At 43.1% G+C, this 113,948-nt stretch overlaps 7 protein-coding genes and 3 pseudogenes across 12 annotated transcripts in view; 5 read left to right on the top strand and 5 right to left on the bottom strand.

Moving 5' to 3' along the window:
- Nucleotides 1-13,235: 13,235 nt before the first annotated feature.
- LOC124000564 lies at nt 13,236-28,854 on the bottom strand (annotated as a pseudogene). The gene is made up of 14 exons (XR_006832629.1): nt 28,713-28,854; nt 24,484-24,576; nt 23,925-24,074; nt 23,715-23,779; nt 22,745-22,800; nt 19,702-19,826; nt 19,197-19,294; nt 19,038-19,095; nt 17,353-17,448; nt 16,998-17,197; nt 16,658-16,738; nt 16,485-16,561; nt 16,145-16,298; nt 13,236-13,582 (listed from the first exon to the last, which is right to left on the bottom strand). The product of XR_006832629.1 is annotated as a cytochrome b-c1 complex subunit 2, mitochondrial-like (transcript).
- On the top strand, nt 28,786-32,139 carry LOC123998966 (annotated as a pseudogene).
- A 1,220-nt stretch (nt 32,140-33,359) lies between these two features.
- Nucleotides 33,360-47,379, bottom strand: LOC124000309 (annotated as a pseudogene).
- Nucleotides 47,380-48,220: 841 nt separating this feature from the next.
- Nucleotides 48,221-59,088, bottom strand: anks4b (ankyrin repeat and sterile alpha motif domain containing 4B). Its single transcript, XM_046305701.1, has 2 exons — nt 58,777-59,088; nt 48,221-50,100 (listed from the first exon to the last, which is right to left on the bottom strand). The coding sequence occupies exons 1-2, from the start codon at nt 58,935-58,937 to the stop codon at nt 48,939-48,941; spliced, it is 1,323 nt and encodes a 440-aa protein (XP_046161657.1). The 5' UTR covers nt 58,938-59,088; the 3' UTR covers nt 48,221-48,938.
- On the top strand, nt 58,220-63,272 carry LOC123999703 (peroxisomal membrane protein PMP34). 2 transcript variants are annotated; one of them, XM_046305703.1, is made up of 9 exons: nt 58,220-58,439; nt 60,041-60,101; nt 60,370-60,436; nt 60,779-60,933; nt 61,155-61,271; nt 61,367-61,512; nt 61,596-61,691; nt 61,890-61,972; nt 62,119-63,272. In XM_046305703.1, exons 2-9 carry the CDS (start codon nt 60,047-60,049, stop codon nt 62,264-62,266), a joined length of 867 nt encoding a protein of 288 aa, XP_046161659.1. In that variant the 5' UTR covers nt 58,220-58,439; nt 60,041-60,046; the 3' UTR covers nt 62,267-63,272. The 2 variants fall into 2 exon arrangements, with proteins under 2 accessions (XP_046161659.1, XP_046161658.1); XM_046305702.1 differs by lacking the exon at nt 58,220-58,439 and adding an exon at nt 59,360-59,821.
- Nucleotides 63,273-69,226: 5,954 nt separating this feature from the next.
- On the bottom strand, nt 69,227-79,206 carry dxo (decapping exoribonuclease). Of its 2 annotated transcripts, none has more exons than XM_046305742.1 (7): nt 79,117-79,206; nt 73,949-74,445; nt 73,435-73,661; nt 71,321-71,540; nt 70,527-70,662; nt 70,267-70,361; nt 69,227-70,091 (listed from the first exon to the last, which is right to left on the bottom strand). In XM_046305742.1, exons 2-7 carry the CDS (start codon nt 74,437-74,439, stop codon nt 69,941-69,943), a joined length of 1,320 nt encoding a protein of 439 aa, XP_046161698.1. In that variant the 5' UTR covers nt 74,440-74,445; nt 79,117-79,206; the 3' UTR covers nt 69,227-69,940. The 2 variants fall into 2 exon arrangements, with proteins under 2 accessions (XP_046161698.1, XP_046161699.1); XM_046305743.1 differs by lacking the exon at nt 79,117-79,206 and adding an exon at nt 74,761-74,903.
- On the top strand, nt 78,638-81,905 carry stk19 (serine/threonine kinase 19). 3 transcript variants are annotated; one of them, XM_046305745.1, is made up of 8 exons: nt 78,638-78,794; nt 79,162-79,321; nt 79,561-79,659; nt 79,754-79,899; nt 80,219-80,454; nt 80,861-80,958; nt 81,042-81,189; nt 81,649-81,905. In XM_046305745.1, the coding sequence occupies exons 3-8, from the start codon at nt 79,563-79,565 to the stop codon at nt 81,692-81,694; spliced, it is 771 nt and encodes a 256-aa protein (XP_046161701.1). In that variant the 5' UTR covers nt 78,638-78,794; nt 79,162-79,321; nt 79,561-79,562; the 3' UTR covers nt 81,695-81,905. The 3 variants fall into 3 exon arrangements, with proteins under 3 accessions (XP_046161701.1, XP_046161700.1, XP_046161702.1); XM_046305744.1 differs by having other exon boundaries at nt 78,647-78,815; XM_046305746.1 differs by lacking the exon at nt 79,561-79,659 and having other exon boundaries at nt 78,647-78,815.
- A 1,209-nt stretch (nt 81,906-83,114) lies between these two features.
- rac1b (Rac family small GTPase 1b) lies at nt 83,115-90,070 on the bottom strand. Its single transcript, XM_046304030.1, has 6 exons — nt 89,732-90,070; nt 86,926-86,997; nt 85,510-85,627; nt 85,184-85,246; nt 84,744-84,903; nt 83,115-84,449 (listed from the first exon to the last, which is right to left on the bottom strand). The coding sequence occupies exons 1-6, from the start codon at nt 89,764-89,766 to the stop codon at nt 84,319-84,321; spliced, it is 579 nt and encodes a 192-aa protein (XP_046159986.1). The 5' UTR covers nt 89,767-90,070; the 3' UTR covers nt 83,115-84,318.
- A 674-nt stretch (nt 90,071-90,744) lies between these two features.
- On the top strand, nt 90,745-93,061 carry LOC123998834 (small integral membrane protein 10-like protein 2A). The gene is made up of 2 exons (XM_046304031.1): nt 90,745-91,140; nt 91,508-93,061. The coding sequence occupies exons 1-2, from the start codon at nt 90,961-90,963 to the stop codon at nt 91,526-91,528; spliced, it is 201 nt and encodes a 66-aa protein (XP_046159987.1). The 5' UTR covers nt 90,745-90,960; the 3' UTR covers nt 91,529-93,061.
- Nucleotides 93,062-106,573: 13,512 nt separating this feature from the next.
- Nucleotides 106,574-113,948, top strand: part of cyth3b (cytohesin 3b) — a 56,988-nt gene continuing 49,613 nt past the window's right edge. The window contains exon 1 of the mRNA XM_046303903.1: nt 106,574-106,983. Coding sequence (XP_046159859.1) covers nt 106,965-106,983 — 19 coding nt within the window. The 5' untranslated portion in view covers nt 106,574-106,964. The remainder of the gene's footprint in view (nt 106,984-113,948) is intronic.

Below are 113,948 nucleotides of genomic sequence, written 5' to 3'. Positions count from 1 at the left end.
TTGTTTTTCAATGGTTGAGAAGCATATTTTAAAAATCTGAGACGACAGTGTTGTTAACAAAAGGCTAAGCTTGAGAGCAAATAGATTAATTTCATTTAATTTGCGATTTTCATGAATAGTTAATGTTGCGTTATGGTAATGAGCTTGAGGCTGTAGTCAAGATACCAGATCCGGGATGGCTCGACGCAAGAAGCTAACAAGAGAATTACTAACATAATGTCAGCTTGTCCTTTTGTGGCAGGGCTGAAATGCAGTGGAAATATTTTGGGGGGGATTCAGTTCATTTGCATGGCAAAGAGGGACTTTGCAATGAGTTGCAAATCATCTGATCACTCTTCTTATCATAACATTATTGGATGTATGTAAATTGCCATCATACAAACTAAGGCAGCAGACTTTGTGAAAATGTATATTTGTGTCATTCTCAAACCTTTTGGCGCGACTGTAAATTGTTGTGTTAGAGCCTGAATTCAAATGGATTTAAAAAATATATCTCATCCATCTACACACAATACCCCATAATGACAAAGTGAAAACATGTTTTTAGACATTTCTGCAAATGTATTGAAAATGAAATACAAAAATATCTAATTTAGGTAAGTATTCAACCCTGAGTAAATACATGATAGAATTAACTTTGGCAGCGATTACAGCTGTGAGTCTTTCTGGGTAAGTCTATAAGACCTTGCACACCTGGATTGTACAATATTTGCACATTCTTTTCAAATTCATCAAACTCTGTCAAGTTGGTTGTTGATCATTGCTAGACAGCCATTTTCAAGTCTTGCCATAGATTTAAGCCGATTTAAGTCAAAACTGTAAACTAGGCCAATCAGGAACATTAAATGTCATCTTGGTAAGCAACTTGTGTATATTTGGCCATGTGTTTTAAGTTACTGTCCTACTGAAATATATATTTGTTTCCTAGTGTCTGTTGGAAAGCAGACAACCAGGTTCTACTCTAGGATTTTGCCTGTGCTTAGCTCTATTCCTTTTCTTTTATCCCCCAAAATCCCTAGTTTCTGACGATGACAAGCATACACATAACATGATGCAGCCACCACCAAGCTTGAAAATATGAAGAGTGGTACTCAGTGATGTGTTGTGTTAAGATTTGCCCCAAACATAACACTTTGTATTCAGGACAAAGTTAATTTCTTTGCCACCTTTTTGGCAGTTTTACTTTAGTGCCTTATCGCAAACAGGATACATATTTTGGAATATTTGTATTCTGTACAGGCTTCCTTCTTTTCAATCTGTCATTTAGGTCAGTATCGTGGCGTAAATACAATGTTGTTGATCCATCCTCAGTTTTCTCCTATCACAACCCCCCAAAAACATCTGTAACTGTTTTAAAGTCACCATTGGCCTGGTAAATTCCTTCAGCTTTCCTTCCTCTCTGGCACCAGTGTTAGGAAGGACGTGCGTATCTTTGTAGTGACTGGGTGTATTGATACACCATCCAAAGTGCATTTCATAACATCACTATCATCAAAGGGATATTCAATGTATTTTTTTATTTATACTTATCTACCAATCGGTGCCCTTCTTTGCAAGGCACTGGAAACCTTCACTGGTCTTTATGGTTGAATCTGTGTTTAAAATTCATTGTTCGACTGAGGGATCTTACAGATAATTGTACATGTAGGGTACAGAGATGAGGTCATTTAAAAAACCATGTTAAGCACTGTTATTGCACACAGAGTGAGTCCATGCAACTTGTGACTTAAGTGTTACTCGTGAACTTATTTAGGCTTGCCATAACAAAGGGGTTGAATACTTATTGACTCAAGACATTTCAGCTTTTCATTTTTAATTCAATTGTAAATTTCTAAAAACATAACTCCACTTTGACATTATGGAGTATTGTGTGTAGGCCACTGACACAAAATATAAATGTAATCAATTTCAAATTCAGGCTGTAACACAACAAAATGTGGAAAAAGTCAACGGGTGTGAACACTTCCTGAAGGCCCTGTATGTGCTTTGGAAAACATTAGAATCTGCTCTTTCCGATCTCTCAAATTTGAGCTGGATGAACCTCTGCACCCTTTATCTTTTTTCCGACCCTGGCTCCGCTTTGTTAGGGAACAGGCGTAGGCTGTTACATTTGGAGTATCTTCCTCATGACACAGATTAGAAAATATAGATTGCTATTATTTTTCAAACAGATATTCAGATAATGCCCCCATGCTTGTTTCAAAGCAGCGAGATGGTGCTGTCCCAATCAAAACGGTGCTGAAATGATCATCAAGTTGACCACGCGTTTTGTCTTGGAAAGAAATGTATAGAAGACACAATATGCTTCCTGCATGAAATGATAGTGCTACATATGTCTGACAGCTGGAAGGTGAAGCGAGGATCTCATCATCAAGTCTACTTGTAGGATAGCATTGTGAGAGATGGCATATCGCATTTCAGTCAAGAAAACAAAATAACACTAAATACTGAACCGTGACCTTTTTAATCTCACTGTCTCTCTCTGTGTGTGGGTCTATTTTCATTCAGATGGTGACAGAGACATTCTGAAGACAACAGGATCTACAGGAGGGCAGAGGGCTGCGGGCAGATTCACAGTTGTCTCCGTGACACTGACACTGCCAGTAATAATGGGATTTGTGTAGAAGCCCAGGCAGGAAATGAAGTTTACTGTGATTGCCTGGGAACGTCACACAGAGGTGAGGACAGGGTCTTTTCAGCTGGAGAGCCAACATTTCTCCTCCTTTTGTGCCAGTGGTTGTCGTGGTCCCCAAACGTCTCTGTGTTGCCCTGGGCCAGGAGTTGTTCCTAGTCAGGTTACGTAGTCAGGAATGGAGAAACTCCAGACTACTTATGACTTACTCACTTGCAGGCTTTTCAATTGGTCTTGTTTAACTACAAATCAATAATGTTATCTCCTTCATTAGAATTATCTTTAGCCGTGACCAAAGACAGGTGTAGAGTAACCCATTTAGGAAACACAGCTGTGGCATTGTGTTGAGTGAGGAGACTCAACCCTTCTTCTGTATATTATACACACAAGGTATCTGACTCAAGGTTTCAATTACAGGGGTGTTTAGAGCTGCCGAGCGCTCCTGTAGGAAATCAAGGCACCGTAATAAGGGCACCACCCTAAGAGTCAATGAGTAGCTCAAAATCCAAATCCTGGTTCCATTAACGCTAATCCAGATAACAAATGTAGGTACAGCGAACTTAATTAGGAGGTTACAAAAATCTGACCTATGATCAGTGTCTGTGGGCAACATCTTCATGCATCCCTACTAATTGGCCTGGGTGGCATTTCTGTTTCTCTACACTTTGACCTTAGAGAGACACCATGATGAGGTCCTCCGCCACTGATCCCAAATCAGGTTTGCTTTTTGTTTTTATATAGTAATGCTTTAGATTTAATGCTGGGGTATGGTCATCTGATCCTAGATCTGAGCATAGGGGCAAATTCTGGGTGACATTTCACCCGGTCCATAATGCCCCGCAATGAGAAATGTGTGTGGGTAACACACAAAGGATGCAATTCAATAGCTTAAAGTGACCACCTCTGCTGGTCTCCTCTACTCCTCTTTACTGAGTGCACTGGCTAGGTCAGGGTTTCCCAAACTAGGGGTTGCGACCCCATGAGGGGTCGTCTGCTTTGAAAATGGGGTCCCGAGAGAAAATGTGCGCTTGCTTCATAGAACCAGGGTTACATCATTAACCTAGATGCGGTTTTAATAAAAAAGAGTGGTTTATGTAGGGCCCTATGATTTCCGAGATGCTGAAAACGCAGATGGAATTTGGTAATAAAAATGGAATCAACTGTAAAACATGGAAGATTGCAGAATTTCCCATAATTTGGCTGAAATTGAAAATTATTTCATAATTGTAAAATTAGACGAGTAGGCCTAGATAAATAATTCAGTTTTCAATTGGGGTGTTTTGAGGGGGGAGGTTGTGCGTGGGACCCTTACGGCACCTCACAACTTGGCTGTCACTTTGAGAAACATGTCGAAGAGGCTGTCTAGGACGGCCAAGTCATCAAAAACACGAAAAACTTTGACCCTAACCCCTAAATTCAGAGCAGAGCAATACCCAAAGGACTATTATGAGTCAGGCGATAAGCTGTTCTGCAAATGATGTCAACATACTATTGATTGGACCCGTAAAAATACATGTGATGGCTTTAGACTTTAAGTGGTCCATGTGAAGAACAAGGAAAAGCACCGTGTTAGCCAGAGCACACCTCTGATAGATTCAAGACGAGAATTTATTCAGGACTTTGCGGCTGTGTGCGCGTCGAGTCAGACATCCCCTTAGAAAAGCTAAGAACGCTATGGCCGTTTTAAGTGTGAAGCACTGCAAACAGGAAGGAGCGTTCCTCGAAAATGAGAGCAGCCTGTCAAACTCACCCACCCCGTGTGTTCGACCAACATATCTTTCATTGCAGGTGTTGAAAACCAGTACTTTCTGGTAGATAAACAGATAAAAGTACTCAATGTTTTCCCAAGCTATTACTAGCCTCCCTCCACAGCAACCATCTGAACCTGAATGATGCCTGGGCAGTGGTCACAGACAATGCCTCCTAGAGCCTGAAGGCATACAAGGAGGTTCTGAAAGGAGAGATGCCCAACAGTGTCCATGTACCCTGTCTCTATCAGGTCATCAATCTGGAGGGTGAAACCTGGCAACCTGGCAGGAATCAATCACCACCTTCCGGAGACACCTGAAACCCCACCTCTTTAAGGAATACCTAGGATAGGATAAAGTAATCGTTCTACCCCCCCCCTTAAAAGATTTAGATGCACTATTGTAAAGTGGCTGTTCCACTGGATGTCATAAGGTGAATGCACCAATTTGTAAGTCGCTCTGGATAAGAGCGTCTGCTAAATGACTTAAATGTAATGTAAATGTTCTCTGAAGTTGCATCACTTGGGACATGGATGAGATTTGTCTTCTTCAGAAATAGAAGATGGGTGAGCTTCCTCATTATGAAGGAGTTTGTGCAGGCCAAGGTTCCTCCTGAAGCAGTGAGCTCCAGATGGAATAGTTCATTTGAGGCAGTGAAGTACCATGCAGAGCATGTTCATCTGTACAGAGAGTTTTTGTTGGCAGAAAAGTCATCATCCCAGGCAGTCAGAAACCTCCTCAGCCAGCTGGAAACAGAGGAGAAGGTTGCTGCATTGTTGCCTAGATTCTTGCATTATTATTTATTTATTTATAATGAAACACTTTGTAGAACTCTGTATTGAAGCACTTGCCATGATAAAAAATGTACTGTTTCCCTGTACTATGCCCAAAAGCAGTTAGAACCGAGTGGACAAGACCCGTGGGACTGTGATGATGTTCTTTTCTACACAGAAGATCATCCAACATTATTGCCATTCCTTTGATGCACTACAGTCACTTAATACTGTCATAGTCCAAACTAAAAAAAATTACATAACTTATTTTAATTTAATTTTTTACATCGTGGGGTCGCAATTATTATTTTTTAATATCAAAGTGAGGTCAGGAGCCAAAGAACCTCACAAGGTTAAAGCCATGTGGATAGACAGACATCCAGGAATTCACCTGTTCGGTACAGGCGGAGGATAGGAGACGAGGAAGCCACTTTAGACTATTGAAATACACCCACTGTATTTTTTATTTTATTTAACCTTTATTTAACTAGGCAAGTCAGTTAAGAACAAATTCTTATTTACAATGACGGCCTACTCCGGCCAAACCCAGACGATGCTGGGCCAATTGGGCGCCGCCCCATGGGACTCCTAATCACGCCCTGATGTGATGCAGCCTGGATTCGAACCTGGGACCAGGGTAACACCTCCAGCACTGAGATGCAGTTCCTTCGACCGCTGCGGATAGTAGATGATTTAATGCTTTGCTAAATGCCATGTCTGCATCTTTGTGCTACGCTAAGAGAAACTAAGAGGAACTGAAACTGACAGATGAAGATTAAAGCAATATTCACATTGGTCACACAATGTCTTTACAACCAATAATACATTCAGTCTCATAAATTACATTCAGATGACTTAATCAAAAGCAGAGGCTGAAGACTGATGATAGAGTTCTTTGCTTGTTTCTGTTTTTTATGTTAAAATCTTTCTACTATAGCAATGTTGTTTGGGGGCAAATAGAGCATAGCCTATTTGTTGCTTGTACAGGCATTAAAGAAGTGAGGCTGTGTTAGGCCAATTATGCCAGTATAAATTGAGAACAGAAGAAGAAAAAACATTACAAAACAAACTGCATTTGTATGCTTGCTTTCCCTTCATCCAAAAATAAATCAGCCCAACAAATAAAATTATCACTTCCATTAATGTGCTTGTTGAGAGTGTAAGATATACAATTATCTCCCAAATTGTGGTGAGCAATTAGGCTAACCACTATGTCCACAAACACATCACAATCAAACCATGATGACAGAGGGAAATTCTTATGATGCGTCACACAGGCCAACCCTGACCAAATTACTTTTTCTGCCATCCATTAAAAGGCTGCCAATGTGCTGGAAATGTTCTTCTCTATATTGAGTTAGTTCTATAATGAATTGGACCGATAACACCTAATACCCGCAGCCTGTCACAAAACCAGGAGGGTATGATGAGAAGCACAGGACACCAAACACAGGCTTTGTGACTAAATCCCTGGGTGAGAAAAGCCTGGTGCCTTCAGAGACAGGATGTTAAGAAGGGTCTTTCCATCTCATAAACAGCCCAACAAAAGACCCACCATCATCATCAAAGAAACCACAGGGGAGACTGTGGAGGGGAAGTGAGAACAGTGGGAGATATGAGAGGATGGTCGTTTGCACCACTCTACTAAAACCAGCAGCCAAACCAAAACAAACCCTTTTGGCCAATTGCAGCCTGAGTTGCACCTTGGAAAGTATTTTTTTGTTGAGAATTAAAACATTATATAATTGGAATCGGTTATGACATTCTTTTCCCTATATTCATTTAGCAGGGGTGGCCCACCACTGTTAATTGTTGCCACCACTGCAAACAAAAAATTATTGTTTATAATCAATATCGGCTGAGACTCGCTTTTAAATGGATAGTCGTTGGCTCAATGACTGGAAGTCTATGGGAACAGCTTGCATGTCATTGCCCTAACGCTACCCTTGCCACCACTGCTGAACAAAAATCCAAGGGGAAACACTAAGATGTGTGGTTTGCAATGCATGCAACCCTAATTGCAGGTGTGACCATTATCAACAAAGCAGGAGTGAGGCAGATGGCACAGCCTAGCAGGAATAGGTTACTGAGGCCATTGCTGAGTAGGCATACTGAAACAACTCAGCATGCTTTCTAATTACATGTAATTACAATGTTATTTACTGTCGAACATGAGTTAGCTACGCTTCATTTCCAGTAAGGGTGTCAATATTGTCAAGTCGTTTTAAAAGACAAAACATGAATGTTATTGTCATAGAAGGCTTATTTGAGTTGATGTGTGAGAGTGTGTGTGGACACAGTCCAATTGAAAGATAAAGACAGTGAGCACACATCAGAAACAGTGTTTTGAAAACATCCATCCCTTTTCTTCTTAGAAAATAGGGCAATGAAAACAAATAGCTTCTGCTGCAGCAGCTGACAGGCTACATTGGTTTCACATTGGTGCATGAACCCTTCCTGACCCAGTTCCTACTATAAGCCGTCATCATCGTGGGTGGGGTGGGTACAAAGAAGAGCATCAGCCTATTAATGGCATGTGGATACGTTTTGAGGCTTGTCAACAGAAAAAGACCAACTGGCATTTGGGAGGCGAGCAGGAAGCCTGTATTCAACACTTGTTACAGTTGATCAAGTCTGTCGATTGACCCATAGGATTGACCTCGAAGTGGTCATTGACGTGGCCAATTGCTCTGATGACAGATCTATCTACTAAATAAACAACCGCCGCCAAGAAATGACTGAGTAGTGCTTCTTGGTCTTGCTAATATGAAATCATTACAACACTGCCCTTATGTAATACATGGGAAAGAGAGTAGTAGAGAATACAACATATATCAAATTATTTTTGTGTGTCCCCAATATATCAGCAATATCTTATTATATAGGCCTAAAATAATATCTACATGTGATATATACATTATATATTTATTATGCATCCCTATTTTGGATTAGTAGCCCAGTGTTTCAAATCACAGAGGAACATAGGACAAACGACTGAGTTGCAGAGAGGACAAGATACCCCTGCTGATATGTAAACATTGCTAGAGAGTGAATGCAGCAGCAGGTAAAGGCTTCAATGAATGTATAACGTATAGCCCTACAATCTGCAAAGGGGAATCATTCCATCAGTGATGCTGTAACATTAAAAGGAAAATACAGTGGTCAATGTCAAAGATAAGAGTTCAATAATTCCCCAATTACCTGCAGATTCGCCTGTGTTGATCCAGTCGGGGTTTGCAATGCTTGCGATTGCAAAGATATCCGCTGCCAGAAACAGACATCCTGATATAATTGTTAATTTATCCATATTTGCAGCTCAAGTCTGTGTACTTTAAATTAGCAGATATGAAAGACGTGGCTTAGAGTTCCAGGTAAGACCAAGGAGTGTAAACCTCAGAGATACAGTTTTTAGATATATGTTTCCGTTAGATAGTTATCAGTCCACCTCACCCCCTTCAAAAGAGATTCAACTGGTTTGGAGGTTCAGCCTGTCATTATTCATTTGGACATGGCAGCAACAGGAAAAAAATCACATCTCAAACGACCATCTTTTCGACCCGAATCTTCCTCCGATAAAGCAAAAGGAGCTGGCGCAACGTCAGGGCCCAAGTCTCCAGTCGCTGGTGTTCTCGCTCGGATCTGCACGGTAGCAGCAGCATTTGGTTATTGAGACTAGCCGGATAGCTAGCCACCTAGCTAGCTATTTCCCACATTCCAACTCCGTGTGCCGAACAACAACCCACAGAGGGTGCTTGACGGCCGAACCCCCATTTGAAGAAGTACTTTAAACCATTTCACGAACAAAACTCCGTCAGACAGGGGTACAAAATAATCGAATAATGCTGTGCCTTCAGTATGTCCTTGTTTTCAGCGAAGCTCTAAGGCTAGCTAGCCGTCAGGAAAACGAGAACCCATCCTCCCTCTTGCTTATTCATGCCCCCTTCTCCGCTGCTGGAATAGCATCTGTAGTGTAAATAGACCGCTAGCTAGCAAGCTCTGGTGCCGACATAGCGAAGTAGGAACCAAGGCAGCTCGAGCAGGCTCGGCGGCTTTCGCATAATCTTTATATGGAAATACGATATTATTAAAGCCGCTAGGAGAGGTGGTGATTATGTTTTCCCCGATTAGCCCACTAGCTTGGCCCCCTATCAACCGAACACGGTGCCTCACGCAGTGCGTTCCACAGACACAACAGCTCTCTCTCTCTCTCTCTCTCTCTCTCTCTCTCTCTCTCTCTCTCTCTCTCTCTCTCTCTCTCTCTCTCTCTCTCTCCCTCTCTCTCTCTCTCACACACACACACACACACACACACACACACACACACACACACACACACACACACACACACACACACACACACACACACACACACACACACACACACACAGGGGGCATTCGCTATCGTCTCGCGAGATCGTTGGCGTGAGAGACGTTTCAGACAGATGGGACCATGCAGAGGGGGTAGATGAGACCACTCATTTAGAAGGACATGACATTCATCAAACGGTTTATTATTCTCATCAGAGGAAGAAGTAACGCCTTTCCTTTTAACACTCAAAGGCTCCTTATCCCATGTTTGAATAAGTGTCCATTCTACCAGATAAAAGTGGTCCCCAAGATAGGAGTGATGGGGGGAAAAAACGACAGTCTGAAATGTTTGTATGATTACCTTTTTTGTGACACATTTTTGCCAACAAAAGCATGTGTAGATGCCTAGGTTTATTCTCACTGACACATGCTGTAGTTAAGGTCAAAGCAAATCCTCTGATCTATCAAGGGAGTGTGCCAGATAGCAGTACTTTGCTGGTCAGCGCTTTCCACTATTCCATTAGAGCAGCAAAGCAATCAGCAGAAAGTAACCTCCCACCCACTCAACACAGCAGTCTCAGCAATGTGAGTCTTCACACTCTGCACAGATGTCAGTTTAACATCTTGTTTTGATGCACATTTTGTTGAGTTGTTAACTAACGTGAATTCAATGTGAAATCAACCAAACATGTCACCCTGTCATTGAATTTAGGTGTAAAATACAAAATACCTTTAAGTTGATGACTATTTGCAAATCCAATCAGTTTTCCACAACATCATTGCATTTTTTGGTTAAAATAATGTGGAAACAACTTTGATTCAACCAGTTTTTACCCAATGTGCTTCTGCTTTGGAGAGAATACATAGATCACCCAGTTCTCATAAACTCAGCAAAAAAGAAACGTCCTCTCACTGTCAACTGGGTTTATTTTCAGCAAACTTAACATGTGTAAATATTTGTATGAACATAAGATTCAACAACTGAGACATAAACTGAATACAAGTAGCACAGACATGTGACTAACAGAAATGGAATGTGTCCCTGAACAAAGGGGGGGGGGGGGTCAAAAGTAACAGTCCAGTATCTGGTGTGGCCATCGGCTGCATTAAGTACTGCAGTGCATCTCCTCCTCATGGACTGCACCAGATTTGTCAGTTCTTGCTGTGAAATGTTACCCCACTCTTCCACCAAGGCACCTGCAAGTTCCCGGACATTTCTGGGGGGAATGGCCCTAGCCCTCACCCTCCGATCCAACAGGTCCCAGATGTGCTCAATGGGATTGAGATCTGGGCTTTTCGCTGGCCATGACAGAACACTGACATTCCTGTCCTGGAGGAAATCACGCACAGAACGAGCAGTATGGCTGATGGCATTGTCATGCTGGGGTGTCATGTCAGGATGAGCCTGCAGGAGGGATACCACATGAGGGAGGAGGATGTCTTCCCAATAACGCACAGCGCTGAGATTGCCTGCAATGACAACAAGCTCAGTCCGATGATGCTGTGACACACTGCCCCAGACCATGACAGACCCTCCACCTCCAAATCGATCCCGCTCCAGAGTACAGGCCTCGGTGTAATGCTCATTCCTTCGACGATAAACGCGAATCCGACCATCACCCCTGGTGAGACAAAACCGTGACTTGTCAGTGAAGAGCACTTTTTGCCAGTCCTGTCTGGTCCAGCGATGGTGGGTTTGCGCCCATAGGCGACGTTGTTGCCAATGATGTCTGGTGAGGACCTGCCTTACAACAGGCCTGGGGACAGTCTGAGTACTGATGGAGGTGTTGTGTGTTCCTGGTGTAACCCGGGCAGTTGTTGTTGCCATCCTGTACCTGTCCCGCAGGTGTGATGTTCGGATGTACCGATCCTATGCAGGTGTTGTTTCACGTGGTCTGCCACTGCGAGGACGATTAGCTGTCCGTCCTGTCTCCCTGTAGCGCTGTCTTAGGCGTCTCACAGTACGGACATTGCAATTTATTTCCCTGGCCACATCTGCAGTCCTCATGCCTCCTTGCAGCATGCCTATTCCACATTCACGCATATGAGCAGGGACCCTGGGCATCTTTATTTTGGTGTTTTTCAGAGTCAGGAGAAAGGCCTCTTTAGTGTCCTAAGTTTTTATAACTGTGACCTTAATTGCCCCCCGTTCGTTCCACAGGTGCATGGTCATTAATTGTTTATGGTTCATTGAACAAGCATAGGAAACAGTGTTTAAACCCTTTACAATTAAGATCTGTGAAGTTATTTGGATTTTTATGAATTATCTTTGAAAGACAGGGTCCTGAAAAAGGGACGTTTCCTTTTTTCCGAGTTTGTATTGCTTGCCTGTATGATCTAAGCTTTTACAGAACTCAACCCAAAATTGACACTAGAATATGCAGGAGTCCCAACTTGGAAAAGTATATCCTGTGTGCTCATATTCACTCAATTGTAGGTCCCACTGGCTGACCAGGCAGAATGACATGAACACACATTCTAATGGTGGAAGAGGTCCTTAGCTGACAGTGTGTTATATGTTCAAATGTATTATGAATTGTATTAATGTTTAAGGACTCTTGGAAGGTTAGTCCAAATGAGGACTAAAATAAATCCTAGTAAAATGTATACCAATTTGAAGAGACAAAAAGTTCTTAATTTGTTTAATAAGATTAGATTTTCTCAGAGGACCCCACACTATAGCCTTTATGGCATTTATGGCACATGAGGTATATTAGTGCATTTCCCTGTTACCACAGTCAGTCAATAACTGATTCAAGCACCACTCCACCACCTCCAATGGGCAATACATGTTCAACCTAAATAGACCCACATGGATATGTAGCTTTATTATTCACTACGTTCCTTGAATACATGAGTCACTGACACCCAGTCGATATCTGTATTGATTTGTCATGTTTAGTCATCAAGGCCTTTTTTGCCCCTCTCTAGCCATAGCGGTTATTCTTAATAGCTGCTTTTGCTGTGCCATATTTTTGATAACGTGTTTGACCAAACTCCAAATCGATCAATATACTTAACAAAAATATAAACTTAACATGCAACAATTTCAAAATGTTTACTTACAGTTCATAGAAAGAAATCAGTCAACTTAAATAAATTGACCCCCCAAACGATCCTACAGGTGAAGAAGCCGGATGTGGAGGTCCTGGCTACATGTGGTCTGCGGTTGAAAGGCTGGTTGGACGTACTGCCAAATTCTTTAAAACGGAGGTGGCTTATGGTAGAGAAATTAACATTAAATTCTCTGGTAACAGCTCTGTTGGACATACCTTGCAGTCAGCATGCCAATTGCACGCTCCCTCAACTTGAGACATCTGTGGCATTGTGGTGTGTGACAAAACTGCACATTTTAGTGTGGACTTACACTGCCCCCAGCAGAAGGTGCACCTGTGTAATGATCATGCTATTTAATCAGCTTCTTGATATGCCACACCTGTCAGGTGGATGAATTATCTTCGCAAATGAGAAATGCTCACTACTATTGTGTGCACAATTTGAGAGAAATGAGCTTTTTGTGCATATGGAACATTTCTGGGATCTTTTATTTTAGCTCATGAAACGTGTTGCGTTTATATTTTTGATAAACAATACCCCCACAATTTCCCCTCATTCTAACATACTTGGCTGCTACACTAGATGCAACATTTTTGCTGATGTAGCAGCTCCAACAGATTTTCAAGGCTCTTCGTCTCCCCTGCAGCAGCTGGGCGGAATAACAAAGATATATCATTACTCACATTCATCTTGGTGATCAAATCAGACTGCCATTACTGTAGATAGACCATTTAATGAATTTACATCAAATATACAGAGATATTGACAACAAAAAGCATAATTATTCCTGATACCTGTGTACAATTATTGCAGAACAAACTTTAACATGATTTGTTAACAAAGGATTATCGTTTGCTGTGAGATGAAGTCATGGGCTTCATATCAGAACCAGGTTCCTTTTTCTGGAGTAAGCAGCCAGGCACAACCTGCCCAGGTTAAAATGTTAAATAACTGTTTCATTGTTTATGGTTGATTTCTTTTCACAATTCATCCACGAAGGGTGTGTTGGTGAGGTGTCCACTAGCTGCCATCGATTTCTTGCCGTCCACAAACTTTCTCGCAGCCTGGAAAAACAAAATAATACACTTATCACATTGTCCCTTATTTCCCTTCTGTGTCCCCAGCTGATCTGCTATAAATAAATGTAAATGTAGGATGCACACAAAAATCAGTCTTGAAAATTTTTATATTTTTTTTCCCCCTTTATTTTTTACTTGGAGAATGGTATTCCGATCACTTTACCCAAACATTATTATTTTATAGGACAGATGGAGGTATAGTTTGGAAGATAGACAGAGGGAAAGGAAGGATTTAGGGGCACATACAGACAGCAACCCCCATAGCCAAGGGGGCAATATATTCACCATAAATATTCACAGGCATACACAGTGTACAAAACATTAGGAACCCCTGTTCTTTCCATGATAGACTGAGCAGGTGAAAGCAATGATCACTTATTTATGTCACCTGTTAAATCCACTTCAAATCAGTGTATATGAAGGAAAGGAGACAGGTTAAAGAAGGATTTTTAAGCCTTGAGACATGGATTGTGTATGCGTGCCATTCAGAGGGTGAAAGGGCAAGACAAAATATTTAAGAGCCTTTGAGCAGGATATGGTAGTAGGTGCCAGGCACACCAATTTAAGTGTCCAGAACTGAAACGCTGCTGTGTTTCACACTCAGTTTCCCGTGTGTATCAAGAATGGTCCACCACCCAAAGGACATCCAGCCAATTGACACAACTCTGGGAAGCATTGGAGTCAACATGGGCCAGCATCCCTGTGGAACGCTTTCGACACCTAGTGGAGTCCATGCTCGATGAATTGAAGCTGTTCTGAGGGCAAAGGGGGGTGCAACTCAATATTAGGAAGGTGTTCCTAATGTTTTACACACTTAGTTGAAGTCGGAAGTTTACATACACCTTAGCAAAATACATTAAAACTCAGTTTCACAATTCCTGAAATTTAATCCTAGTAAAAATGCCCTGTTTTAGGTCAGTTAGGATCACTACTTTATTTTAAGAATGAAATGTCAGAATAATAGTAGAGAATGATTTATTTTTGCTTTTATTTCTTTCATCACATTCCCAGTGGGTCAGAAGTTTACATACACTCCATTAGTATTTGGTAGTATTGCCTTTAAATTGTTTAACTTTGGTAAAACATTTCAGGTAGCCTTCCACAACCTTCCCACAATAAGTTGGGTGAATTTTGGCCCATTCCTCCTGACAGAGCTGATGTAACCGAGTCAGGTTTGTAGACCAGCTCGCTAGCACACGCCTTTTCAGTTCTGCACACAAATGTTCTATAGGATTGAGGTCAGGGCTTTGTGATGGCCATTCCAATACCTTGACTTGGTTGTCCGTAAGCCATTTTGCCACAACTTTAAAAGTATGCTTGGGGTCATTGTCCATTCTGAAGACCCATTTGCAACAAAGCTTTAACTTCCTGACTGATGTCTTGAGATGTTGCTTCAATGTATCCACATAATTTTCCATCCTCATGAGGCCATCTATTTTGCAAAGAGCACCAGTCCCTCCTGCAGCAAAGCACCCCCACACAATAATGCTGCCACCCCCGTGTTTCACGGTTGGGATGGTGTTCTTCGGCTTGTAAGCCTTCCCCTTTTTCCTCCAAACATAACGATGGTCATTATGGCCAAACAGTTCTATTTTTGTTTTATCAGACCAGAGCACATTTCTCAAAAAGTATGATCTTTGTCCCCATGTGCAGATGCAAACCGTAGTCTGGCTTTTTTAAGGCGGTTTTGGAGCAGTTGCTTCTTCCTTGCTGAGCGGCCCTTTCGGGTTATGTCAATATGGGACTTGTTTTACTGTGGATATTGATATTTTTGTATCCGTTTCCTCCAGTATCTTGACATGGTCCTTTGCTGCTGTTCTGGGATTGATTTGCACTTTTTGCACCAAAGTATGTTCATCTCTAGGAGACAGAACGCGTCTCCTTCCTGAGCGGTATGACAGCTGCGTGGTCCCATGTTGTTTATACTTACATACTATTGTTTGTACAGATGAACGTGTTACATTCAGGCTTTCGGAAATTACTCCCAAAGATGAACCAGACATGTGGAGGTCTACAATTTATTTTCTGAGGTCTTGGCTGATGTCTTGATTTTCCCATGATGTCAAGCAAAGAAGCACTGAGTTTGAAGGTAGGCCTTGAAATAGATCCACAGGTACACTTCCAATTGACTCAAATGATGTCAATTAGCCTATCAGAAGCTTCTAAAGCCATGCCATGACTTTGTCATGCACAAAGTAGATGTCCTAACAGACTTGCCAAAGCTATAGTTTGTTAACAAGAAATTTGTGGAGTTGTTGAAAAACAAGTTTTAATGACTCCAACTTAAGTGTATGTAAACTTCCGACTTCAACTGTGTGTGTGTGTATATGTATATATATACATACATACATACATACATACACACACTTATGACAGTTAATGACACTTATGACACTTATGACACTTAACTTGGTGACTGTCTCTGTGACTGTTTTATTTTATTTAACCCAGGTGACAATCCAGTCAGTTAATAACAAATTCTTATTTACATTGATGGCCTATAATACCTTCTTGACCTAGCAGTAGTGAATGTTGAAGTGTACTCACGTTGACGACGTCTGCGTGGCTGACAGAGTCAATGCTCTGGGTAACTGTCTCTGGTGAGTGGTAGGCTCCGCTGGATAGAGCCTGGGCCCCCATCTCCTCCAGCAGGCCCTCGGAACTCTCCATGGACATCAGGTACTCAGCTTTCAACTGCTTCCTACCAGGTAAGAGGGGGAAAGGGTCAAAGGTCAAATCAGGGCAAGAAGTTATTTTAGGCCATCAATGTAAATAATAATTTGTTATTAACTGACTGGCTTGGTTAAAGGTTAAATCAAAATAAAACCACAGAGACAGCACCAAGTTTCATGTCCAGTTAATGAGCCATGTTGTTTAATGAACTCACTTTGCTCTGGTGACATCGTCCTCGGACACGCCTCCCTTCGCAACCCCTGTCACCTGGGCGATTGCAGCTTTTATCACCTGTATAGAGGGACAGTCACTGTTAGGAAGTCACTTATCAACATATATCAGGTTCTAACACGTTCTTATGTTACTACTGCATTATTGTGTGCTCACCTCTCCTGCGGAGTCGGCTTGGGCGATGGAGTAGACTCCAAAGAGTCCAGAGTCAGCGTATGTGGCATTGAAGGCTGTGGCCTGAATAGGAGACAGAGAAATAAGCATTAGATTAACTTATGTACACAAGATAGTTCAAGATCATTGTGCTTTCTAACCTCTAAACCTTTTATTTTTCTCTGTGCGTAATTTAGACAATCAAATCAAATTTTATTTGTCACATACACATGAAAACTCCAGTTATGTAGAATTTCAGCTATGTTGAATATCGATTTATATTGTAGTGACCACAACCAACAACACAGGAATAACTGTAGCAACAAACAGGGAAGTTACTCACATCGAAGGGCTGTGTGGTTGCATTGGCGATGCCCTGGCTCAGTTTGCTGGTGACGTTGGAGCCTCTCTTTACGTGTGGCCCGGCTCCCAGAACCCTTTGCAGCACACTAAAGGCATTGGCCTCTGCTGATCCAGTCACACCGCCCTCGCTGGCGATCAGCGAGTGGACCAGACCGGCCCCGTTCTGCACCCGCAGCTCACCTGCAGGGACACACAGTCACACACGGTTAACCACCATCAGGGTACAAACACACAACCCATCTTGGCTCACACACTGGGGTTGACTGAATCAGTGGCCCAGACTAGAGCTCAGCAGTTAGGCGTGCATTGCTTCTAAGGCTCTCTATGGGTCTTACCTCCGCGGTATACAGCCTTGGCCCCAGCAACTCCAGCCCCACTGCGGACACTGAGAAACTGCTCTCCTACCTGCCTCAGCACTGAGTGATTCACACCTGGGGAGAGACGGCACAGACAGGGGTCATGTCACTGGAAGACACACCAGAGAGCCAGCAGGAGACACACACACACACACACACACACACACACACACACACACACACACACACACACACACACACACACACACACACACACACACAGTCATCATCACATGCCCTGTTCAGTGTTTTACACAGGGGTACATACTAGGGCCGGGAATTGCCAGGGACCCCACGATATTATCACCATACTTACGTGCTGAAGCGATATGTAATGTCGTTCTATATGTATTGCGATTCGATACTGTGATTTTATTTCGATTCAATATATATTTTGCTCACAATATGTCTGCTGCCGAGGGATAAGAGAGAGCCATGAGAATTACTTTTGATCAGTAAGGGAAATATACTACATGGCTAAAAGTATGTGGACACCCCTTCAACTTAGTGGATTCAGCTACTGTGTAAAAGGTGTAAAAATTGAGCACACAGTCATGCAATCGCCATAGACAAACATTGGCAGTAGAATGTTTTTCATGGTTCGGGCCCCTTAGTTCCAGTGAAGGGAAATCTTAACGCTACAGCATACAATGACATTCCAAACGATTCTGTGCATCCAACTTTCGTGGTAACAGTGCACAAAGCGAGATCCATAAAGAAATAGTTTGTTGAGATCGGTGTGGAAGAACTTGAATGGCCTACACAGAGCCCTGACCTCAACCCCATCAAACACATTTGGGGTGACTTGGAACGCCAACTGCAAGCCAGGCCTAATCGCCCAACATCAGTGTCCGATCTCACTAATGCTCTTGTGGCTAAATGGAAGCAAGTCCCCGCAGCAATGTTTCAACATCTAGTGGAAAGCCTTCCCAGAAGAGTGGAGGCTGTTATAGCAGCAAAGGGGGGACCAACTCCATATTATTAACCATGATTCTGGAATGAGATGTTCGACAGGTAATGTAAGTGCTGAAAACAAATTGGCTCCCTATTTAAAAAGAAGATGGGAGAACAAGTTTTGGGGCAGGTACCGCCAACAAGCGCAAAATTAATATTGCAATATTATCAAAACTATACGATATCGTCAAAAATAATATCTCAATATGTAACTAGCAATTTATTTCCTATCACTTGTACATACCAGAGAGCAGTCATGTCACACAAAGTGCGTCATACTGGAGCAGAACAGCTGACCTCTACTCCACATATCTTTAGACAGCCTTTAACTCTAGGGTTTGGACAGAGGCCAAAGGAAATGTGATGTGTACACAGTACGTACACACACAGAAGGAGAGTGTGTTTACGTCAGCCTAATTCAAAGGATATGACCCTTATTGTGACCAAATCAATAGGGTTGTTCCGATTCCCTACCCTTCTTCCTGAAGTGTGCACTTGCTCAATATCCCCTCAAGGATTTAAAAGTAATACATTGGTTAGAGTGAGTTTCCACCATATTCCTTTTCAATCCATGAGGGGCTGCACACTTCAGGGAAAAGGTAGGGCAAGGAATCAGAACAGCCCCGGAGACATGCTGAAGGAGCTGCAACATGTTAAGGAGAACCCAGGGTGCCATTGGATCAAAAAGACTAACAGCCAGACACACTCACCTAGTCCTACAAGAGCCATTCTGGCACTGGTGAAATTGTTCTGGACAAAGGACTGCAGCTGAGGGGAATAAGGATGTAGGAGAGAGTTTAAGAGAGAGCTAAGCTGTGACAAACACAAGGTAGCACTATAGTGAAAAACACAGCTATTAACAGTCTTACCTGTTCACCACTGACTTTGCCAACCATGTAGTCAGGACAGTACAGGGAGTTGGATAGAGCGTTTTTGTAAGCAGCTTCATGCAACTTCTCAATGACACCTTCAGAGAAATAAACCACATAACAAAAGATTTCAGTCAGTGTGTTGGCAAGGAGAACTAATAACAGGATGCTAGAAAAAAAAAAAAAAAAAATTGGCAGCATACAAATATATACTAAAACAAAATGCTACTGGTATAATTTTATTTTATTTATTTTACCTTTATTTTACTAGGCAAGTTAGTTAAGAACAAATTCGTATTTTCAATGACGGCCTAGGAACAGTGGGTTAACTGCCTGTTCAGGGGCAGAACGACAGATTTGTACCTTGTCAGCTCGGGATTCAAACTTGCAACCTTTCGGTTACTAGTCCAACGCTCTATCCACTAGGCTACCCTAAAACATATTAATTCAACAAGGAGCAATCGTGCTGAACAAGTAAAGTGAATAGAGGGGAAGTGTTGCTGACCTATCTGTGAACACTGGTGGGCCAGGGCCCGGTCTACCTTGACCCTGGAGGTCAGGTCGTCCACCTCCCATGGCCGGAACTCTGGGGTCATAGTCACGTTGATCAGGTACTCAATCACTGTGTCTCTGAGGAGAAGGATGGACGTTGGATGGGCAGACAAACATATGGACACACACGGACAATGCAACAGTCATAACTCTCAACATACATTGGCAAGAAAAAGTATGTGAACCCTCTGGAAATACCTGGATTTCTGCATAAATTGGTCATCAAATTTGATCTGATCTTCATCTAAGTCACAACAATAGACAAACACAGTCTGCTTAAACTAATAACACACAAACAATTAGAAGTGTTCATGTCTTTATTGAACACACTGTGTAAACATTCACAGTGCACGGTGGGAAAAGTATGTGAACCCTTGGATTTAATAACTGGTTGACCCTTCTTTAGCAGCAATAATCTCAAACAAACATTTTCTGTACAGTCGTGGCCAAAAGTTGAGAATGACACAAATATTAATTTTAACAAAGTCTGCTGCCTCAGTTTGTATGATGGCAATTTGCATGAACTCCAGAATGTTAAGAGTGATCAGATGAATTGCAATTAATTGCAAAGTCCCTCTTTGCCATGCAAATGAACTGAATACCCCAAAAACAATTTCCACTGCATTTCAGCCCTGCCACAAAAGGACCAGCTGACATGTCAGTGATTCTCTCGTTAACACAGGTGTGAGTGTTGACGAGGACAAGGCTGGAGATCACTCTGTCATGCTGATTGAGTTTGAATAACAGACTGAAAGCTTCAAAAGGAGGGTGGTGCTTGGAATCATTGTTCTTCCTCTGTCAACCATGGTTACCTCCAAGGAAACACGTGCCGTCATCATAGCTTTGCACAAAAAGGGCTTCACGGCAAGGATATTGCAGCTAGTAAGATTGCACCTAAATCAACTATTTATCGGATCATCAACAACTTCAAGGAGAGTGGTTCAATTGTTGTGAAGGCGGCTTCAGGGCGCCCAAGAAAGTCCAGCAAGCGCCAGGACCGTCTCCTAAAGTTGATTCAGCTGTGGGATCAGGGCACCACCAGTACAGAGCTTGCTCAGGAATGGCAGCAGGCAGGTGTGAGTGCATCTGCACGCACAATGAGGCAAAGGCTTTTGGAGGGTGGCCTGGTGTCAAGGGCAGCAAAGAAGCCACTTAACTCCAGGAAAAACATCAGGGACAGACTGATATTCTGCAAAAGGTACAGGGATTGGACTGCTGAGGACTGGGGTAGTCATTTTCTCTGACGAATCCCCTTTCCGATTGTTTGGGGCATCCAGAAAAAAGCTTGTCCGGAGAAGACAAGGCGAGCGCTACCATCAGTCCTGTGGCATGCCAACAGTAAAGCATCCTGAGACCATTCATGTGTGGGGTTGCTTTTCAGCCAAGGAAGTGGGCTCACTCACTCACAATTTTGCCTAAGAACACAGCCATGAATAAAGAACGGTACCAACACATCCCCCCAGGGCAACTTCTCCCAACCATCCAGGAACAGTTTGGTGACGAACAATGCCTTTTCCAGCATGATGGAGCAAGGCAAAAGTGATAACTAAGTGGCTCGGGGAACAAAACATTGATATTTTGGGTCCATGGCCAGGAAACTCCCCAGACCTTAATCCCTCAAGAGGCGGGTGGACAAACAAAAACCCACAAATTCTGACAAAGTCCAAGCATTGATTATGCAAGTATGGGCTGCCATCAGTCAGGATGTGGCCATTCTATTGTTGATTTACTTCTGTGTTTTGGGTCGTTGTCCTGTTGCGTCACCCAACTTCTGTTGAGCTTCAATTGGCTGACAGATAGCCTAATATCCTGCAAAATGTCTTGATAAACTTGGGAATTCATTTTTCCGTCGATTTTAGCAAGCAGTCCAGGCCCTGAGGCAGCAAAGCAGCCTCAAACCATGATGCTCCCTCCACCATACTTTACAGTTGGGATGAGGTTTTGGTGTTGGTGTGCTGTGACTTTTTTCTCCAAAGTGTTGTGTGTTCCTTCCAAACAACTCAACTGTAGTTTCATCTGTCCACAGAATATTTTGCCAGTAGCGCTGTGGAACATCCAGGTGCACTTTTGCAAACTTCAGATGTGCAGCAGTGTTTTTTGGACAGCAGTGGCTTCTTCCGTGGTGTCCTCCTATGAACACCATTCTTGTTTAGTGTTTTATGTATCGTAGACTCGTCAGAGCTTCTGTAAGTCTTTAGCTGACACTCTAGGATTCTTCTTAATTAACCTCATTGAGCATTCTGCACTGTGCTCTTTGCAGTCATCTTCGCAGGACGGTCACTTCGAGGGAGAGTAACAACAGTGCTGAACTTTTATAGACAATTTGTCTTACCGTGGACTGATGAACATCAAGGCTTTTAGAGCTAATTTTGTAACCCTTTCCAGCTTTATGTAAGTCAACCATTTTTCTGAGATCTCTTTTGTTCGAGGCATGGTTCACATCAGGCGATGCTTCTTGTGAATAGCAAACTCAAATTTTGTAAGTGGTTTTTATAGGGCAAGGTAGCCTTAACCAACATCTCCAATCTTGTCTCATTGATTGGACTCCAGGTTAGCAGACTCCTGACTCCTATTAGCTTTTGGAGAAGTCATTAACCTAGGGGTTCACATACTTTTTCCACCCTACACTGAATGTTTAATTTATATATTCAATATAGACAAGAAAAATACAATAATTTGTGTGTTATTAGTTTAAGCACACTACGTGAAAATCAGATCAAATTTGATGACCAATTTATGCAGAAATCCAGGTAATTCCAAAGGGTTCACATACTGTTTCTTGCCACAGTAGATGATGAATCAAGATGATCTCAAGTTGCCCTATGGGAAGCCTCTATGATAAATATATAAGAAACACAGGAGCTAATTACACCATGAATCAACCCTGTCCTCGCATACAACGTGTCCGTAATTCAAGTTTCCTCATCCATCAATTCAACACCAAAGTAAACCCACACACTTTGAGGGAGTCTGGCTGCGGTAGTAAGGGTACTTACAAGTGGTCTCTCAAACACTCCACAGAGTAAACCATGGTCTCCTCGATGACGTTACGCTGCGGACATACAGAAAACAGACATGTTAGCTACATCCTCCAGACTAGACTAGCTATGATGCACATTGCTTTGGAATGAGGTGAAAATAGAAACATTCTTGTGCTGTGTGTACAGATTGGCATTTACTGGGATGATTAATGTACTGGAGGGTGGTCCCTAGCTGGCACAGCCACAAAGTCATAAAATCTGATTTCAAACCTAAACTTAACCATACTGCTAACCTTAAATTGAGACGGGGAAAAAACAACACATTTTTGTTTTCATAACTTTGTTTACGATATAGCCAATTTTAACTTTGCAGCTGGCCCATCTAGCGGAACACTTAGCTTTGCCCCCAGGACAAGATTCATCCCAATAAATGTCAACCTGCATGTGACTCTGTGCATCTCTCATCTTGTTCATTCTGCTCTATCCTAAAACGTGAGCCCCCTGTTGACTCGAGGGCAACTGTATGTGTGTGCATCTATAATGTAGTGAAGCTATAGCTTGTGTAAGGTATGGGTGTTGAAGTTGGTGTTAACGTTTCACTGCCTCCTACATTTACGTTTATTTACGGCAAGTCAGGCGGGGACACAGAAGAAATAAGGGACAAGGAGGGGAGGGGTACACAACACAAGTGTATAATAAAATAATAATATTCCATTTAGCAGACGCTTTTATCCAAAGCGACTTACAGTCATGCGTATATACATTTTACTTATGGTTGGCCCCGAGAATCGAACCCACAACCCTGGCGGTACAAGCACCATGCTCTACCAACTGAGCCATACAGGGTAACAGAGGGTATATCGTAACATACAGAGTGTATGTGGAGATAGGAAACAGTATAACATATACTCTGCGTGAGGACAAAAATGGGGTTAGGGGACAGGGAGGGAGGGGACATAGTGCTGTACTCTCCATACTCACTGACCTCAGACTACCCCCCACTGCCTCCACACCACGACAGATCCTGAACGCAGACGCTCCCTTAGTAGTCTGAAAACAACAACAGTGACAGTGTTCATTCATTAACTTAAGGACTTACCAAAAAACAGTGTAGTTGTGATGGAAATTGCCCTTATTGTTGAAGTCATTCACAAGTCAAAGAGATCAATCCATTCATAAAACCACTGGGACTTACCAGGTTGGCTGCCAACCGCAGGACATGACTGACTCCCTGGTTCTCCACAGTCTCATAACGAGTGCCTGCTTTAACAAACACACCCACACTGGACACGGGAGAGTAGTTCTCCAACGACGCAATCACTAGACCGTTGGGCAGCTTGGACACCTAGTAGAGAATACAGGGAGGGAGAGTCATGATGTCACAGCTGGAACACACATGAGACTGGCAGCATTTTTGTTTTGGAAACTGCAGAGTGAGTAAGAGTAAACATTGCATTCTGTTCAACTGAGGTAAAGTTCTTGTGATCAACTACACAACCAAAAGTTAATTTTCCAATATGGAGGGAAAAATATGTCTACACAGTATGTAAAAGTGTGTGCATGGTAGTACCTAAAACAAGTCTACACATGAACATAATCACAATGCTTAGCCATAGAGTAGAGCACATCCTCATCCCTGACACGCCATGCAAGGACCCATCAAGAAAAACTCCACACCCCAGTTTGGGCTACAACTAGGGCCCAGAGTTCTTCCTGTGATCCCATGTGAAAACGTCTTGGCCTCTATGACATACCTGTACACTCTGGGGGGGCAGGGCCACCCCAGCCTTCAGGCCAGCCAAGGGCTCAGTGAGGACATCACTCCTCCTGGCTGCATAGCATCGTATCTGGGGAGGGAAATTATAAAAATCATGTCAACAAACACTCACCAGCACTTCCTCAGCTAGGGAATTACAATATGATACACTATTCAGTTCATGTGGAGGGATCTAGATTTCCTTCTGTCCTCAAATGACCCCAGTCAAATGACTTCTAATGACCATAATAACAGGTTTTGTTTAGGAGGATGTTTTGTGATACGAGCAGCTTCCTCTAGACCTAAAGATGGGAGATGAATTCTGAGCCTGGTCTAGACTAGAGCAGTGGGTTTGCTTGATGATATTTAGTCCACTCTGAGGGTAGACTCACTGGGTGCCAGGCCAACCTGAAATATGTAGTATGTTAAGCCGCCTTCTTATTTGTCCTTCCAAGAAGACACATCATACATTGGCTGTAGCACCTTGGTTAAGATAAGGGTGAGGTGTAGGGAAACTCAATTGGTAGTAAGGCTAAATCCTAAAGACCTGACACGATCCAACCCCCAGTCAAACATCTAATGTCAGAAGAGATTATGGTTGTACAGACAACCCGACAACAATATGAAAGAGAGAAATAGAAGCTACTCATTTTTTTTGCAGTATGCAGTCTTACAGATCATTTTCCACATTAAAGCATTTCATGTTATTTCCACAGAAATGACCAAAACAGGTGTCTTCAACCTTTTCTGGCATGAGAGCTACTTAAAAAAGTGTAGCAAGCTACTAATTTTTCTCTAGCTTTCAAATAGGCCCATTTTTCTTCTCTTCTCCGGGTTCTTATTGAACTACTTACTCTTGTACACTTATGTTTTCTGTTTTATTTTTCCTGGTTTTAGATGTTTAAGTTTTTCACTTTCAAAAGTATAATTGTTCATAGAAAAACAACGAAATTGGATGTTCTGAGTCCATGTCAACGGTTAAATCACATGAGAAAACATTTTTTTTATGTATGTAAAAATACATTTATTTTTTGTGTAATTCCCCTTAAATTGCGCATTTGGCCATTTAATTGCGTATCTAGTGAGTGAGGAATATGCTAGGACCGTGAGATGGCGGAAGCAGAAGTGTCGATTAAAGCGCATCGAGTAGTTAGCGTGAAAGATTAGTGGATAACAGTGAAGAATGGAACAAGAATGGAACAAAATGGTCTTAAGTTGTTGTGGAAAATGAGTCTGATGTATCATTCCTTGTTGGAGTACGTTTTTTGGATAAAGATTTGGGAAACCCTTTTGAAGTCACGAGGATGGTGAAGGCGGCGTTGGGAAAAGTGGATGCAGTCAAAGTAACCAGAAGTGGTATGGTGTTGATATTGTGTGTATCTAAAGAGCAAAAGGAGTGTGCATTGTGGCTCGCGAAAATATCGACGCATGAAGTGAACAGCTTTGATTTTCGGAGCAGGGTACCGGTAAAATGTTATTTCTGTCGTCCTATTGGACATTGATAATCATTATCTTAGGCCAAAAATTCCAGGAGTTGTTAATACACGGCGCTTGACACATGGAGAATGGGGAAAATTAACAGTTTATGTATTATTGTTTAATTAGTATATACCACCCTAAGATACGCCGTAACAGCATTCGTCCAAAACCAGATGCAATGCAAGAAGTGTAAAAAGGTTGGCCTTGTGTCAAGTCTTTGCAGAAGGAATAAATCTTATTGAAGAGTCTTCATGTAAAATGTAACTGTGGTGGGGATCGTATTTCCGAATTCCCTGAGTGCCCTGTTAGGGTGAAAGAGGTTGAGGTGTCAAAGATCAGGGATGTAGTCTGTGAAGAGCTTTGAAGGGGCAAGAGGCCACAGTTCTGAAGAAGATATGGAGGTGGATATGCCACAACCAGTTGCAAACGTTGAATACACTTATTGTGAAAAAGGTGTATTTTGTAGCATTTATAGCCACAGTTATTAATTGTACTGCACAAGTGCCCAAGAAGCTGGACATCATTATATCTGCAGACGATAAGTTTTTGGGCCTCCAAGACTTAATGACAGAAGCACTGCAAGGATGACTGTCACCGGGATATGTCCCACCATCACAGGATCCTTCTGAGCCTGTGTAGGGACCAGCTTCAAACAGAAAAGCTTTAGTTTAATTAACATTCCATTAGATAGTTTGAATGGAATTTTTTTTAATTTATTTTTTACCCCATTTTTTTTCTCCTTTTTAGAGCCTTATTATCAACTTGTAGTGTAGGTGGCAGAATGCACATATAATTGATGCGAACGCCATTATACCAAAGAAGAAGCACCAAGTTTGCAGTTAACCTCAATTAAATGTTTTGGGGAAACTCTGTCAACCCACAAAATGGTTATCATATCAACTGGCAACACATAGTGTGATGGATAAACGCACGCACCACACAGACAAATGCATTATTGCTGGAAATTAATAGACAGATAGTGTTAGGTTTGGCTTTTTAAGACAATAGTGGCTAACCAGGAGTTGGATAATGTCAATGTTGCGTTGATTAGATAGTAACTGGGAGCTTGCTGTGTCTGATATTTGATAAATTGTATGTACTTTCAGAATTGTTTGGAGAGCTTCTCGTAGGTGGGCTGCGAGCTAATCAACCTGTTGGAGACCTCTGACCTAAACTAATCTGGAACCTGATATCTGAGAAGCTAATAAACTCAGCAAAAAAGGAAACGTCCCTTTTTCAGGACCCTGTCTTTCAAAGACAATTAGTAAAAATCCAAATAACTCTTCACAGATCTTCATTGTAAAGGGTTTAAACACGGTTTCCCATGCTTGTTCAATGAACCATAAACAATTAGTTAACATGCGCCTGTGGAACAGTTAAGACACGAAAGATGTCCAGGGTCCCTGCTCATCTGTGTGAACGTGCCTAGGCATGCTGCAAGGAGGCATGAGGACTGCAGATGTGGCCAGGGCAATAAATAGCCATGTCCGTACTGTGAGACGGCTAAGACAGTGCTACAGAGAGACAGGATGGACAGCTCGCAGTGGCAGACCACGTGTAACAACACCTGCACAGGATCGGTACATCCAAACATCACACCTGCGGGACATGTACAGGATGGCAACAACAACTGCCCGATTTACACCAGGAACGCACAATACCTCCATCAGTGCTCAGACTGTCCGCAATAGGTTGAGAGAGGCTGGATTGAGGGCTTGTAAGCCTGTTGTAAGGCAGGTCCTCACCAGACATCACTGGCGACCACATTACTTATAGGCACAAACCTACCATCGCTGGTGTCTGGAACTTGTTCAGTTTGTCTGTTGTTGAATCTTGTTGTGTAAATTTGTATTAACATATGTTAAGTTTGCCGAAAATAAACAGTTGAAAGTGAGAGGACGTTTCTTTTTTTGCCGAGTTTGTCAGCTAAGCCTATCTGCAGACAGCTGAGCTAGACACCAAACACTTGGCTGCCACTGCGAATTCTGTCTGAGTAGTTCGGCCACATTAAAACATCTCAATGCTGATGCTTTGGATGTCAAGCATTAGCAAGTAGCACTGGGAATTCTGCAGCACTCCAGATATACTATACTACATTGTTCAAAAACAGGGCAATATCAAAACAGTAACTTGTCAAGCTTCCTAGAAATCAACAGTATACTAGATAATACGGGAGAAAGCCGGTGGCTTATTGTCAGACCTTCGTAGCTAAAAATGCCAGATACTTAATCCCATCACTACCAATCAACATTGCAATGAGATTACTTGATCGGTGAATTGAGACATTGACTGTTCCATGGCATGTCACCTGGTTTGGATTGTCAGTGTGGGATTGATCTGAAAACCAGCAGAACCGAAATGACCTTCAGTGGGTTGAGCTGGATGGAACCATGGGCTACGTGACAGCTAGCTAGCAATACAGCCTGCCAGCGATTCGCCAGTAGAGAACATGCCATTGTAAAATGTAGTACATAGCCCCATTTGTAAGTAAAAATGGCTATTATAGGTTCATGAAACCGATTGGATACATTATCGGTCAAAATTATAGAAGTAAGCGCGCCTAGCTAACTTTAGCTACGGTAACCGACAGGCTAATTAACCATCCGTTTCCACTAGCCAACCTTGGCAACTTAGCCGGTGAGTCCGCGGGGTGGGTTCTAATTGACTCCCCAACGGAAAGAATGCACGAAACCTCATGATACATAGTTATAAAACACACGTGTAATAGGATAGAGTAACGAGACTCACGGATAATTTATTTAGAGTTCGGATCCCTTTCATGACTCGGGTTTCTCTCCTTCAGCAGCAGTAAAATACAGATATGGACGCGCTGACGTCCTACCCAGAATGCACCGCTCTTCACAGCCAATCCAAAAATGGTAAAAAGATTCGTCAAGCTATTTAACTTTAAAGGGCCAATCGGTAGTTGAAACAATACTGTTTGGGTAAAAATCTGAGGGATGAGCCTGGAGAAATGTTACCACTTAAATGCATTTACAGAGCTATGGATGCAAGGACTGACCATCCATGATATCCAAGTTAAAGTTGTAACCATGGTTTGAGGCTATACAATGCAGAGGAGGCTGGTGGGAGGAGCGGGCTCATTGTAATGGATGGAATGGAGTTAATGGAACGGCGTAAAACATGTGGTTTCCATGTGTTTGATACCGTTCCAGTATTCCATTCCAGCCATTACAATGAGTCCATCATCCTATAGCTCCTTCCACCAGCCTTCACTGATACAGTGTTTGTTTACATTAACCTCGTTTACAACCAATGGAATAATACAAGCTAATATTTTGGGTTCTGATGAGGTATGACTAATGACATTGTGTACGATAGTTGTATCAATGGGTATATACCATTAATTTATAAGTGCAAAATGGATGTAGCAACTGCAGATCCCATTGATCAGATTCAGAAATTGTATGGACAGGCTGAGTCCACTGTAATGCATTTTCATATTGTAACTTTTGCCATAAGGGTATGTGTTAAATACACTACAATAAAACAAAACAGTTGTTGTGACTGAAGGAGAAACAGCTCAGCTGAAGAGAGAGGGCAGGTCTGGTGTGATCAACTGGGTTTGTCATCAAACCCACCACAAGACTGTCTTAGCCCACTGAGCTAAAGCCTATGCATTAGCTTGCCGAACAAGTCTTCAGGTCTCATGCAAGGTTACTCACACAAGTGAGATTGACTGCAAACGGATTTGAACCCATCTGCGCTATACAAGTCTGGTATTCTATTCTAAAAGCCTAGGTGGTATTTAATAATGCAAATCTTTAAGTCTTGCAGCCATTAGCTGTTGAAATTTGAGGTATGGGGATCCTTACTGACTTTTAAAAAACGAATGTTCAGAATGTGCACTATCCCCAAATTCATTACAACAGCTGAGAATTTCATATCTCGATAGACTACTATTTCTACAGCGTGATTAAAGTCCCTCCTCCCGGGTCGCCAGTAGCTTCCACCATAGACAATTGGCACATAACTAATGCCGTGGAGAAAGAGAGAGGTGAATTTAAGTCAGCCTGGTTAATTGGAAATGGTACATTGCTAATATTTTGTGGTATCCAGGCTCAGCAAGGGAAGATTCTGGAAATGGAAAAGCTTAATGGGAAGAAGATTAAAAGCCATGTCCCTGATGATTACTCTAGGTTGAGGGGAGTCATCACTTGGGTCCCAATATATATGTCCACAGCACATGAGATTAGTGCCACCTTAATTGGGGAGGACAGGCTCATGGTAATGGCTGGAGCAGAATAAGTGGAATTTATCAAATACTTCAAACACATTATTTCCACGTGTTTGATGCCATTCCATTCGCTCCGTTCCAACCATTATTATGAGCCGTCCTCCCTTCAGCAGCCTCCACTGGTCCAGATGTGAAGGGAAGCAGAGTGATTAAGGATGGTGTTCTTGGGGTTGTACTCATCCTTCTTCCTCCAAACACAGCAAGTGTAGTTCATACCAAAAAGCCCTATTTTTGTCTCATCAGACCACACGACCTTCTCTGGATCATCCAGATGGTCATTGGCAAACTTCCGACAGGCCTGGACATGCGCTGGCTTGAGCAGGGGGACCTTGCGTGCGCCGCAGGATTTTAATCCATGACGGCGTAGTGTGTTACTAATGGTTTTCTTTGAGACTGTGGTCCCAGCTCTCTTCAGGTCATTGACCAGGTCCTGCTGTGTAGTTTTGGGCTGATCCCTCACCTTCCTCATGATCATTGATGCCCAATGAGGTGAGATCTTGCATGGAGCCCCAGACGGAGGGTGATTGACCGTCATCTTGAACTTCTTCCATTTTCTAATAAATTGTGCCAACAGTTGTTGCCTTCTCACCAAGCTGCTTGCTTATTGTCCTGTAGCCCATCCAAGCCTTGAGCAGGTCTACAATTTTATCCCCGATGTCATTACACAGCCCTCTGGTCTTGGCCAATGTGGAGAGGTTGGAGTCTGTTTGAGTGTGTAGACAGGTGTCTTTTATACAGGTAACGAGTTCAAACAGGTGCAGTTAATACAGGTAATGAGTAGAGAACAGGAGGGCTTCTTAAAGAAAAACTAACAGGTCTGTGAGAGCTGAAATCTTACTGGTTGGTAGGTGATCAAATACTTATGTCATGCAATAAAATGCAAATTAATTACAAATCATACAATGTGATTTTCTGGATGTTTGTTTTAGATTCCGTCTCTCACAGTTGAAGTGTACCTATGATAAAAATGACATACAAAGCATGTAGAGGTAAGTAGGAAAACCTGCAAAATCAGCAGTGTATCAAATACTTGTTCTCCCCACTGTATATATATATATCCTGTCACCTTACACACACACACACACACACAAATATGGTATTGGAACTGACCTTTTAAATATTTCCTGTATATTTCTTGTTCTTTTATATTTTGTTTCTAGTAATACATTGATTATTGCATTCTGGGGGTTTGAGTTTGTAAGAAAGGCATTTCACTGTGCATGTGAGGTTAGGAGCTAGACAGTAGCAAGTTAATGTGTTCGGGGGAAGAACAGCAATTCATCCAGACCAGTAATGCAATCGACATGCCTCTGAAATAGTACCACCTAACAGCTTCAGAATTGTCACTCTCTAACCTCTGCTTGCCCTCTCTCCCCCAGCCACTAAAACACTTAACCGCGGTATTGCTGAGTTCATTGTGATGGCTGCAGACGCAGAGCCCCTGGAGATCATCCTCCACCTGCCACTGCTCTGCGAGGACAAGAACGTGCCCTATGTGTTTGTGCGCTCCAAGCAGGCCCTGTGGGGTCTCACGCCCAGTCATTGCCACTTCAGTCACCATCAAGGAGGGCTCGCAGCTCAAGCCCCAGATCCAGTCTACCCAGATGGGCATTGAGAGACTGCTGGTGTGAGCAGAGAGCTCAGGATGGGGGTTGTAGGGTTAATGGGACACCACCTGCTTTGGTCATATTCAGATTTTTGTAAATGGGACGGACTATGATTTAATGTTGTCCTGCTTTGTTTCATGTCCTGTCAGACTTATGTACAGAAGATTCTATTTTGTAGGGCTGTGTCCATTTTGAAATGTTGGGACAGAATAGGTATATCTGAAGCGTTGGAACAAAAATGGCTTAACTTGTTTTTAATATTACTATGTTGTAAATGTGGTAATTCTATATAGAGTATATGGGACGTCAAACGAAGCATAGTAGAATCATAGCAACAACACTTAGCTTTCCTTATGTTGACCTTTTTCCTTCATTTGGTGCAGTTAAAGGTGGACATGTTCATTTCAGTATTTGTAGTGTTTCATTTGGGAAACATTCCTACATTGGTTTTAAATTATAATTTGTTTATCACCTACACAGTGACTTGCCCAATGTAATTAATGTATAATTATGGAAGACCCTGTTCAAGTTTCAGCATTGTAATCAAAGGAACCTCTAAGGGCAGATGGCTACATGTATGTCACTGGAAACCTGGGTAAAAGCCATGTGGTAAAATGGGTTTAGATCCTGGCATCTGTAGGGGGACAAGATTAGGTAGAGATCCTGGCATCTATAGGGGGACAAGATTAGGTTGAGATCCTGGCATCTATAGGGGGACAAGATTAGGTTGAGATCCTGGCATCTATAGGGGGACAAGATTAGGTTGAGATCCTGGCATCTATAGGGGGACAAGATTCGGTTGAGATCCTGGCATCTATAGGGGGACAAGATTCGGTTGAGATCCTGGCATCTATAGGGGGACTAGTTGAGAGGGGACAAGATTCGGTTGAGATCCTGGCATCTATAGGGGGACAAGATTCGGTTGAGATCCTGGCATCTATAGGGGGACAAGATTTGGTTGAGATCCTGGCATCTATAGGGGGACAAGATTAGGTTGAGATCCTGGCATCTATAGGGGGACAAGATTAGGTTGAGATCCTGGCATCTATAGGGGGACAAGATTAGGTTGAGATCCTGGCATCTATAGGGGGACAAGATTAGGTTGAGATCCTGGCATCTATAGGGGGACAAGATTAGGTTGAGATCCTGGCATCTATAGGGGGACAAGATTAGGTTGAGATGTGTTGAGATCCTGGCATCTATAGGGGAAAAGATTAGGTTGAGATGTGTTGAGATCCTGGCATCTATACGGGGACAAGATTAGGTTGAGATGTGTTGAGATCCTGGCATCTGTAGTGGGACAAGATTAGGTTGAGATGTGTTGAGATCCTGGCATCTATATGGGCACCAGATTAGGTTGAGATGTGTTGAGATCCTGGCATCTATATGGGCACCAGATTAGGTTGAGATGTGTTGAGATCCTGGCATCTGTAGGGGGACAAGATTAGGTAGAGATCCTGGCATCTATAGGGGGATTAGCATGCCACTCTAGGTTGAGATGCACCGTGAATAGTCAGATTCAGTAGTAACTATATTGGCATCCATGTGCTTTTATTAAATTCACATTTCCACTTTTACAGAATTAAAATGACTACTCAAAAGCAACATTTACTAAGCATACCGATTAGACATATAAACTAAACCATATAACAGGCAGTCAAAAGGCAATTGTGAACATACCTTCCAAATTTGCATGACAAAACACTTAACAGGTTTGGCTTTTGTTCACTAATTAGTCTTAAATACTGGTTCACAATAGATTCTTTGGCCAATAAAGAGCATCTTTTATAAATGGGAAAAATAATGATCTTCCAATTGTAATAAAATGGGCCATCAACTCAAGACATCAAATAAATACTAAACGTCACATATAAATAATGCAAAAATAGACTGTGATGGTTGTGGAGAGAACATCTTGGTGACAGTTTAATGAAACACCCTGACCCCAAACGTTCACGTAACATTAAAAGAGAGGGTTCCATAAGTGTGTGACGAGGGTCATCCATCCTAAATGATACCGTTACCATGGACACAGTGACATGGCAACAGAATGGAACCATGCCATTGAGTAAGAGAACAGGCTTTCATGGTGAAATAAAGACCACTTTTGTCAGGCTTGCCATTGAGGCAGTCACACAACTGTCCTTCTCCATGAGTTAAGCCTTGAGGCGCAGTCACTTGGCAAGGTCAAGACTCACGATGAGACAGAATACCAGCCCTACTAAGGTAGTTAGCTGCCCTCTGGCATTGTCTCTGGCACAGAGTGACTTCTGTACAGCACCTGAACAGCCAGGGTCAGGTTGACTGTTTGGCAGAGATGCATACTCAGAGCTCTCCAAAAGGTGGCAGTCTGGAGCAATATAAATGAATGGTACAAGGACCTCCGTCTGGAGTTCTCCCTCAGTCCACAGAGAACTCGGTCTCCGAGGCAGTGCCGGGGCGGCTGCCCCCATGGGCATCCTTCCTCAGCTGCAGAGAGACACAGCTCAGCCAGCTCCGGCTGGTGGGCATCTCCCCCACGATCTCCCAGCTGTCTGTCTCCTCACAGTACCGCTCGATGGTGTCGTGGTACCTGGCGGACAGATGGGACAGGTTGTGTAGGCTCTGGTCAAAAGTAGTGCACTACATATGGAATAAGGTGCCATTTCATCAAAAGTAGTGCTATGAATAGGGTGCCATAGGCAGCCCAGATAATTTTCATATTCTCCTTAAAAATATATTTTATAGGCCTTGCACCTGCCAAATCAGGGTCGTATTCAGGCACCAAACGCGGGAAAACTGACTGAAATAGGGAGAGAATACGTCAACTTGTTCAATAAGAAACGCTTGATTTCATTTTCTGTTGAAAACCATTTTGCTCAGGTGTGGCCTAATAAATACAATCAAGCTGAATATGATTAGAAAAACCTGTCCCAGCCCTCCTCTGATCTTACCTGTCCCAACCCTCCTCCTCTCCACCCAGCCCGTAGATCTTACCTGTCCCAGCCCTCCTCTCCACCCAGCACGTAGATCTTACCTGTCCCAGCCCTCCTCTCCACCCAGCACGTAGATCTTACCTGTCCCAGCCCTCCTCTCCACCCAGCACGTAGATCTTACCTGTCCCAGCCCTCCTCTCCACCCAGCACGTAGATCTTACCTGTCCCAGCCCTCCTCTCCACCCAGCACGTAGATCTTGCCGTCCACCACACCGGGCCGGTAGCGCCTCTCCCTCATATGGGCACACATGGTCCACTGGTTACTCTTGGGGTCGTAACACTCCACCTTGTCTGTGTTCTCTGTGGACGCATGCCAGCCACCTATGAATGGAATACAGGAGAAAATCCTAATGTATTTTTCCACGGAAAATGTGGAAATATCCCCTGGCTTCAAACTTGGGCCTTTTTTCCTGATCAGGTCACGTGTTCAGGGAAAAGTTACTATGTAATCAAGCATCTTAGAGCATGTGTGCTGATCAAGGATCAGGTCCCCCCCATGTCCATGTAATTGTATTCATTGAAGGCGCAGCAGCGCCTATTCAACCTCAGGAGGCTGAAGAAATTCGGCTTGTCACCATAAGCACTCACAAACTTCTACAGATGCACAATCGAGAGCATCCTGGCGGGCTGTATAACCGCCTGGTACGGCAACTGCTCCGCCCTCAACCGTAAGGCTCTCCAGAGGGTAGTGAGGACTGCACAACGCATCACCGGGGGCAAACTACCTGCCCTCCAGGACACCTACACCACCCGTTGTTACAGGAAGGCCATAAAGATCATCAAGGACATCAACCTCCCGAACCACTGCCTGTTCACCCCGCTATCATCCAGAAGGCGAGGTCAGTACAGGTGCATCAAAGCTGGGACTGAGAGACTGAAAAACAGCTTCTATCTCAAGGCCATCAGACTGTTAAACAGCCACCACTAACATTGAGTGGCTGCTGCCAACACACTGTCATTGACACTGACCCAACTACAGCCATTTTAATAATGGGAATTGATGGGAAATGTAAATATATCACTAGCCACTTTAAACAATGCTACCTTATATAATGTTACTTACCCTACATTATTCATCTCATATGCATATGTATATACTGTACTCTACATCATCGACTGCATCCTTATGTAACATGTATCACTAGCCACTTTAACTATGCCACTTTGTTTACTTTGTCTACACACTCATCTCATATGTATATACTGTACTCGATACCATCTACTGTATGCTGCTCTGTACCATCACTCATTCATATATCCTTATGTACATGTTCCTTATCCCCTTACACTGTGTATAAGACAGTAGTTTTGGAATTGTTAGTTAGATTACTTGTTGGTTATCACTGCATTGTCGGAACTAGAAGCACAAGCATTTCGCTACACTCGCATTTAACATCTGCTAACCATGTGTGTGAGACAAATAAAATTTGATTTTGATTTGATTGTGATCTAAAAGTCAAAACTAATCCCTGATACCTATGACGTAGATTTTCCCCTTCAGGGTGCAGGCAGCAGAGCCGGAGCGAGCGATCTGCATGGGGGCCACCTCAGTCCATACAGACGTTTTAGGGTTGTACACCTGGGCCAGGTCTGTGCCGTCACCATCCTCTAGAACAGCACCACCTAGGAGGCAGGAGGACACTGATAAGTTACTATCTAATATTAAAGATTACCTGTAGACAATTCAAACTACCGCATAAAGCAATTTCAGAAAAATTATATAGACCAAGCTGAACCTATAGAGTTGCTATAGAGTTTATACAGTCATCCCAATTCTGATATTTTTCCCACAAATAGGTCTTTTGACCAATCACATCAGATTTTTTCAGAGCTGATCTGATTGGTCAAAAGAATATCAGAATTGGGCTGCCTGTGTAAACACAGCCATAGAGTTCTCTGGAAGTGGGTGAGCAATGATCTCTCCTACCTGTGACATAGAGCAGTCCATCCAGTGCCACCACAGCAGGGCTGGTGACGGCCATCTTGACTGACTCCATGAACTGCCAAGTGTTGGTGTGGGGGTTGTAGCACTCTACAGAGTCCAGGCGGGAACGGCCCTCCCAGCCCCCCACTGCAAACACATAGCCATCCAGCATCACCAAACCTGGAGGGGAGGGAGGGGGACATATTTATGGAAGAGCCGGCAGGCTCAACTTAAAACAGAGAGGAGTTATCCAATGGAAGTCTGTCAGCATTCACAAAGGATGTACTGTATTGGCTATTGTTTTATTCCATTACAGAAGTCATGGACGGGGACCTAACCTGTTACAAAAAAGTCACGTCCCCGGCTGTCCTTCTAACCAGTGTTATGACATGTCAGACAGTATGTTAAAATGGATAAATAAATGGCTAGAGTTGACTGATTTTTACCTAGCTCTGAGCGAGCTACGTTCATGGGGGCCATCTCCAGCCAGGAGTCGAAGCAGGGGTCATAGCGCCACATCTCTCTGCTGGCTGAGCCATCAGGGAACTCCCCTCCAGCCAGGTACAGAGTGGAGCCTGGGGGAGAGAACATGGAGATTGGAATAAATTAGAAAATGATACAATTCCTCACAAAATCTGTTTATTTTGTGAGAAACTGACATCGCTCTTTTCTTCATCTCATTCTCAAGCATTAGGTCAAATGTAACAAAGGTCCTATAACAATCTATGACATAGGATCCATCTTATATACAAACTAAACCAAATGGTCCTCACCTGAAACCACCAGGCCATGTTTACTGACAGCGAAGGGCAGGCAGGCCAGACTCTTCCACTGGCTGGTAAGGGGGTCAAAACTCTCCACGCTACGCAGCACCACCTTATCGTCCTCTCCCCCACCGTCACAATCACCTCAGCTGTCCCTGTCACAGAGGCCAGCAGAGAGGGATGTGACTGGGGAGCCACAGAGACTTGTCCCTTCAGAGAGCTGATCATTGTATTAAAGGCAGAACAATCCTCCAGGCATACCAGGGTTTGCGCTTCAGAAATCTAATTAATTAAAGCACTAGGCGTGTGGAGGAGTTTGGCAAGTGGGAGGTTAAATGTGTGTGTTCAAGTTCTTGTGTTTGTGTGTGTTAGGGTGACAGGGTGTATTTGGAGTGTGTATGTTCATGTATCCATGCGTGTGGTACCTACCTGTGGACCTACGTGGGCGTGCTCGGGGGCAGTAGAACTCTCCTCGTCGGTCCTGTAGCAGCAGGTAGTCCTTGGCCTCAGAGATGAGCCTCTGACAGCGCTGGGACTCCCGGACCACCTCCAGAGACTCAATCACATCGTGGATGTAGTACGGGCTGATCAGGGGCAGGCGGATGTGCTCCAAGACCTGCAGGGAGATGTGGGTTAGAATGACGACACATACACTGAAAACAAACACACCCACTGGATATAGACATGAGCAGACAGACACAGGTAGGCATCTCCATCCAACCTCTAGTGTTATATACACATTAAAACAAAGCCATAGGACCTAACCTTCAATTTTGTTCATTTAATTTAATGGTTAGGTCCTATTCCATTTTATCAGAGCGACCTTGATACCTCCAACTTCCACTTAACATGATAGTATCGCTGACCTCTGACCTATCCAAAATGACACCGACTCACATCTGAGGCTCTAAATTATATTTGTGCCAGGCCAGGGTGACACCTTCCAGGGCCCATGGTTACTACAGGACCATACAATGGGGTTCTAACCCCGATAAGAATATTTTGAAAATAAATACACAACACAGGATGACAGGACTAATGGTCAATAGCAAATTGTAAATATGAGTTAATTTTCAGTTCAACATCTGTTCAGAGTCTGTGGAATGTCACTCCTGAACTCAGAGTAATGGGGGCTACATGTGCCACATTTTCATTGGTCTGTACATTGAGTCGGGAGCACCAGATACTGACTGTTACTTCTGATTTTTCTTCTTATTTGGCCATTGGCCAAGTTGTACTGCAAGGACTTCTGATTGGACAACCCCAGGCTAGGGTCAGGGGTTTATAAATGGCATCCTGTTCTTTTGTTCGCTGGGGAAAAGCTGAGGACAGGGGAGACTGAACATTGACTCCCAGCATAACATCTTGATTTGTCCTCTCTGAATAAACCTATTTTTCTCCCCCTGATTTGCTTTGGAGTTTGTGTTATTGAAGAATAACATAAATTGCTAACACTTGGTGTCGTGTTCCTGATGAATTGGTCTGAACATCAATAAGAACTTATCAACTGTGTGTTTATCCAGAAGAAAGAGGCTGAGCGCAACCCACTTTGGGGAGACAACTCTTAATCTCCTGATTGACGACAGAATTGCTGGGTGAGTCTAGACCAAAATCATTTTAAACAAACCCAATCAGGTTCAAATAGTGTATGCAATGAGTGATATGTATCTGTGATGTATAAGTGCTCAAGTCCTTTGTTTTATTAGAGTGTAGTCCTTTCTTTACTCTATTAAAAAGGTTGGAGTCTGTTCTTGTGAAACCTTCTAGCAACTTTTACACGTGGTAAATGTAAGCCTTGTAAGCATTCAAAAACGAGTGAACATAAGCTATGGGTAGCCAGGCCCTACAGAAACTATTTGTTCTAGAAGAGGTTGGGGTCCTCAAAAGGGGTTATATAAAAACACACACACAAACTCAAATGCAAAATAAAAAACGCAAAAAAGAAACGTCCTCTCACTGTCAACTGCGTTTATTTTCAGCAAACTTAACATGTGTAAATATTTGTATGAACACAAGATTCAACAACTGAGACAAACTCAAGTTCCACAGACATGTAACAGAAATGGAATAATGTGTCCCTGAACAAAGGGGGGGGGTCAAAATTAACAGTCAGTATCTGGTGTGGCCACCAGCTGCATTAAGTACTGCAGTGCATCTCCTCCTCGTGGACTACTCCAGATCCTGTGCAGGTGTTGTTACACGTGATCTGCCACCGCGAGGATGATCAGCTGTCCGTCCTCTCTCCCTGTAGCGCTGTCTTAGGCGTCTCACAGTACGGACATTGCAATTTATTGCCCTGGCCAAATCTGCAATCCTCATGCTTCTTTGCAGCATGCCTAAGCCACGTTCATGCAGATGAGCAGGGACCCTGGGTATCTGTCTTCTGGTGTTTTTCAGAGTCAGTAGAAAGGCCTCTTTAGTGTCCTAAGTTTCCATAACTTTGACCTTAATTGCCTACAGTCTATAAGCTGTTTGTGTCTTAATGACTGTTCCACAGGTGCATGTTCACTAATTGTTTATGGTTCATTGAACAAGCATGGGAAACTGTGTTTAAACCCTTTACAATGAAGATCTGTGAAGAGTTATTTGGATTTTTACTAATTGTCTTTGAAAGACAGGGTCCTGAAAAAGGGACATTTATTTTTTTGCTGCATTTATATTATACAACTTTTGACGTTAATGTAATGTCATTTTTAAGTGAGAAAACCACTGGAAAAAGGTGGAACAGCTCTTTCGGATGTGAACATGACATTTTAAATTCACTGTCTAGAACCATTTCAAAGTAGAGCAGGAGACACAGATGAAAATCAGACGTGACCCCCACCTGTGGCCTATGTTCTCCTAATCTAGCTTTACACTGAGTTGTGCAAGGCAGATCAGATTTCAAGCAACTGGCTGGCACTGCCTGTCTTTGAGTCAACAGATTCTGACAGCAGTGACGAACGATGTCTTAGGCCAACCTGAACACAGGCTGTGAAAAGGGTGTAAAGACAAACTTCCAGAGATCGTGATCACACATAAATCAGCATCTCCAAAACAGTTGGATTAATGGTCAAAAACTTTTAAGCTTCCATGAGACGTGGTTATCAGTTATGCAGGTTCAGAGTGAAACCAACAACATAATCCGTTCAGGAGAAGAGGAACCTGGTGTATGTCATTATTGCGGGATTTCTGATCACTGGCAGCAAGACTGTCAGAAAAGAAAACATGATTTTATGAGAAGTGGCCAGGAGAAGCAGGGTCCGTCTAAGGGAAAATGGAACAAAGACAACAGCCCCAACGACACAATACTCGTGCAGAAATGTAAAAAGCTCTCTCCAGTTCAGCAGCAGAGGTTTCTAGATACTGTGGAGGTAAACTAATAGACCCCCCTCTTACGTCCCATCTCAGCTGGTGTACATATGAAATCGGATGGAATATATGTGAACATGATGGTTAACAACTTTGCAGTAGATTTTTTAGTAGATACAGGTCCTGAAGTTACTGTATTGCCCATATCTTATGCAAAACATATATGTCCTCATTACACAGGAAAGAAGATGGGGGGCAACAGGAGTGGAGGGAAGACTGATATGAAACAAACCAAACCATTATCAATTTCTATTGGTCCAATGAAGATTGATGCAGGGGTGTGGATAGGCTCATTTGAACAACCTATTTTAGGCTTTGATGTTATTATGTAACTTGACTCAACATTGAACATTCCTTAAGAAAAGGTGACGTGGCAAATTAGACAACCCCAGAAATGTATAGTTCAGAACCATGCTATTTGGACTATGAAGAAAAATGACTGTGGAACTGTGGATATGGAATCAGTGTGTTTGACAGGTGATGCCCCACCTTGCACAAAACAATATCCAATTAGCAAGGTAGCTATAGCCACAACTAAAGTAGTGAGTAAAGATCTATGGGACATGTGTATAGTTGAAAAGACACCACAATGTGAATGTGGTGGGGATCATCACCACACCAAGCCTCATGACTGTGGTCAATGTGCCCGTGGTAACTGTCCTTGGTGCTGTAGTGAACCATGCTCTCTCAGATGTGCGATCACACTTGTTAAGACCTCTTTTCTATAACTTTGTGTGAAATCTATTTCTTATGGCAACGGCAAGTACAATATGCCCTTTGTGTTTTATAGAAATGCAAGGTGTTTAATGTGAATTATTTTATGCTTACTGCTAATGTATTTTATTCTGTCTGTTTTTTTATGTTTTCTAAAATGACATTTTAACTATATTTATTTTTTAAATGGTCTAGGGGGGAATATAAGAATATTTTGAAGATAAATACACAATGCCGAGGACGAGTGTACTAGAGTACTAATGGTCAATAGCGATTTGTAAATATTAGTTGGTTTTCAGTTCAACATCTGTTCAGAATCTGTGGAATGTCACTCCTGAACTCAGAGCGACGTGGGCCACGTTTTCATTGGTCTGTACATTGAGTCGGGAGCAGGATACTGGTTATTTGGCCAAGGACTTCTGATAGGTCAACCCCAGGCTAGGGTGGGGGGTTATAAATGGCATCCTGTTCTTTTGTTCGGTGGGGAAAAGCTGAGGACAGGGAGACTGAACATTGACTCCCAGCATACCATCTTGATTTGTCCTCTCTGAATAAACCTACTTTTCTCTCCCTGATTTGCTTTGGAGTTTGTATTTTAAAAGAATAACAAATTGCTAACACCCCTAACGTTTATGTAAAGCTGAGTGACTGACAGCTGGGGTTTCAGACAGTCAGATCTACTGGGGATTCCAGAGCTTAAAACCCCCCCACACCACAGTCAACAGAGAACTGTAGGGAGGGGCGTAGCACAGAGCTGGACACAATCTGTCGCCTAGATACCGCTCAACACACAGACAATGGGGGACCACTGCATTGACTGTTGTGTTTTCATGCTGACCTTTTCAAAGCTCTGCCTGCGGGTGGCGCTCTTGTCCAGCCACAGCATGGTGGCCTCGAACACAGTCTCCTCCTTGGCTACGTTCAGGTGGTCGCTGGCGATGATCTCCGTCAGCTTGTCTGCACACAGAGAGAGGAACTCCTCCTGGGAGGAGGGGGGGGGGGGGACAGTGTTCAAAAGATTTTGAAATTTAAGCAAAAAATTGCGTTGCTTATTGGAAGAAGTCCAGGTAGTCCCTCCCTGTTTAAGTCTAGTTTCTTCCTTTTGGTGCCTAAGGAACATGATCCTGGGCTGGCATAGACCAGCAAGGGGAACAAAAGACTATGATGTCACTTCCCCTTTCTCACATACATGAAGAATGGGAATGTCTAAACAATGAGACATGAGAAATGTCCCCTCCTTCGTCTGCACTGTTCTGAAGGAACAACACGGGTGAAACCAAATACCTCTCTGGGATCATTGTGTTCAATGCAGCACAGATGAAGGAGAACAGAGGTGAAAAATACATTTGAAACTATTGAGACCAGGTCCCAGGTTTGGACTACACAACCCAGACCTCCCTTCCTATCTCACCTGTTGGCAGACACTGCCGAAGTGCTGGAGGATGTAGTCCATGCTGTGTTTCTCCAGCTCCCTACAGGAGTGGGCCTCAGCGAAGCAGTGGATGCCCACACAGTTCATCTCATCCATCTGGCGCTCCATGAAGCGGCAGCAGGCTTCACGCACTGCCATCACATCCAAGAGGTTGGCCGCAGCCAGCAGGGCCTGGGGGTCACAGGTCAATGACATTTGATTTCAAGACAGTCAACTCAGGAAATTTATTTAGGAAATGGAAAGTGCCATTTACTGTATTTATGACTAGGAATGAAACTGACTTCAACTCTGGGGTAGTATAACTTTAATTTAACAACTGCCATGCTAAACCAGAAGTTGACTACAAAGTGAGACTGGAAGACAACGGTTCTACCTCACCTGCACGTTGGCCTTGGAGATGACCACCTCAGCCGTGTAGGCGTAGCTGACCAGCATGCCAATCATCTGGGACTCCACTCCGTTGATGGCCACCCGCTCCTGTCTGGACTCCATCAGGTCTGTGGAGAACATGGCCTGGGGAGGACAGAGGGGAGGGCAGAGAATTAGGAGAAGAGAGAAACAGACTCCTGCCAATGAAAAAGCGCCAACAGCAAATGACCACATGTAAGTACTTCAGGTCTGCAGTGAGTGACAATATAAAAGATGCACGGTCATCAGTAAACTGTATCCATTCAGTAAATGGAATAGTTGAGAAGCAAGGGCACCGTCAGCTTGCTCATCCCCGTTGCACCACTGTATTGCCCTCTGGGTCTATGTAGTATAGCAGTTAGAATAATCATTTGGGGGGGGTTACCTTGTCGGCTCCGGAAGTCCAACGCTCAAACCTCGAGGCCACCGACTTATATTAACGCACAGTCTGACTGTCCGTATTGAGTTGGTAAGTGTTAGTGTGTCATATGCAAAATTGCCACAGGGGATGAGGGACATGTCCTCTCCACCCAATATTCTTTAAAAAATATATATATTTAAATTTTACCCCCTTTTCTCCCCAATTTCGTGGTATCCAATTATTCGTAGTTACTATCTTGTCTCATTGCTACAACTCCCGTACGGGCTCGGGAGAGACGAAGGTCGAAAGCCATGAGTCCTCCGAAACCCAACCAAGCTGCACTGCTTCTTAACACAGCGCCATCCAACCCGGAAGCCAGCCGCTCCAATGTGTCGGAGGAAACACCGTGCACCTGGCAACCTTGGTTAGCGCGCACTGTGCCCGGCCCGCCACAGGAGTCGCTGGTGCGCGATGAGACAAGGATATCCCTCCCTAACCCGGACGACGCTAGGCCAATTGTGCGTCGCCCCACAGACCTCCCAGTCGCAGCCAGCTGCGACAGAGCCTGGGAGCGAACCCAGAGTCTTTGGTGGCACAGCTAGCGCTGCAATGCCCTAGACCACTGCGCCACCCAGGAGGCCGGTCCTCCCCCAATATTCTGAACAGGTTGATTGTAGAATAACAGGACAAATGCTAAATTCTTTCTCATCCTCATGGCAAAATGTGAATAGCATGAGATGAGCTATAAAACAGCACACTTCTCTCTACCCCATGGCAAATGTGTAGAACTGCAAAAAAAAAATGCTTTAAAACTGCAACATTTTCTCTCAGCCTCATGACAAAAGTGTGTAGAATAGCATTTATAAAACTGCTCTGCATTAGTCTGGCCCCGTTCAGACGCACTGAGCCTCCTCCGCTGTCTAGACAGACGCACTATATATTCGCACGCCTCCCGCTTCAGTACCAGTAAGTGAAATATGACTAATTTACAGTTTGAATGAAGACTCTCCCCTAACTCTCTCTTTCCAACAGGCATTCAGCCAGTCCTTAAAGGTGTGTTTTATCTCAACCTCCACCTGTAAACTAGGAAAACTTGATAGTCAATGTATGATCAACTTAGTAGATGACATCCTATGTAAATGTGCATCATCATTATAATAGTACTCAGTCTTCATCTTTTGTGTATTATTAATATTTTAAATACTTTCATTGGTGACTTATCCTTTCACTTATACTGTTTTCAAAGTACCCGTCAAGAGGGCATACATTCATGTCAAACTGTAGAACTGCAGGAACTTTCTTTTTATAGGTAAATATTCACAATTATAATAAATCTCAGTCTTGATCTTTTTTGACTTCTTAATATCTGCCTTGAAATACCTTAATTCATGATGGTGCTGACTTATCCTTCCAGTTGTACTGTTTTCAAAAAACCCTTCAAGAGAGGCATAATAAAGTAATGTCAAACTGTGCACAATTGCAGGAAATACCTTTTGAAATTTTCCCAAACATTCTGGGGAACAACTCCCAGATCCAACGTCTACTGTTTGTCCCCCCAAATATCTACCCACAATTTAATTTACATATACATTTTAGTAATTTAGTAGACGCTCTAATCCAAAGGGACTTACAGGAGGAATTAGGGATAGGTGCCTTGCTCAAGGGCACATTGGCAGATTTTTCACCTAGTTGGTTCGGTGATTCAAACCAGTGACCTTTCGGTTACTGGCCCCAACGCTCTTAACCTGCTGCCCTTGTAGTATATGGAGAAGTAGTGTATGCATTCTGTGTCTGCTCCTGGACAATGTATGTTTTCTGTACTCTTGTCCCAATGATATCTTCCACACTTTCTGTGGGGATTAATAACGTTGTATTGTACCGTACATCACTGTCCATACCTGGAAGTAGGAGCTAAAGGAAGCCAGTACGATACGGTGACAGGGGAACTCCTGCCCCCCACAGCACAGTGTCACATCACAGAAGGCATTGTTGAGACGCAGGCTGTTCAGGCCCTCCAGGACCTTGTTGGGGTGCCTGGCCTCAACAAACACATAGTCCTCACTGTCCAGCGAGGCCAGGGGAAAGCCAGAGTCCTCAAGGACAGGAGATGGGGGCAGGAAGAAGGTGGCGGATGTGTCCGAGATGTTCACAGCAATGATTTCGGCCATCATTTCACTTTAGTCAAGCCTGTAGGGGAGGAAGAGGCAGATCGACCGTAGCCTACAGTCTCTTTACCCAGCAGATCTGACCCACTTGCTTACAGCTGCACTAGGGTCAGACAGCATTCCTGTGTAGATTAAGAAACCGTGGACCTGGCGCAAGATTTGGCTCAGAAAACATACCAGGGATATGTAATCCAGGGATGAGAAATGTGCTGTACTATGAATTCTCCCATTATCCCAACTGTTACACTGACATCATGCTAGTTATGGGTAGTCACAGCAACCATTATGGAATGGCATGGCGCATTGAACAACAAAATGGCTGCTAGGTCTTCTGCTATCTAGCATGAGGACAAAAATGACACTTTTCCAGAAAAACTAGCAGTCGTTCAATCTTCTCAGTTTAACAGTTGGGATAATGGGAAAATTCGGAGTACAACGCATTTCTCATCCCCCCAGGTCAGCAGAAGACAAATCAAGCTCTGCACGGCAATGCCATTCGACTCCAAAATGTTGTAATAACATGAATAACAACTCCGTATAGCTCTGCATTGACATGACTGGTTGCGTTATGTCCAGTATAAACACAAACTCCCTTCCTTGACAACAACTATGCGAATTGCAAGAAGTATGAATGCCTCGACTTCTGCAGAGCCGCATCGGAGTAAATGCTGTGTATGACTGAGCATGCAGAGGCTTTAAAATCGACACAGGAATGCTGTCCAACCCTAGAGCAGCTTTAAGCAAGCCGGTCGAATCTGCTGGCTACAGTCTATTTTTCCCCAGTTTGCCTGTCAAGACTATTTTCAGTCCACTGGGGCAACAGTCTCCTCTCATATACTGACCTCTCCATAACAAATACAATAATACAACATTTAAAAAAGAGAAGGTTAGTGAGGGAATTCATAGCAGCATCACAAGTGTCTAGTACAATTTCAAGACCAGATAATTCCATTCCAGTTCACACAACATAATATTGTAGTAATTACATTTCACCCTTATGACAATTACACCATTTTTAACCAAAGCAATAATTTTGAGGACGCAAACTGATTCTTTCGATTGAAATAGTACATTGAAAATGAAATTAGAACACTACATATGCAATGAATGTGATTAAAACACTAACAAGCTAGTTTGTTATTGCCGAAGATTTCTGGAAAGCGCTCAGACTGACTGACACTGCTGACAACTGCTAAGTTAAATGATGATCGACATTTGCCTCCTAAAAATGCCATTTATTGCCCAAAAGCTAAGACTGCAGACCATGCACTTCTACCCTGACATTGTGATATGTTACATTACCTGATAAACATTGCCGCATCAATAGAACAATCCAAATTTGTCAGGTGTCGACCGAAAAATTGTTAAGAATCGTGACCACCAGACGCCATGTCTTCTTTTCTCTCTGTTTTACTTTCTCAGCAAAGTGAAACAGAGCTCATTATATCGCCCCCTGCTGTTTAGGTCCTCGAAGGTCCTTGCTTGGTTACACCCTAAAAGGTTGATCCATCATGTACCGGTTCAAAGTATAATGTAATAAAACACATTGTGTGTCACTGTATTATGTATCTCCTTTGAAGCTGTAAATCCACATATTATCACCAATAGCCATAATACCACTCCAGTGACTCATGGTTACATCAGAGATAGACTTTGTACATGTCAGTGGTGATCCTATGCAATGTATGATATGGTCAGATTTCATATATTGACCAACATCTACATACTGGCACACACACGACTGGTTGTAGTCACAGTTTAGATAAAAAACGACTATTCAGGTGGCCTTACAATAAAGTTTAACACGGAAAACAGTTTAGACTTAAGCGATACTTCATCATCATGACCATGACAAGTTGTCCACCAGACACAACCCATGTAGATAACTGGCTTGAACTTGTCTTCTCCCTCTCTCTGTGTCCTCTCCATTGAAGCCAGAATCAAAAGCTTTCCGTCTGAGCTGACTGCTGGTGCCTGGGACTCCTCCTCCCTTCAATGCCTGGTTGACTGGGTCAGAAGGATCTCCTGATCACGGCCTGCTGGGATTCCTTCTGTCTGCTTCTCTATCATATGAGCTGTGTGTCTAATAAACATTTAAGATACTTATTTTAATTGGCTGGCAACAAAGGCCACCAGGGCTCAGAGGTTTTCCTGGTTAGGTCACATGGTAAGGAGAAACTCATGGCACACTACAGTTTTGCATGGTATGTATCTACAGTGATTCAGAACTTTCAAGTGCCAAACAATCCAGTCAGAGAAAATGTATGCATGCAACTCACATGAAAGAATTGATCAACTGATTTAGAAACGTTATTTATTTTGGTTGTCATACGTTTTTTTTAAATCAATGTACAAATCACAAGGATTAAAATTCACATACAAAATGGCACAACTGAATTCATCACAATATCGTCTCCTTTCTATACATCATCAAAGGAGGGAACAAGAAAATCAAGATCAGAACAGTTTCCACTTAATAGGCTCTTACATTACATCATTACTCAAAAGGAGTTGTGTGCTTCTCAGAGACATGCCAAAAAGAGCATGCAGCTCAAATTATGTTTGAAATCTGACAGTGTTTCTTCCTTCTTTCTTCAGGAATCGGTATTGCAAGGTGGTGGTTGGTAGTGGTTGTGGTGGTGTTATTGCCACTCCATAAATCTAAATGACATTCCTGCTCAGTTCAACCATCGCTGATTATCTCGTCACAGTACCAGGCTTATCCAGCCCGTTGAACCCCTCATTGTTTTGGGTGAATCAATGGTAACTTTAGCCTGTGGCGGCTATAGCAAAGTAATGAAGAGCTGCAGTCACTCCTAGTCCAAGGTAAGAGAAAGATTAAACAATTTGTCTTTAAAGGATAGAAAACCAGGATATGTATTTCCACTTCAAACTCTCAACTTTGCATCAGTGTTCTTTTCATTCAAAAGTATTGTCACTCCAAATCCTCCTACTTGCATTCATCCTACTTTCTCCATTCAGCCATATTCAACCACCTCCAATATCAGAATTTCATCACAGGAAGCTGTCCTTGATGGCGCCAGGTTTCTCCAGTGCACTTTTCCGGCGAGCGGCAGCTTCCAGGATCTTCTTGCGGGGCCCCAGTTGGATGCGGATGCCCTTGAGGTCGTCGTCGGAACAGAGCATCAGCGCCTCCAGGTCCAGCTGTTCGCGGGTGAAGGCTGGGGAGAAGTCTGGCAGGGAGATGGATGAGAGGAAGGCATCCAGCGGGGAGGTCTCCTCATCCTGGTCGTCATCCAGGCCGATCTCCTCCTGGTTCCAGGGCAGGTCGTCGTCCTCCTCGTCCTCAACAAAGCCTGTGTCCTCCCCTTCTGTGTCGAACCCCTCCCTGCGGATGAGGAAGCCCAGGTTTTCATTGTTCCCACTGGGGAAGTCGTCGGACTCTATCCCCATCTCCATGGAGAAGTTCTTCCTGAAGACCATGTTCCCCAGGCCGGGCCGTTTGAAGATGGACTCCTTGGCTCCTGGGCCATCTCCTCCTTCGTCATCGTCATTAACGTCATCATCCGTGAATCTTCCCATCCCTCCGTCCTCTTCCTCATCGATCTCGTCCTGCTCGGAGAAAACGCCCATGAACTCAGGCTTCCCAGAGAGGGTGCCATTCTCCTGCTTGACGAAGATGACGTTCCCGTCTCTTCCCACCTTCTCCGTCGTTCCTTTATCCTTTTTCCCGAATATCCTCTGGAGGGTCCCCTTCGACCGGGCCGTAAGCGAGCCTGAGGTATCGGAGGCGATCAGCTTGGAAAACTGCTCGTTCACACTGTTGATGGTGCCCATCTTGGAGAACGACGGAGATGCCGTGCTGGCCTCTGACACTGACCCTTGGTACATCTTATCCATCTTGCTCTTGTGCCTTTTTTTGACCCTCTCACACAGCTTCACCCGCATTTCAGCCTCTTTGGTGGCCTCCTTCTTCAGCCTGGCCACTTTCTTGGCATTCTGGATGGTCTGCTGTGATGCGGCACTGTCCAGGAATCGCACGCAGTCCATGCGGTCGCCCGACGCTGCCACGTCCATAGCTGTGTGGAAGTCGTTGTCCTGGGAGAAGAGGTTGGCGCCAAAGTTGACCAGGAAGCTGAGGATGTGCATGTGACCATTGGTGGCGGCGTGGTGCAGCGGCGTGTTGCCCCAGATGTCGCTCCTGTTGGGGTCCCCTCTGAAAGAACACAGAAACATCTGTCAGTCAATCAACGAACCAATTAATCAACCAACCATTCATACATTTCTATGACACAAGATTAGATAAAATATGTTTTATCTCTGTGATTTGTGTTCAGCTTTGGCTCATCATTGTAGGTGTGAAAGGTATGCAGTTGGACAAGCTTTGTTCTAAGTAAAAAAGTCACTCCAGATGAGTACATGGACAAGGCTGCACTGAAGGAAAGCCTTTGTTCAACTGGAAAACTGACTTTGGTATGTTTGCTTTTAGATTATTCCACAGTTTTTCTGTGTGTATTTTTTTCTAAACACTGAAATGTCATTATTGACTCCCTGATTTGAAGTTATGGAATTCATCTTGATCATTTGTGTAATCATGGCTTTCTGGAATGATGGTGATGCTACCAGATTGTCTTTGTCCCTCTCCTCCACAGAGCAGTCTCAGGTACAGTAGGCCTACTCTACACCTTCACTGTGTGTGTGTGTGTGTTCATTTATTGACAGCTCCCAGTTTGAGGTTTCTTTCTCTTTTTACTCTCGGATCTGAACGGGTCTCTAGGATCCGAACCGGCACGTGTCTGTTTGGGTCTGTTTTTCCACAGGCCTTTTTCAGAACTGGTCCGACTGTCCTGGGTTCCATTCGGAAAGGGTATCTGTTTTTTTGTTTGATGAAACATTTCAGATCGGGTGGGAAAGCCACAGATCCAATGCGCAACTTTTTAGACCTGTGAAGACCTCTACCTCAAACCCGGTATCAATGCTGAGGATATGAGAGTGGAGTGGTTTTGACTGCCCCACCCAGGCTCTGCTGTTTAGCTTTACCAATACTGAAGAGGCAACTAAGGATCAGATGGTCTCCTACAGGGGAAGTACAGCGCTGTTTAAAGACTAACTGAAAAGATGCAACACCTTGAAACTGACCAGGGTACAAGGCAATGATGATGGGTTTTATCAAGTACTTTACTAAGACAAAGTCCAGGTATGATGATCTCCCCGTTGAAGTCTGTATTAAAGGTAAGGTTACATTTTCTGTCAAATGCAGTAACCTATACAGTCTACCTTATAACATGTATTCATTTTCTCAAAACCTCACTTCAGTATTTTAAATCCTGTATACCTTTGTGTCTGTAGCTGTTGGCTCCCAGCCAGTGATCTCAGTTGAGGAGCTGAGAAGGGTAGTCATTGTTCTGAGGTGTAAATCTAAAGGCTGGTATCCAGGACAGTGAGGGAACTAAGGGAACCAAATTGTATGGTTGGTATTCAGAGATATAAAGGAACACTGAGGGATTCTATTCTGCTAAACTAAAGGTCACTCAACAGGAGACAAACAGAAAATGATTTGATATGTATTGTTCAACAGAGCCCGCTCGATGAAGTGAGGAAGACAGAATTTCACATTCCTTGTCAGCTGTTCCGGTGTGTTAAGTACATATGTGAAGATGAAAATCATGAAGGGATATTTTGGGGGTGTTCTCTAGTGTTTCTCTTGCTGGTTGCTGTCACATTTGTTGAAATGAACAGACCAAGACGCAGCGTGCATAGAGTTCCACATGTTTATTCAAATGAAACTCAACAACAGCAACCGAGCCGTAACGACTGGCATGCTCACAGGCACTACACAAAAACAAGATCCCAAACTAAGGTGGGGAAAAAAGGCTGCCTAAGTATGAGCCCCAATCAGAGACAACGATAGACAGCTGCCTCTGATTGTGAACCATACCCGGCCAACAAAGAAATAGAAAAACTAGAATGCCCACACAAATCACACCCCGACCTAACCAAATAGAGAAATTAAAAGGCTCTCTAAGGTCAGGGCGGGACAGTTTCTTCTACTGTGGACTATCTGTGACCATCTGCCATCTAAAATATAAAGGATCAAGTTAAACAGCAGTGGGATGACCTCAGGAAAATTAAAACCTCACTAAGGAACTACTTCTAGTAGAAGATGAATGCATTTTAGCTCATGGTGAGCAAAGGGGTCTCATTCAAGAGAGGGATCGCATCAATGAAGACCTCAACTGTCAGCTGAAAAACCTAACTGAGGAGCAGGATCAGATCAAAGAAGCTGATTGTACTCATTAATCAGTTGTGAACAGAAAGGGGTAAAGATCTTGAAACCATTCAAAAATATTCAGTGAATGTGACTAGACCCTGATATGGCACATCACCGTCTCATTCTATCTGAGGATGGAAACAAGTGCAACATGGAAATATACATCAGACACTGCCAAGCAAGAGAGTTTTGATACTTTTCTCAGTGTCCTGAGAAGGGGGGGCTTTTCCTCTGGGATATTTTACTATGAGGTGCAGGTTAAGGGGAAGACTGAATTGGATTTTGGAGTGGCCAGAGAGCCCATGAACAGAAAGGGGATGAGAACACTGAGTCCTGAGGATGGATCCTGGATTTTGTGGCTGAGGAATGGGAATGAGTACATGATTCTCGCTAATCTTCCTGTCTCGCTCTCCCTGAGAGAGTAGCCCCAGAAGGTGGGGGTATTTGTGGATTATGAGAAGGGTCAGGTCTTCATCTACAATGTGGAGGCCAGGACTCATATCTACTCTTTCACCGGCTCCACCGTCACTGAGAAACGATATCCTATCTCCAGACCCTGTGGTAAAAATGGCAGCATAAAATATAAGACCTATGATCATCTCTCCTGTAGAAGATACTGACACTGACTGATTCTATAATGGATGTCACTGTCTGACCATTTGAACAAAGCAAGGCAAATTAACTGTTTTGAGAGTGATAACTTTTGCTTTTCAGTTTGAGTGACCTGTAATTTGTTTATCATTATATCTTTTGCATGGAGGTTTACAACTTCGGGAGAAATGTAAATCCAAACTGTATCAATCAATTAAATGTATTTATAAATCCCTTCTTACATCAGCTGATATCTCAAAGTGCTGTACAGAAACCCAGTCTAAAACCCCAAACATCAAGCAATGCAGATGTAGAAGCACAGTGGCTAGGAAAAACTCCCTAGAAAGGCCAGAACCTAGGAAGAAACCTAGAGAGGAACCAGGCTATGAGGGGTGGCCAGTCCTCTTCTGGCTGTGCCAGGTGGAGATTATAACAGAACATGGCCAAGATGTTCAAATGTTCATAGATGACGAGCAGGGTCAAATAACAATAATCACAGTGGTTGTCGAGGGTGCAACAGGTCAGCACCTCAGGATTAAATGTCAGTTGGCTTTGTAACAGTGAATAACGTGTTTTCTGTATTTTTAAGGTATATTGCAGATATTGTGAAAAACCTTTATCTACACAGTGTACAAAACATTATGAAGATCTTCCTAATCTTGAGTTGCACCCCATTTGCCCTTAAAACAGCCTCAATTCACCGGGCATGGACTCTACAAGGTGTCAAAATCGTTCCACATGGATGCTGGCCCATGTTGACTCCAATTCTTCCCACAGTTGTGTCTAGTTGGCTGGATGTCCTTTTGGTGGTGGACCATTCTTGATAAACACGGGAAACTATTGAGCGTGAAAAACCCAGCAGCATTGCAGTTCTTGCCACACATAAATTGGTGCACCTATAACCTACTATCATACCCTGTTGAAAGGCATTTAAATATTTTGTCTTGCCCATTCACCCTCTGAATGGCAAACATACACAATCCATGTCTCAATTGTCTCAAGGTATAAACATTCTTCTTCAACCTGTCCCCCCTCCTTCAGCTACACTGATTGAAGTGGATTTAAAAGGTGACATCAATACGGCATCATAACTTTCAGCTGGATTCACCTGGTCAGTCTATGTCATGGAAATAGCAGGTGCTCCTAATGTTTTGTACACTCAGTGTCTATAGACATGTATACATATTAACACATACAGTGGGGAGAACAAGTATTTGATACACTCCCGATTTTGCAGGTTTTCCTACTTACAAAGCATGTAGAGGTCTGTAATTTGTATCATATGTACACTTCAACTATGAGAGACGGGATCTAAAACAAAAATCCAGAAAATCACATTGTATGATTTTTAAGTAATTAAATTGCATTTTATATCATGACATAAGTATTTGATACATCAGAAATCAGAATTTTTTATTAAACAAAAAAATTGTACCACCTTTTTCTCCCCAATTTCGTGGTATCCAATTGTTAGTAGTTACTATCTGGTCTCATCGCTCCAACTCCCGTACGGGCTTGGGAGAGATGAAGATCGAAAGTCATGCGTCCTCCGAAAACACAACCCAACCAAGCCGCACTACTTCTTAACACAGCGCGCATCCAACCCGGAAGCCAGCCGCACCAATGTGTCGGAGGAAACACTGTGCACCTGCCAACCTTGGTTAGCGCGCACTGCACCAGGCCCGCCACAGGAGTCGCTGGTGTGCGATGAGACAAGGATATCCCTACCGGCCAAACCCTCCCTAACACGGACGACGCTAGGCCAATTGTGCGTCGTCCCACAGACCTCCCGGTCGCGGCTGGCTGCGACAGTGCCAACAGAGTCTCTGGTGGTACAGCTAGCGCTGCAGTGCAGTGCTCTAGACCACTGCGCTACCGGAGCAGAACTTAATATTTGGTACAGAAACCTTTGTTTGCAATTACAGAGATCATACGTTTCCTGTAGTTCTTGACCAGGTTTGCACACACTGCAGCAGGGATTTTGGCCCACTCCTCCATACAGACCTTCTCCAGATCCTTCAGGTTTCGGGGCTGTCACTGGGCAATAAGGGCTTTCAGCTCCCTCCAAAGATTTTCTATTGGGTTCAGGTCTGGAGACTGGCTAGGACCTTGAGATGCTTCTTACGGAGCCACTCCTTAGTTGCCCTGGCTGTGTGTTTTCAGGTCGTTGTCATGCTGGAAGACCCAGCCACGACCCATCTCCAATGCTCTTACTGAGGGAAGGAGGTTGTTGGCCAAGATCTCGCGATACATGGCCCCATCCATCCTCCCCTCAATATGGTGCAGTTGTCCTGTCCCCTTTGCAGAAAAGCATCCCCAAAGAATGATGTTTCCACAGTGGCGGGCCCTCAGGGCCAGCAAGGCCTTCTCTGCTGGCCTAAACATCATCAGAATATATATATTTTTAAATATATTTTCCCACATATATGTATTAAATTATTCCCCAGAGTAAGAGTTACACTCTTCATTTCATAGCGTTCCTCTTGGTTGCACTGCTTCCAGCCCCAGGTTGAGGTTTGGAGGGCTGGTCTTTATGTTAGATCTTTTATCCAATCATATTCAGCCATCATGTGTTGCCAGGGGTCTAAAATCTGCCCTCAGGCCTTCAGAATCAACAGTGTGGGCGCTTGTAGCTTAAAGTGAATGGAAATTAAAATTGAGTGTCAACCAATCAGCTTTGGAGTTGGCTATTGTACGCCTGCTGGCTGGCTCCAGTGTTACACAGGAGCCAGCTAGCAGGCGTAGTGCGTGCACATCTTTTGATTGGATTACCAATATTGAGAGGCAGGTCCTATATGGGAAGGTCTCAGAACTAGGAAACTGAAATTGATCAATTAATTAATTTGCGTACTACTAAGCTGTTTTTTCAACCCACAATGGCGGAAGGAGAAGATATCGATTTGGTCGAGGATATAATTATAACGCCATTCTCAAGACAAACTTTTCAAGAAAAGTTAGACATTGTCAGGAGAGGTAGATGCCGACGCTACAAAGCCTGTCACAGGCAGGAAAGGGGTTCGTTCGCCACTTTCAACTATGGGCGCTATCAATGACTCACAGGCTCTGAGAAGCACTGCAAACTGTACTGCTGGGAATGCCTATTATTTGCAAGTGATCGATTTGGTGTTTGGAGCCACACTGGTTTTGCAAACCTGAGTTGTCTAACCAAGGCAGCAACGAGACACCAAAGTACGGCTGGGCACTTACAAGCAATGGTGCTTTTGAAAACTTTTGGGGACACCCGAGTGGATCTACAGCTCAACGAACAAGAAAGCAGGGCAACGAAGCTGCACAATGAAAAGGTATTGTACTCTTCCCCTACAATTCTCTGAATAAAAATGTAAATTTCAAGGTGACGCAACACCTAGTTATACTGCGTTTCTGTCTACATGTATAGTGTCTAAAGCCATGGCATCATAATGATGGTAATAAGAGGTGGATTAATTCGGGTGGGACTGTGTAGGACTTCACTGAAGGCCCAGGCCCCAGAACCACGGCACGCTACTGTGTTTCCACCTCCATGCTTCACAGTTGGGATGGTGTTCTTGGGTTTGTACTCATCCTTCTTCTTCCTCCAAACACGGCAAAGGGAGTTTAGACCAAAAAGCTCTATTTTTGTCTCATCAGACTACATGACCTTCTCCCATTCCTCCTCTGGATCATCCAGATGGTCATTGCCAAACTTTAGACGGGCCTGGACATTCGCTGGCTTGAGCAGGGGGACCTTGCGTGCGCTGCAGGATTTTAATCCATGATGGCGTAGTGTGTTACTAATGGTTTTCTTTGAGACTGTGGTCCCAGCTCTCTTCGGGTCATTGACCAGGTCTTGCCGTGTAGTTCTGGGCTGATCCCTCACCTTCCTCATGATCACTGATGCCCCACGAGGTGAGATCTTGCATGGAGCCACAGACCGAGGGTAATTGACCGTCATCTTGAACTTTTTCCATTTTTTATATTTGCGCCAATAGTTGTTGCCTTCTCACCAAGCTGCTTGCCTATTTTCCTGTAGCCCATCCCAGCCTTGTGCAGGTCTACAATTCTATCCCTGATGTCTTGGCCATTGTGGAGAGGTTGGAGTCTGTTTGATTGAGTGTGTGGACAGGTGTCTTTTATACAGGTAACGAGTTCAAACAGGTGCAGTTAACACAGGTAATGAGTGGAGAACAGGAGGGCTTCTTAAAGAAAAACTAACAGGTCTGTGAGAGCTGGAATTCTTACGGGTTGGTAGGTGATCAAATACTTATGTCATGCAATAAAATGCAAATTAATTACTTAAAAATCATACAATGTGATTTTCTGGATGTTTGTTTTAGATTCCGTCTCTCACAGTTCAAGTGTACCTATAATAAAAATGACAGACCTCTACATGCTTTGTAAGTAGGAAAACCTGCAAAATCGGCAGTGTATCAAATACTTGTTCTCCCCACTGTATGTCCATATCAATCTGAATCTAACAATACAATATAATGAACAACACTTGAAAACTAAATAATGAGTCATTAACTGATGCTGTATAATAGCATTCCTATAATAAATGAATGAAAAAGGACTGTCACCAATGTTATCCTCATGAAGTACAAACCAACCCTTCCATATGGGTTAATTGGTAAGCCATTAAGAATGAAAGTCCTTTGTGCCATCACGACCTCTATAAAACTCCCGATTGCAGTATCTTAGCAACAGGTGATCATTAAACCGAGTTTGTTGCAGTACATCCTACTGCTAACGCCCAACATGGAAATACGAAGCTATGATCACAAAGGTATGATTGCCATCATTCCAATCATTTTATAAAAATACACTGAGTTCAATGTTATGAAAACTTCGTAATCCATTGATTGTGTGATTCAATTAAATAATCAAGCAATTGGTCGGTTGTCATCTTGACAGAAATAAATAAAAGAGATGAAAATCAGGTCTGTTTTTTTTCTTGCAGTATGAAAGCAGGGGAAAGCTGCTAGGGGAATGAAGGGCTCTATTGTTTGTCATTAATTACATGATTCCCCTTGGCTGATTACATATTTGGCTCTGCTTATGGGAAAATATGGTCTAAAAGGCTGTGGGGGGACAGTTTCAGAGTGGCATGCATGTCTAATGCACAAAAATAACATGGGTGAAATGTGACATGGACATACAGTACATTGTAGAATATAGTTAAAATCTCAGAGGCATTCAGTCACTATTTGAGGACGGTGGTTTAAGTTGATAGAGAAACCTGTGAGGTTGAAACCCATGTGACACAGCTAACTGCACCTCTCTCACCTATACATCCTTAATGAGGGTAGTCTCTAGTAGGTTTATGGGCATCAGGAATGAGGTGATGGGCATTCCTTCTATCACTTGAATTAACAATAAAGTCCACCTTTGCTCTTCGTTCAAGTATTTGTTTTGGAAACGAGCAGCAGTGCTGGGAATAGGATCAGCATTAGGCCACTTCCGGACTTTTATCCTCCAACTGCATCCCTCCCAACAAAACATGTCATCAATATTAAAGGAGATAAAATATTACAGTATTCGTTGGACTGGTTCTATAGGTTTTGTGACTATTTTGTAGGTTACTGGAAGATGCCTTTATTGTTGTGTTTTAGCAACTCATCAATGTAGATTTGAGATTGGAAATATCCGTTCTCATACCAGGAAGAATTCATCAAGGTAATGACGGTAATGGACAAGTACTAGGAAGAGGTCAAAAGGTAAACCATAACCTATTGCTTCTATCCCTCCTCCTCATGTCAGGCAGAGTTTCTGCTATTTTTTCATTGGATTAGAAGTTAATTGATCTAAACATACATAGGGTAAATTAAATTAAAAGAGGTCCAAATAAATTCTCATTCGAATAGTTTAGACTTAGTTAAATCAGTTAACTAATATGAGAAAAATCATTTCTGAATTAGTTTTCAATTGATTGGAATTGATTGTGATTGTAAAAACGTCACAATAGGTATATATTGCTAATATGACACTTAAAATATTTTGGGATTGTAGGTATGGGAAGGTAGGCCATGACTTCTGAATATCAATTGCACTCACCCTCGGCTACATATAAGTTGAAGGGCCTCGACGTGTCCATGAAAAGCAGCCCATAGCGTAGGCGTCATCCCGTCCTCGTCCGGAGAATTCAGGTCTTTCCTGGTAGCCTCTTTCAAGAGGTCCAGGTAGCCATCGATCGCTGCTTTGTGGTACCTAGACATGTTTTTACTCTGTGTTTAGAACGCTACACTGTGAAATTAAATAAAAAGGCACGTCTTTTAGCAGAAGAAATCTGGCATTTTGTTCTTCCTTTTCCAGCGCGTTGGAGCGCCACAATTGCGCATCAGAGATGTGAGTGGTTTGGTCAGAGCTCTGGGCGTCATCATATCGGTGGAACTCACTGCCATAAAACAAAAGCAAAGTCCATTTGGGATTTGTCATGCTGTCACATTGAGGAAATTCAAGAATCTACAATTGATATGCTGAGAGAAGTTATTAGGCTACTGTAGGCCTAGGTCACATGTTGCTAAATGATGGAATGGCAATGACAGAGACAATATATAGTCAAAATATTTTAAATGAATTGTGCATATATATTAGTAGGCTTTTATTCATAAAATGTCACGAGGTCATAAAACAGGACAGTGGCCATACCTGGCTAGGCGCGCTTTTGAACTCAAGCGCAAAAAGAAAGCCGCACTAATCTCAGGTGGCCTAAAGTACTCCATTCCAGTAGATGGCAGTATCGCCCTTTAGGGCGTTTCTGAACTCTGACTGACTGCACCACCACAATTAGTTATTAGGAAGCAGAAATCCCCACAACGAAATTTGACTTATTTATGGCACTGTCAGAGTACACAAAAGCCACTCAGCCACTCATCATGGAATGACAGCAGGTAAACGTACTCCACCACAACCAGTCTCACCGCAAGAAACTCAACCGCCGGTTGTTTGAACAAGGTGCTCTGCAGTCGTTGACCGTTTTGGCATTCGTACTAGATCGACGCTCTGCGGCCCTAAAGAATCGGAGATGTCCGACAATGGTGCCTCAGCGATCAACCTTCTGTCTTATGAGACACTGGTACACGCCGTGGCAGGTGCAGTGGTAAGGACATCTCAACGTAGTTTGCCTATGTATGAACAGTCCTCGAATAATAAAGACGATGCCAAAACGTTCGAATAACTACACTGAAATGTTACAACCGGTGCCTCTAGCTAGTTTGTTAGTTAGCATACTGTGTCAGATTGTATCAACTTGATTTTGTCGTGTAACAGGTTTAACTACCCGTCTATATTCTATATATCATAATGTATTTGCTTCTAGGGTAGCATGACGGCGATGTCCGTCTTCTTTCCTTTGGATACAGCGAGGATCAGACTTCAGGGTGAGTTGTAGAGTAATTGGCGGTACATACTGACTGCTGATAACCATCTTTGTTGTCAATGTGGCCGTACTTGTCTGCTATAACATTGGACTCTGCACCCAAGGGTCAGTGAGTTCACAAGGAAATGAGTGATGGATATATAGATGTGGAAACATTGACAAGAGAGACCTTACCATTGCATGAGCATACCAGAGCTGCAGACTACTTCCAATGTTACAATAATGTAAGAAAATGACAATCCCTTTTCTGCCTTCGTTTTCTGTTACAGTGGATGAGAATCGGAAGTCCAAATCGACTGCCATTCTCCTGGCTGAAATAGCAAAGGAGGAAGGCGTGTGAGTATTGTATGGAACTGTACACCTACTTTACTACAATTTATAATCCACCTTAGATTGCGTAAAATCAATTGACTGGAAAGGAAAGCTGGCCTCATACCACCGCATACAGGGCTTTCACTGGGCTGTTGTACCCATAGATCTAGAATAGAGTAGTAGAATGGCCATTCCTTTCAGTTCAAAGCAATGTCCATTCCACCCATTGTATTTCTATGACTACTTTTGTGTTGGGCCAGGAGTTTTCCCCAGTCAGATCACATGCACAGGAAAAACTCCTAGTCCTGGGTTCCCATGGCCCAATGACTGACTTTGTGGATTTCCCTGGTCTTTCTCCCTTCCCAGGTTGTCTCTGTACAGAGGCTGGTTCCCAGTCATCTCCAGTCTGTGCTGCTCCAACTTTGTCTACTTCTACACCTTCAACACGCTGAAGAAAGTCATGGTGGGTAATCAGGGCCGGTCCAGACCGGGAAAAGACCTTCTCATGGGCTTCATCTCAGGTAGGAGGACCGAACAGGGACCTTTTAGTGGTAATGGCTAAGTCACTATCAACCTACTGCCACCTATTTTGATGAACTCTAAGTCATTGATGTAGTTATATTAGGGAAGGGGAGTCTGAGAGGTGATTAACATAGATTCATTGAAGAAAGTAGATTTGGCCTCCATATTGAAATGTATTTAAATGTCTTTCTGTTGCCCAAGTTGTGTGTTTCTCCCCCAGGGTCAGTGAACGTGCTCCTTACCACGCCCATGTGGGTGGTCAACACCCGGCTCAAGCTGCAGGGGGCAAAGTTCAGGAACGAAGACCTCCAGCAGACCCACTACAGAGGCATCTTTGGTGTGTGTCTGTCTATTTGTGTTATTCACCGTCTCTTTTCAGTACTAATAAAATGTGACTTACTATCATCATACAATGTGTGTTTTCGATTGCAGATGCTTTCTCACAGATCATAGCCAGGGAGGGAGTGGGGACTCTTTGGAACGGTACACTGCCTTCTCTGGTGCTGGTCTTCAACCCTGCAGTCGTGTTCATGTTCTATGAAGCCATGAAGAGGAGAGCAGGCAGAGGAGGGAGGAAGGTGAGGGAAGGAGAGGAGGGAGCCAGCTGTGTCAGTCACGCTGAAGGTTTTTAAGCCTTTGTTTTGTTTTTGTCTGCTCCTAGATTACATCAGCAGAGATCTTTCTCATTGGCGCTGTGGCCAAGGCCATCGCTACCACGGCGACGTATCCCCTGCAGACCGTCCAGGCCATTCTAAGGGTAAATAAATACACATGCAAACCTATATCTCTAAATGCACACACCTGCTAACTGAACACTCATAGCAGTGTTTCCCCAACGTTACCCATCAAACTGTGTCTGATATCATGATTATGTACTGCTCAGTAAAATAAGTCTGTATTTCCTGTACTCACAGCTCATTTTGTTGATTAAATTACTGTCTTTCTATTCCCCCAGTTTGGGCAGCACAAAGCTGAGGGCAGGGGAGGTCTACTGGGCAGTCTCCGAAACATAGTCTACCTACTTATGGACAGAATCAAGTGAGTAGATCTCACACACACAATGGAACTCTTGCATCTCAACAGTCTGACTACTGGAATGTGGTGGGACACTTTCAGACCGTCTTGTGCCAATGAGTCTTGTGTTGATCCATCGACGTGTTCCCTCCCTGTCCTCTCCCCTGCAGGAGGCATGGTGTGCTGGGCTTATACAAAGGCCTGGAGGCCAAACTGCTCCAGACGGTACTAACGGCAGCCCTCATGTTTGTGGTGTATGAGAAGATCACAGCAGCCACCTTCAAGGTCATGGGCATCAACAAGAAACTGAAGCACTGAGGTGTGAGCTGGCCCTTAGACCTCAACCTGCACAGGCTATACAACAGTGGTCACCACCCACCCTGGTCCGGAGAGGAGCTCACAGGGTGTGCCGGGTTTTGTTCCTGCCCAGCAATGAAACCCCTGGTTCAACGTTCAGATTGACCTATAGATATTACCACGTATCTGGAACTTGATTCAGGTGTGTTTAGCACTGGGTTATGACAAAGCCTACACACCTGTCTCCAAGATGAGGGTTGGTGACCACTGGGCTACTGACTCCCCATCCCAACTTCCCTTTCCTCAATCCCAACATACACCTCAACCAGAGATGGTGTCTCTCCTCCTCTCTTTTCCCCTTACACTCAGAGGTTTATTCCACATACAGTATTCATATGTCTTCCCTACGCTGCCAATATGGCTGAATCTCTCTGGAAATGGTTGTACATGGTCTTATAGGAGGTGCCATAACTGTCTAGAATATGCATTCTGTGGCAATTGCATTATACCTGAATGAATGGCATTACAGTTGAAGCTTGTTATGCTTTCTCCACCACTATTACCCTGGAGTGCTGATAACAACTAGCAGTTTTACTAGCCAACTCCTTTTGGCTTAGATGTTGTCTTGCCAAATAGTTGTTTAGAAAGATGATGCCAAACAACTATTTGCTTAACAAGCTTGGACAATGCCCAAGCGAGTGAAGAGCAATATTCTCAAGAACTTTGAGGGCTTGAGTGAAGCATCAAGGTATTTGCAGACATGGCTATATTCTATTTAAATGTCTACATGTCACGGTGCTCCTTCAGCCCTGTGTTAAGACCACTGCAAACCCTTTCCGGAGAGATGTTACTGCTCTTGAAAAGTAGGTGTTGATTTCTCAACTGGCTGTGACAGTTTGGTGGCTACAGTTGAAGTTGGTAGTTTACATACACCTTAGCCAAATACATTTAAACTCACAATTCCTGACATTTAATCCTAGTAAAAATTCCCTGTATTAGGTCAGTTGGGATCACCACTTTATTTTAAGAATGTGAAATATCAGAATAGAGTGATTTTTATTTCAGCTTTTATTTATTTCATCACATTGCCAGTGGGTCCGAAGTTTACATACACTCAATTAGTATTTGGTAGCATTGCCTTTGTTTAACTTGGGTCAAACGTTTCGGGTAGCCTTCCACAAGCTTCCTACAATAAGTTGGGTGAATTTTGGCCCATTTGGCCTCCTTGCTCACACATTGCTTTTTCAGCTCTGCCCACAGATTTTCTGTAGGATTGAGGTCAGGGCTTTGATGGCCACTCCAACACCTTGACTTTGTTGCCCTTAAGCCATTTTGCCACAATTTTGGAAGTATGCCTGGGGTCATTGTCCATTTGGAAAACTTCCTGACTGATGTCTTGAGCTGTTGCTTCAATATATCCACATAATTATCCATCCTCATGATGCCATCTATTTTGTGAAGTGCACCAGTCCCTCCTGTAACAAAGCACCCCCACAACATGATGCTGCCACCCCTGTGCTTCATGGTTGGGATGGTGTTCTTTGGCTTGCAAGCATCCCCTTTCTCTTCCAAACATAACAATGGTCATTATGGCCAAACAGTTCTATTTTCGTTTCATCAGACCAGAGAACAATTCTCCACAAAATACGATCTTTGTCCCTATGTGCAGTTGCAAACCGTAGTCTGGCTTTTTTATGTCGGTTTTGGAGCAGTGGCTTCTGCCGTGCGGAGCAGACTTTCAGGTTAAGTCGATATATAGGACTCGTTTTTACTGTGGATATAAATACTTTTGTACCGGTTTCCTCCAGCATCTTCACAAGGTCCTTTGCTGCTGTTCTGGGATTGATTTTCACTTTTCGATTTGCACCAAAATACGTTCATCTCTAGGAGACAGAACGTGTCCCCTTCCTGAGCAGTATGACTGTTGCGTGGTCCCATGGTGTTTATAATTGTGTACTATTGTTTGTATAGATGAATCTGGTACCTTCGGGCATTTGGAAATTGCTCCCAAAGATGAACCAGACTTGTGGAGGTCTACAATTTCTTTCTGAGGTCTTGGCTGATTTCTTTTGATTTTCCCATGTCAAGCAAAGAGGCACTGAGTTTGAAGGTTGGCCTTGAAATACATCCACAGGTACACCTCCAATTGACTCAAATTATGTCAATTAGCCTATGAGAAGCTTCTAAAGCCATGACATTTTCTGGTATTTTCCAAGCTGTTTAAATGCACAGTCAACTTCGTGTATGTAAACTTCTGACCCACTGGAATTGTGATACAATCTGTCTGCAAACAATTGTTGGATAAATGACTTGTGTCATGCGCAAAGTAGATGTCCTAACCGACTTGCCAGAAATGTATGGAGTGCGTGAAACGAGTTTAATGACTCCAACCTAAGTGTATGTAAATTTCCGACTTCAACTGTATGTACTGAATAGCCTATGTTTGATCTGCTTGGCCATCTGCGGTACGCACTATTGGCACAGGACAGAAAACTTTGCTTCAATTACATACTAGGAGGGGATCCCATTTTTTACTGCTGAAATATTTACCTTTTATTGCCTTTTAATGAAGCCAGTCAACCATTTCTCAGTCTTATGATTTAATTCAGAATACAATAATGATTCTTCTAAATGCTTCTCTTATTTAAAACAAGTTTCCTCCAACCACCTAACAAGGAACAACTCTGGGCCCTAGTTATTATTAAAATACTGGTTTACCATAAGAGTTTAACCTAGAAGAATGTCTGCAAGACAAAAGGCTACTTGTATTTATTTAGGGTGTCATTATAAGATGAGTGTTATGTCGTGTTTCACACAACTGTAGCCAGGAATGTCTGTCTATAGAGAAATCGGATAAATACTTTTAAATATGTTTTACATTTAGATAAATAATCTTAATCTCTAGATTGGATCAACATTTTTCCAAGTTGAAAAGCATAGCATAGAAAATGTATACTATCTTGTCTACTTAACTTGCACAGAACATGAAGGGGTTTATATTCAAATCTAAACTAGTTAAATGAAAATGGGCCAACTAGAAGAATCAATACATGTACATTTGGCAGTGATAATTATAATTTCACTGCAGCATTTTGAAATCTATGTAATGTCATGCATTGTTGTCATTGTTCACTGGATTTCTTGAGCCTGTACTTTTTTATGCTAAGTGCCTCCAAACCTAGGAATTAGCGATGGTGGTGGACCAGATCTGTTGATAGCACTGTAAAGACGGATGACACACATCACATACTGACCGTGCTGATCAGTAGTCAAATCTATTATGTCTTAAAATCAGTAGTTCATTTACAACCCATAATCTGCTGCCTTGCTTAGCCTAGACAGTAGGCTGTGTATGTAGATCGGATGTTCAGAATGATATGACCAGTATGTGACCTGCTTAGCCTAGACAGTAGGCTATGTATGTAGATTGGATGTTCAGAATGATATGACCAGTATGTGACCTGCTTAGCCTAGACAGTAGGCTGTGTATGTAGATCGGATGTTCAGAATGATATGACCGGTATGTGACCTGCTTAGCCTAGACAGTAGGCTATGTATGTAGATCGGATGTTCAGAATGATATGACCAGTATGTGACCTGCTTAGCCTAGACAGTAGGCTATGTTCAGAATGATATGAACAGTATGTGATGTTCAGAATGATATGTAGATTGGATGTTCAGTATGTGACCTGCTTAGCCTAGACAGTAGACTATGTATGTAGATTGGATGTTCAGAATGATATGACCAGTATGTGACCTGCTTAGCCTAGACAGTAGGCTATGTATGTAGATTGGATGTTCAGAATGATATGACCAGTATGTGACCTGCTTAGCCTAGACAGTAGGCTGTGTATGTAGATCGGATGTTCAGAATGATATGACCAGTATGTGACCTGCTTAGCCTAGACAGTAGGCTGTGTATGTAGATTGGATGTTCAGAATGATATGACCAGTATGTGACCTGCTTAGCCTAGACAGTAGGCTGTGTATGTAGATTGGATGTTCAGAATGATATGACCAGTATGTGACCTAGCCTTAGCCTAGACAGTAGGCTGTGTATGTAGATTGGATGTTCAGAATGATATGACCAGTATGTGACCTGCTTAGCCTAGACAGTAGGCTGTGTATGTAGATTGGATGTTCAGAATGATATGACCAGTATGTGACCTGCTTAGCCTAGACAGTAGGCTATGTATGTAGATTGGATGTTCAGAATGATATGACCAGTATGTGACCTGCTTAGCCTAGACAGTAGGCTATGTATGTAGATTGGATGTTCAGAATGATATGACCAGTATGTGAACTGCTTAGCCTAGACAGTAGGCTATGTATGTAGATTGGATGTTCAGAATGATATGACCAGTATGTGAACTGCTTAGCCTAGACAGTAGACTATGTATGTAGATTGGATGTTCAGAATGATATGAACAGTATGTGACCTGCGCTAAGAAAGCGGACTGTCTTCCACAGCAATACATTATACAAGTTATAATAACTCTCTATTTTACATCTTTATTGCACCGAAATCCTGACTTACAGTGCATTCGGAAAGAATTCAGACCCCTGACGCTTTACACATTTTGTTACCTTTCAAAAATCTATTTAACTTGGCAAGTCAGTTAAGAACAAATTCTTATTTACCATGACGGCCTACCTCGGCCAAAACCGGAAGACGCTGGGCCAATTGTACGCCACCCTGTGGGACTCACAATCACGGCCGAATGTGATGCAGCCTGGATACGAACCAGGGACTGCAGTGACGCCTCTTGCACTGAGATGCAGTGCCTCAGACCGCTGAACCAGGGTCAGTAGTGACACCTCTAGCACTGAGATGCAGTGCCTCAGACCGCTGAACCAGGGTCAGTAGTGACACCTCTAGCACTGAGATGCAGTGCCTCAGACCGCTGAACCAGGGTCAGTAGTGACACCTCTAGCACTGAGATGCAGTGCCTCAGACTGCTGAACCAGGGTCAGTAGTGACACCTCTAGCACTGAGATGCAGTGCCTCAGACCGCTGAATCAGGGTCAGTAGTGACACCTCTAGCACTGAGATGCAGTGCCTCAGACCGCTGCGCCAATCAGGAGCCTTATTCTAAAATGTATTAATTTTGTCCCCCTCAACCTACACACAATACCCCATAATGTCAAAGCGAAAACAGGTTTTTAAAAGTTTCTGCAAATGTATTAAATTAAAACAACTTATTTACATAAGTATTCAGACCCTTTGCTATGAGACTCAGAATTGAGCTCAGGTGCATCCTGTTTCCATTGATCATCCTTGAGATGTTTCTACAACTTGATTGAAGTCCACCTGTGGTAAATTCAATTGATTGGACATGATTTGGAAAGGCACACATCTGTTTAAGGTCCCACAGTTGACATTGCGTGTCAGCAAAAACCAAGCCATCAGGTCAAAAGAATTGTCCATAGAGCATCGAGACAGGATTGTGTTGAGGCACAGATCTGGTGATGGGTACTAAAAAATGTCTGCAGCATTGAAGGTCCCCAAAAACACAGTGGCCTCCAACATTATTAAATGGAAAAAGTTTGGAACCACCAAGACTCTTCCTAGAGCTGGCTTTCTGGCCAAACTGAGCAATCGGGGGAGAAGGGCCTTGGTCAGGGAGGTGACCAAGAATCCGATGTTCACTCTGACAGATCTTCAGACTTCCTCTGTGGAGATGGTTGTCCTTCTGGAAGGTTCTCCCATCTCTGCAGCACTCCACCAGTCAGGCCTTTATGGTAGAGTGGCCAGATGGTAGCCACTCCTCAGTAAAAGGCACAGCCTGCTTGGAGTTTGCCAAAAGGGACCTGAAGGATTCTCGGACCATGAGAAACAAGATTCTCTGGTCTGATGAAACCAAGATGTGACACTTCGCATTCAGGCCAAAGAGTTCAGTCTGGAGGAAATCTGGCATCCCTACGGTGAAGCATGGTGGTGGCAGCATCACGCTGTGGGGATGTTTTTCAGTGGCAGGGACTGGGAGACTAGTCAGGATCAAAGGAAAGATGAACGGAGCAAAGTACAGAGAGATATTTTATGAAAACCTGCTCAGGACCTCAGTCTGGGTAGAAGGTTTACATTCCAACAGGACAATGACTATAAGCACACAGCCAAGACAATGCAGGAGTGGCTTTGAGACAAGTCTCTGAATGTCCTCGAGTGGCCCAGCCAGAGCCCGCATGAAGATCTCTGGAGAGACCTGAAAATAGCTGTGCAGCAACCCTCCCCATCCAACCTGACCGAGCTTGAGAGGATCTGCAGAGATGGGAGAAACTCCCTAAATACAGGTGTGCCAAGCTTGTAGCATCATACCCAAGAAGACTTGAGGCTGTAATCGCTGCCAAAGGCGCTTCAACAATGTACTGAGTAAAGGGTCTGAATACTTATGTAAATGTTTTTTTATTTTTATTAGTTATACATTTGCAAACATTTCTAAACCTGTTTTTGCTTTGTCATTGTGGGGTTGTGTGTGTAGCTTGGGGGGGGGGGGTTGAATCAATTTTAGAATAAGGCTGTAACAAACTGTGGAAAAATTCAAGGGGTCTGAGTCATTTCAGAATGCACTGTATGTGGTTATAACAGTCTATTTCCACTTCTGACTTGAGGAATGATTAAGGACGTACAGTAGGACATGACAAGATGTGCCTTGGAATTCATGGAGAACTCTGGGACTAGTATGCATCCTGCAGATTTTAAATGAATAATAATTCTGTAAATTGCATTGAAATAAATGAAAGCTATGACAGATTAACATCTTTACAGAGCAAATAGTGTTTTTTTAGTTAATTCCATTCAGCACAACTGCATTGTAGAATCAGACTTTTACCTGGGATGTTTTCTACCATCTGCAACATTGTCAATGCGTCATTCAATGAAGGTGTAATTTATTATAGGACAAAGGACAATGCATTCTGACACTGGACAGTTTCCATGAACACTTTGGTTAAAACTGCTTATGCAATATTGATGTTCTTAAGTTTTTTTTTTTTTTGTGGCATAATTTAATGAATGTACTTCAGAAAAGAACATGATAAGTGATTGATATGCCCATGGGGTTAATAATAAAAAGGTTTGATTGGGAAATTAAATCTTGTTATGGTACTATTGTTCGACAGTTTCAGAGCAGACACTTCAAACCGCAACTGTTACATTCAAATCACAGAATTTGTAATAAAAACAAATAAAAAAAATACAAATCAGAGATGAGCTGAAAAATGTAAATACTTCACATAAAAAGACACCACAAACCATTAGGAAAGATATGTCTTCTGTAAACCTGGACACCATTTGTGAGAAAGTCCCAAAAGCTGGTTTGTGAATGCTAAAGTCCATGCTGATCCACACTATATAACTCAGCCACTTTGGGAGGAAAATGGAAGTTGAATAAAATGACTTTCTTTATCGTCAAAAACCGACCCGTCAGAACCCGCCTACTCCTTCAGGGCGCTTGGTGTGTTTCTACTTCATTATCAAATAACAGGTTTCAGCATTAAAGTAATGCTTCAAGTCCATACTGGTATAAGGTGAAAACCTTGGCCTGTAAGCATAAAGCATATCAGAGTAGGAGTGCTGATCTAGGCTCCGTTTTGCCTACTAAATCAGAACGAATAGGATGAGGGACCTGATTCTAGATCAGCAGTCTTACTCTGAGCTGCTTTGTCAATACGGGCCATTGTCAGGTTTGTTCTGAATCAGGTCTGAGGTGGGTGGTGGTGTGTCTCACGACTGGTTGAACTGGTCATCTCCCTGACGTACCAGTCTGGTAGGAAGGAGTACTGAGAGTCTCTGTGGATGGAATAGGTGACGTCTCGGTGTGGATCCCATGAGAACAGGTGCACCACCCTGACAGAAATAAATAACATAGTTAACTAGAGTCAGAATGTTTCTAGGGAAGCTCTTGACTGTCTGCAATAGCAAGTTCTCTTAAGCTTTTTTTAATGGTAGCAGAAAGTAAAGGTTATGAGCACTGTAATAAAATAAGTACTTTAAAAAGAATCTTAACCATATCAAGCATCACCTTGGATCGTCTTCTGTGACCACACTCTTCACAAAGGACAGGAATTCACAGCAGAAGTTCATGCAGACAGTTGGCTTCCAGCAGTTGGTTTCATTCTGTATGAGAGAAGAGACAACCTCTTAGGACAAACAAGCACGCACATTGTTTTTAAACTCACAAAATAGGCATCCTATATTACACAGACCTATTGGGTTTCTGGTAGAAGACCTGTTAAAAATGTGTATGTTCTTTTTCAGAAGAAAATAAAACTGGAACCGTACCTTGATAAGCTGAGATATCTTGGAGATGTGGTAAGTCTCCACAGACACAACCACTCCGTCATGATCACGGAAACCAGCTACGATTCGCGGTACCCCAGGAAGAAAGGACTGGGCCCACCACTTTAGTAGTTTAAACCTGGAAGGAGAACATGCACAAGAGAAAACACACATTTTAACTCTCTTGGGAAAATATTCCAACTGAAGATGTGAGGAGCTAGCCTTGGTTCCAGTTTCATTCTGTGTATATTCATCAGCAAAATGTGTCTTTACCAGACAGTGACAAAAGAACTGGTTACTGGGCAATTCCATGGTAACGGAATTACGCTGAGACTCAGATTTTTCACTTTAAAATGTATGTCTAACAAAAAACATTTAAAAGTTTAACAAACCATACAACTCTATGCACAGAGACTACTTTTAACAATTTACACTGAGAATTTTACAAATACAGGAAGAACTGTGCAGATACAAAGTTTGGTAACGGAATAAAACTGAGAGATTTTACCATAATTCTGTTACATAACTTTGCACCTGCACAATTTTTCAAGTAAATGTTTTTTTTTATTGTGTAAATTGTTCAACATAGTCAGTGTGCATAGAGTTTTATGGATTGTTAAACTTTGAAATCAATGGCTTTTGCTTGGAATACAGTTTAAAGAAAAATATGAGTCTCAGTGAAATTCCGTTAACATGGAATTGCCCAACTGCAGATATCCAGAGATATAAGATATGCAGATGTGCAATCCGTCTCCATAATAGGGGGCAAGTGCAGAGTGTATCTGTGGATAGTTTACCTGTGGAAGTTGCTGCGTTGTTTGGGGGTGGAGATTTCCAGTGAGGTCTTCATCTCGATGTAGTTGGCTGGAGGAGACGGGGCCTTGGGGTCTTTGTCCCGACAGTCCACCTCGCCAGAGAACAGCAGTCTGTGCTCGGCTAGCCGGGTCTGGACTACAGTGCAGAAGGCCTCGTTGGTGTTTACAACCCCACCTGGATCTGGAAGACTCTGGGCGTCATCTGAAAGAAGTTTACATACATTTCAAAACAATCCAAGTCCTCCAACTACCATCTCAAGTATGAGAAATATTATGCATTTCTGGGTGTAGGCTTTTCAGGAACTGTACACCAATCTCAAGTGATACTGATATTAAACCATCAATAAAAACCATCAGCAATCAATCATCTGAAAGTCCACCACAACATGCAGTGGCTTGCGAAAGTATTCACCCCCTATTTTTACTATTTTGTTGCCTTATAACCTGGAATTAAAATGACTTTTTGGGGGGTTTGTATATCATTTGATTTACACAACATGCCTACCACTTGGGCATGCATAAATATTCACCCCCCCCCCCAAAGTCAATACTTTGTAGAGCCACCTTTTGCAGCAATTACAGCTGCAAGTCTCTTGGGGTATGTCTCTGTAAGCTTGGCACATCTAGCCACTGGGATTTTTGCCCATTCTTCAAGGCAAAACTGCTCCAGCTCCTTCATGAATGGGTTCCGCTGGTGTACAGCAATCTTTAAGTCATACCACAGAATCTCAATTGGATTGATGTCTGGGCTTTCAATAGGCCATTCTAATACATTTGAATGTTTCCCCTTAAACCACTCAAGTGTTGCTTCAGCAGTATTCTTAGGGTCATTGTCCTGCTGGAAGGTGAACCTCCGTTCCAGTCTGAAATCTCTTGAAGACTGAAACAGGTTTCCCTCAACAATTTCCCTGTATTTATTCATTCCTTCAACTCTGACCAGTTTCCCAGTCCCTGCCGATGAAAAACATCCCCACAGTGAAGCGTGGTGGCAGCATCATGGTGTTCTCGGGGTGATGAGAGGCGTTGGGTTTGCGCCAGACATCGCGTTTTCCTTGATGGCAAAAAAGCTACATTTTAGTCTCATCTGACCAGAGTACCTTCTTCCATATAATAATAATAATATATGCCATTTAGCAGACGCTTTTATCCAAAGCGACTTACAGTCATGTGTGCATACATTCTACGTATGGGTGGTCGCGGGAATCGAACCCACTACCCTGGCGTTACACGCGCCATGCTCTACCAACTGAGCTACAGAAGGACATATGTCTGGGGAGTCTCCCACATGCCTTTTGGTGAACACCAAACGTGTTGGCTTATATTTTTCTTAAGCAATCTATTTTTTCTGGCCACTTTTCCGTAAAGCCCAGCTCTGTGGAGTGTACGGCTTAAAGTGGTCCTATGGCCAGATACTCCAATCTCCGCTGTGGAGCTTTGCAGCTCCTTCAGGGTTATCTTTGGTCTCTTTGTTGCCTCTCTGATTAATGCCCTCCTTGCCTGGTCCGTGTGTTGTGTTTGGGTGGGCGGCCCTCTCTTGGTATATATCTTAATAGTATATATATATTTTAATGGTGCTCCATGCGATGTTCAAAGTTTTTGAACTTTTTTATAACCCAACCCTGATCTGTACTTCTCCACAACTTTGTCCCTGACCTGTTTGGCATGCTCCTTGGTCTTTATGGTGCCCCTTGCTTAGTGGTGTTGTAGACTCTGGGGCCCTTCAGAACAGGTGTATATATACTGAGATCATGCAACAGATAATGTGTCACTTAGATTGTACACAGGTGGACTTTATTTTACTAATAATGTAACTTCTGAAGGTAATTGGTTGCACCAGATCTTATTTAGGGGCTTCATAGCAAAGGAGGTGAATACATATGCACGCACCGCTTTTTTTCATTACAATTCATAATTTTTGACTATTTTGTGCATGTCCATTACATGAAATCCAAATAAAAATCCATTTAAATTACAGGTTGTAATGAAACAAAATAATGCCAAGGGGGAAAAATGCCAAGTGGGATGAATAATTTTGCAAGGTACTGTAACAACTCAGTGCGTACAGCAAAAGAGGAATACAATAAGCCATCCTCTACCTGCACAGGTGTACTGTTCAAATTTGTACCCCCAGTACATCATCTCCTCGTGTCTCTCGGTGCGGTTCTCCCGGTCCCGGCGTGCAGCCTCCGTCTCCACCTCACTGATGTACAGTGTCCCCCCCATCCTGGTCACAGCCAGCAGCCAGCCCTCCCGGGTCTCATAAGGCGTGGTCAACAGCTTGGTTAGGTGGCCGCGCCATGTCACAATGTCTACACCTAATGCACTGGTAGGAGAGGTTGATCAAAGAATACATGTCTGTCAGAACACACAGGTTAATATAGTCACAGTCATTCCTTGTGACTAGGAATCACAGAATTGACTGAGGATATTGTGTGTGTGTATATTGAATATTGTGTCCATCACAACTGATCCCATTCTGAAATGTTTAAGGCCTTGATGACTGACAATTAGTGGGCATATATCTGTATAACTAGACAGAAAGGTGTTGCTATTGATGAATAATGTATCAATCAAAATAACATCTCTTAAACTGACACTAGTGGTGCTTACCATGGGGAAGAAGAAGCAGCTGTGTCCTTCGACTGCAGCTTGGACCTGTTTGCCAGGATCCATCTGAGGATGTGGTCCAGTTTCTCCTTCACCCTGTCGTCCCTCTTGACGAAGCGGCCCCTGTACCCGTCCCTCAAGTCGAAGTTAGGACAACTCTTCTCCGGCTCCACGTAGTAACGCAGCTGCCGGGCATCATTGAAAAACCTGCGCTCAGAGTCCAGGGAGAAATGTCCCACCTCCACAGGCTGTTTGTATAAGGGGAAGTCTCTCTCGTACAGCTGTCGTTGTATGCTCAGGCTCTGGGTTGGGGGGCTAGATGGGGGTGTTGAAGGGCCAGCCGGGTGATGGTTCTGACCGGGTCTGAAGCGCTTGTGTTGGAAATGGCCTCTCCCACTGTCATCCATGTCTCTCTTGAATGTTGACTGGTGGTTGTCGTGGTGATTGGAGTTTGGATGTTGGGGTCTGTGGTGGGACTGGTGGCGTTGGTCCATGGTGATCTAGGAAGAGACAAATATATCTAGTTAATAATCATTCAAATTACAATCGAATAGTCAGTGTCTGACTCAATCTCTTCCAATCTTTCCTTTTTGTATACTACTCCTAATTAAAAGCCCAAAGCAGTCCAAATGTGACTTTCCTGTGTTTTTTTTAACATATTGCCACACTTTGAAGTGTGTGAAATTAAAAAATGATAATGCCCTTTTAGCTGTTTGAAAAGACTGCCTGAAATGTCAGTCTATTTAGGTGGGATGGAGTTTTAGCCTGCCTGGTGTAGATGAATTAATAGACAAATAAAAAAGGGAGTTCCAAACCTGGAGAAAAACAGACGAGGTTGGCTTAGATTGCTGACAGGAGGAAGGATGGCGGAAGCAGACACACTGATGTGGATTGGGAATCTAATGGCGGTAGAATCAAGGACAATTTGAATATTGTCCAAAATAATGGAAAATGGAGCAAGATAGGGCTGAGAATGACCCTTCTTATCTTGTAGGAGTGCGGTTTGTTAATGACGAGCAGCTGATCGGATTACTAATCTTGAAGAATCCATTTGATACAGTCAGGTCCATAAATATTTAGACATTGACCAAGGTATTATTGTTATTCTAGCTGTCTACCACAGCATATTGTAGTTGAAATTAAATAATGAATATGAGCTTTCATTTGAGGGTATTTACATCCAAAACGGGTGAACGGTGTTGGAATTACAACACTTTTTATATGTGCCCCCCCCCCTTTTTAAGGGACCAAAAGTAATTGGACAATTGGCTGCTTGGCTGTTCCATGGCCAGGTGTGTTTTCCCCTCATTAGTTAATTTACAAGTAAGCAGATAAAAGGTTTAGAGTTTATTTCTGGTGTGTCATTTGCATTTGGAATCTATTGCTGTTAACCCTCAATATGAAGTCCAAAGAGCTGTCACTGCCAGTGAAGCAAGCCATCCTTAGGCTGAAAAATCTAAACAAACCCATCAGAGAGATAGCAAAAACATTAGGTGTGGCCGAATCATCTATTTGGTACATTCTTTAAAAGAAAGAACGCACTGGTGAGCTCAGGAACACCAAAAGGCCAGAAAAACTATGGAAAACAACTGTGGTGGATAACAGAATAATTATTTCCCTGGTGAAGAAAACCCTTCACAACAGTTGGCCAGATCAAGAACACCCTCCAGCAGGTAGGCATATCTGTGTCAGAGTCAACAATCAAGAGAACACCAGAGTAAATACACGGTCTTCAAGATGTAAAACCATCTGGAAGACCAGATTAGAGTTTTCCAAACAACATCTAAAAAAGCCTGTACAGTTCTGGAACAACATCCTATGGACAGATGAGACAAAAATCAACTTGCACCAGAATGATGGCAAGAGAAGAGCATGGAGAAGGGAAGGAACTGCTCATGATTCGAAGCATACCACCTCATCTGTGAAGCATGGTGAATGCAGTGTTATGGCGTGGGCATGTATGGCTGCCAATGGAACTGGTTCCCCTGAATTTATTGATAATCTGACTGCTGACAAAAGCAGCAGGATGAATTCTGAAGTGTTTAGGGCTATATTATCTGCTCAGATTCGGCCAAATGCTTCAAAACCATTGGATGGTGCTTCACAGTGCAGATGGACAATGACCCAAAGCATACTGAATAAGCAACCCAATACTTTTTTAAGGCAAAGAAGTGGAATGTTCTGCAATGGCCAAGTCAATCACCTGACCTGATTCCAATTGAGCATGCATTTCACTTGCTGAAGGCAAAACGCCTCAAGAACAAGCAGCAACTGAAGATAGCTGCAGTAAAGGCCTGGCAGAGCATCACCAGGAAAGAAACCCAGCATCTGGTTATGTCTATGTGTTCCAGACTTCAGGCAGTCATTTGCAACCAAGTATTAAAACTCACAATTTAATTTATTATTGTTAGTTTGTCCAATTACTTTTGAGCCCCTAAAATGGGGGGGACCACCTACAAAGTGCTGTAATTCCTCCACCGTTCACCCGATTTGGATGTAAATACCCTCAAATTAAAGCTGAAAGTCTGCACTTTCAGGTCATCTTGATTGTTTCCTTTCAAATCCTTTGTGTTGGCATTGTGTGTTGCGTCTCACCCAAGTTGATAAGTTTGACATGTTGTGTGTGTCTCTTAGAACAGGGCACCCCTCAAGGGGGTAATATCTGGCGTCTCGTGGGAAGTCGATGCACGTCGGATGAATTGTGTGGTGAATGATGAAAAGGTGAAGAGTCTATTTGTTCTTTTGTGGAGTCTCTCCCTACTCAAGTGCAGTTGGGGTATATAAACTACAGAGTCAGAGTATTTATCCCAAGAACAATGCAGTCTGATCACTGTAAAGCTTTTGGACATGTTTCAAGTGTTTTCAGAAGGGAGAAGACGAGATGTTCAAGTTGTGTAAAAAATCATGTAATGTGTTTTAAAAGTGATGAAAATGTTGCAATTGTGGTAGGAACCATGAAGCAAGGTCATTGGAATGCCCGACAAGGAAGAAGGAGAATGAGGTGGCCAAAGTCAGGGCTGTCTAGAGCATTTCATATGCAGCAGCTGTTAAAATGGTTGAGTGTTCGAATGGTGCTCGTCGCCATGGTGGTGGATAGGCCTTCACTGCAGGTTGCAGCGGTTGACTTTCACCAGCAGGACCCAAATATTTAGAAGGTTAAGAAGGTGGACTTTGTGGCCTTTATAGCTATGGTGATTAATGGTAGTGCCAAGGTGGAGAGAAAGTCCAGGAAAATAGATATCATTGTGGATGCGGCGGAGCGGTTCCTGGGATTGAAACATTTCTCAGCGGAGGATGGAGTATTGTCACAAGCTGTACCACCCTCTCAGGCCCTAGAGCCTGTGAAGGGAGATATTGAGATTTGAAGGAAGGAAGTCAAATAAAATGTTATTAGTCACGAGCACCGAATTCAACCTTACAGTGAAATGCTTTCTTACAAGCCCCTAACCAACAATGCAGTTAAAAAATATGGATAAGAATAAGAAATAAGGCCTCCCGGGTGGTGCAGTGGTTAAGCGCGCTGTACTGCAGCGCCAGCTGTGCCACCAGAGACTCTGATGCAAATAGTCTGGGTAGGCATTTGATTAGTTGTTCAGGAGACTTATGGCTTGGGGGTGAAAGCTGTTTTGAAGCCTCTTAGACCTAGACTTGGCGCTCCGGTACCGCTTGCCCTGCAGTAGCAGAGAGAATAGTCAATGACTAGGGTGGCTGGAGTCTGACAATTTTTTGGGCCTTCCTTTGACACCGCCTGGTATAGAGGTCCTGGATGGCAGAAATCTTGGCCCCAGTGATGTACTGGGACATTCGCACTACACTCTGTAGTGCCTTGCGGTCGTAGGCAGAGCAGTTGCCATACCAGGCAGTGATGCAACCAGTCATGATGCTCTCGATGGTGCAGCAGTAGAACCTTTTGAGGATCTGATAACCCATGCCAAATCTTTTCAGCCTCCTGAGGGGGAATAGGTTTTGTCGTGCCCTCATCACGACTGTCTTGGTGTGCTTGGACCATGTTAGTTTGTTGGTGATGTGGTCACCAAGGAACTTGAAGCTCTCAACCTGCTCCACTACAGCCCCGTCAATGAGAATGAGGGCGTGCTTGCTCCTCCCTATAGGCTGTCTCGTTGTTGTCTGTGATCAGGCCTACCACCGTTGTGTCATCAGCAAACTTAATGATGGTGTTGGAGTCGTGTTTGGCCTGGCCAAGTTTTGTTTTGTTTTTGTCAATGTACTATTTTTATTTGGGTGGATTAAGTTAGTTTTCGATGTCATGTATGGTTTTGGTGTTTTCCTTGGTTTTTCAACCCATCCAGTTGGTGGCGGCAAAACAACTTTCGGTGTTCTAGTCTGCCATAAAACCCACAGAAGAAGAAGAAGTTCCAAACCTCTCTGCCAAGAGGTTGGTTTTCCCCTCCCCACTCCTAGCAACATTCTTGTTTGAGAAATTGCTCTTTGGTAATAAGCTATTTTAGTTTATTTTTTATTTGAATTCAAAACAATCCCTGTAATGTACTTGATTGTTACCCAAATGATTTGATAGACTTTTTTAAATAAAAAAAAATAAAAAAATAATGTCTGCATTGGACCTTTAACTGATCTGGAAGAACAGGATGGATAGATGGAGAGACAGAATGGGTCAATCACATTGCTTCTTCCTATTTATTAATGGAGACTGCAGTCTTTCTAGAAAATGTTTAGACATCGCTCTCCTTTGGGATGCAAACCACAGAAGTAGGCTGGCTAGCTAACTAGCATACAGTATGCAGCAATAACATAGACACCGGACCCAAACCTTCGGCTTCTGCCACTGCTGTCTCGTATGACTGGCTGAAAGCACGCGTAACTAAATTAGGTAGTTATGTGGACTAGATAGGTAATATCACTGTATTGGTTGTTACATAAATACTGTAATATGTTACATCAGACGTAATAACAGATAAAAAAAATAAAAAAATAGACTACCCTCCAGTCAATGTAACTTCAGCATTGCAAATGCATGGCTAGCGAGCTAGTTAGCTAGCTAACAGTAAATGCACAATGGTATTAACTTTAGTAGCAGTTTCCTTCAACACAATAAACTGCATGCATGATACATTATGTTATGCATGCTACTTTCTATGTTTTGATCAAGCAACGCAGATGCAACTCATTTTGCAAAATGTGAATTTACTCACCACCGTCTTATTAGCTAGCTAGCTAACGTTACTTCTGTTTTGCAGGATGTGTAACAGTTGATCCTGACGGATAGGTGGCGGTATGTTTCGGAGTCGGGTGCTGTCTTGTCATTCTGACATAATAATTTTGTCCGGTGTGTTTAAACGATTGGGAAATCTTGTTTGACCAAGAGTTGCTACAGAAATGCTTACTACTTTAAGCCAGGTATGGACATTCATTTTATTGCTAGTGAATATACTTATGGAAAACGAACCAATATTTCGTAATAGTACCGTTATTATAAAGTTTACCGTAGTAGACAAATGGCTAGAAGCTCGTTTATTTTAACGTTAGCATGCTGCTGTCTGTCTTCATAATAACAACTAGCTACTGTAGCTAGCCACTAACGTTAGCACTCCACAACGATTGTTAATGTTAATTGTTAATGTTTTCATGCCTCTCAGTTATGAACCGAAAACGGGCCCTTATATCAGACACGTTTAAAGTGAACAAACGAAGAGTTGGCAATGAGAAGCAGTTTGGAGCTGTCAAGAATGGAGAAGGTGCTTTTCCTCAAACTTAAATGTAGCTATCTAACTAAATGTGTCAGTGTTTGACTTGTTGTCCGTCTCCTTTCTTGTCCCTTTCTTTCCCCAGCGGGACCACTGGACGTCAAAGCCACCCTGCAGGACCTTATGACATTATTCCCACGCAAACTCTTCAATGACGCCCTTCCACAAATTGTCCTAAAACACCAACTCTACAGCATACACAATGATAGGACCCAAGTGGACAGGCAGCTTGTAAGCGCAATGAATATTGCTGGAGCAGTGTTCTTCAATCCGGGTGGTCTCAATCAAATGTGTTATTATTATTTTATTTTTTTTACCTTTATTTAACTAGGCAAGTCAGTTAAGAACAAATTCTTATTTACAATGACGGCCTACACCGGCCAAACCCGGATGACACTGTACTGGGCACTAACAAAAACCTCAACACTTTGTTGGTCTCCAGGACTGGGTTTGAAGAACACTACTAGTCCTGGAGAAATATTCAAATGTGTTGTCAATTTAGACCATTGCCTTGGTAGATCCATCTTCATTTTCATCATCTCTTTGTTAGAGTGACTTGAGGGAACAGGGGGAGCTGTTGATGTTCCAGCTGGGCTTTGACGCCGAGGCCTTTGGGTTGGTGTTCGCTGCAGACTACAAGGCTAAAGTCCTGGCTGGGGAGGAGGGGAGAGGGACACGGGGCACAGTGGATAAATTCCTGGAGAAAGTGCTGCCCTCCTGCAATGACCTGAGCTTCAATAAAGACAAAATGCTGAAGGAGTTTCTCTTCACAGACTCAGAGATAACGTACGATGGAAATTGCTTTTTTATTTATTAATCTTGGTCTCTTCATGTATTGAAAGTCTTTGTTTGAAGTCGCTCTGGATAAGAGCGTCTGCTAAATGACTTAAATGTAAATGTAAATGAATGCGTTTATGCTATAGCTTGTTTGCCAGACACAGATTAAGCCCAGTCCTGGGCTAAAAGGCTATGTCAATGGAGATTCTCTATTATACATGATTTTCAGTCCTGGTCTAGGCTTGATCTCTGTCCAAGAAACCGGCACTGTGTGTGAGATATATATTTTTTTATGTTTGAGAGGGTGGTCATCTATGCTGCATCTTATCCTTTTCATGTATCTGAAAGTCTCTGCTTGGATGCATTTGCTCCATTGTAAATGAGTCACTAATAACTTGTGCTATTTCCCACCCAGGCAACTGGTGAAGTCGGGGGTTCTGACTGTGAGGGACGCTGGCAGCTGGTGGCTCTCCATCCCCAACTCTGGCAGATTCACCAAGTACCTAATACAGGGTCAGCTACCAAACAAAGAAGTAATTAGCACTACTTTGCTAATGGAGTGTTGACTGTTTACTATCTTCCTCCCCCTGACCCAGGTCGTAAAGCTGTGCTGGGCATGGTTAAGAAGTCCAAATATAATGAAGTCTTAAAGGCAGAACTGGAGGAGAGGCAGACCAACTCACAGGTTAAATTCCAGATCAAGTACCACATCCATGACATCATTGGTGCAGAGCTAGTAGAATGGTGAGACTGGGTTTCATGTCAGTAGGACCAAGAGTTTTCCCTGAACATCATGACACTCTTACACACACCCACCACTTATGCTGCTGCCATATTGTTTCCTATTATGATCTGTCCTGCTACCAGTCACTTTCTCCTAATCTATGCCTACATGTACATATCTACCTCAACTAATCAGGTATCCCTGCACATTGTAAGTCTGGGACTGACCCTGTATACAGCTTACATGTTCCTTTTTTTTCTCCTGGCTTTTAACTTGTACTCTTTTGATGACTTAAATGTAAATGTAATATTGACTGAATACTGGGAAGGGCTTGCAAGTTAAGCATTTTACTGTACCTGTGCACGTGACAACTTGGAACTTGACTCCTGGGCGTAGCTATCAACTATTCTTGTCGACTGACGTATCTAATACAATTGGTCATGTTGTACCCACCTTACCAGCTCTTTTCTTTTTTTTAGTATACCCACAACTTCAGGAACATTGTTACGGTGTGTGGACTACTGAACTCAACTGACTGAATGGATACAACCTGTTTCATGGAAGAAACCCTTAAAGCAACTGAACATGACGAGAGGCCATGTTACACCAAATTAATCTGGTTAATCATTTGTTATTGCCTTGTTTTTCTGGATTTTTTTCCTGCCAAATAAGTAAACCCAAAGTGAAACCTTGTAGGTTGAAATGCCAATGGTGTAAAATAAAGCCTTGTCTGGTTTGTGAATCGTTTTATTAAAGGTTCATTTACATTACATTTAAGTCATTTAGCAGACGCTCTTATCCAGAGCGACTTACAAATTGGTGCATTCACCTTATGACATCCAGTGGGACAGTCACTTACAATAGTGCATCTAAAACTTAGGGGGGGTGGGGTGAGAGGGATTACTTAACCTATCCTAGGTATTCCTTAAAGAGGTGGGGTTTCAGGTGTCTCCGGAAGGTGGTGATTGACTCCGCTGTCCTGGCGTCGTGAGGGAGTTTGTTCCACCATTGGGGGGCCAGGGCAGCGAACAGTTTTGACTGGGCTGAGCGGGAGCTGTACTTCCTCAGTGGTAGGGAGGCGAGCAGGCCAGAGGTGGATGAACGCAGTGCCCTTGTTTGGGTGTAGGGCCTGATCAGAGCCTGGAGGTACTGAGGTGCCGTTCCCCTCACAGCTCCGTAGGCAAGCACCATGGTCTTGTAGCGGATGCGAGCTTCAACTGGAAGCCAGTGGAGAGAACGGAGGAGCGGGGTGACGTGAGAGAACTTGGGAAGGTTGAACACCAGACGGGCTGCGGCGTTCTGGATGAGTTGAAGGGGTTTAATGGCACAGGCAGGGAGCCCAGCCAACAGCGAGTTGCAGTAATCCAGACGGGAGATGACAAGTGCCTGGATTAGGACCTGCGCCGCTTCCTGTGTGAGGCAGGGTCGTACTCTGCGGATGTTGTAGAGCATGAACCTACAGGAACGGGCCACCGCCTTGATGTTAGTTGGTTCCTTGTTGACTGTCCTTGTTCACTTGTTTTAAGACAATTGCAACGTGTGGACCCTACAACCAGCTATACTTATGCTCGGAGTCCTCAAAGGAGGAAGTACAATAGCACGTCAGTCCTTAAGAAAAAGCTTAAACACTAATTGCAAAACTAAGTGCTGTAACTACTGTAAATATGAATTCCTCAATTGAGAAGCTAAGTACTGACATGAATACCTCAAATGTAAAGGCAAAGTAAATGCACACAGTAAGTTTAATTCAAATTTAATGGTTCTCAAAGTGACAAATTGCTTTATTCATAAAACCAAAGGGCCACAACATTGGCTCAGTTGGAGCGCAGCTTGATGCCTGAATAACAGTTACATCTTGTAGGTCATATGTAAATGCAAAAATATAAAATGTATCAGTATATGTAGCACATTTCATGCCATCTGCATTAATTACAAAAGGCTAGACTTATAGGAAAATTAAAGGTTTATTTGTAGTTGGTAAACAATATAGCGTTCATAGTTTGTTTAAAAATACAGTGAGTGATTAACTTCAGTGGAATTTTAAAAATACAAAAATGGCCAATTGAATTCAAATGATAACCAAAGATGAATATATACACACTACGTCGTTACTGACTAGCTTAGTTACCGTTACAACATTCCTCAGTCATTTAAATGCTCTCTCCTTTGTGGCTACTGTAAATCAAATGGGCTATTCACAAAAAAAATTAACCGAAGAAATCGCTGCATGAATGGTTTCTGATAAATGCCCAAAGACTAATATAAAAGATGCTTTTATCTCACATCGACACCCAAAACAGTCCTCACATCCAATCTTCTCATATAAAGTCGCAAGCTTTGTTTTTCTCAGGTAACGATTCAGTTCAGACAGTACAGGGAGGACACAGCAGGAGCGGGTGGGGGATACAACATTTTTGACTAACAGGTTCAACCGTGCAAGGAGGCACGCCAGCTCTCCCATTAAATACTGAAGGATCACGCTTTTTCCAATCGACAAAAAGCACTTGGCTAGACCAGTGTTTCCCAAACTCAGTCCTAGTCTAATTAGATTTATGGTACATTAAATTAGTAGTTGGAGGTGAAAATAAAATTGGTTATGCTATTAACTTGGCTAGTTCTGGATTTCCATGTTATAAAGAATGCCACCCCACAAATAGAATGCCATCTTAACCATGTAACCGTTAACTGCAATACATCATGCCAAATTATTAGCAGTACTGTTAAGGAGGTAAACCTAAAAAAATAGCAACAAGTTTAGTGTCTGTCTGCTGTACAGCTTCTAATATCTGCAGTGTGCAGTTTGGCAAATTCACACTCCACCCAAAACAACCTCTAAAGACTAAACAATATGGACTACGAGTAAGAGCAACAAATCAAAAACATTTCATCATCCTTCTCACAGAAGTTTAAATCCATTTTTAGAAGGCCTCTGGAATTTCTTACACTTCAGTGATGTCACCCATTCCTAAACCTATCTGTATGTTCAGTTTCTTTTAACAAAGGAACAGTTTGTCCCAGTGCTGTACTAGTAGAGACTAATATATTATATATAAAAGGAAAGATTCCGAAGTAAAATGCTTTTGTGTCTGCGTTGTCTGTCTCACTGCCCGGCGAGTGCCCACTTCCTGACACTTTCTGTCTGCGGGGTTCTAGAGCAGGGAGCACTTCCTTCTCCTCTTCTTGACGGGCGGGGGGCAGAGGACCGCCCGGATGGCCTCGTCAAACACAGTCTTCAGGCCGCGCTGGGTCAGGGCTGAGCACTCCAGGTACTTCACCGCACCTGAGCAACAGGAGAGAGAATGAGGAGACTGTTACTACTAAATGCATGGCTCTGAAGGGTGTGCATATGCAGTCCAAGCAGGAGAGAAGCCAGTTACTCTTCACTCACTCTCTTTGAGACATCACTTTCTAAAGCCTTACTCGGAGAGCATGACTACATCCTAAGTAATGCATGAGTCTAACCACTTTCTCCTGGTTGAGAAGGATATCTGCATTCAAAGCATGAATTGTCCCTAACAGTAAACGCACTCCCTAAACCTGCATTCATTGTCACTGATAGACACTGAACACATACCGATCTCTTTGGCCATGGCCAGGCCCTGGGGGTAGGTGATAGGGGTGAGCTTCTTCTCCCTGAGCTTCTCAATGGTGTCCTTATCGTCCCTCAGATCCAACTTGGTGCCCACAAGGATGATGGGCGTGTTGGGGCAGTGGTGCCTGACCTCTGGGTACCACTATGAAGAGAGACCACATCGGGCATGTCACTTTCATAGGGTTCCCATTCAATTTGTCATTACAGTTTCCACGACTTTTCAAAAGGTTGATCAATATAACCAGTAAAAATCAGTTTAATCTTATGAAGAATCAATATGGACTGTCTTTTCCTAAATGCAGCTCTGAAAAATAGAGCTAGACAATATAAATGTGTTTGAACTGAACATCATGTGCTGTAGACAAGCTCCTTGCATTGAATTCTTAAGAGCTATGATGAGTTGCTTCAAACAGGGCACCCACCTTGGCACGGACGTTTTCAAACGAGGCAGGACTCACGAGGGAGAAACAGATAAGGAACACATCCTGGAGAGGGAGAGAGAGGGGGGAGGGGAATAATCTCAGTCAGTACCTGTGATAATCACTTCCGTAATCACAGTGTTCCTTACATACAAAGGTGTGTGTTTCCTTATATCTAAAACATCTTTATTATTACCCACAGAGACGAGGACTATGCTATTTTTGACAGAATGTCCTGAAAGTACACAAAGGATTCATTTCAAACAAAACAATAGTAAGGAAGTTTCAGCTGTTCCCATGGCAATGCATGTCTGGTCTGTCAATCTTACAGTCTGTGGGTAGGAGAGGGGGCGGAGTCTGTCGTAGTCCTCCTGTCCTGCTGTATCCCAAAGGCCCAGGTTGACTGGTTTTCCATCCACCATCACATTGGCAGAGTAGTTGTCAAACCTGTAGGGATCAGTCAACCGCTATGAGTTTGGGTATAGGCTAATAATCAACTGCAGACAACAAAGGAGAGAGAAGTGTATCCTATTTAACTTGATGTGAAAACCTAAAGTGCCTAGCTGTATGTATCAGACTAACTATAAATCATATTTCTAGAAGGGAATAGAAGAACATCTATAGATCAACAGGTGAAACAATAAAGCATCTCCCCACCTCTTTTGGTAGAAAGCTGAAGGATGGCCCTGGAGAAATGTAACCATTTCAATTCAGACTAACCTATAGATGCAAGGACTGACCATCCAAGATATCAAAATGATAGACCAATTTAGACCTGTGACACCAAGTTAGGGCAATTAATTATCAGGTAGAACAGAAACCAGCAGGCACCAAACCTCATGGGGTAAGAGTTGAATACCCATTCAGTGTTGGTTTACATTTACAATAATTACAAACATTGGAGTTAAACAAATATACATTTTGGGTTCTGCTGGGGTATGACAGTTAAACTAAGGTCATGGGGCATTTATCAGTTATATTCTTTAAGAATGAATGGGTCTCTCTCATTCATTTAAAAGTCCAAAAATGGAAGTAGCAGCTGCAGATTTCCCCTTTAACATTATTATTTGAATGTTTTACAGTACTCCCTCTTATGAAGAACTGGTTCAAACTGGTGAAAAACTCTTGGCAAATCTGACCAGTGACCATCAATAATAGAAAACCTGGTCACTTATCTAAACCAGTTTATGTCACTGATACAGATCAACATAACAAGTTAGTGCCAGGTCAGATAAGACCTAAAAACCCTTCTGGTAATTTATGTTGCTGTGTTTTCCCCAAGTATTTCTTCCCCTAAGGGAGCGCACACACCCCAACGAATGTCGATCTGTCGGCCATCTGCCGTTTGTTTGGCGGGGGGGACAACCCCGCCAGTGAACGTCTGACTGACAACATTTTCATGTGATTCTACATGTACAATTGGTTACGTCTGGCACTCTGTTTAGAGATGCTAAGTACTCTTGGCAGGCAAACGCTACCAGTATGATGCTAAGGCCCCCAGGTTAGCATGATTAGCATCCCAAGCTGCCAACAAACATTTTCCCACCAAATCCAATTGAAATCTTATTTGCAAGTTTAGGTGGGGGCAAAAGATAGCTATGTAGAGATTCCCTCCCTACCTAGCCTGAATAATGGTTGTGGAGACTGAGACAAGGGGAGAATTAGAGGGGTGTGGTGCTGGGGGTGTCTGGCTTCAGGCGGTTCCCAGGCCAGACCTCCCAACCGGGGGCTGTAGAGGTACTCACACTGTGGGGATGTACTCTCCAGGGAAGGCGTTGGTCGTGTAGCTGATCAGCAGACATGTCTTACCCACAGCTCTGGAAGAGGAGAAAATAAAAGGCACATGTCAATGTTATGAAACAAATCTTAGGTGTGCATGCCATATGCCAATTTTATAGCATGATGTCGATCCTCTGAAAGAACCATGCTTAAGACATGGCTATGGTCTATTATAGAGGGCATTGAGGTCCCTACCAAACTTGAATCTGGGTGGATGGACAACACACACTTCAAAATCTACCTTGAATGATTGAATGCCCTGCAGCCAGGAACTCAGACTTGGTTCAAATGAGTAAGGTTGAGATTAGGCCTAGCCTCAGCCAAGATGTCTGATGCCATGCTCTACACGTTAATACATTGATGATCACACATTGATGATTAGAGGTCGACCGATTAATCGGAATGGCCGATTATTTAGGGCCGATTTCAAGTTTTCATTTAAAAAAATCAGAAATCTGTATATATTTTTTACACCTTTATTTAATCAGGCAAGTCAGAACACATTCATATTTTCAATGACGGCCCAGGAACGGTGGGTTAACTGCCTTGTTCATGGGCAGAACGACAGATTCAGGGATTCAATCTTGCAACCTTACGGTTAATTAGTCCAACGCTCTAACCACCTGCCTCACAAGGTGCCTGCCTGTTACGTGAATGCAGTAAGAAGCCAGGGGAAGTTGCTAGCTAGCATTAAACTTAATCAATCATAATCACTAGTTACTACACATGGTTGATGATATTACTAGTTTATCTAGCGTGTCCTGCGTTGCATATAATCGATGCAGTGCACATTCGCGAAAAAGGACTGCCGTTGCTCCAACGTGTACCTAACCATAAGCACCAATGCCTTTCTTAAAATCAATACACAGAAGTATATATTTTTAAACCTGCATATTTAGCCAGTTTTAAAAATCAGCCGATTAAACAGCATCTGCTTTTTTAAATCCTCCAATAAATCGGTATCGGTGTTGAAAAATCATAATCGGCCGACCTCTATTGATGATCACACATTTCACACCAACTCAAGTCCGTAACTCTTTGAAATGTGGCCAAGTTACTATTTCAAAAGATAAAAAGCTAGCCGACGAATGGGAGTGGACAGTTATATTACCTCCTTTAATCAAAGAATAGAACAGTTCAGCCGTGGTTCCATCTATGACATGTGGGCTTTAGTTTCTCCTGCTGCCTACAATATCCACCACACCCAGCCCAGAGGGTACATACTCTGTTGTGTACACCCTCCCCTCCCCCCTACACATTATGAGGAGTGCCCAAACAGATCAGAGTTTTTCTGATACGGTCATCCAAAAGTGCACAGTTATTTGAATGGCTAAATACCAGCCAGGCGAGGAACAGGTTTGACCAGCACCACTAGGGTTACTAAAATATGTTACCAAGTTTGTTGCCTATTTGTTGGGTAATACCTACCTACCAACCACTAGCAAAGGGTTTGTATCTACCTGGTTAGCAAACAGAGGTTGGTGAAGTGCAGTGAGTCACCACGTCTTATTACCAGGCTCACACCTCTGGTTTGACCTGAGGCCATTTAACTTGGTTGGGAACGGCAAACATCAAGGAGTTATACAGTCTAGATGAAATACTCCCTATGATCCAGACATTAATATTCATATATAGAGTGAGTCAGTCCATCTGTAATGGTCTGGGATAGTTGAATGCATTCAGTGGGTAAGTGACTAGGTATCCCCTTTCCCTCTATACTTCACACCTGGAAAAATGTTTCTATGGAAACATTAGCTTGCTGGCAAAGATGAACTGTTTTCACAATTTAGATTCAATAAAATAACCAAGTAAACAATGACAGAAATAAACTGGAGACAAGGTTTACTTGAGCCCCAAAAATACAAAAGCTTAAAATACAGCTTGCCAAGTACCTCAACTCCTCCATTAAGTTGAGTGCAGTTTTGAAAGGAACATCCGAATCAATACTTCAAAAATATACATTTGTAAACCCTTACATGTATCTATGTTTGTCCTCTGTTGCGTGGCTTTATTTGTTTGCTTTAAGCCCTACATTTTAATAAAATGTTCATCAAATACAATCGCTGACTGTTTCCATGATGATTCAATTGGCACAAGCGCATTTGCGCGGAGTTGCCATCATACAGCAACAGGGAAACAGTCGGTGGTTGTATTTTATTAGCGTTTTATTAAAAAGTATGATTTCAGCAAACAAATGGCCTGCAACAACAGAGGACAAACACAGGTACACGGTAAGTGTTTAATCATTTACATTTTTAAATATCGACTTATAGTTACTAGTGATGGGGAAAATCGATAGTTACATATCGCAATATAATTTTTGGGCAACATTATAGCCGTATTTTACTCCAAGTACCGACTTGTAAAAAAAACAAAATAATAAATTGGTAGCGGAGTTGGGATACTTGGCTAGAATATAGACATGTTTCAGCATCGGAATGTACACAGCTATGGCAGAGCAGTGATTTAATTCATTAAGTTTACACACCCACTTAATTTAGTCACATTGATGGGGACTAAAACCAGCTGATTCACAAATAACAATTGTGAGAATAAGCATGTATTTGCTTGCGTAATGTTGGATTGTAATTGAACTTGTTAGTTTGGTAGTTACCTAGCCTTTAGCTAACTTTTCACCTAGCTAACTACCGTTAGCTAGCAAGTTAACACAGCTATATTATTTATTTATTGACATTCACACCAAATATAGATAGTTACTTAGCTATAATGGTACATCGTGTATTTTTAGTTAGTAAACGTTCATAAACTTACCCGTCCCCAACCACGACACACTTTATGGCCTGCATTGTTCCGGACCGTACTACCAGACTGGTCCAGATGCGTCGCAAGTCCTTTTTACTAGGCTTGGGTGCTAGCTTAGTTACCCACTATTTTGTCTTAAATAGTTCAAACTTGAAATGTCTGTAGTTATTTGGTCAAAGTAAGACTGATTGACAAGGTTAATGTGTGTCTTTTCGAAAGTGTCCGATATTTCCGGAAAAAATATATATTTTTTGAAGTGATCTTGCTACATTCCCATACTTTCTCAACTGGAAATTATGGAGCAAACAGCTGCTACCACCCATTGAGGGAAAAAACAGAGCTGCGTTTTTACGTCGCAATACGGTGCGGAACTATCCGTTCACCGGGTCACTTCCGGTTGCTTTAGACGCCCACGCACGGATTTAAATCACTGATGTGCAGTAGTTTAATTATAAAACAAAAGACAGTACATTGTGAAAAACGAAAGAAGCATGAAATTAAGAAAAGGGATATGAACTTGTATCTTTCACACAACATACGTCCAATTATTAATAAGTAAGTTAGCCGTTTGAAAACGTGTACCAAAATACACTTTTGAGAAGCTGTAGCTCAGTTGGTAGAGCATGACGCTTGTAACGCCAGGGTAGTGGGTTCGATCCCCGGGACCACCCATACGTAGAATGTATGCACACATGACTGTAAGTCGCTTTGGATAAAAGCGTCTGCTAAATGGCATATATTATATTATTATTATTATATTATATATTATTATATTATTATTATATATTTAGAAGTGTGAACAACTTTCAGTTTTCAGGTAGCGTGGAGTTAACAGAAGATAATATGCTGACATCGTGATGTTGATATACGGTATGGTATGCAAAGGTATCTGGTATACATAGTAACCAGAACAGTATACGAGAGACTAGTTTATCCAAATGATTATATTCTCCAAAAGAATAACAAGAGTATTTACGGACACCATAGACAGTTACACCATGATGACGTTGCCGGATATCATTTGCATTGCAACTTCCGTGAGTCACACTAATGTTCCGTTTGACCAAAACTGGAAAAGAATGGTGGATTTTTCAGTTGGGGTGGGGTACCTCGTCAAAAGACGAAAATATTAATGTTAAAAACTCCAGACAACGATTGCAGTATGCACTGTTGTATCTTCTTAACTTGTAAATAAGATTCCGGTGGTAAATAACAATCTCCGTTGTAGACATTGTTTTATGGCGGGTCTGTCTTATTTAGTGTTCCGTTTTTCGGGGTCCGCTGGTCGGACTTATGGGGTGTTTTCTAAAGGATTGACGAGGACTTTGTTGATATTTTTTGATCTCGCGTGGCGACTGCGAATCAGATTCCCATACCTCTACCTCATCGCTTCGATGATGTTCAATGTGCGATTACAGGTAAACATATTCCCGGCTAACCTTGCACCTAAACGGTGCATACAGTTAGCTAAAGCGAACATTTTATCTTCACAGATTGACTGAGCTATTTTAGCTACTAGCTAACGTTCGTTAACGCGACAGCTAAATAAAAAATTAAGGTAATTTGCTAGTTTGCTAGCTAATCTAAGAAGCCACAGCATAAGGTTTGGCAATGCAAATCAAGTTTGAAGTACAGTATCGCGTCCATAAAGGAGGCAGATTTAGACAGCCACTGCCCACTTTGACACGTCATGCTTTGTTGAATGTCATTTCTTGTTTTCATACCTTTACAATATGTCAGATTTCCCATTTTTAGCTAACTGTCTTTGTATTTTCCTATTTGCAGGTCCATATTGAGATTCACTGAGTGTGTTACAACTGCCACAATTGAGGACCCAACACCCCTGACTGCTCATTAGTGGGCATCTTCAGTCAGAACTTCCCAAAGAGACCCTGCAGACCTCACACAATCAACAATGTGGAAGAGGGCACTAGTATCAGGGGCCAGTGTGACAATGTGCAATGTTACACGACCGTTGTCTCAGCCACCCCTTGTCATAGGAACCCAGTGCCTTTGCATGGGAAGGACACCATGATGATGTCATTAACATTGGCCACCGGGGTGTGCAGAGATCTGTGAGGTTGTACTGGGATATATCCCTCACAGCCACTCGCCACCAGAGATTGTTGAGCTACCCATCTGGTCAGAGGAGACATAGGAAAGGATGACCAGTGGAATTCGACACTGCCTTTTTGTCGCAGACCACAAGGAGGACTGAGAAACAAAAATTACAATGACAACAACGGAATGAATGTTTTTGGAACCTTTCTTATTTCTTCTTCCTCTTAGAGTTCTGTTTGATGTGTTCATCAGTGCTCATCTGTAGTTGTCTCCGAAGGAAAACTGGAAACTTGTCATAGTTCCCCTCATAATGAAACACAAGTATCCACTAGCTTGCATCTCCACCGCATGACATAAACCAGTGCATGTTTTCTATTTTCAGTGGTTTGGGCATTTTTTTTGAGCGGTTTTGGAAAAGTTTGTTTGCCAATGGAACGATGGTGCAGTGAGTTGGAAAGTGGAAGAGGATACATTTCAGTGTAGGTCAGCAGGCCTATTGTTACAACCTTTCAGTGTAGCTCAGCAGGCCTATTGTTACAACCTTTCAGTGTAGCTCAGCAGGCCTACTGTTACAACCTTTCAGTGTAGCTCAGCAGGCCTACTGTTACAACCTTTCAGTGTAGCTCAGCAGGGCTACTGTTACAACCTTTCAGTGTAGCTCAGCAGGGCTATTGTTACAACCTTTCAATGTAGCTCAGCAGGGCTACTGTTACAACCTTTCAGTGTAGCTCAGCAGGGCTACTGTTACAACCTTTCAGTGTAGCTCAGCAGGGCTATTGTTACAACCTTTCAATGTAGCTCAGCAGGGCTACTGTTACAACCTTTCAGTGTAGCTCAGCAGGGCTACTGTTACAACCTTTCAGTGTAGCTCAGCAGGGCTACTGTTACAACCTTTCAGTGTGGGTACGGTCACCTTTCAGTTATAGAAATGGCAAGGTGCTTGTTGTGTAATGTGCATCCTTAGTGTCACTTCTTCTCACTGATTTGGAATGGAATGTTGCAGTGTAGGTGTCAGACAAACAGGAAGGATCCAGGAAAGGAATGACTGCATGACACACAAACACACACTTGTCAACCACTTCTCTATTGGTCAATGGAGCTAACGAGGTGGCATTTTAGATTTTAAATAAATGGTTTATGATTTTGAGGTATGCATTCATCCTTATTTCTCAGTAAAGTGTTTGTGGGTTTTGTCAATTCTCGAGTCACTGTATTAAAAGGGCAAGGAATTTAATATGGTTGTACCTCCTTGGAAACAATAAATTATTAAACAATCAACTATTTCTGTCATTTTATATTCTATGAAATTACTTTTAGGTTATAATCTTCATCATCTTGGATTCATACACAAACCTCTACCCTTCTACACCCTCATGGTAATGTTTATTTCAGTGGGTAAGATCTATAGTAAGGATTTTTGTGTTAAATCTGTTATTTAACCCGTATATTTTATCCAATCCATTATTAGAGAGTGTCCAGAGGGCATAGCAGAGATACCATTTCAAAGAACAGTGTGACTATTGAGGTCATTCATTCATCCTCTCAAAATGGATTACATAGCCCACAGATGATTTACAATGTGGATCAATTCATTTAATTAAAAGTGGATTTCAGACAATTTAATTACAGTCAATTCAACATATCCCCTTATGGATGGAGCAGGACATTGTCTGCAATCAAGATGATCCATTGGTCCATTGAGCTGTTAAAGATTGTCTTAGAAACATATTGTAAGGGAGTGAACATTATATAAGGGTTACATGGAGAAAATCAGACCTCTGAAATGAAAATGGTTCGCCCTTCCTTCAGCAAAACATAAGAACAAGTGACCCCCTATACCTAAAATGAGCATTTAAATAAAGTGAATAGCAGAGAACATGCCATTTACCCTCACTTCTTGGACAGACCAGAACATTAGATATGCAGTTTTAGAAACTGTTCTTCATCCTGTAAACATTATATGGCAACTCAGGAATGTTGACAGCAAGAGTAAGGGTGGAAAGATCTCCTTTATTGTAAAAACATGAATCTTTCATCCTATTTGCAGGACCAATAAAAAATGTCCTTTTATAAAATAATGTACATATTAGCAGAATTGTTTTAATACCGTGCAAATTCCCCAAATCACAGGCTGAGAATGGATAGAGAGAGAGAGAGAGAGAGAGAGAGGCCTATGTGTTCATCTTAACATATTTCTCCCTATTTGCAAATAATAAAATCTGAGACGTCATTAGGAATCTGAGCATATTACTTTCAAAACTTTCCACCCCAGACAGAGTAGACCTGTTACTGATGCAGAAAAAATGTAAGCTGCTGGCTAGGGTTTCCCTAAAATCTGTCTGGGTTTAAACATATTCTATTGTACAGAAAGTGAATAGCTTAATCAATTGATAGTGACAGAATTCAAGTAAAAAAATGTGTCTCCTCAGCTATATAAGGTTGTAGCTCAGCATCTGAATGTCAAAGAAATGAAACAATAATATCCCCATATGCATGGGAGTCTTTCCTTGGTATTTTACAGCTTGTTTCTAGCATAAAGCATTGCGGACCAAATCACTGTTATAGATATATAATCGCATCCATTTTATTTTCTTCCAAATCTTAAGCAAACAAGAGGTAGGTCTGTGATTTTTGCCATTTTCTTTCATAAGAATAGGCCTATGGTAAACCCTCTCATACCTCTTCATTTCGAGTCTCGGTTTTAACTTAATAGCTTATGGATATAGCAGCCTATAGCCTAATTTTGTCTGTCAAACAGGAAGCCTACCTCTTATTTCTTAAATAGGTAGAAATAGGCTCCAACACAAAGCCCTGTTGTTGTTAGTAAAATGAAGTCCAATTAAAATGAAGATGTTGAAATTAATTATGCCTACTCAAATTTGCCTACTTTCAGCCCCATGAGCTGTCCATTTTAGATTGCTTGTGCCGTAGCTGCAGCTTCAAGTTTCAGCACCAGTTACTCAAATCTGTCTTATTGTGAGGTCAATAACGCTGATAAATAGGCCTACACAATGGGAAAGAAACATATTGTTTTAAATCAAATCAATTATAGTAGTAGCAAGCTATCAAAGTTGACCTCCGGTCCTCCTTCTCATCGTCACGCTCACCTTCTCGAACTGAACAGAAAATAAACTATAGGCTAGTCCACACTCTAGATAGTGAGTGTTTTGGACTATGTGTAACCGATGTGAAATGGCTAGCTAGTTAGCGGTGGTGCGTGCTAATAGCGTTTCAATCGGTGACGTCACTCGCTCTGAGACCTTGAAGTAGTGGTTCCCCTTGCTCTGCAAGGGCTGCGGCTTTTGTGGGGCAATGGGTAGCGATGCTTCGTGGGTGACTGTTGTTGATGTTTGCAGAGGGTCCCTGGTTCAAGCCCGGGGCGAGGGAACGGAAGCCATACTATTACATAGGCCTAATCAAAACTTATTTTCGGAAGAAGCCTTTGATGCTCCTCCTGAACAGCACAGCCATTGGTTAGGCAGCACACAAAAAAGTGTTTGATCAGCAAGAGCAGACCAGGGCTCAGGGTTGGAATATCCATTGCAGTGTGTAATGCTGCCTAGTTTTATTTACACCACCCCAGCAGCTATCATAGGAATATAACTTTTCTCTGTGCTTCTCCAAGCATGCACTAGGTAGCCTATAACCTGTGGATCATTTGATTGAGACCACACTAAATAGCCTATAGGCACACTTGATATTGCACACCCAGTGGAGAATCAGAGATGAGGGGCGGCATCAGGCACACAGCGATATATCGCCTGATAAACAACTCATTATAAAACACTGAGAAATATTGACATTTCATCAATGAAAAATTACATGACCCTCCCCTGGACTAGATTTAAAAAAACGTAACCCTCCCCTTGACTGAAATTGGAAAAGCATGACCCTCCTCCATTTTCCTCCAGGTACCCATTATGTAAATGTGGATCCTTTCCTAATGGAACAATAATACAGTATTAAATATGCATAACAGAATATGGTTTGAATATTCATAATGGCGGTTGTCCTATAGCTCACCAAGAGCTAATAATTTTTGAGAATTGTTGGGTAATACATCCTTTATAGGATTATTGTTGGGTAGTACATCCTTTATATGAGAATTTTTGGGTATTACATCCTTTATAGGAGAATTGTTGGGTAGTACATCCTTTATAGGAGAATTGTTGGGTAGTACATCCTTTATAGGAGAATTGTTGGGTAGTACATCCTTTATAGGAGAATTGTTGGGTAGTACATACTTTATAGGAGAATTGTTGGGTAGTGTATCCTTCTGTCTTGACTTAGCTGATGTTCTATGTTTGTCCACACGGTGGCAGCAACTCCTCACTGCTAGTTTACCACCTTCCCAACTCTTGCTGAAAGCACATCATTCATGACCCCTAGACCTAGTATAAATGGAAAATATAGAAGTGAGACAAAATAAGTAATTTGCTTTTTGGTCAATAGTAATGTCTATCACTGGTGACTTAGTCTTACCATCATTTTAGCAGCGAACAGCTCTCTGATTCTCCTCTCTTCTCATCTCAGATACAATCTCCCCAAAACTCTTTAACTAGATGTACTTGTAATGTAAAAGTGTCAATGTGCAGTGAAACAAAAATTATGCTGTAAGCCCACCAACAGCCCTACTTTACACTAGCTGATTAAACTCAACTCCACGATTTACGAGTGATGACGAATGTTGGTGGACTGGACCTCTTTCCTTTGCTATGGCTTGCACTCTGGATTTGTAGATCTGCAAAATGCTGTGTCCCCGGACGAAAACTTCAGACCGAGTATTTCAATGGCAGGCACATGTAAAAACCATAAGGTTGCCAAGGCAACTACATTATAATTCTCCATGTGGCAACCCCGAGCACTCCACCTCCTCTTTGGAAAAGAACATGGTTTCATTTATCTTGGGATTTGCCACATGAAAATATTTGAATAATAGGGTTAACATAAAGGACTGACAGAAACAGAATGAGAGAGAGAGTGAGTGGATCCAGCTGATCCTAACTCTTATAGGCCACTTTCTATTTTGCCCTGTTTATCAATCAACTGACTGTCTTTCTTGATGTATTCTCTCTGGTATGCAATCTGATTTCACCTCAGGTTATGGATGTGTCACTGCAACCTTAAAGGTCATCAATGATGTCACCATTGCCCTTAATTCTAAGCAATGTTGTGCTGCTATTTTTTATTGACTTGGCCAAAGCTTTTGATACAGTAGACAATTCCATTCTTGTGGGCCAGATATGGAGTATTGGTGTCTCTGAGGGATCTTTGGCCTGGTTTGTTAACTACCTCTCTCAAAGAGTGCAGTGTATTAAGTCAGAAAATCTGCTGTCTCAGCCACTGCCTGTCACCAAGGTAGTACCCCAAGGCTCGATCCTAGGCCCCACGCTCTTCTCAATTTACATCAGCAACATAGCTCAGGCAGTAGGAAGCTCTCTCATTCATTTATATGCAGATGATACAGTCTTATACTCAGCTGGCCCCTCCCTGGAGTGTCCCAACAAGCTTTCTCTGCCCTTAAAGTTGTTCTGAACACCTCCAAAACAAAGATCATGTGGTTTGGTAAGAAGAATGCCTCTCTCCCCACAGGTGTGATTACTACCTCTGAGGGTTTAGAGCTTGAGGTAGTCACCTCATACAAGTACTTGGCAGTATGGCTAGACAGTACACTGTCCTTCTCTCAGCACATATCAAAGCTGCAGGCTAAGGTTGAATCTAGACTTGGTTTCCTCTATCGTAATCGCTGCTCTTTCACCCCAGCTGCCAAACTAACCCTGATTCAGACGACCATCCTTCCCATACTAGATTACAGAGACGTAATTTATAGATTGACAGGTAAGGGTGCTCTCGAGCAGCTAGATGTTCTTTACCATTCAGCCATCAGATTTGCCACCAATGCTCCTTATAGGACACATCACTGCACTCTATACTCCTCTGTAAACTGGTTATCTCTGTATACCCGTCGCAAGACCCACTGGTTGATGCTTATTTATAAAACCCTCTTAGGCCTCACTCCCCCCTATCTGAGATATCTACTGTAGCCCTCATCCTCCACATACAACACCCGTTCTGCCAGTCACATTCTGTTAAAGGTACCCAATGTAAACACATCCCTGGGTCACTCCTCTTTTTAATTTGCTGCAGCTAGCGACTGGAACGAGCTGCAACAAACACTCAAACTGGACAGTTTAATCTCTAAATTCAAAGACTCAGTCATTGATACTCTTACTGAGAGTTGTGGCTGCTTTGTGTGATGTATTGTTGTCTCTACCTTCTTGCCTTTGGGCTGTTGTCTGTGCCCAATAATGTTTGCACCATGTTTTGTGCTGCTACCATGTTGTGTTTCTAACATGTTGTTATCATGTTGTATTGCTACCATGCTGTGTTGTCATGCTATGTTGTTGTCTTAGGTCTCTCTTTATGTAGTGTTGTGGTGTCTCTCTTGTCGTGATGTGTGTTTTATCCTATATTTGTATTTTTAATCCCTCTGTCCCCGCAGGAGGCCTTTTGCCCTTTGGTAGTGTAACACAGCCAGGAGTGGTGGGTGCAGAGTCAAGGTCAGAGAGCAGAGGATAGAGGGGGAAACCAAACTTTATTACGGTATCCAAAAGTAAGGCCAAAAACAACAGGCCAAAAACAAATATGTCCAACCCAAAACTGGGCACCAAACAGTCAGTGAACATAACACACAACCAACCTAGACTAACAGAGAACAAGCCTGCACAAAAGCAGGCGGGCCTAACAGGCTTAAATAGTCCTGAACCAAAACTCAAACAAGAAACAGGTGCAACCAAGTGGCAGCTAGTAGACCAGCTAGATGACCGCCGAGCGCCGCCCGAACAGGCAGGGGAGCCGGATGTCGTGACAGGTGGGCCGTCATTGTAAATAAGATTTTTTTCTTAACTGACTTGCCTAGTTAAATTAAGGTTAAATTTAAAAAATGTAAAATAAATAAGTAGATTTATCTTTTCCCTCAAATACAGTCAACCACCATTTGTATACAGGCTACACTCAAAAATATGGAGGATGCAACATGAAGATAGAGGCTAAATAGACTGGCTTCTATTTTTATTTATTTTATTTAACTAAGCAAGTCCTATAGCAACCAGGCAAGTCCTATGTGTTCTATAGCAACAAGGATGTGAGCTTTAGGCTACTTCTGTGTGATTTGGCCTGATAATGATGTGTGTGTGTATCTGAGTGAGAATTCTGCTACAGAGGGGTGTGTGTGTGTTTGTTCATACATGGTCACACAGGTGCATAGTCTGTGTGCATTGGGGCGTGTGCGTTCCTGCATGTGTATTTGAGTGTGTCCATATGCTGCTTTCCATGTGTTTAGTACAGGGTGATAATGAACTTTGTTTGGATATGATAATGATGTATTTTTATGTGTACTGTAAACTTGCTGTAGGTGTAGACTGTAGGTGTAGACTGTAGGTGTAGACTGTAGGTGTGGTGCATCCGGAAAGTATTCAGACCCCTTGACTTTTTCCACATCGTTACGTTACAGCCTGATTCTAAAATAGATTTAAAAATTTTTTTTTAATGTCCACATCAATCTACACACAATACCCCATAATGACAATGCGAACGCAGGTTTTTATACATTTTTGCAAATGTCTTAAAAATAAAAAACAGAAATGATTTATTTACGTAAGTATTGAGACCCTTTGTGAAGGGAAGGGGGGCAATCTAATAATAGGATGCCTCTGTCTTTAAGAGGTCAGAAACATGTATAGCTCTGAACTGTATTTCCTCACATCAGAATCTGACATTGTTGTTGGTTTACTTAACAAAACACCTCAAATATGCCAGTTTCTTGCAGGGACACTACTACATCATCAACAAGAGTGGCAGTCACTCACTCACTCACTCTCATGTGCATTTGTAAAGGATACAGTCCTACATTACTATTCCAAGTTCACCATGCATGGAAAACGGATTAGCCATTCTAAATGTAATCAAACATGAATCCAGTTCATGTCATCTCAAATGCATTAGTAAAAAACTGTGATTGCACATGATCCTTCTGGATTGGATGTTGAGAATTGACAATAATGATATGAGTATGAGATCACTGATGTTGTTTGAGGCAGTAGAATGAATGTACTGCTGGCTGCGTTCAGCAGAGCAGGCCACAGCATTGTGGAAATATAAATATTATGTAGAGCAACCATGTAGATTAGAATGAGCAGTCTCTATTCATGACATTTCTATCTTAAATGCTCCACAACGGACTGAACATGCCCGTGTGTTGGCACCAAGGCTGGTTACAGGATAATGGGTCCACTTGATGGTTAAGCAAACAATACCAGCTTTTTTTGCATGTACACTTGTTCATGCAAAGTGTGCAAAGTATGAAAAAGGATGAGAACAGGTGATAGGTACTTTGCATGTAACCTGACCTCACAACTGAATTAAAGTTGTGTGTGAGTTTGTGTGTGTGTGTGAGTTTGTGTGTGTGTGTGTGTGTGTGAGAGGGAGGGAGGGAGATTGGTGATGTTATCTCTACTCCTGCCAACATGTTGGGATTATCACGTGTTTCATCATGCGTGTGTGTGTTTCTGTTTCTATAGTCCCTAAATTGAAGTGTTGAATGATGCAATATTGTCAAAGGTAATATAGCTGTCAATAATGACACAGTTGATTTATTAGTAGTACACATAATTTGACTGTGACAAACACTGTAAATGTTTGGCTCACTCAGAAGTCTACTAATGAAAAACTGCACAAACATTCAATGTTGCAGCTCTTTGGCTTTTGTTCCAACATACCCCCACAACATAGTTAATCTAAATGTGTTTGTATACCTATCACACTATTGTTTCATATGATATTAATATCCTTTTTCCCTTAGTCAAATACTCAGAGCTGATTCCCCTTGAGGTACTTTCCTAATTAGAACTGATATGGTTTAGATGGCAAAGATTGGCTGATTTTTGACACACAGCATGTGAAGAGAACCAACAACGAAATAGATAGATAGATAGATTGATAGATAGATAGATTGTCCAAATAAAACTAATTAAATCAGACTGATCATCTGAATCAATATCTATCTGTCAAAACTTTGTGCTCATGAACACATTCAGCGGGTAGGACTGGTAGACAGCTGCATTCTGCATTACGAGAAGATAAATATTAAGAGGAAATTCCAGAGGTGTTTGGAGGCTGTCGTTGACACCTACTTTACAGTAGTTACATAACCAATGAGAGGAACCTGGTTTACTTACTGACACGTTTCTGGTTCCTGGACACGGTGCTGTCTTTGTATACCTCCAGACCAACCAGACCCAGACAGAGTCACAACAGAGACCATGGGACTCATTTGGGCCCTTCAATTTCACAGATGAGATCCAAACTTCAGGCAGATCTGATGTCCGTGGCTGAAAAAGAAGTGGAAAGAGATTGGAGTCGGATAACAACAACACATGAAGAGGAAGTCCTGCCACACAGAACTTCCTGTGGCCTCTGTTAAGCCACTTTCCCCCCTGCCCCCCCTTGGACTCCTTTCTGTCTTGCTACCCATGGACTGACCCCTTTCACCCCCCACAAGGAAGGAAGTATCTGTCACCCTATCCCCCTGCCCCCCTTGGACTCCTTTCTGTCTTGCTACCCATGGACTGACCCCTTTCACCCCCACAAGGAAGGAAGTATCTGTCACCCTATCCCCCTGCCCCCCTTGGACTCCTTTCTGTCTTGCTACCCATGGACTGACCCCTTTCACCCCCACAAGGAAGGAAGTATCTGTCACCCTATCCCCCTGCCCCCCTTGGACTCCTTTCTGTCTTGCTACCCATGGACTGACCCCTTTCACCCCCCACAAGGAAGGAAGTATCTGTCACCCCATCCCCTGCCAGACCCAAACCAGACCCCCCTCTCCTCCACCACCCTCAACCTTTACATCTATAAATCTATAAATAAAAAATACTTATTCTGGTAATAACTCCATCTTGCCATATATTTACTATGGTAATACTGTAGCTTCATCTGGCCATATATTTACTATGGTAATACTGTAGCTTCATCTTGCCATATATTTACTATGGTAATACTGTAGCTTCATCTTGCCTGTGGTTTAAGGGGTGAGGGGCGACCTTGAAATGGGCATGGTCTAACAGACTCAACAACCCGAAATACACAACCCAAAATCTAATTTTATTTTAATTTCTGGTTGTTTATCAAAGTTAGCTGTGTAACTCATTGATCCTGATTTGTAGTATAACCCTCTGATTGGCTGGATGGAATTGCCATTATATTGTTTACTCCTATCCAATATGTGGTAGGGGCAAGGGGTCAATCTGGATTCTCCATTCACCACGCTGATCCTCAACACGGGGGCACCTCAGGGGTGCGTGCTCAGTCCCCTCCTGTACTCCCTGTTCACTCATGACTGCACGGCCAGGCATGACTCCAACACCATCATAAAGTTTGCCGATGACACAACAGTGGTAGGCCTGATCACTGACAATGACGAGACAGCCTATAGGGAGGAGGTCAGAGATCTGGTCGTGTGGTGCCAGAATAACAACCTATCCCTCAACGTGATCAAGACAAAGGAGATGATTGTGGACTACAGGAAATGGAGGACCGAGCATAACATCTAATCAAATGACTACCCTGACTATTTGCATTGCCCCCCTGTTACTGCTACCTACACTACATGTAGGTAGAGTTATTAAACTGCATTGTTGGTTAGGGCTTGCAAGCATTTCACTGTAAGGTCTACCTGTTGTACTCGGCGCATGTGACAAATAAAATGTTATTTGATTAATACCCCTTAAACCACAGGCAAGATGAAGCTACAGTATTACCATAGTAAATATATGGCAAGATGAAGCTACAGTATTACTATAGTAAATATATGGCAAGATGAAGCTACAGTATTACCATAGTAAATATATGGCAAGATGAAGCTACAGTCTTACCATAGTAAATATATGGCCAGATGAAGCTACAGTATTACCATAGTAAATATATGGCAAGATGAAGCTACAGTATTACCATAGTAAATATATGGCAAGATGAAGCTACAGTATTACCATAGTAAATATATGGCCAGATGAAGCTACAATATTACCATAGTAAATATATGGCCAGATGAAGCTACAGTATTACCATAGTAAATATATGGCAAGATGGAGTTATTACCAGAATAAGTATTTTTTATTTATAGATGTTTTATTTAACCTTTATTTAACTAGGCAAGTCAGTTAAGAACAAATTCTTATTTACAATGACAATAAGTATATCTATCCAGTCTATTCAAATATACATGAAGCATGTAGGGGTTGTGGCTGAAGGTCAATTTGGGATTGAGTATCTGAACTCCCCTCGCCCCACTTACAAGATAGGAAGTCGCCCCTTCAGCCTTCACCCCAGACCCCACTCCCAACCACAACCATAACCACCCATCACTACCACCACCATCCCCCAACCATATCCAAATCCCCCATCACCCCCCCACCCAAATCCCCCATCACCACCATCCCCCACCACCCCCCACCCATATCCCTTGTCTCAGTCTATGCCCACAAGCTGTAGCCTGTATGAAGAAGGAGAATCATCAACCAAGTTATGATGGAAACCCTTGACTTGGTAACTTTAGAGTTCATTTTCACGGAAATTCACTCTGTGAGGTCAGCATTGAAATTCACTCTGTGAGGTCAGCATAGAAATTCACTCTGAGAGGTCAGCATAGAAATTCACTCTGTGAGGTCAGCATGGAAATTCACTCTGTGAGGTCAGCATGGAAATTCACTCTGTGAGGTCAGCATAGAAATTCACTCTGTGAGGTCAGCATAGAAATTCACTCTGTGAGGTCAGCATAGAAATTCACTCTGTGAGGTCAGCATGGATATTCACTCTGTGAGGTCAGATATTCACTCAGGTCAGCATATTCACTCTGTGAGGTCAGCATAGAAATTCACTCTGTGAGGTCAGCATAGAAATTCACTCTGTGAGGTCAGCATAGAAATTCACACAATCGAAACACTCTAATACAACATACCAACCTGTTCTACTGTGTCGGGTCAAATCATGAGAATATAATGGACACTCCCAAAATAAATGAGGGCATCTCCAAGCATGAAAGGATATTGATGTTGTTCTAGACTGCTATTTTTAGGGCAGCCCCAAGCCAATACAAACCCTGACCAACGAGGAGAGTATCAGACCTCCTGAAAGCCCTCCTTCCATTCTCCAATGTAAGGGAAGCTACTCCGTCACTGACCTATGGTCAGTTTGGTGTAAGACGTGTAGATTGGTTAGTCTCTGATCAGTCAAAAGGATATGATATAGATTTAGGATATACAGTATGTGTCTATACACTGTGGACTACATCTCAATCTTACTTATACAGTGAAGACTTTCTCAGTCTTTCCACTCTTTCACACTACATACTGGTACATGTGTGAACCAGTACAGCTATCAGCACCCCCTTCAGTAGACTCTTTCAGAATGCTTGGTCCAACTGGTGGTGTGTACTCAAACATCCCAAATGCTATATCAATGCACCCATTTGCTTTATAAATCATATATTCTGGGTTTATATAAATATTGAAAAGATGTTGCCCTACAATCCCCATAGAAAGCCAGTGGTGAGGTGGCTGGGTTTTGGGGGGTAATTTGGGTGTGGGGGTCGTTCGACAGTTAGGGAGTTGGCGGCTGAAGGGGGAGGTAACCACTAACCTGCCCCCTGGTGTTACCGTGGAGACTGGAGCATATGAAGTCGTGTTGTTTCTCTGACTGCTCAATCAGGTCACGTGAAGTTGGTCAGGAGCGCCGGACGCCGCAGCCGTCTCGTCTGACATGAGGGGAAGCGTAATCTGCCAGATGCAGTGCCATGGGCGCCCTCGGGGCATAAGGCAACTGCCATCAGCCCGCTGTGTGTGTGTGTGTGAGAGAGAGAGAGAGAGAGAGAGAGAGAGAGAGAGAGAGAGAGAGAGAGAGAGAGCGCCCTGGTAGTCAGCCAGAAAGGCCAGCATATGTTGGGTTTTAAGAAGTTAAACAGGCTTGGGTGACAGTTAGGCTTCTGTAGCACAGAAAATATTCAAATAATGCCTGTGTGCTGTGCGTTGTTGAATACTTTGCTTGAATCCCGCCCGGTGGAAAATGGAGAAAGAGAAAAACTAAGAAAACACAGAGTTTCCTGGACTGGATTGGACATCTGGGCCCCAAACAGAACCCCCCCCCCCCCACGCACACACACCAAACTGAGAGCCTGGTCGGGAGCCCCCACTTCCAAAAGTCCCCCATCTCCCTTTGCGCTCCCTTTTTTTCAAATCATTCCCCTAAACTCCTACTAAACACAGGAACACACACGTTTCCCAACTCTCCCAGGACCCACCCCTCCTCTTTCTTCTCCTCTCCGAGCTAAGTGACATGATCCCCCAGCATTATGTTCCTATTAAAACACATGTCTAGATCATCACAGGGTACGCAGAAGGTCACAACGTCTGGATGTGTAGCCCCTGGACCAAGGTTTACATTCCCACCACCCCTCAGGTCTACCTGGTCTACGCCAGGCGTTGTGGGGTTATCCAGGTGGAACTTCAGGGCCCTGTTTATACTGTACTTCTAAGCCCAGTGGCTTCAGGTTCTACCTGGAATCAACAACAGTTCTTCAAAAGGTTCTCCTATGGAGACAGCCGAAGAACCCTTTTAGGTTGTAGATAGAACCATTTTTCAAAGAGCGTATATATCAGTTGAATTAAGGATGACTTGCAGGACCTGCAAACAGAGAGGTGTTAGAGTTTGTCATTTGCCATGTGAACCAACATGGTACAACAGTACTCCATCCAACCGGAATACACTGGATCATTCTGGATCGAGCTAGTTCTGGTAGTGTCATGCTGATGTAATGTTTAGACTGCAGAGGACTTCTAGAACCAATCAAAGTGGAATGCTGGAGTCTGTGACGTGAGGAATATTCACACAGTTTAATGTATTCCTTTGTGCTTCACATGTTGTTCAAACATAAACTACAGTATGTAGACTGTAGGAACATCAGCTGGATGCTTCACACTCCATTCGTTTCAGTTTATAGGGATAGCCTACATAGGGGTTTGTCTTCACAATTGTCTCTCTGTATAAGAAGAAACATTCAATTCTGGAACATTTTTGTAAGACACATCAATGAATAAACAAATGAAAGAATGAATGAATACATTAAAACATCTGTTCACTATTGACCCCTGGAGTAATGTGTACAGGAAGAGAGACCCCCTTCTTTCTCTGAAGAGGCAGGAATGCCATAATTGAAACCGTGTGTGTTGTAGAAACACAGCCGCAGAGTGTGTGTGTGTGTGTGTCCCTTTTCCTTGCTATTGGCCTACACACTGGCTGGTTCCCACTGCTTGTGTACGTGTTTGTTCTGGGCTTGGAATCAGATACCACTTCACTCCCCAGTACCATTCCCTGTCTCATAGTGGCATCCTTGTTTTCTGGATCTGTATTACTGGACCAAGCAGAGATCCTGCAGTATAGCCTACATTGGAGAGGATAATATGATATAATAGTCTAGTTTCTAAAATCGTCAGCACACACACAATGAGCATATTTTCTTTGTCAATGAAAGAAACCAGATGCAGTGACCGTAGGACGGCAACATTGAGAAGTGATTTCATATCTAGGCCTATATTATACATACTTGACCAAATCACTGATCTGGGGATATGATTGAATAATTCCCTCGCAGATTACAATACAGTGCAGCCGTTGTACAAGTACAATCACATGAGGGCAGGTCTGTAGTCGCTGCTCCACAGGGCGGGACAGATAATGATGACGTACAGTGAAAGCTGCCTGTCTGTCTCGTGGAGAAGCGGAGTCGTGGAGCTCGGATGGGATAGTCTACTCTCCCGATGCTAGTGGAGTGAAGGTGTATCTTTCGGATAATATGCTACCGATCCCTCTAGAAAAAAGACGTCGCCGATTCAGTTGCATCTGAAATAGGCTACACCGGTGACGGATATCCAAGCGGATTGCCTCGTGATTCCAGTATTGATGGCAAGAAAATAATATTCCCCAAAACAAGACGCGGCTTCTGTGGTCAACCTGTCTGCGAATGCACCCTACAAATTAAAACGCGCATTTCAATATTTTACCCCACATTCATACAGCAAGTTTCAGCGATCTTACCTCTTTTTTTTGGACCTTTGCATTTTCCCCTTCAGCCATGGACGAAGACAATCAAGGTAACGTTACATCCCTTTCACACGCATGTTTATCTTTCATGTGTCGATGTGTTGTTGTGTACACTAGGATCATATGGGGTAGGCTACAGCAGGACCCAAGGCCGGTTTATAATGACAACAATCAGGTTGTCCACAACACCGTATTTGGTATTGTGATATTTCACATAATAATAATAATAATAATATAATCTGTCTATGTTTTATGTTGCAATAGATTTAAGGATGACGTTAGAAAATACGAAAAAATACGAAAATAAAAGAAGGCATTTAGAATGTGAACCTTTATCCCTCTACGTTGAGACACAATCAGCCTCACTCGTGTATGGTATAGCGACCCAGTTATGTTTCATGGTTCCATGAGAAGTCATCTGAAACGGAACCATCAGTCATCACACACAGTGGATGTGTAGCGCGCTAATGCAGGATGGAGGGGTATGGATTGACCTATATTCTGCGTAAATAACAAACAGGACTGTCACACTCCAGCGGATAGGCATGATGCCTATATGAATACATCACTGTCACGAGGCTGAATGCAGAACGCTACTCCCTCGGCTTATTATTACACCTTTGTCACCAGGTCAGTTACACACTCATTCCAGGCAAGCTCAACAGGTCTTTCCATATGTAGGGAAGGATAATTCAAGCATTGCTCAGTGATATATAAAGTTATGAGGAATTGAAGAGTGCTCTCTCTGGCTCAGTTCCATGACTAGATGCTTTGGGTATGAATATGTGTGTGTTGACATAAACACAATCGGCTCAGTACGCTACACATGATTTGGATATCTCTATTTGAGCCAGAAAAGTCCCAACTACAGTCCCGACCCACCTTTTGAGAAAACACTGATCTACAGCTGTTGCTAGGCCCCTTTACTGTTTAGTCCAGGCTATGTGATGTATGTTGTTCACTGTGGCAGAGTGGAGCGAGGGAAGAGGGTACAGAGCTCTCATTGTGCTGCTATCAAAGTGCTTCCCCTCCAGTGGTGGGTGGGAGATGTCAGCAGCAGCACAGACACACACACCACAGACAGACACCACAGACAGACACCACAGACAGACACCACAGACAGACACCACAGACAGACACCACAGACAGACACCACAGACAGACACCACAGACAGACACCACAGACAGACACCACAGACAGACAGACATATTGTATGGTCCTGTGATGCCAACCATAGATAATTGACAGTTAGACTGCCAAGAGAGGAAGATCGACCCCCTCCATTCCATCCTATCCCTGTTCCCCCTCTCCCTTACGGCAGTCTTCCCTAACAGAGAGGATGGATGGATGGATGGATGGATGGATGGATGGATGGATGGATGGATGGATGGATGGATGGATGGATGGATGGATGGATGGATGGATGGATGGATGGATGGATGGATGGATGGATAGATAGATTGTGGTCTGGAATGATAAGAGAAGTGTCAGTGTGTGTGATGGAGGGGATCTCTGTGTGTGTGTGTGTGAGTAGTGGAAGGGATGTGTGTATGTGTATTGGAGGGGAAGTCTGTGTGTGGGTTGAAGGGGATGTGTGTGTGTGTGGGTTGAAGGGGATGTGTGTATGTGTATTGGAGGGGAAGTATGTGTGTTGGAGGGGAAGTCTGTGTGTGGGTTGAAGGGGATGTGTGTGTGTGAGCCTATGTGTTGGAAGAGATGGGTCTGTGTGTGTGTGTCTATGTGCTGGAGGAGATGTGTGTGTAATATAGGCCATGCTGTTTTCACTCATCTGGAATAACGTATTAATATGTACTGGAAGGATACGCATAGCGCCACATATGCCAGTTCTGCAGACAGTTGATGAGAGAGAGAGACCACCAGGCTTATTGTCTAGCACGCTTGGCTTGATTTAGGACACATGAAGGGCATCTTCATCACCAATCATCAGTGATCTCCTCACCCAAGATCTACAGTATATACAATGTATGCCCGAACAGAACCAGAGCTTACCAGGGTCACTGAGGAGAGACAGCCCAGGGAGGAGGTGATTAGACTGGGTAGCAGAGCAGGGCAGAGTGGGTGAGAGACGGTTCCTGGCTCTGCTCTGTGGGATACTGTCTGTGACACGCCGGGCGTGGGGCGGTCGACAGGAGTCCTGCTGGGCCAGTGTGATTAACACACACACACACACACACACACACATAGCATGCCAGACCAGATGGAGAGCTGCCAGAGAGAGAGGGATGGAGAGAGCAGGAGAATGAGAGCGAGAGAGGGATGTAGAGAGCAGGAGAATGAGAGAGAGAGAGAGAGAGGGATGGAGAGAGCAGGAGAATGATGAGAGAGAGAGAGAGAGAGAGGGATATAGAGAGCAGGAGAATGAGAGAGAGAGAGAGAGGGATAGAGAGAGAGAGGGATGGAGAAAGAGAGGGATGGAGAGAGCAGGAGAATGAGAGAGAGAGAGGGATATAGAGAGCAGGAGAATGAGAGAGAGAGAGAGAGGGATGGAGAGAGCAGGAGAGAGAGAGAGGGATGGAGAGAGCAGGAGAGAGAGAGAGGGATGGAGAGAGCAGGGAGAGAGAGAGAGGGATGGAGAGAGCAGGAGAATGAGAGAGAGAGAGAGAGAGGGATGGAGAGAGAGGAGAGAGAGATGGAGAGAGCAGGAGAGCAGGAGAAGAGAGAGAGAGAGAGAGGGATGGAGAGAGAGAGGGAGGAGAAGGAGAGAGAGAGAGAGAGGGATGGAGAGAGCAGAGAGATGGAGAGAGAGAGAGAGGGATGGAGAGAGCAGGAGAATGAGAGAGAGAGAGAGAGGGATGGAGAGAGCAGGAGAATGAGAGAGAGAGAGAGAGGGATGGAGAGAGCAGGAGAATGAGAGAGAGAGAGAGAGAGAGAGAGGGATATAGAGAGCAGGAGAATGAGAGAGAGAGAGGGATAGAGAGAGAGAGGGATGGAGAGAGAGAGAGGGATGGAGAGAGCAGGAGAATGAGAGAGCAGCCAAAGGATAATAGCGAGATCAAGTGGTAGACAGAGAGGAAGAGGAGGGCAGGTTGGAGACAGAACAGAGAGGTAAGGAGGAAGGCCAGGTCAGTGCAGGGATGAGTACATATTCCTCCTTAATCAATTCTTCAGTCTATTACTGGATTTTTGTTCAATAAAACTCCTATCTGTTGTGTGATGATTAGCTAACTGTGGGTAGTAGTAGTGATGTGCTGTACTCCTCTCCACCAGTGAGGCCACACACGTGTTATAAAACTCATGGCAGCAGCAGAAATGAAGGTGATTGAATCCGTCTGACATGCATGACACTCCACAATACAATGCTTCTCCACAGGCACCTGATCTGATTGGTGCCTCACTGCTGCTTTGTTTAATCTACTCATTTGACGGCACATTTGACGACCGTTTTCATTGGCTGTGCCCGTGCAGCCGCGAGGTTATGCCATGCACGCTCCAGGCTAGCCGAGGCGAGACACCTTCCACCTCGGAGGCATATCTCAATAGTCTGATATGGCTTCCTCTGCTTGTCTCCTGTCCTTCATCTGCACGAATGAAGAATTGGACATTAAGCACCTACTACACTCAGCCACAGTATTTATTTGACCTGAAAACCTGCTATGCCCTCTACTCTGACCAACCCACATTCAGGATCGAAGTAGAGGAAGCAACGGTCCCAGACCTTCTTGTGTGCTTGCTTCTGTGGACGGCAAAATGGCTTCAGACAGAGAATGTTAAGGAGGTTGTTTGTTTACGTTTGGTCTGTGGAATAGATGCTGCGTCTCTGGACCTCTCTGTTTACGTTTGGTCTGTGGAATAGATGCTGCGTCTCTGGACCTCTCTGTTTACGTTTGGTCTGTGGAATAGATGCTGCGTCTCTGGACCTCTCTGTTTACGTTTGGTATGTGGAATAGATGCTGCGTTTCTGGACCTCTCTGTTTACGTTTGGTCTGTGGAATAGATGCTGCGTCTCTGGACCTCTCTGTTTACGTTTGGTCTGTGGAATAGATGCTGCGTCTCTGGACCTCTCTGTTTACGTTTGGTCTGTGGAATAGATGCTGCGTCTCTGGACCTCTCTGTTTACGTTTGGTCTGTGGAATAGATGCTGCGTCTCTGGACCTCTCTGTTTACGTTTGGTCTGTGGAATAGATGCTGCGTCTCTGGACCTCTCTGTTTACGTTTGGTCTGTGGAATAGATGCTGCGTCTCTGGACCTCTCTGTTTACGTTTGGTCTGTGGAATAGATGCTGCGTCTCTGGACCTCTCTGTTTACGTTTGGTCTGTGGAATAGATGCTGCGTCTCTGGACCTCTCTGTTTACGTTTGGTCTGTGGAATAGATGCTGCGTCTCTGGACCTCTCTGTTTACGTTTGGTCTGTGGAATAGATGCTGCGTCTCTGGACCTCTCTGTTTACTCAAGGCCCACCCTCTGTGAAGTAGCTAAGAGAAGTGCAGCTGAAAAGTTGATGGGTCACGGTTCAATGACTATATGAACTCTCCACAATTTAGAGCAACTCACGCTTAGCTGGTCCAGCTAGAAGACGTCCCTTTGCTCTGGTGCAGCACAGAGAGCACATTGTGCCGATCCACCATTTATTCAGGTGGACTGGAGTCCTTCAAAGTATGCCACAGCACAGCGGCCTCCCAAACTGACAGGCCCTCCCAGGGCTCCACTGACCTGACCAGTGGGTCAAGAGCTTGGGACCTGAAGGTTCTCTCTTCATTTTTGTCAAAATTGAGTTGTTGACATAGCCTTTTTCTGTTCAATGTTCTCTACTTATATTGTACAGTAAATACTCCGATTCACATTGTTAAGATAAAGATTCCTGACACCAGTCAAACCAATGAGCATTCAGAACTTTAAGGCCAATTATGTCAGAATCATTGCAGATAGAACCTTATAGGTCCACCCACTGGGCACACACTGGTTAAATCAACATTGTTTCCACGTCATTTTAATGAAATGACGTGGAACCAACGTGTTATAGACGTTAAATTGACGTCTGCCCAGTGGGAAGCTCTCAATGTGTATGTATGGCTTGACAACAATAGTGAGGGCACTAAAGCACATACAGAGCTGGAACCAGCTCTAGTTTACTACTGCAGACCTGCAGAAATAGATTGGATCCCAGCAGGCCAGTCTGGATTTAGACTACCACAACTGCATTAACAGGAAAAAGTAGCAGCCAAAAATAATATGAAGACTACTACATTTTATTGGTAATAGTGCCTATGTGTTCCACATCTCTCCATCTCTCTGGCTGCTGACTGTGGGCGTGGTCAACATCCACTGCTGCCCCAATCAGTTACTTCTCAATCTAACCCTGACTGTGGGCGTGGTCAACATCCACTGCTGCCCCAATCAGTTACTTCTCAATCTAACCCCGACTGGTCAATACTATGTCCTATAGCTTCTCTCTCTCCTTCTATCTTAGTTTAACAGTCATTTTCCTTTCCAGTCTAAATATACTGTATTTCAGTCTAAATATATATCTTCTACATTGATTGGTGGGTTGTCTGGTTTTCCACCCAGGCCTCCCTGTGTGATTCAGCCCAGTGTGAGTCACCTCTGTCAGGCTGTGCTCTGTGTTGTGACTGCTGGGTGGTTGTCCCCAGCCTGATGCCCTGCTGGCTGTATAACAGAGACCTTGTTTGGCCTGGCTCAACATCTGATCATACAAACAGATACAGCAGAGAGGGGGACTTGATACTGTACGGTGGATGGGTTGAGTGGGCGTGTGGCCAGAGGGGTTTCAAGTCAATAAGTCACCATCTTCTCATTTAAAACACACTGTTCCTATCACACACACCCTACTATAGGTCCAAACAAGCAGATGTTTCTATTGCATTTAACCTTTATTCACCCAGGTTAATGTTACTGAGATACAATCTCTTTTTTAAGAGACACTGAAGGGTGTCAAGTCCACATTTTGAAGTCTTTGATACTCTCCTATACCCCCTACTTGAGTTGAAGTTAAGTTACATTCAATTGGAGTTAGTTCAATTGGAGTTTTGGGATTATTGACAGATGGGCCCACATGGAAGTTGAATCAGTTTCTCTCTCAATGGATTTGATAGGGTTTGGAGGGTAGATGTAGCTGCGTAAACGCGCTCTGTGTTCTGTTGTGTTAGGAGAGACTGGGGGAAATCCTCCTGAACCTCAGCACTGTTTTCTCAATCTTTTAAAAAAGGGGTCTAAGAAATGTTTATAAGTGAGTGTGGTGTGTATCTGACGTGTATGTGACAGCAATCTGAACTGTTGTGCCCCAGCAGTGGGTTCTAGTGTTGGAGACGCACACAGAGGTTCTCAATAACAGCCATGATTCCTCTCCAGTCCATGTTCCCTCCCTGGCTGGCTAATATACGGGGCTGCGGAGTAAAGGGGTCCACATGAACAATGGTTGAATAGATTAATAACAGACCTAGATCAGGCCAACAATACTGAGGTTTGGGGTGTGTGGGTGGAGGGGGGGCTGTGTGTGTGTGTGTGTGTGTGTGTGTGTGTGTGTGTGTGTGTGTGTGTGTGTGTGTGTGTGTGTGTGTGTGTGTGTGTGTGTGTGTGTGTGTGTGTGTGTGTGTGTGTGTGTGTGTGTGTGTGTGTGTGTGTGTGTGTGGGAGGGGGATTTTGGAAGCGTAAGGCAAATTGAGCTCTATTTTTCTCCTCTCTCTCAGAGCGTGCTAGAACTCCCAGGAGTCCTGGGTCATATGTTGAAAAGAATATTTGCGGGAAAGAACAGCCCCTCTCCAGTCTGGGCTTTGTCGGCCCTCTAGTTCAAGGTTCTATATCTTTGCTTGTGTGCGTCTGTCTATGCATGCATTTGTGCCTGCATGTGTTACATGTTGGCTTTTGGGGAAGGGAAGGCCGACCAGAGTGGACCGGAGGAAAAGGCACGGCTGGAACAGTTATATAAGGGATCATAGATTGTAAAAGCTGCTGAAGATGCAGGAAAAGGTGTATCCACCCTCAGTCACTACAGCCAGCCAGTATGCCAGGACATCCAGCCCCCCTCTGTCTCCAAACA

The sequence above is a fragment of the Oncorhynchus gorbuscha genome, linkage group LG16, assembly GCF_021184085.1.
Source record: "Oncorhynchus gorbuscha isolate QuinsamMale2020 ecotype Even-year linkage group LG16, OgorEven_v1.0, whole genome shotgun sequence".
Lineage (NCBI taxonomy): Eukaryota > Metazoa > Chordata > Actinopteri > Salmoniformes > Salmonidae > Oncorhynchus > Oncorhynchus gorbuscha.
Note: the sequence above shows the minus strand (reverse complement) of the source record. Positions and strands in the feature narration are given on the sequence as shown.

Excerpts from the sequence above, each read along its gene's own strand:
- anks4b (XM_046305701.1), bottom strand. The coding sequence starts at position 58,937 with ATGTCTAGGTACCACAAAGCAGCGATCGATGGCTACCTGGACCTCTTG. Across the intron at positions 50,101-58,776 it reads CAACTTATATGTAGCCGAGG|AGGGGACCCCAACAGGAGCG; the intron begins GTGAGTGCAATT and ends GTGTTCTTTCAG.
- LOC123999703 (XM_046305702.1), top strand. The coding sequence starts at position 59,747 with ATGTCCGACAATGGTGCCTCAGCGATCAACCTTCTGTCTTATGAGACA. Across the intron at positions 60,934-61,154 it reads TCTCATGGGCTTCATCTCAG|GGTCAGTGAACGTGCTCCTT; the intron begins GTAGGAGGACCG and ends TTTCTCCCCCAG. Across the intron at positions 61,973-62,118 it reads CTACTTATGGACAGAATCAA|GAGGCATGGTGTGCTGGGCT; the intron begins GTGAGTAGATCT and ends TCTCCCCTGCAG.
- dxo (XM_046305742.1), bottom strand. The coding sequence starts at position 74,439 with ATGGACCAACGCCACCAGTCCCACCACAGACCCCAACATCCAAACTCC. Across the intron at positions 73,662-73,948 it reads GCTGCTTCTTCTTCCCCATG|TGCATTAGGTGTAGACATTG; the intron begins GTAAGCACCACT and ends CTCTCCTACCAG. Across the intron at positions 71,541-73,434 it reads TGAACAGTACACCTGTGCAG|ATGACGCCCAGAGTCTTCCA; the intron begins GTAGAGGATGGC and ends AACTTCTTTCAG.
- stk19 (XM_046305745.1), top strand. The coding sequence starts at position 79,563 with ATGAACCGAAAACGGGCCCTTATATCAGACACGTTTAAAGTGAACAAA. Across the intron at positions 79,900-80,218 it reads CCCAAGTGGACAGGCAGCTT|AGTGACTTGAGGGAACAGGG; the intron begins GTAAGCGCAATG and ends TCTCTTTGTTAG. Across the intron at positions 80,959-81,041 it reads CACCAAGTACCTAATACAGG|GTCGTAAAGCTGTGCTGGGC; the intron begins GTCAGCTACCAA and ends CCCCTGACCCAG.
- rac1b (XM_046304030.1), bottom strand. The coding sequence starts at position 89,766 with ATGCAGGCCATAAAGTGTGTCGTGGTTGGGGACGG. Across the intron at positions 86,998-89,731 it reads TGTGTCGTGGTTGGGGACGG|AGCTGTGGGTAAGACATGTC; the intron begins GTAAGTTTATGA and ends CTCCTCTTCCAG. Across the intron at positions 85,247-85,509 it reads CCCTCTCCTACCCACAGACT|GATGTGTTCCTTATCTGTTT; the intron begins GTAAGATTGACA and ends CTCCCTCTCCAG.
- LOC123998834 (XM_046304031.1), top strand. The coding sequence starts at position 90,961 with ATGGCGGGTCTGTCTTATTTAGTGTTCCGTTTTTCGGGGTCCGCTGGT. Across the intron at positions 91,141-91,507 it reads TGTTCAATGTGCGATTACAG|GTCCATATTGAGATTCACTG; the intron begins GTAAACATATTC and ends TCCTATTTGCAG.